Raw genomic sequence first — 144,179 nt, forward strand, 5'->3', positions numbered from 1 at the left:
TAAACAGGTCTTAAATCTTTGCAATCATTATTGTTTAACAAAATCCGGAGATGGAAAAACTATTTTTCTTCGTTTGAAGCGTAATGAGATTCGACTGCATTAACTTAATGTGAATTTCTTGCTATCACCCAAAAACTGCATAAAAAGTTTTCACAAATATTACAAATTCTATAATAATAGAAAAGGAATGACAGGTATGATAAATTAATGGACTTCAGAGGTATCCATAAAAATTAAAATTCGATATAAGAAGTAATTTTTATTTCATAAAGTATAAAACTTCACACAACAGAACTTGGTAGCATAATCCAATCAATATCTCAAGTAATATTTATTTAAACACATTAATATGGAACAACAAAAAAATTTTTCACATCGTAAACTATAGTTCACTTAGATAGTTTATAAGACGAGAGACAATTTATAAATTAATATCAACTATAACAGAAAAATGGAATATAAAACAATATTACACAACCAAAAATAATTTTAAAAAACTAAATAATTTTTAACAAGCTTTCATTCTGTTTGATATATTCGCATCTAATGAACAACTTTCTTTAATTATTTGAGTCAAATGTAAAAAGCCATCAAATAATTCCTTCTTTTTGTATTCATTTAGGCAAAATTAACAGGAAGACAAGAGGTCGAGATAAAATTAAGATGTAGACATTGGTAAAGCAACACAACAATCTGTTCCTGGATAAGAAGGTAAATTAAGTTCATATTTGGATGACAAACTAGGTGGCACGAATCGACCTCCAAGCCAATGGTATTTGCCTTTAAAGTGTTGGCTGCACAATTTTGGAGCAGTTAGAGAAATCAGGAACTCCGGTTGTATACCATCATCACAACCTTTTTCTACATCCCAACCTAAAAAAACGCAATTGTAAATAATAAGGAATCGCATACAACAATCAAATAAACAAATTTATTAGCGGTCATTACATGAAGGTTAACAAACCAAACGGCTGTAAGCCAAAAGTAGACTAAGCGGGGAAAAAAAAGCATTTCACTAAACATTTAATTTGTGAGTAAGAAAATTTATTATAATCCTTTCTTAGTTATTCAAGTTTTACAAGATAAAATTAGGTATTTTGATCGGTATAAATATAATAAAAATAAACATTGTAGTCAGTCATTGTAGTCAAAATAATCATTGTTTCACATTGTAGTCAGACCGTTTAGTAGACGTTTTTATTGATTGGAAAATCGCATGGAAGGATCCAATTTTGCTTCACTGACTTCCATATTGTTTTGGTTGTCATCAGTATAAAATTAATATAAGTCATTAAGGTAAAGCTTTCCTATAAAATATTTTTGCATTCTTCATTTAAAGATACTTGCCAGAAATATTTATTTTTTATTCCATTCTGTATTATTAAGTTTTTGATTTAGATTGTTTTCTCTATTAACAGTTCACAACTATAGGAGTCATTATAGCATAATTTGGTTCTAGTGTAATATCGGGGACCCTTTGGTTTGGCGATAATTTTCGTTCAATTTTGATAAAATCCCATTTCTGGTTACCATGATATATTTTCATCTTAATAATTGGATCTATATAGGTGATAGGACAAGTATACATATCTATCCTTCACACAACTTGAAGTACATCTCACTTCAACATGATATTCATTTCCAGTTGGTCCCATCCCATGTGGATCTATTTGGTAACGAGAAAGCAGACTGTCTAGTAAAGGACGGTTGCAGACTGCCAACTTCTGCATCTGCATCTGATGAACTTACCTACCTAGAAATTTTTTCTCAGATGAAAAACTTAAATAGGAGGATATGGCCGGTGCCTCCCACTCATGATTGGTTATAGGGCTAGTAAGCCGGGACAGTCGTTGATTCTTCCATGCGACAGAAAAACCAATACTTGCCTTTCACGCCTTGAACATCTAAAATGCCTTACTTTTTCTCAGGGTATAAAATCCTACCCTCTTTGCCCAAAATGCCACCAACATCAGGCTTCAGCTGAACATATTTTAAACTACTTGGGACTTCTTTAGGAAGAAATTTACACTTCTCCCCTCCTTGTTTCCGACCTTTTACTCGTCAACGGATTTTTTGATCTGGTCTGACGCCGTCAGACCTTTGAAGATAAGTAGCAACAACAACATGATATATCTTTCTTATTGGTTTATTTACAATTTACAGATACATTCGTTTATTTGCAAATCGCCAAAAATGAGAGGGGACCCCGATTGTAAACTATTACCCATAATTCTATGATAGTATCTTATTACGCTACAATTTAAAATAAATTTATTTGAAACGATGTCAAGACTTATTACAATTTTACTATTTGCATTGTTTTTAGATGAAAATTACATTATACTACATATTATAAATTACTCTCAAAGAGATTCGTTAAATAATTTAGAACTAAACGATCACCTTCATACACAACGTAAAGATGCTCGCACAAATATTATTTAATATATCGGCCTGTTTGGTAAGCAAAAATATTAAGGTTGAGAACTCACCAAATTTGTTAAAACAATAAATCTTTAATTTTTAATGTTATTTTAAAAAATAATTACTGAGCAAAATTATTTATTACTTAAGATCTGTTAGGTGTTCACCAATAGATCTTAATAGAATCCTAAGAGAAAAGTTTGGGCATGGGAAGAGTAAGCAAACAACAGTTCTTTTTAGTACATATAAGTAAATAGTTTTAACGAACCGGGTTCGAATCCCACCAATGACTGGTCGATACGAATCCACATCCGGCTTGCACCCAGCACAGAGCTGACGTGAAGTATCCTCAGTTGTAAACGGATTACGGGTTAGAATCCCCTTGCCGTCAGACTAACCGTGGGAGGTTTTCGTGGTTTTCCTCTCCATGTAACGCAGATGAAGGTTAGTACCATCAGAAAGTTCTCTACGAAGACATTTTCTCCCAATACTCAATACAATAATCTTCTGGATCGGGTTTTAAATTACAAGTTCACGGGAGTTGAACAGTGGTAATCGTAAACTCAAAATTGGGTCTGCTGTTCAACGATGGTAATAATATAAAATTACTCACAGTTCTATAGGGATAAAATTGACCAACATCTATGCAATTTAAGGTTGATGGTGGATCCAAAAAGAGTGGAGGTGGCTAGCAATTATCACCCCTGTCACGTTTTTAGGACACCAGATCGAATGATGAAAAAAAATTATGTTTAAATAAATCTTTTTTTTACTTTCGATTTTTTAAATTCTACTTTAGAAAAATTTTCAAAATTAAAAATTTTTTTTTTTAAAATATAAATATCAAAATTAATACATATTCTAAAAAGTTCTTTAGATCAAAAAAAATCTTAGATCAAATTCGTTTACGCATATTTTCAAAGGAAAAAACTGCATGCTTTGTAAATCCCTTTCACCACAGTCTCCTCTCGCATGTTTCTGCTTTAGAATAAAATATGCGAGGACAAATATCGAGGTTCAACTTTATTTCTAGACATGGTAGTGCGATGTTTTTAAAGAAATACCGTGAAATAATAATAATAAAAAACTTATTAATCGCTTTTACATACATTTAAGATTATTTATAGTATTAGCTAAAAATATTTTATTATTATCTCATAATTATCCCATTTACTTTACCTGGCAAAATTTCTGTATTTTTAATGCATATAGTGAATTATTTATATTCCACTATGTCAAATAAAATGATAGATTTAAAATTTTCTTTTTTAGTCAGCGAAATCACCGTACTGCAAACTGCAATTAGTAATTGGTGTAACTTTTTTATTATTTTGATCAACATGAAATTTCTAAACACAAATGAAATAAAAACATAAAGTTAAAATTTATGAGTTAATTATTAAAAAAATATTAGTTCCAAATTGCAATTGTACTTTTAAAAAAATTGCAATACCTGAAGGAACGTCAACACTGCAAATAGGAATGTTCAGTACTTTCAATTTATTCATAATATCTTCAAATTCTGGGCGAACAGGTGGCTTGAAACTGAAACCAAACAAAGCATCTACAATTAGGTTGTAGGAATCATCAATTAACTTTGCATCAGGGATGAAGGACAAAAAAGGTATGTCCATTTCTTGGCACTGTATGGTTAAATTTTCGTATAAAGGCTTATTGGTGCGTTTAGGATAGTAGATTGTTGGTGCGTAACCCTGCAAAATAAATAAATCACTATTAGACTAACAATTTATTACTAATCTATTATGACTGTTTGTCCGTCAGTAAAATATACACTGATAAAATACAAAAAAAAGAAAGAAAGAAAGAGCATTTATTTTCATGTGATAAAAAAATTAAAAATATCCAATTTTATTTCAATGCTTACCACAAAAGATGCTCACTTTAGAATATTTTACCTTATCTTAGTATTGAACTGAAATACTTTTAAAATTGTAAATACTATATTTCTATATGTAGTAATTAAACTAAACAGCAAATGTAATTTCACCATGTAATTTTATAGATTGAAATCGTACGACAGTTGTTTCTAAAAATAAAAATATCCAAGTGGCACATTAGATAACTGAAAATAATAAATTGTAATTTAAATGACACACTAATCATAAAAAGTTCTCTTTTTCTTATCAAGGCGTACACTAATATAATTATTTGAGCACACGCTATTTTTTAATCATTATTTACGCAAACAGAAAAAAAAAACTAAATAAATCAAACATAATTAAATTTTCAAAGAGTAAGCAGATCTGGACATAATCCGAAATTCTGTATCAACAGATAAATGTTATTGTGACAAGAGAGAACAAAATATTTAATTATAAGGATGCACAGCCTGCAGTCTAGGCCAGAAATAGCCGCTTGGGCATAATTACATAACTAGTACAAAAAGTTTTATATCTGTTTTTCAAACAAATTCCAGTAATCCAGTTTAATGTTGTAATTTGGGTGTTTTTTTTCTTTTTTTCAAATGTCAAAATGTAAATGTACTGTTATGTATATAAAACAAAATAAATGTTTTGCTTGTTTTCATTTTTAAATTTTTGTTTTAAACATGTTATAGATTCAAAAAAAAGTTTTTTAGCCAAAATATGTTTTAAATAACAGGGGTTTGTCCAGACATTTTGTGAAAGGTCCGGTTTTTGTGAAATTGTGAAAAAATTACTCACATTCTTTCAACCAGAGTCCTGCTTTTATGAACTTGTGCAAATAGGGTCCGGTTATTGCAAAAAAAAACTTTTTCAAGGAGTTTTTAAATTGTAAATAGATACAAGATTATGCTCAGCACTGTAAAATTATAATAAAAAAAATTAAAATCTAAAAAATAAACAGCCATTGCTGCTTCTAAATTAGAGATACAACATACAAATATTTGGTATTTAGCCTATACTGCTGAATGCAGAATATTCATTCCGGACGAATAATGGAAGAATCGTCTGCCGAAGATAAAACTTAATTCGTTTACATCCATCTTCCTTGTTCTCTGCCCTGGGAAGGGTTTATTCAATTAATAAAACAATAATGAAGATAAACAAATTTGTGAAGGGTCCGATTAAAAGAAAAATCATTTTGTGAAGGGTCCGTTTTTAAGTTAAAATATTTTCTGAAGAACCCGTTTTTACGAAAAGATATTTTGTGAAGGGTCCGCTAACGGACACAAATGTCTTCTTAACAGACCCCTGAATAAGGTTATTAGAAAAATTACTTGAAAATCAAAAGTGTGAGCAGTTTTAAAATCACTTACATAATTATTTTTCGTAATTTTTTTTATTATTTAATATTCACAATTTAATAAAATTAGTTATTCGACAGAGAAAGTTTATATTATACGTTTGTGTTAATCTATGTTTGATATGATAGAATACAAAATGTGCAAAGCTTCAGACGAAAGCATCATACGTACGGTGAGCAAAATGAAAAACAAGAGTGCCCTATTAAATTTTGATAGTCGTGTTTTTACGTACCGATCTCAACTGTCGAAGGGGTGGAGACAAGGAGGGGAAAATTCTAAAGATGTTTTTAATCCTTTTTATTTAACTTTGACACTTAAACTAATGATGAATATTCACACGATTTGGCAGTATCTTTCGATAAATGTAAAATGTAAGGCCGCCACTCAATCACAATTTGAGCTATAAAGCGCGGTATTTTAGGATTCTCTATTAGTTTTTTGTTACAAAATTACGCTAATACAATTCGCAATCAACAGTTTTTGATAGGTAGTTAAATAGTATACAGTTGCGTGTTTTTAGATTTTTGACAGGTATCTGCTTTTTTGCAATTAACATTAAAAATTTCTCCAACATCATCCAAATCGGTTTTCATCAATTGAAAATGTAATAAAATTCGATTTCTAAAAATCTAAAAACTAAGAAACGTTTAGTTTTAAATGAGTTAATCAAAACCACAAATTGCATAACTTTCACTGCTTTAAAATTTTGAGAAAAAATTAATAGGAAGTTCTAAAAATTATCAAGTGTTCTTCTAAATAAAGCGACCCCTTTGTTTTCTACCTTTGTTGAAGAAAAAAATTGTGCTGTCTAATTATACAATATCATCAAAAGTTTAAGTACAAAAAAATATTGAGAACACACAAATTAAAAATTTAACATAAAATCCAAGATGGCGAGAGTATTAATTTCTGCAGACGATATTTTAAGTTATGAATTCCAATACAAAAACGTACCTTCTTCGAATAAACATACTTTCTTTACAAACTGTTTGGATTCTTGACTCTCAAAAAGTAAAGTAGCCACAATTGGAAATTATGGGTTGCCCTCCTCCCCATAGTTTGGTCAGGAGTCCTGTCGAAAGTTTGAATTCCTTAATGCTGATTAAAACTTTCTGTGTATTTAGTCATCACAAAGATTCGTATTTTAAATCTTGATTTCACGAGAACTATTTTTCCTATTTCCTCTAAGTATTAGATTTTGTCATTTAAAATGACGAAGATTAATAAAGATTTATATTCTTTACAATTCAAATCTTTTTCGACCATTAATATTTAAAATAATAAATAATTATAAAAAAATATTTTTTATAAAATAATATATAAATAAACGAGCTTTACAATTGTGTACAAAAGTTAGAGATTTAGTTTAAGTGTTCCAAAAATATAACTAAATAGGTAGGTAGGTAGGTAGCAGAGTTGGCCGTTGATTACAGTAATCGATTACAACTGTAATTGATTACAGATAATTACAGCTATGTAATCAATTACTTGTAATCACGATTACAAGTAATCAATTGCTTGTAATCGTGATTACAACTTTCAAAAAATTTTGATTACAGCTTGTAATCATAATTACTCGTAATCGTTTTTGTTGTGATTAATTGTAATCGCAATTACTTGGAATCATGATTACAAGTAATTGATTTACTGTAATCAAAATTGTAATCATGATTACAGCTGTAATCAAAATTTTTTGAAAATTGTAATCATGATTACAAGTAATTGATTACTGTAATCGACTATGTAATCATGATTACAGCTGTAATCAAACTTTGTAATCACGATTACAAGTAATTGATTACTGTAATCAATATTGTAATCATGATTACAGCTGTAATCAAAATTTTTGAAAATTGTAATCATGATTACAAGTAATTGATTACTGTAATCAAAAAATGTAATCGATTACATTTTTGGCCAACTCTGGTAGGTAGTTCATTTACGTCTCATTAGAGCTGCACAATGGGCTATTGGCGACGGTCTGGGAAACATCCCTGAGAATGATCCGAAGACAAGCCATCACAATTTTGATCCTCTGCAGAGGAGATGGCACTCCCGCTTCGGTAGCTCAACGACCTGCAAGCGAAGTCGAGCACTTTACGGTAGAACAGTTTAATGAGGACCAATACCGCACACCCTCGGTCCCTACGCAGACTGATCCAAGTGGGTGTGCGTACGCAAAAAATGAATGTAACATTAAAAGTGAATTGAACATTAACTTCAGACAACCCTCTTGCTAAATTATAGAGGTTTATATATTCCAGATTACGGCCATACATTGAGAATCCAAATTCAAATCAGTCTATAAAAAAAAAAAAAAAAAAAAAAAAAAAAAAAAACTGTTGATTTAGTGAAAGAGCATTTTTGAACATTTTTTTTTCTGAATTCGTTATTTCATAAATTGTCTGCACAAATTAATTAGTATATTTAAGATCCTTCAACACTTAAAATTGTATCTTTAGTATGTGATAATCCGATGCTTACATTAAAATAAAGATGAGATATAAAGATGTTTAGCATTTTATTTTTTGCGATGTACATTTTGCAAATGGTACTGAAAGGCAAATGCAGCACTTTGCCTTTTAGTTTTCAAAAAACTAAAAATTTTTACTGTCACACTATTTAAACTATTATTAATCTGGATAAAATTTGAATTCTTTGCGATCCCCGGTAAACGGTTGTGCACCCTTATTTTATTACTTTAAACCAAAAAATTATACTCACAAACAATTTTAAATGTCTAGCACAGACTAAACCATCTCCGCCATTGTTCCCTGGGCCACAGCATACCAAAAGCGTTCCCTTTTTCACCATTTCGTGCACTGGATAAGTTTTTGCAATGGCAGTAGCAACACTTAAACCAGCGAGCTCCATTAATTGATCCACGCTGAATCTGTATTCATTGAATAATTCCTGGTCTATTTTGATGGCTTCTTCTTGGCTAATTAATATAGAATTATAATTAAAATGGTACATAAATATTTCATGTTTATTATAATGAATACACAAGAATGCATTGCAAAGTCATTTAAATAAATCCAATAAATGCAAAAGACAATATTTTAGTTCAGAAGTCAACATTTATTTTTGAAAAATATAAAATACCCTAGGAAATAAATGTAAAGATAAGATGGAAGTTTTCACTAATTAACTTCGAATAAATTTAAGTCCGTGATAAATTACTATTTCTACTGATCTAAACAAAAACAGAGCTCAAGAGTGGGATTTTTTTTTAAAATTTAAAATATTGAAAAGAATTTCTGACTATTGATACAGTTGCATGGATATTCAATTGTAAATTCTTACTAATTCAGAAAAAAATTATATTTAAAGATATATGGTGAAACTTATACTGCTTCATAAATGTTATTTTTGACAGAAGAGGCAAGACTTTGAAAGGTGAGGCTCCTTTCTGTCAAAAATATCTATATGTTTTTATGGATAAATTTGATCATTGTATTTGGAATATAAAATTACCCTTCCATACAGATGCTCAATGGCTTCTAAAGATTATGATATTTGTGATGCCAGAATTGGCATACACATATTTATTTTCTATCTTTTAAAATATCCTTCATTACTTAAGCTTATTTTTTAATGGAAGAATTACTTTTAAAATAAATCAAAAACTTAATCTTTTTAAACGAACATAAAATATTTATTTCTTCTCTTCCAGATCAATGTAACGGATACTTTCTTTTTATTTCATTATTATGCAGACATATAAATTCACTGTCGCCTCTAATCGAAAACAAAAATCTATTTATAACTTTTGATTCTAATAATCCAACGGCTAAATGTTTCGGTTGCATGGTTATAATAATTCACATAAATTTGTTGGCGACTCGTGATCGCCAAGGTGTTCTTTTTAACCCATGTGGATATGCTAGTTGGCTTTGTTTTTGGCTATGATATATTATGATAAATCGCCAAATTTTGGATCTCCTACCCATACTCTTTCTCTGTCCGTTGAGAATAAATATATTCACTTTGAATTTCTAAATTGGAAAGGCTGGGACCCCTTCGGGGGACTCCCAGTCTTAATTTTCTAACGGTCAGAAATGTTGTTCTGGCTTTATGATCTCTCAATAGAGGGTATTCTTATTTCATCCCTTTAAGGGATTTCTTATTTTTTTGAAGAAATGGCCATTTTATAATTTACAAAATTATGCTTAATAAAATCTAAATTTACATTCAACGATTTGTACATCATTTCCTGGAAACTCAACTGTTATTGTTTTATTCATTCAATATTGGCCTAAATGAACATTCATAATTCCACTATACATCAGTACGCCTAATGAAGGAAGCAGCAAAGCATTTCTTCATTATAAAAGTGGTGCCTAATGACGGGGAAACGTATCCTGTAAGAATATTTACGTCCATCATGTATCATTCCTATTTGCATCCTGTTTGAAACTCCAGCCGATGTCAAAATCTTCAAGATCCTGATAAAAATTTCCGAAGGTCCTGAGCAGCATACCAGTGCGTTTGAAAAACGAGTCATCTGTGTTTCTCATAAAACTGTCTGAAATCAATTTCTACGGTGTTTCTAACATCTTCAAAAGTGTTCGGGTCTGTTTCAAAAGAATTCCAGCAAATGTGTCTGTTTCAAAAGAATTTCTTGAAAATGTGTTTCTCAAGAAAAGCTAACGGAAATGGTCAACTGTGTGTGTGTCACTCTCAACAGTAAAATTTTTTTTTCTCTCTTTCACATCAAAATCGGAGAGAAATTTTTTTACACAAACTGCAGTGCTTTTTTTTTTTGCAGTAAAATTTTTTTAAATTACACAATTATAAGATAATTGCATTTAGTGCTTTTCAATTTCTAACTGACTATTTTACAGATTCAGTACTTAATATTTTCAATGCATATCATTTTTTTTAAAGCAATTATTTCTTATTCTCATTAAAAATTTTTGGAATTAATTTTCATTTAATATGAATATCTTATATTCTATTTATTTAATGATTACAATTTATTATTGCTGTTATATTTTCATTTTTAAAATTGATTATTTTTTTTCTTAACTTGATATTTTAATTGGTATAACTATTTTTCATTTTATATATCTATATATAATTTTAAGTTATCTGATTATTAAATATGTCTAAACGTAAAAACAATATAAACTTTCATATTCAACCCTTTGCTGGTGATCCAACCACATCAAAGTTTTTCTTTCTTCAATTAGAAGATTATGTTAAGATAAATTCTTTAGATGAAGAACAAGCTATTGCAACTTTTAGATCTTTAATATCAGGCAATGCTTTAAAATTTTATATTGAAGAACCTTCATTGGTTAAAATGAAAACACTAACTGAAATAAAACATAAATTTTTGGATTTCTTTAGACAAGATGATAATTCATCTATTTTTGCTTTGAATAATATTTTGTTGAAACCTCAGGAGACAATAAGATCCTTAGCTCATAGGATAAACATAACTTCCCATAAAGTGTATCCTAACTTAAATGATTCAGATGCAATTGATACTTTAAAGTACACGCATCTAATGGGAGCTCTTCCTCATGATATTAAGGTCACAATTTTGAAAGAAAATATAAAAACTTATGAGAATGCTGTCGAAAGAGCACAACAACTTCAGAATATAGACTCGGCTATTAACAATCAATTTAAAGGTAATGATGAGATCTTAAATCTAAATTCGGAAATTTCAAATTTAAAAGAGCAGATAAACAATATTGTTTCAAATAATAATGATAATAAAAATAAATCTGATGGAAATAAGAGACAATTTGAAAACAAAAATAGAAATTTTAAATCGAAAACTTATTCGAATATTAGTAATTATCGTAAAGCCCCTTATCATAATAACCAACATACCTTTCGGCAGAATTTTTGTGTTTTCTGTGGCAAGCATGGTCACATTATGAAATTTTGTAGAGAATTTTTGAATATTTCTCAATCGGATGTGCAGATTAATCAACATAATAGAAATTTTCAAACTCGAAGGAACTTTAGAAGCAATAGATTTTATCCAAATAGAAGTTACCAAAATAATCGAGATCACTCGTATAATAATCCTAATTATAATAATGACAATAGACAACAAACTTATCCAAATCCTAATGCCACCACTTTTAACCCCAATTTAAACTAAATTTTAGCTCAAATAAGGCTGATGCATTTGAGCTATCACCTAATATTGTGTCATCAGCTAATAATAAGTCGAGCATTAATGAAAAGAAAGATAATTTTACCCAAACAGTTAATAAAATAAAAATGCAAAATGAATGTTTTACTCAAACTAATGAACTTAATGAAATTATTGCAAATGTACACAATGAAATACCTAAACTACCCCTCATTAATGTACAACTTAAAGATTATTCTGTCCCATTTCTGATTGATTCAGGCTCTTCTCTTTCAATAATTTCTAATGAAACATTTAATAAACTTAAACATAACATTAAATATAAATATATTTCACGTTCAGTTTCAATTAGTACTATAAACTCTAAGGTTTCATTTCTAGGTTGTATTCAAATCTCATTTAAAATTAACAACAAACTATACAAACATACACTTTTTGTTACACATTTAGATAATTCAGTTTTTGAAGGGATATTGGGATATGATTTTATGCTAATGCATAACATTCAATTGTCACCTAAGGGCAATTTTATAACAATTAATGGCGAAAAAGTACCATTAATAGGACAAAAACAAACTACGGATAATGTAGACATTGATTTTGATGGAGATATTGTGTCGGATATTTGTGGAGAGATTCATAATGTAAATAAACAAAATGTAAACAAACAAAATTTGGACACTAAACAAAATGGTCAAGCTGTACTAAATCATAAAATTTTGTTGAATCCTGAAGAATATATTTATGCTAAAGTAATAGTTAAGAATCCTTTGAATACTAACGTAATTTTTGAACCAAGTATAGACTATAAAAATATTGAAATTTATTCTTCAGTACATAACTTAGATCAAGTTAAAAATTTTCATGGATTCTATAACAAAAAGAATAAGTACTATGCTTGTAATATTTTTCTTAAAAATAAATCTGAAGAGACTTTGCATTTAAATAAAGGACAAGCTATCGGCCAAATGTATCCTATAGATACTATCCAAGATTATGACTATTCAAAATTAAATTTAAATGATTCTATTGCCAATAATCAAGAACTAGACCAAACTAAAAGACAGGAATTTTTAAATTTAATTGTACCAACAAAAGATATTGTGGATTTAAGAAAAAGGGAATTGAGAGAAGATGATTTCCAGCTAGGTCATCTTGATGAAGCAAAACAAAAGCAATTAAAACATTTATTGTTAGAAAATTATCAAGTCTTTTCAAAATCTTTAAAGACACTCGGGCACACAGATAAAGTATACCTGAAATTTCTTTTATTCATGATTATCCTATTCGCACTTTGCCATTTCCTGTACCTCAAGCTCTTCAACAAGAGACACTTAAGCAATTGCATGAAATGGTCGAAGCAGGATTGATCGAAAGAAGTGCAACACAGTGGTCTTGCCCAATGCTTTTGGTTAAGAAAAAGAATACTAATGACCCCAAACAAAAACAAAAATTTAGATTAGCTTTAGACCTACGATTAATTAACAGCATTGTTAAACATTCGGCTTACCCGCTTCCTAAGATTCAAAATATTATTCTAAATTTATCTAATTATAAATTCTTTTCATCATATGATCTTCCTAGTGCTTTTTGGCAATTGAACCTCCCTGAAGAATACCAAGATAAGCTAGCGTTTACAACCCCTTGGGGAACTTTTAAAAATAAAAGATTAGTTTTTGGCTTAAAAACAGCTTCTGCAACTTTTCAGGCCCTTATGGATTCAATAATTGAGGAAACTCGACTAGAGGGAATTTTCGCGTATCAAGATGATATAGTCATTGCAAGTAATTCTTTTGAGGAAACGGTAGAAAAACTTAAGGTTCTCATTTCTGTTTTAACTAAATATAATATAACTCTATCACCAAGTAAATGTAAATTTCACCTTCAAGAAATTGATTATTTAGGATTTAAAATATCAGAACAAAAAGTTTTACCAATTGAATCAAACATCATTAAAATTACATCTTTTCCTATTCCAAAAACTAAAAGACAACTTAAGAAATTCATTGGTGTTTGTGGATATTATAGAAATTTAATACCATGTTATGCTAAGCAAATTCAACCGCTAATTGATTTGACCTCCCCTAAAGTTAAATTCAAATGGACTCAAGAACATCAGAATGTTTTTAATTCTCTACAAGAGATATTTTTCAATAAACCATTTATAAGACTCCCACAATGGGATAAAGATTTTATTTTAAATACAGATGGTTCAAATTTTGCTATTTCTGGTGTACTTTTACAGGAATTTGATGGTAAACTGTCTCCTGTGTCATATTTTTCCAAAACACTTAAAAATGCAGAAAGAAAGTACCCTGCCATCAAAATCGAATTAATGGCTATAGTAAAATCAGTTTTGGCTTTTAAACATTATCTGTATAATAGACATTTTATTATTTTATCTGATAGTAAACCCCTTAAACATTATAAGAAAACTTCTTCTCCCATGGACTTAACAACTAGATGGTTAATTCAGCTAAGCGAATATTCTTTTACTTTTAAGCACATTTCTGGAGTCAAAAATGTTTTGGCAGATTATTTTAGTAGATTAGAACAAGAACCTCCCCAACAGGACATATGTAGTAATCCTCAATTACTTCAAGTGAATGATGAAATATTTCCTTTTATTGAGAATGCAAATGATGAGGAACAAAATTATATAAATAATACCAATGTAAACAAAGACCCCCTTTTGGAAATTTCAAATCATACATTTTTAATTGAACAAAAATTGGATAAAAATATCAAGAAAATTTATAGCAATATTGAAAACAAACAATTTACTAAATCCAATCAACATTACTTTATTGATTCTGACACTAAATTATTAATGTATGTACATATGGAAAATGATAGAGAATTTCCTGTCATTGTTGTTCCTAAATCCTTAATATCTAAAGTTCTTGCAATAATTCATCTTCCACATTTTGGAATTAAGAAAACTTACCAATTTTTAAAATGTAGATATTTTTGGTATGGTATGTATTCAGATACAGAAAATTTTGTTAAATCTTGCCCCAAATGTATGGAAAATAAACATCATAGAATACCTCACGCTCCTTTACAAAATAATTTTATTCCCAAAAGACCATCTGAATTTGTTTCTTTAGACATAGTAGGACCTTTTTCTAATCAACAATATATTTTAACTCTTATTGATCATTTCAGCAAACATTTAGAACTTTTTACATTAACAAAAATTACTACCGAAGCTGTCACTGATTGTCTTTTTGCATATATTTGCACTTATGGCAGACCTGATATGATCTTAACAGATTTAGGTACTCAATTTACATCAGAAATATTTGAATATTTTTCAAAATCATTAGGAATTAAAATGAATCACACTACTTGTGCACATCCTGCCGCTAATTCTGTTAGTGAACGGATTAATACCAGCATAAAATCAACAATAAATTCTTTAATGAAAGATGGCATAAATTTTAAAAATGCAGCAAGAATTCATAAAAACTTGTATAATGGTGCTAAGCATAGCACAACTGGATTTTCACCTAATGTAATACATTTCGGTCGAAATTTGTCATTAATTTTTGATACTTATAATCCCGATATTCAAGTACAACAAATAGATAAAGGTTATTATTTGGATAAAATTCTTTCAGATTTAAATAAAATGTATGATAAAACTTATGAAAATATTGCAGACGCCCAATGTAAACAAAACAAAAGTAATAATGAAAAATCGAAACTCAGATGCTTAAAACCTAATGATATTGTGTATATTAAATCAAGGGATAAATATAACAAAAAGTTTTCTGGTCCTTACAAAGTAATTAAAAAGCATACTGATGTAACGTATTCAATTCAAATGTTAGATAATCATCATGGTAGGATTTTTAAAATACATATTGATAGATTATTATTAATGAATAAAAGAAAGGAACATTTAAATGATAACGATAATGTCTCTAGGAATAATGATAATTATAAATCTCATTACAATTTAAGGAATAGAATCGTTTAGAAATTTTTTTGATTTTGTGAATGAAGGATGTATGATTTTTCGATTCTTTCCTGCTGTAAAGGCAGTAACATTTTGTTTACAAATATAAAGTAAAACATTTTTTTCCATTCATATAAATATATTTTTATTTCAAGTGTATTTTCAATTTATATATTTACTATTTTTGCATTTCAAGTTATATATATTTTTTATTTGGTTTTCATATGTGATAATGAAAACAGACTTTAACAAGTTGCAATCACAGTAAAAATTTTGGTGTAAAGATATTTTGTGCAGTTGAAATATGAAGAACTGTATAATTGATTAAAAGTTCAAGCAATATAAATATTTACATGAAAGAAATCGTTTACTCTAAGAACTCATCAAATTTTTATATATCATTCTTTAACCCTTATGCACAATGGATGCTAACACAAAGCATTCTAGGATTAGTTGGTAAATAATGAATATTTTTTTGAAGTATTTTATAAGATTTGTAATTCATAAATAATACTTGTATTTATATATATATAATTGAATTTCAACCACATGCTCACATTTAACTAGTACTATAGTACATTATAAATAAGTTTGATATCTATATTGATTAAACTAACTCATTGTCGCTGTTGTTTTGCATGGAGGCATCTGTGCGGAATGATTTATGGTGATTTTCTTTACTAGGGCCCAGGTAATTAAATTCATTAAGTGACATAGAGATAATTTTTTTCTTACAATGTAAATAAACATGAATAATTAATTCAATGATTATAATTTTTTTTCAAATTGAGAACAACTGTAAAGATTACATGGATTTGAAGTTGTAATAATGTTACAACAATAATTTTTATTAACAATATTGGACATGTTACTCAGTCCTAAATTTTTTTAAATGTAAAATGAAATACGATAATATATTTATACTTTCCTGTGCATAAGAAAAGGGTTATTTAATACAAGTAATACACACCAAAATACTACTTTTTGATTTAAATACTTTTACTGTGAAAAGCTAATGCAACTTTTAGTGAATGTTTTTAAATGAGCTATTTAATAATTGTTTAAAATAAAGATAAGAATTCTTTTTGCTGAGTATAAATATTTAGATGAACATAATAAAATGTTCAGATTTTTTTTCATGCTGAAATATATAAGTTTGAAATAATGGAGGCAAACAAAACTGAAATAAATTATTTTTCTCAAGAAAAGGACTTGTACGAAAAGGTAGAAATAATAATATTGTAAGTTTGCTCTTCTCTCCGAGTTGAGAGAAATTAAAAATATCCTGGCCAGGTCATGACAATGCTCAGCTAATGAAGCATTTTAAATACTCAGCAAAATTTTTCATGTATAGCTCAGAACATTTACATATGATATTTAGTAACTTGAGTGTTAAAAGTATATCTTAGAACTACAACTGTATGTTCTAAAATTTTTTGAATAATAATTTTACTTTGATATTTAATTATACATAAGTGTATATTTCATATTTTGATCCTTGAATATATTATGTTTCAATGCATAAAATTTTTTTGTACCATGGGGGGAGATCCAATTTAAAAAAAAAAAAAAAATATATGTATATATATTTTTTTTCTGTGTCCAGCGGGGATATATGTGATGCCAGAATTGGCATACACATATTTATTTTCTATCTTTTAAAATATCCTTCATTACTTAAGCTTATTTTTTAATGGAAGAATTACTTTTAAAATAAATCAAAAACTTAATCTTTTTAAACGAACATAAAATATTTATTTCTTCTCTTCCAGATCAATGTAACGGATACTTTCTTTTTATTTCATTATTATGCAGACATATAAATTCACTGTCGCCTCTAATCGAAAACAAAAATCTATTTATAACTTTTGATTCTAATAATCCAACGGCTAAATGTTTCGGTTGCATGGTTATAATAATTCACATAAATTTGTTGGCGACTCGTGATCGCCAAGGTGTTCTTTTTAACCCATGTGGATATGCTAGTTGGCTTTGTTTTTGGCTATGATATATTATGATAAATCGCCAAATTTTGGATCTCCTACCCATACTCTTTCTCTGTCCGTTGAGAATAAATATATTCACTTTGAATTTCTAAATTGGAAAGGCTGGGACCCCTTCGGGGGACTCCCAGTCTTAATTTTCTAACGGTCAGAAATGTTGTTCTGGCTTTATGATCTCTCAATAGAGGGTATTCTTATTTCATCCCTTTAAAGGATTTCTTATTTTTTTGAAGAAATGGCCATTTTATAATTTACAAAATTATGCTTAATAAAATCTAAATTTACATTCAACGATTTGTACATCATTTCCTGGAAACTCAACTGTTATTGTTTTATTCATTCAATATTGGCCTAAATGAACATTCATAATTCCACTATACATCAGTACGCCTAATGAAGGAAGCAGCAAAGCATTTCTTCATTATAATATTATTCAATGTTCTTCCGAAACTTGATTCAGCGAACAGTTTGAAGAGAATGTATTATTTGTATGTTGTGTTTCAAAAGACTCGTGATTGACTGTAAACATGTAAGTGGAGTTTTTATTGCCGTGAAAAAGTATTATCAAGATAGTCAATTTTTTCACTTGATCTGAAATGCATTTTTATTTCTATAAATTTAAAATTTAAGAAGAATTTTCCTTTCTGCCTGATATATTTCATTCCTCTTATAAATACTGACATTTAGGCGAAACGTTTTTGATTACTTTGGAAATTTTACTTCTGATTTTGAAATTTCTTTATATCGTGGTTTTAACCTACCTTTCAAAAATGTTATTTTAAGTGTAAATGGTACTAATCGCTGTTATTGGAACACTTTGAATCAAATGAATAATTAATTCCTGCGAATCAAATTCAAAATAGTCAAATGAATAACGAAAATTAAATTTTAACAACAAGTATTTAAACATAAAATTTTTAACTAAGACTAGAGCTACTTTATTTTATTTTATAGCCAGCGTTAAATAGCCGATCCAATTCTGAGTTTACGACTATCAATGATCAACTCGGTAGCCTTGTAATTTTGAAACATAATCCAGAAGACAATGGAACAACTGGAGCAAGTATTGGGACAAACTTGATTTCGTGGACTTAACCCATGATCTGTCTACCATTAATATTTTGATAAACCGTAATGATAGACCTCTTGTTTCCTATATTTTACACCACCCTTCATAAATTATTTTAATTGATTTATTGATACATCTGTTGATGAAAATGGTGAAACTTGTGGATGAATGTTGATTGAAAAAATGGTTGAAGAAGTGCAAATGATAACGATGAAGGCGGTGAAACAACCGAATTATGACCAGTGCCATCTTCGCGGAAGGCCTCAAAGCTTTTGAATCAATGAGAAACTTTCTGAATACACACTGATTTACTAAAGAAGAATGGCAATCTGTTGCAAAACTTGAAAATTCATTGGTTGCTTTATAAAGAAAAGAGAGTGCTCAAACTAAAATTTCCAAAAATATTAAAGAAATAAACGTGTTTTCTCATTTTTCTTAAAATAAGACAAAGCAGCTAAGACAACTAATTTTCAACATATTAATTGAGACATTCCCTTAAAAACGGCAACATTCCATAAATGTTAACAAAATAATGAGAAATTTTAAATATAGACAATTAATTGAAAAAAAAAGTCTTTAAAAATGGATATATAGTTTTAAGTAAAGAAAAGAAAAATTGTTAAATATTTAGACAGACAGCGTTTAATCGAAATTAACTCCTTACAAATGAATTATAAAAAAGAAATAAGTAAAGTATTGTTTTTTTTTTTAAATTAAAAAATATTTTATTACAGGAAAAATATAGTAAACATCACTGACACTGACTGTATTTAATAAAATTTCAATCGTAAACTAATGCATCAATTTCTTTTGATAGAAAAATTAGCCTTTCTGAGCACTGCAAAACCAAAATAAGCACTTTCAAAAACACAAATAAAAGAAAAAATATTAATAAAAAAAAGCGAAAATAGAAATATCAGATCGAACGTGTTGACAACATCCAAATTATTACCAAAAAAGGCGACTGTTTAGATATGTGATCGGCGACAGCCTATTTAAATCGAAAGCGGCACAGAGGTTACGGGGGAGCTGAGTGTCCAGGACTTAACCTTTACCGCAAGTCCACAGACGTGATATATTGATCTCAACATATAACGAAAATTACTATCCAGTGTCCAGGGCTTTACCTTTACCGAAAGTCCACAGACGTGATATATTGATCTCAACATATAACGAAAAATTACTGTCCAGTGTCCAGGGCTTTACCTTTACCGCAAGTCCACAGACGTGATATATTGATCTCAACACATAATGAAAATTACTATCCTGTGTCCAGGGCTTCACCTTTACCGAAAGTTCACAGACGTGATATATTGATCTCAACATATAACGAAAAATTACTAAAAGCTTGAAATGTAGAAAAACACAAAATATGTATTTGTCTTTAGCTCCAAAGAAACTAGCTCATTGAGAAGAGATACATAATCTGCGAAAATACATATGTATTACTGTCATTTAAAAGAATTCACTAGTTCGACACTTCAGTATTAGGAGTATTTTTTAGTTGTTACGTTAAGTTAAAAGGTTAAAGAAACTCTGTATTTATATTTTCTTCTAGAACTATATTAAAATTAGTAGCGAAGTTTTCTATTCCCAAAATCAAAATTAGAAAAAAATTACAAAAATTCGCAATCCATTTTTTTTCTTTCAAAAAATTTTATTCTTTTTCCTACATTAAAATATAACTTTTTAATGAAATACTCCATGCCGAAACATTTGAATTATGAATTATTATATAAAATATTAATAACTATATTTTTCTTCTTTGTTAATGGAATATGCAGAGTTTTCTTATGCATTAAGAAACTGTACTGTACAATATATTAGGGAACTATCCGAACTTTTTGGGGTTTTTTTTTTGGCTTTCCCTTCCTCTTTTTATAGTTATTAACTTTGTATAGTTTGCTAATTGTTTGTTATTTTTGCTTATAAACAAAACACTGTCTTTTTTTCGTAACTAATTTCACTCATATAACGACATTTCGGCATTATATAGAACATTTGTGGAGATTGAAAAGCGATGAGGATTTTTTAAAAGGTATGGCGTGCTCATAAAAATATTGAATGGTTTTCATCTTCTCCAAACACGAACCCGCTTTGTACCATTAAAATAAAATTTCGTCCAGCTGCATGTTACAGAGCAATAAATGGTAGTAATTTCCCCAAATATTTGTTGAATAAAATATCAGAAAGGGTGGAACTGTAATGTGGTAATTTGAAATATCGATATCAAAATAAGAACTTACAAAGAAGGTACGCCAATCAATCTGAATTATTAAATTCAAACAGTTTTTTTAAAATATTTATTCGAAGAATAACGTCTTAAAAAAATTATGTATATTTCAAAATAGTCATAAAGTTAAAAATATACTATATAGGGGAGTGTCGGGTACCCCCGCCCATTGTCAATTTCATATGTATAGAATATTTTTTCAAGTCAATGGCCCATCGGACATTAACTGTTATATTAAAAAAAGATTATTTTCAAAGTTTCAAGTATTTATGCAGCTGGTAACATGGTAAACAATAGTTTTGAAAATATGTTGAATACAGTAGTCATGAAATTAAGAAAAAATGGTTGAATGTTTCGATTAAACTTCATTTTAATACTAAAAAAATAATTTTTTCTATACATACAGCATTAAAGTATGTAGTCTTAAGTTTAATTTGCACAAAGAAAGAAGTTTATATGTGAAAAATTGTTCGAGTAATTACAAATTTACAAAAAAATTCGATTTCGGGTAGCCCCGCTCACATGAATGTCGGGTATCACCGCCCAATTTTATTTCGTCGATAAATGTACGGTTGCAAAGATTATTATTTTATAGCTTCAAATTTGAATGTGATAGGTATTACTATTATAATATATTAATATACATTAATAATAATAAAAAGTATGACATTTGTTGTTATTAAATGATAGAATTCACTAAAAGTATATAAATATGCAATAAATAAAATAATTTTGTGATAAAAATGATAAATGAGGTATATCTATTGTCAATACATTGGTCATTTTCATTTACACCTGTAAAAACAGTCAAAAAACACAATTTTTGCCGACACATTTTGAAAAGAGCTGAAAAACATGTTTTTTAAATTTCTATTATTTTAAGTTAAACTATTCTTTTTTTGGTTTATTCTTTTTGCATTATTTAATTAGATGGTAAAACAGTAGAAACATACAAAAATATTGATTATTACTCAATATTATACAGAAATATAAGCAATACTACTTAAGTAAGCGGGGCTTCCCGACTCTCCCCTATATCTTTTTTAAAAAAAAAAAAAAATTCAGTGAAATTTTAGGGTTTATTCATAATGCTGTGCCGAATATCGTCAGGAAATAATAAAATTTATATTTGCAACCGAACCTGACAAATTACAAGAATCGATTTTCAATCGAGTTATCTAAATTCCACGTGAAAAATACGGAAATTAAAATTCGACTCGAGTTATCAGTATACATTTATTTATTACATATAAATATATTACATATTAATAAAACTTAGTTTATCCAATAAAGTGCATAGATAAACCAGTAAATTACCTTAGAACATGCAACAGATTGCGTTGCGTGACAAGTATATACCATCTGTACAATATGTTGCATCACTCAAAATATTATTACGGTTTCATTTAAAGCCTAATGACATCTAAAATCGAACAGACAAAAACTAATTTGATTGCTCGATATTTTTTGAAAGGAAAACAATCTACCTCAATCACAGTTCAGTTCGATAAAAGCAACTGGATTAAAAGAACATGCAACTAATAAATCGAGAAAAAATGAGTGAATGAAAATGCAAGCAAAAAGATAGTAAAAAGTGTTATTACAAGTTACTTTTTTGATTTTCGATGTAAGATTAGAAATTGCACACGAAAAGAAATAATCGATAAATTGGTGAATATACTGCAAAGATTGATTCCGAGAAACTGAAGAGGAAAGATATAGTTGATAAAGTAAAAACTTTATTTGTTTCAAAAATTATTGAGGTAGAAAAAGTCGCCATGCTTCGAAAGTTCAAAAATAAGTGCCCATTCTCGAGACTCACCAGAGATGAATAAAGAAATTAAAAACAGATTTGAAAAAGAAACCACCAAGTTGCAAACAATAAAATGTAAAAGTAAGATATTGGTAAAAGCAAAATTCAAAGAACAGTGATTGCCGAGAGAGCAAAATCAAGGCAGAATGCATTTCAAAGCGCAATGAAGGAATGGTGAGAAACTCAGATTTTCAAGACGAGTCGATGTGACAGGAGCGGAAAAAATTTTGGCGTTATTTCACGCACAAGGTTTCAACAAAGTGCGCGGCAATATATTTTTTATCAAATTCTTGACAACAGACATATCTATCGTGTTCCCTTAAATTAAATGTCAAAGTACATCTGGTAAGCCCGGTGCACCAGCAATATCAATATATATATATATATATATATATATATATATATATATATATATATATATATATATAAAATTTCTTTTCAATTTTTAGTTTATCGTTTCATTTTTATTAATGCTATAGCAGTAGTTGAGCAATGTAGTAATTTAGAAATGGGGAATTTTAGTTTAAGAGTCTCACTTTAATAATTGTGCCAAAATGTTTAAAAATATCATATTAACTTCAATTTTATAATTTTGATTTCTATCAATAAAAACGTGGAGACCTTTGTCTTCAGGAGCCATGTCTATAGGTTACTACTAGGGATGTAACAAATAGTGATTTGGCCGAATATTCGGCTGAAAATATAGGCCGAATAGCAATCATTAATAAATATTATTTTTTTATACATAAATAAATTCAGTTTTTATTGAAAAATAATCAAAACCCAGCTGTATTATTGGTAAGGGGTAAAAGGAAAAGAAAAACTTTCATAAAAATATTTAAGATAATTAGCTATTAAGATAGTTAGATATATTTAAGATAAATAAAAAGCTGACTAACAGCCATTAAAAAAAACTTTAGTAGTAAAGATGGAGGGGAAAAAAATTGTCTTAATTTTAAAAACAAAACTTAAAAATAATAATGTTCTGAAAATAATTATCCAAAAAAACGCTAAAATAGATAATGACTATCAGAAAGGCTTTTAAAACTGCAGCGCTATCTTAAAAACGCAGAAATTTTTTTTTACTAAGTGATACATTAACAAATTTAAACAGTTTTATTTTCTGGCTTTAAAAAAATAGCTAAAGATTTTTATAAGAGAACTTTTTAAAATTATTTATCCAAAAATGAAATCATTTTCCTAGGGTTAATTATTCGAAAAAAAAAATGGAGAAGTAACTGATACTTTTTATAATTATATGTAATTTTAATTTCACTTTCAATTAATCTTATTAATTATAAAAACATGGAAGACCATTAAATATTTATTTCAGTTTTTTATTCAAAAGTCTTTTAAAAAAAGTCAAAAGTTTTTTAAGTCAAAAATCAGATGAAATTTTGGTTTTCACTGATTATAAATATTTATTGATTATAATTTTATAATGGGTAATAATATATATATATATATATATATAATGTTTAATAAATATAGTAAATAAATGTGTGTGAAAAACAAAAAGATTAATAAACTTGTTCCTTTTATATTACTGCATTTATATTTTATAATGCTTGGGTTAAAAATTGTGAAACAATATGTACTTAACAATAAAGATTCCAATATGTATTAGTGATAATGCGTTATTTAAACTTAATATAAAATACATATAACAAAATTAAAATAACTATTTGGATTTATTTCTATTTTTAAGCTTATACAACACTTTTTAATAAATAAAAATATTTACACAGTAAAACTTAAAGTTAATTAGCACTAAATCAAAAAACCCAATTTCCCCCGGGTTTTTTCAAATAAAAGCAAATTTCCCCCCGGCTTTTTCAATAAAACCCAGGAGGGTTGGTTTTTTTCTAAAATACTCGGGTTTTTTCAAATCCTGGTAAAAAGTAACCTAGTTTCAATTCTTCAAATTTCACTTTTCCATTAGTCTTTAAGAACATAAATTAACAAGTTTTAGAACTTAACAAAGATGTGTAAAAACAATTTCTAATGAAGCATAGTAAAAAATAAAATTTTAGGGAATTCTTTATTAAATCTGTTCAAATCCCCCCCCCCCAAAGAAAACTTAGCCGAAAAATACTTTTTCAAATAATACTTTCCGAACATTCGGTCGAATATTTGGCCAATTATTCGGACTACCGAATATTCGGCAAAAGGGCCGAATACCGAATAGTGGTCAGAGCAATTTTATTAAATGGCTCTGAAACATGGTGCCTTATAAAATCAGACATCCAAAAACTTGATATTTTTCAAAATAATTGTCACGGAAAAGTTTTCGAAATCTTCAAGTCTGCTAAAATTAGAAACGAAACAATATTAGAAATGAAAGCAAACCTAACTACAATAAAAGATAAAATCAATAAGAGAAGGAGGAAATGAACGGGACACTTATCGCCAACAGAAAAATAAGTGTATGTTTCTTTTTCTCAGCCCTGTGATGGTAAGAAAAAAAAGGGGAAGACCAAGAAAGACTTGTAGGTGACAAATAAAGTTGGATACCGTGTTTAAAAGAGAAAATTTTAATATAGGAAGCCAGATCACAAGCCAAATACCTGGGGAGGGGGCATAGAGAAGTAACCTGGATGTTCTATTAAAAAAAACAAAAAAGAGAGAAATAAAAAGACCTTAAAACACATAAGTTAACATTTCTGTCCAAAGTAAGTTTTAAAACTGGGAATTCGAGACAGGAAAATGCATTTCTTTCATTTGTACAATTAGGATGTAACATTAAGTGCAATACAGTCAGTCGAACCTCTCTATCCATCGTCCCCACACCTTTCGTTTTACCGTATGTATCACCTTGTTTTTAACGGTCCTGTTACTTATACTATTGGGCCGGGTTAGCCTGGTCGGTAGGGCTCTGGGCCCATGTCCGAGAGTTCGTGGGTTCGAATCCCGCCGGCTGAAGACTCCCCGTGTAGTAAAGTGACTGATGCACGTTAAATCTGTCGAGTCGCAAAAGTCCTCCATGTTCCCATCAAAACCTCTGGGGGTACTGGATTGGAGATCGATCGTTCTCTGATTCAGATCAAAATTACGATCTGTGGCTGCATGAATCGGTCCGCCCTATAAACGGGTGCGACGTATGGTGTGGCAGAAGTCGAATTCGTGGTCATAGATGGCGCCACTGAAAAGCAAGAACAATCGCACCCCTTCTGCCTAAACAGGCATACGTCAACAACTAATACTATTCCTATAATGTTAATAATACCCATCTAGATCGTTTTTGAAACTAACGAATTCCCGTGTCTATTGTTCAGAAATTTTACTGACATTTAAAAATATCGAAGTACAAAAAGGGGTAACTCACAGGGCCTGATTATCGCCTAGGCCCAATAGGCATGGGCCTAGGACCCACAATTTCTGAGGAACCTCAAAAATAAGTAAAAAGTCTAATTGAAGGTGGGATAGCTTTGTGTTGGTTTAAGTACTAAATAAAAAATAATTACAGCTTACAATAAAAAAATAATTCGGCTAATCAGTGACTTTTAGCAAAAATCACAGATTTCAATTGTTTGTGGTCAAACTATTTTTATTTTGACAAAACATTGTTTTTTTTTTATATATATATATTTTGCTTTAATTTATAGATACGTAAACTTTATCTTAGAAAAAAAATCTTCAATTGTCTGCTTTCAAAATTTCTTAGAATGCTTATCTTGAATTACGCAGTTCAATAGATTCTTTTCTATTGTTAGGACTAATTACTTAAAATAATATGTAAACTTCAGTATTTTAATTACAAAATATTTTGTAAGGGGCCCGGAGGATTTGGTGTGCCTTGAGCCTGAATTTGTCTTGATCGGTCCTTGATAACTCCTGATGATGAAAGCAGGATAATGAAGGAAATAAGGATATATTACCGTTGATGAAAATGTTGAAACTTGTGGTGGTGAAGTGAAAATTGCGAGGTTCAGAAACTGTTGCAAAAGATGGAGTACAAAGTGCGAAAATGATACAACAGAGCCACAACTACCAGTGCCAACATTTGAAAAAGGACTTTGAAATAGTAAGAAACGTTTTGAATTCATGTGAGAGTGCAGGAAATGAACAATATTCTTTTAAAAATGTCAAAAATGTGTTACTTGCGCTGACAAGGGAGCCTAAGGGAAGTGTGACTCGTCAATTTTGAAACAAACTAGTGGGATGTATGCTTTATGAGGAATAATTGTAGGGGGCAACATTCGTTTCGGCCCACAGAAGGTGCTATGAGAGATAAAAAATAATTCAATATATAGAAAAATCGGTATTTTATTACTACAATGCAGACTATTATTCAATACACTTATTTTATAAACGAGGATCTACCTTAAAAAATAATTATATAATAACTTCTGACTCGTTATAAGCTAGGGAACAAAACGTATTTTTCAAGTATCGCCAAAATACTGTTTAAAAAGGTACATCTTGTATATATATTTATCATTGATTTCTGGAAAATACACTTTTTTTAAGACTTTGATTTTTTCAAAAATGTTTTCTTATATTTCAACTCCCATATAATGAAATTTATTACTGTTCACTTGTTCTTATATTGGAAAATTTTTTGAAAAAAAAATTTAAAAAAAATTGATGCCAATTTTTTTTTAAAACTAACCTAACAGGTTTTTCTGAAAAACTACAGATATATAAAATTTTCGAAATCAATTTTGACAATAAATATGCATTATATAGTACGTGAAAGTACCACAAAATTAATTGGAGTATGAGATAATTAAAATAACTAATAGTCCGCATTGAAGCAACAAAATACCGATTTTTCTATACATTGAATTATTTTTTATCTCTCATAGGACCTTCTATGGGCCGAAACGAATGTTGCCCCCTAAAATTATTCCTCATAAGGCATACATCCCACTAGTTTATTTCAAAATTGGCGAGTCAAACTTCCCTAGTCTCCCTTGTGAGACGAAAAAAGAGTATTCAAATCAAAATTTTCAATTATTTTAAATAAATAAATGGGCCCATTCTTTTGCATTAAGGTCATAATTTTTTCAATTAAAATTTTTAATAAAGTTAATTTATTAATTGCCCCTTTATTACTTTTCTACATTTTCAAGTCATGAATTATAATTTAAATTAGAACCGCATTCATAGTTTTGCCATATTCATTGCTCGCAAAGAGTAGTCTCATGAGAAACGATCGATTGACGATGCTTTTAAAGAACAAACGTTTCTCTGGAATAACTTAGAAACATTCAAATTATTAAAAATTTCCAAAAATGTTTTTATCAAGATATCAAGACTTCAAATTGCACTTAGGTGCTTTTCTAACCGTAAGTTGCAAAATAATAATAATAATGCTATAAAACTATTTCTAAAATTAAGAACAAAGGAAAGTTTTTTAAAAAATGGAGGAATGGATTTTAATGAAGAAAAAAAGCAGGCTATTTGTATTAACAATTCATTTTGTGCGAAACTATTAAAAAGTTATAAAAAATGTTTTTATCAAGATTTTATAAGGCGTTTTTGTAACCATAAGTTGCAAAATAAGAATAATAATATGATAATATTATTTCCAAAATCAAGAACAAAGGAAAAATTTCTAAAAAACGGAGGAATATATTTTAAAGGAAAAAAAGCAGGCTATTTGTATTGTATAAACAATTCATTTTGAGTGAAACTATTGAAAAGTCATTAAAAAAAATTTTTTTATCGAGATTTTATACTGCTTTTAGGCTCTTTTCTAACCGTAGGTTGCAAAATAATGATAATAATAATACGATAAAATTATTTCTAAAATCAAGAACTAAGGAAAAATTTCAAAAAATTGGAAGAATGGATTTTAATGAAAATAAAAAAAAGCAGGCTATTTGTGTTGTATAAACAATTCATTTTGAGTGAAATTATTGAAAAGTAATTAAAATATTTTTTATCAAGACTTTATTCTGCTTTTAGGCTCTTTTCTAACCGTAGGTTGCAAAATAATGATAATAATAATGTGATAAAATTATTTCTAAAATAAAGAACTAAGGAAAAATTTCAAAATTTCAAAAAATTGGAAGAATGGATTTTAATGAAAATAAAAAAAAGCAGGCTATTTGTGTTGTATAAACAATTCATTTTGAGTGAAATTATTGAAAAGTAATTAAAATATTTTTTATCAAGACTTTATTCTGCTTTTAGGCTCTTTTCTAACCGTAGGTTGCAAAATAATGATAATAATAATGTGATAAAATTATTTCTAAAATAAAGAACTAAGGAAAAATTTCAAAATTTCAAAAAATTGGAAGAATGGATTTTAATGAAAATAAAAAAAAAGCAGGCTGTTTGTATAAATAATTAATATTGCACAAAACCATCGAAAAGTTATAAATAAAAAAAAAGTAAAAAAAAATTTACCTTATATATTTAAAAGGCTTGATAGGGGCGACAATTTTAGCGTCACCCTGGTCTCTTTTCTTGCGAAAAGAAAACCTGCAACTCTTTTTAGGCGAAATCGAAGACATTTTTGATCGTGGAAACTACTAACACTACACTCCTCAGCAGTTCTATCTCTAATAAAACTGTCTTTTTTACCGAAACTCCTAACTGCCCACTGGTCAGAGAGCTTCCATTTAACTCGTTGCTAAGCGACTTGCTACAATAGATATGAAACAAAAGAAAAAGCACACGCGATTACTTATTCACGGATTAGATCGTTAACAATTTTTTATCCAAGAGCTTTTAAATAATTGATTACGTCTCTTCGTTTTAATAACATAGTCTGTAGCTTGGGAATTCCGTACATAATCTTCAATTTCCGGAATATATTTTTTTTCTTCCTCATGTTAACTAAGGCAGTCACGTTTATGGAAAGAAAGATATGTTCAGTAAGTTAACTTCCAAAGTTAGAGAAACTATAAATCTTGTGAGGGAAGCTTTAAAAACCACGAGGCAAGTCTGTAGTCTTTTACTCATATAGTATATAAAATTATCTCTGCATTTAATATTTAATCTAAGAAAATGTAAAATTATTGTTAAAAGTTTTACATTTGTTAAATTTTGTATCGTAATGTGATTTTGTAATGTAAAATGTAACGAAGTAAATTATTAGAAAATCAAGCATGCTTTCTTTCAATTTTTCAAGTAACTTATCTGAAATTTATCAAAAATTAGACGGTCTGTCAGAAAAAACAGGATAAGGTAAAAGACGGGTGGTAAAATTTTGGTAAATCATTTTAGATGGTAAAGAGCCCATTAACGGTTTCAGATCTAGTTTGATCAATAAATGCAATTCTCTCTTCACGATCCACGATCGTATCACATATGAGACGAGTCTTTCAGACTCTAGCGGCCCAAGATTAGACGGATGACTCTAAGATTACGACGAATAAACTCGACTGACGAATAAACTCGTAGCGTGGGGAAATGGGAAGTGCTTTTTTTCTCCTTTTGCCGGTCCTAAAGGAATACAATTTTATATAAAGGCTTAATCGCTTTGAAAGACTATAAAAGTTTAGAATCCTAATAAAAAGACAATATAGACATTAGGGCTATATACAAAGTACAACAAAAACGCTATCGGAATTTGTCAAATCACGTCTGAAATTGGAGGGTAGAATACATCGAAACCTGTTAGATCAAAACATAAGTTGAAAGGTTATAATTAGAAACATGTCCGAGTTTCAATAGACAAACTGATTTTGATGTATTTTAATATGATATACCTCATTAATAATTGACCGATTATTTTTTTTTCTGATTGGTTCATTATTTATCTGACTGATTATTCAGTCAGATAAATATTTCATTCAGTCATCTGATATAAATACATTAAAATACATCTGATTATTCAATCAGATGTATTTTAATACCACATACCTCATTAATAATCCGACCGATTATTCTTTTTTTCTGACTGGTTCATTATTTACCTGACTGATTATTTCAACGGAGTTCATTATTTATCATTTGCAATCTATAAAATGGATCATTTAAATAAAAAAATTTTTTTAAATATATTTTTTATTTCAGTAAAATAAAAATAAAAACATGTACAACGTTATTAACAAATAAAATAATAAAAACTTTGTATGTTACCTAAAGTAGTACAATAACATTTAATACGTCTTTAATATTTATGCTATAACAATATATATAAAAAATAAGGGTTTTTGGTAAAGAACAATAGATTTTTGTAACAGGTATCCCAAAAAAATAACCATTTTGCGTTGAATAAATTCAATAATAAATAATGCTATCGAACATTATTATTAGAATATTTTAGTATATTCCTCATTTGTTAGAGATGGAAACTTCTTGTGCCAAAATATCAATAAAAATATGAGGAAAAATTTAAAAAAGATCAATATTGTGATTGTTAGCTTTAAAGAAAATGGGCATACTATATATATATATGGGAAATTTCTTTTTTAATTATTATTTTGGAATACTGTATTTTTGAAAAACGTATTCAAACTTGATAATTGGTTCGGAATAGTTAGCTTACATTAACTGTAACATAAATATACACGAACATAATTTGAGAGCTAAAACTGTGAAACTGTTTTTGTTTATATTTGGCATGTTGGTTTAAAATATTATTTTTGTTCAACTTTTTGAGATTCAGAACAGCTATGTTGCAGAATATGTAGGTTATATAGCCTAGTAAAGTTAAACACGCTAAATGCCAAGAAATTTAAGCTGGATTCAGCTATAATTATGTGTAGGTTGCAAATCTGGAAACAGTTTTTTTTGTTGGTCATGTCTATTTATAATGTTCATTATAACCTCTGAAAGGATTGGCAAATCTTAAACAGTTATGAAATAGTTAAGAGGAGAAACAGTTTTTGAAGGGAGGGAAAATTTAAGCAAACATATATTATTTCATTGCTTTTTTTAATTTTTTTAAATGAAGCTTATAGGTACCTTTCTCCATAAATATTAATTTTAAAATTATTCTTATTATACAATTTTTCATAACTTAATTTAATGTAAATTTCACAAGGGCATGCAACTTTCTGAGACAAAAATGTTTGCCTTCTTCTTCTTTTTTACTTCTTAGACTTTTAAAAAACAAACACCTTTTAATTCTCAATTTATTCATATCTAATTTCTTACGTAGAATAGGGAAGGACTTCTAAGTCCTAGCAACATGATGGTTATTCTGAAATTCATGGAATAAATAAGTAAATATTTTTTTTTTTTGGAATAGCCGAATGCTATTAAGTTTTAGCTCCTTATAATAAGCACAGAATTTTTGCATCTTTATTAGCAATTTGACAGTGACTTGGAAAGGTGTCCTAATATCAGACTTCTTGTGATATTCTATATACTTAATACATTTCAGGAAAATGTTCGTCAAGACTCCACAGTCTTGCCTAAAATGTCTGTTAGCAAAGCTAAATAATTTTAAATAATCTTAGAGTTCTTTACAAACCAAATCAGCCATTGAATGTTGGCTGAAAAAACCAAGTAATTCATAATAAGTTTTCTAGTCTATTTAAGCATGTTTATGTTGTTAAATGATCCCCACATTACTATTGGGTACAACTCAAAACCAATTGATTTTATGAGAGAGACATTTGAAAGAAAAGTCTTGAAGGCTAATTAATCAAAATTTTATACTAAATTAGTCATTATAATTTTCATTTTGCCTTCAGTTATTAAACACATTATTTTTCAGTTTAAATAAAAAAAAATATTATTTTTTCCTTTTTAGTTTAGGCTCTAGGTGCTGAGGGAAAGAAATATAATAATTGCTCTTAGAGTTGTAAGAATACTAACATATATTTTTAATTTAGAGTCATACATTTCAGATAAATAAGAATTTTGTGAAAGGTTTGATTAGGTGGTTAGAAATATTTTACAGAGTCCTCTTTTTACATGTGATTTTAAAAGTGTTATTTTAATTCAGGTTATTTTTATAAGGTCTAGGTTTTTTTCCCTTTTTTTTTGTTAAGAGTTTATTTTTAAGGTAGAAGATATTAATTATCAAGAGTCTGATTTTTTTTTTAAAAGTGCCAAAGTATCAAAATTAAATTATATTTCTCACTTATTTCTTCGTGCAGTTTTGTCGCCTCGTAGGTAAAAAAAAATGAGAGCCTTTTTTTCAGTTGAAAGTCATTAGAGTCAACCAAATTAGAGGCAGAATTCCGACTTTAAGTTTATATCCACATTTTTTAAATATAATTGAAATATTCGGTTGCGTTTAACAAATATGTGTCTGCATTAGTTTTTATAATTCTTGCGAATATTACATTAATATTAAATACTGCTAGAGTATCGAAACAGGACAAAAAATTAATATGCTATAGTAAAGCATTTACAAATAAATTATTATATTTTTGTTTCAAAATAATATCATTGTCATTTGTTTTATTAACAGGAAAAACTGGAGGGGGGGGGATTGCAATCAAATTCTGTGCTATGGATTTTGAATCAAGAAATTAAAAACTTACTTCAAAAATTTAACTGAACTACTCATTTTTCTGTATTTAAAAGTTGTAAGAAGTGGAAAATTTTTATTAAATGCTAAATTTCGAAATTTACTAAGATAAAGAAATAATCCATTTAGTAGCATATGATATAAAAAAGTAGCCGACAGCGAAAACGTTCAAATCCAAATTATGAGGAGGAAAATGTAAATAAACAAAACTTTTATGCAAGTCACAGTTAACAACAGGTTTCAAATAAGTAGCTGTTTGTGCTGTTTAACTGTAATCCGTTTATTTATTGAGTTAACGTTAATGACTGCACATAATAAAAAAAAACAGAAGTAAGCAGCCAGAAGCGTTACAAAACGAAATCTGACAAAAAATAAATATTTACTTGTTATCGTTTTTGCTTTTGAAGTTTAATTACAGGAACTTTATCGTTAAAGTATTGAATATTCATAAAATTCAATCTAATGTCTTTTCCTGCAAGACCTGCCCCACCAAAGCCAGTTCCTAAACCAGGTAATTAATTTATTTAGAAAAATATTCTTACATAATAAAAACCAAGTCTAATTTTTCATCTGCACAACTAAAATATATAGGTGTACATTAAGAGATTATACATAACAAGTTATTTAAAAAAAAAACAAAGTATCAATGATAGTTTTTGCTTCATAAAGAAAGGATTTTGCTCTTTTTCTTGTCCAATAACTTGCAAAGTTTTTTTTAAAAAAAAAAACATGTAGATGTTTGCCTCGGGATGGCTACGAGTTATACCTTTCGAGTTGGTCCCTTTCTGTGATGTTTTTTTTAAGTTTCTCGTTGGCCACAGCCTGGAAGTTTCCAAGACTTGGCGATTATTCTGCCACAGATCACGATATGGAAATCTCCCCGGACAACTTAAGTTTTTCAAAATATTTTATGTTATTTCCTTATTGGGATATTTCCGCATCTTGATCTATTGCGCTAGCTACTATCCCCAAGTCGGGAAAAAATAATGTAAAGGTTTATCCGGAAGTGGCTTCTAGTTATACCCCTCAAGTTGGTTTCTTAAGATGTTTTTTTTTCTTTCAGTTTCTTGTGGGCCGCTAAACGAAGTTACCCAGACTTGTCTATTAGTCTGTCACAGTTAGCAATATGGAAATATTCCTAAATTTTTAAAAGTATAATGGAAGAGCAACAAATTTAGTTTTGATTAAATTGGTGTAAGCTTTATCATTGTGAAGAGAAGATGGCAAACCTTTTCGATTAGTGTGCTAGTTAAATGACACTTTATTATTTTCATATGCTCAGTGTGCCTATTTGTTAAAGTTCTTTTCTAAAAACTAATCTGTAAGCTACTACTTTGATTTCAAATTATTGAATTGTGTAATTATATTTGCTTTTTAGTTATTAACTTGCTTTAAATGTGAAACAATGTGATTTCTCGCCATCGATTATATGAAATTCGTGGATGGAAACACTTGATCGTTTTATTTATTATACAATTTTCCCCATTATTTGTAATTAAGGTGTGGTTCTCTTTTTACAACTAATTGTACTAGTATACTTTCAAAGAGAAAGTTAAGGTTCCATACACTTCATGGACTTCTTTAGTTGACATGGCGCCACTGGCACTTGCGCCTTATAGAGTATCATAATAGTACAAAAATTTTGACTTTGATAGCCGCTAGTATTGAAAGTATATTTTTATTCGGTGAATGTAATAGAATAAAAGTAATTTAATAACTTTTTATGTGCAACCAAATTCATTTTATCACCTGGTGGCACTCGTGTTATAGGTTGACCATATCTGGTTTTAAACCGTGACTTGTTTCCCAGTTTAATTTGAAAGGCAGTAGGCAGGGACAGATTACCCATTAGGCCAGTCTAGGCCATGGCCTGGGGCCCTCTTAAAAAATTTTTTTTTAAGATAAATAAAAAAAAAATTAAGAAAAACAATGATTTTTTAAAATGAAAATCAGTTTCAAATATATATTAATAAAATACGATAATCTTTTTAGTTCTGATTTAATAAAATAAAGTAAAATTTCATTTCTTATTATTTATTTTAATTTTAAATATGCTTTCTTAATTGAAAAGATATATAAATACTTTTATATTTGAATAAATAAAAAATATACAAGAAATTTTTTTTATCTAAGGGCCCCAAAAATTTGAGTGACCTAAGGCTTAATCCGCCCCTGGCAGTAGGTGTGTATTAAAAATCTAATTGGTTATCACTTTTAACATTGTGATATTCCATAATTTCTGTGGCAAATTTATTGCAATTCTTCAAGACTAAAAATAAATTGTGTTACTGCCCTTATATAACTAGTCACTATGCATAAACATTTATGGTTTGATGCATTTTATTCTTCAAATCCTTTCTTTTTTAGAGGTATTTTAATTTTTGAATTAATAGATATTCTGCCTGTCATTTTTAATCTAATTTTTAATGTAATGTATTCTACTTAATTTCTTGAAAATTTCAGGGTATGCATGTTTTTGATTTGCAATACTTTGAAGTGCAATAAACTTCTATCTTTACATAAAGCTTTAAAATTTTATTGAATAGATCAACTAGCTTGTACTTGTATATACTATATTTAGCTTTCTGCAAGTTTAAAAGCTTTTTGTTTCTTTTCAATTAATGCTGACATTTAGTTATAGTCGGTTCTCTTTTTGACCTTAATTTCTATTGAGTGTTTATTTTTATTCATATTGTCGTAGTTTTTAATTTTTTTTAAATACTTTTAGGTCATGTTAAAGTTGTTAGAGCTTTGTACCGCTACACTGCCCAGCAGGTAAAAAACGATTTTCATACTGTTTATCAAATTTATTTATGTGATTTTTTTTTTATCCTCCTCTAGGTATTAATTATTTTTTCTCTTCCATTAGTTAATTATATTTTCATAATTTTTAAGTAAATTCATTTTGGCACATAAATTTAACAATTTGAAGCATATTTCAAAAGTTTCTAAATTTAGAACTTTTAATAGGGTGGAACTAATTTTCTAATTCCATGTTACATTTTTTTTTAAAATGTGCAATTTTTGCATAGTGAGTTTTTGCATTTATTTTAAATGTGTGGAAAGTAAAAATCACTCATTGTGGAATTACAAAAAAAAGAGTTTTAATTACTACTAGTGGGTTCACACCCTGATTGCTCCTCTCGCTAACCTCTGTTATTGCTTTTTCATGCAACAATTGATGAATGTTTTGGTACGTTACTGTGGTTTGGTTTTAACTGTGAACATTGTAAGATCTTTGTATTGTAATTTTTCATTTAAATTTACTTCATCAACCTTTTTTTTTTGTTGGAAAACTCATACATACATGTAGAAAAATACAGAATAGTAACTGGTCCTTTACTTTTATATCTTTTCCATCCAGTGGTGGAATTTTCTTAGTTCCTACCCCATCCACCCATTATAATGATCTAGTATCCTATATATTAAGTCCCATTTGCTAATCGACTGAAGCTGTGTTGTTTCAACACCCATTAGAACCCCTGCACTAAACCTTCCACTTCAATGCATAGTGACTGAAATTTCATTAAATTTTTTTTTATTCCCTTTAGAAAAAAGTGTAAAATTTTTTTGTTTTCTCTAAACAAAATGCTTCCATTCACAATGAACAACAACATCTTTAAAGAAGTTATTAAAATCACTGTTCCTTTTGATGTTATTGCTTATTAAATGTGAAACACTTGGAATATTCTGTAAATGAATGAAGAGTAACAGGACACTTAGATTCTTATCCTTAGGGGTAGAAATCAAGAAAATTTAGTCACTGGTCTGCAGGACCGATAACTAAACTCTGAAATTCCATTGATAATTTTTTTATGATGTTCCATATCAAATTTTAATGGTTGTTCTTTATAGTCAAAAAGTTAGTGGTTACTTCACATTGATAACACTAGGGAACAAATTTTTTGTTGCATTTATACAAGTACTTGATCTTATCTTATTCGGATGGGAGGTTTTCAAATCTGAAATTAGTTTTGTTCAGAAATCTGCAGATTTTTTTAAAAACATTATTTTTAGTTTAGTTTATTTTTTGTCTGAATGTACAAATTTATAACATTTGTATAAGTTTATATGCATATATATACCAGATTCTTTCTTGGAATAAAAATTGGCGGGGCCCTTTTTCGCACTCACTTTACACTGTAAAATTTATCAAACTGTAATATTATGTAATAACTGAATTTGATTCTCAATAGTTTTTAAATTACCCTTTTATGCTATTTTATGTGTGTTTTTCAAAAAGTACTTCTCACTCATTATCAAAATAAGAGAAAAACTTGTAGTTTATAAAAAAATAATTAAAGGCATGCTAAAAGACAATCACTTTGCACAAATTCTTTTTAAAAAAACTAAACGAAAAGAGAAATTATTGATAAAAAGCTTTAAAAGCTTTTTTCTATAACTTAAACTGAAAATAATGAGAAAATAAACATTAAAGATGTCCTTTTTTCTTTTTTAAAAAAAGTATTAAAAATAATTTTAAAATTTAAAATCACTTAAAAAAATTCAGTAATTAAAAAAAGAACTCATTTAACCAGTTGAGAATAATCCTGACAAAATGTTTGTAATAGTAATCAGAATTAAACCTATAAACCAGTGTGCAATTATTATATAAACAGCAAATTAAATTTTTTTAAAAATAGAATATGGATAAAAAGGAAGTGTTTTTATGGGATGGTGGCTTATTTTTACTAAAAAGACAAATAAAGTGCATCAGAGGACACCCTTCTAGAAACGCTTAGGGAGAACACTCTATGTGCATTTGCTAAATCTTTTGAAAACTAACTTCAGACAAAAAACACATGACCGTAACATAGCCCTTCATAAACTGATATGCATTGCCTTTTCCTACCACTCAGCAGCAGAGAAGTGGGAGCACTTAGTGTTTACTCTCGAATGAATTTTAAAATTTTTTAGTTGGAAATATATTATTAAGTTGCATACAAACTGAAGCTTGTAGAGAAAAAAAAAGATAAAAAGATTGCATATTTGAAATCAGTGTTCGAAAATATCTATGATCCATTCAAAAATCTCATGCAACAGAAAAGAATTATATTAAAATTGATTCCCTGTGTAATTGAGCCCAAGTGTTATTGCCCGAAAAACCAAGTCCAGTATGTATTCATAAAGTTAAAAATCTACAGTAAATTTATGAATCATACTTTTTTGTTTGAATATTTTATTTACTGGTTTTGTCTCCTGGTCAGTTTATTTTAGTCTTTGCATTTATCTAAACGTATGTTGTTTATTAAAGATGGCTGTCTAGATCAAGAGTATCATTTTAAACGCTTTTTTCACTTTACGGCATTATTTTACATGGTAGTTACTTTTAACATAAACAAAATTGCTATATTATGAATTAGTCTATTGGTTTCTTAATTCTTATTTAAGTATAGCGTTTTTTTGTTGCTGTTCAAATTCAACTAGAATTTAAAAAGAGGTAAATATTTATAATATCCTCATGTTATAATGTAAGTTTTCTTTTGTGCAACAAGGGTCATTATATTGAGCATTGACTGTATTATATTCTTCAGTAAAGACTAAATTATAGAAGCTACAACTTTTGTTTGTGGAGTGACAATTATATTAATTTTTTTATGTTGCTAAATTACTTACATCTTTTGTGTTTAAATAAATTTCCAGGTCATAGTTGTTTTAAAGAAAGTTTTAGTATACTGTGTTGACATTTTTTATTAGTTTCACTGCAATTTAAAATTATAATATAGATGTTTTTCAGAGTTAATGTAAATGTGTTGAAAAAAGTATTATATTTTCTTATGCTAATTATGTAGCATTTTGGGTGGGAGAGAGGAGCTCAATATGCAAACTTAGAATATGAAAATGCTCCCAACCTAGAATGGGTCAACAAGTATGTGTATAGTCTCTTAAGTGGTAACACAATCTCATTTTTGAGCATATTAAGATTTTGACTCATTCATCATCATTATTAAGCTGAAAGTTCATTGAAAATCAACCAATGATTTCAAATTTATGGTAAAAAATCTTAGTTCATGCATAAAAAATAACAAAATCAGCAACATTGGTTCCTCATAATTAGTTGAAGTTCTCCGGAAAAATAAGGCATAGTAGAATGCTACTTTGATCACTTTTGAGCGTTTGTTTGGCTGTTTGTTGCTGATTTGCTCATGAATTTGTTGTAAATTTGTAAGTTATTATTTCCATGAATTTTTAATATCACTTCAGTTTTTGTTTAAAAATATCTATTTAAATTTTGTTATTTTTAAAATTATTGTAAAGAAAATAAATGTTTTATTGACTGAATAAAATTATGTTAGTTTCCCTGTTTCTTTTTAGTAAATAATTTAGTTTAATTTGTTAGATTTATCATTATAACACTTATAGGCAGTAAAAATATCTAGATGTGTATACAGAGATTTGAAATAAGTTTCTTGGTACTATTCTTTTTCCTGGCGATATAATTTAAATAAGTTTCTCATATTTAAGTTCTATTGTAGTTGCTATGCAAATACTCTGTTATAAATTTATCATATGAAATATTTTATGCAGGCTGATGAATTATCTTTTGAAGAGGGAGATAATCTTTACATTTTGGATGTGAAAAGTGATGCAAACTGGTGGAAAGCTTCATGCAAAGGGAAAGTTGGTCTTATACCTAGCAATTATGGTATGAACAAACTTTCTCCTTTTTTCAACTTATAGATAATTTTAAGTTATCTTAGCTATGAGCTCTCCTAAAAAATTGGAAAATTTCTGAATTTTGAGGAAATTTCCTAGACTCTCATAAATTGTTTAAATTTCCCTTCTACCTAAACTCTTTTAAAAAATGTTAATTTTTATCAAAAAAAAATTATTTTTTTTAAATGCTTACTATTTAAATTTATTTTAAAATTACTACGAATTCTACATCGCATTTTCATTTTGTCCAAGTTTTGTAAAGAGGTAATCAAATTTTGTTTTGTAACATGCAAACATCCTTCGTGGAAAATTTGTCACAATTGTGGAAAATTTTTTAGTATTACTCATTATAGGTAATTAAATAAAATCAAAATTCCACTGCTGTACCCTACAGTTAATATTCTTTATTGTCACAGGAAAAAAAACGAGCATAAGGTAAACCAAGCATTAACTATTTTTGTATCTTCGAAAAATTGCGTAATTTAAAGTATTAAATACTGGTATATATAATAATTATATCTGGGCTGTAAAATTTCTCTTTTATGTTCTAAACTGTGCTGTATGTATTAGCATTCTGCGAACAACTCCAGCTTTTTCTTAACTTTAATCTACAGGTCTTCTTGCCTCAAGAAACCAGTTTTCCTCATATTATTCAATGGCAGAGTTGTGCTTTGCAAATAAATTTCACTGCAATTTAACGCAGTTTCAATGCTTGGTGGGCACAAATTTATTTTATGTGCGCAACACAGATAAAGAATTGGATAAGAGTTTGCTCTATATGCTTTTAAACGATTCATGTTTTTTTTTTTACTCTGTTAAAAAAATACTTTAATTAACACACTTAAATTTTTATTACATAAATGTCAGTTTATTAACTTTGTTAATTTTTATTAAAATTTGTGTAACATTAAGTTCACTAATTTCTATTAAATTTTTGTTATTTTAAATACAACTTTTAATTCATTAACTGTATTATCTCTTAAATGAATACATCATAAAATCTATAAAAAATACTCCAAATTTTTAAAGGCACCAAAATTTTGGTTAGGTGCCAACAGTGAATAGATGCATTAGGTGTTCATAAATTATATATATCTGTGTACTCATAATTGCGACTTAGATCAGTTAACTCTCAAATCTAAGTGCGCGGGTCCGCACGCACGTCTTGTGGGTGACGGCTGGGTGGTTTCCATGTCTGAGGGGCCTGGGTCTTTCAGACCTCCGTATTGCTAGGATGATGATTACACAGTGGCTACAAGAAGCCGCGAACCGGCTTCACAGGTTCTTTCTTAACAGCAAAAAATATTTTGTGTAAGCTTAAAAAGGTTTAAACAAAGCTAATTGGCAATCAAGTCCGTTTCAATTATGAATTAAATATGTCATATGAATTTAAAGATTAATTTGAACTTAATAACATAAATAAAAACTCATTTACTTTATGCTTTTGTTCAGTTCATTGACAACATAATTACACATTTTTTTTAAAATTTATTTTTAGCCATTTTTATTGTTTTAGATACATTTATATATCATCATCATCATCAGTAGCTCGACAGTCCTCGGTGGACCCTGGCTTTCTCAAGAAGACTGCACCAGTCCTTTCTTCTGCATGCCACGGCTTTCCAGTCTCTACATTTATATATGTTTAACTTAAAAAAATTTAAAACAGTTAAAGCTTGTTTCGTTTTTATGAATAAGTAACCTTATGAATAAAATTCTTTGGTTTACACTAGTTTTAATAGTTAACACAATAAAAATTAATTTTAGTAAATAAGTTCACAGTTTAAAATTAACCAAGTTGCTTATTTGTTTTATTATCAATGAAAAGACCCACTGAAATGACCAATGAAAAGACCCCATATTTTTTTTATTTAAAAATGTTGTACGAAACATTTTAATAACAAATTCATCACATTTGTTCCACTTTCAGGCCTTGGTTGTTTAGGGATATTGTTCATACTTGATCAAATTGGGTATAATTTTGATCAAGTATAAAAAATACCCCCAAAAACCCAAGATCTGTAAATGTAAACTTGTAAGAGACAAAAATTAAATGCACTCTTTCAGGTACAATATGAGTTAATACTTACATATCGTCTGGAATTTGACTGCACGATTTTAAATCTCGAACTTTTTAGTATCATATAAAACCATTAACTAGGACAACTTCATTGTTTTATCTCACACTGACCAAAAGAAAGACCTTTTTGTAAAAAGGTACAAATGCCTGAAATGTCTTTATAGCATATGTTATTTGTTTTTGAATAATTTTTTCTGACATTGAAATGCTAGATAGGGCATGTACTATGCAAATATGTGTATTTGTAAAATCATTGAAATTATATAAATATTGTTTAAGAAATGATTGTATTGTTTCACCATAGTTTCTAAGAAATGTTGTCTTTTACCTATTAATTCAATTAATCATTTAATCCATATCATTGGCTTCCATAAACTAAATATTCTAATATATTTCAATAAAAATAAATTATTCAATCATCAAATTTTATCTAAATATTTATAAAACAGTGAAATATTTTAAAATAAATTGGCTTTATAAAATATTATGATGAAGAATTTGTTGTTTCACTGTATATTTGTCTTGTACTTCCATTTGTTTTGTTCTTATTTCTGTGCTATCACTTGGAATCAAAATCTTTAAGTTGTTGTTATAAAAATTGTGCAATTTTATTTAAATTTCTGAAAGGCTTTTTCAAATCTCTTACTATTAAAATTGGATTCTAATATTTATATCATTTTTATTTCCAACAGTGGAGGAAAGTACTGAGGAAGTCTTGCATCCTTTGCATGAAGCCGCTAAAAGAGGAAATCTTACATTTTTGACGGAGTGCATAAAAAATAAGGTATTAATTATTTAAACTTAATATCTGCTTGCTTATGAATAATTATTATTTCATATTTTAAAGATTTGTCCAAGAAGAACAATCACGAAAAAGTGGATAATTTTACATTTTGGATTTATAGTAAATAAGTTTTATTTTCATAACTGTGCTGGTTTTTCTTGCAAACTATTTTATTTTGCCAATCTTTACACAATTTAATTCAAAACTTACTTAATTTTGTATATTTTAGAATAGCTCCCAAAAACTCATAGAATTACTGGAAAAAAAAATTGTAATCTCTGTTAATCTTTAAACATATCTTGCAACATTTGAATCTTGTGCTAGATGTATTTATAAGTGACAATGAACTAAAGCTAAACTTTTAAAATTAATACAATTCTTATTAAACTTTTATGGACACTTTAATATATTGGAGCTTTAATATATCTGTTCGAATTACTTATATGTAGCACTCGAACGAAATTCTTTTAAGTCTAATTTAGTATTAATATATTACCTTAATTACCACTAGAAAAAATATTTTCTGAAACTACAAAAATTCCATAATAGTTAGAGATTGTATATTTAAACTACAATATTTTGAATTTTATTATTGATAACTTACTTTTTTTTAAATTAACTCAAAAATGTTCATTTTTTTATATTCAAAATGATCAATTTAAATTTTTAAACATAATGAAAACAATTATATTCAATATTAATCATAAACAGACAAGCTAAATGAAATTTATAGGTTTTAGTATAATAGAATTTTTGCATTTAACCACTTTTTAATGATTATAAACATTTATTATACTCATGATCAATTTCTTTCATTATAAATTGATCAAAAGTTTTCATAAAAATTGTAATTAGTCATTCAAATTTACTGGTTTATTTCCCCATTCATGTTGGCAGCTATGTTCTACAGGGTTCTCACAGGAGTAAAGCTTTAGATGAACATCGGCCAACAGGCGACATTTACATATAAAATAGCTATTAGCGAATCCTAGTCCTCAAAAGTGGCAACCATATTACAAACTTAATAGAAAAGTATTAATTGTTCTCGATTTTTGCTGATCATAAATCCCTGTCCCATTTCAATCGCTTTTCTCAGAAATTTTATTTCCATAGGACGCACGAATATTTTAATTCTATCTTCGTGCACTCACTTTTTGATAGACTCTGTTTACGATGATTCCATCGTTTTATTTTGATAGTTATAATCGTAGATTTCCACATGCATTTGAAAATCCTGATATTTTATTGCCCCTTAGAGTATAAATTTTTTGATGGTCTTGATTTGTGACAATACCATAGTAAATTCAAATTTTGTTGTTGATTGCTTTTTCAAGAATTATCATTACGGACATCTTTGTGGTTTGTAAAATTCACATAGTTTATGATATGTTTCTATTGCAACAGGCAAATTTCAAATTGTGCATTAGAGTAATCCTCTTTTGAAGGACTTTATTCGTAATTATTCTTTTGAAAATTCAAATAATCTTGTGGATCAATTTTTCAAGATTTTTTACAATGGATGTCTTTGTGGTTTTTAAAATCATAATATTTTTAACGTATACATGCAAAATATGAACAGCTCATTTCAATAATCACCTTTTTCTTTTTATTTATATAAAAGAGACTAGGAAAAGTGCAAACCTGGTTACCATTTTTTATGACTCCGGTAGCCAGTAGCTACTATTCCTAGTTGTTAGTCTGGAGTTCTATACTTGATTCTATTTCCATACAAATATAATGTATGTATATATATATATATATATATATATATATATATATATATATATATATATATATATATATATATATGTATATATATATATATATATATGTATATATATATATATATATATATATGTATATATATATATATATATATATATATGTATATATATATGTATATATATATATGTATATGTATATATATATATATAAATTGTAAAAAATTATAAATTTAGTATGAATAGACATCCAGCAGAAACTATTGCTGAGAAAAGAATGTTTAAAAAGTGCATTTGTTGAAATTTAGAATGATATGGTGAAACAATCTTAAGTCGAAGAGAGAAAAACTACTAATTAACTCGAGATACCTTTATTTTTAATGTGAAAAAAATTGCTTAAGAATTGCTTTGATAAGAATTCTCTTTTGATATCTTTCATTAAAAATCTTTTGTTTTTTAAATATCAATGTATTTTTTAGCGAGTTTAGATATTTTTGTTTTCAATACCTGTCATAATGAAATATAATTAATGCTAATAAATTAAAATTATGATCATAAACTATTTAAAAAAAATTATAATTTTTATTTCTTTTACATGTGTTGAAGAAACATATTTTTTACAGGCAAGTTGAAAAATTGGGTAATTTAAAGCCTCTCAATGTTGATTTTTACTCCATTTGTTTCCATACCTCTAAAATAAATAGCAAAGCTGTTTATCTGATATTATCAAATCATGTAAATATGTTTTCCAAAAATTCTTTTCATTTGTGCTACTAGTTCCAAAGATAAGCTGAGAAATATATCAGTAAAAAATTAGATTAAGGGGTCCAAAATGAAGCCTTTTTTTGCAACCTCTTTGAGATATATTTTTTCACATTATGAGCAAGCCTTGTATTTTGAGGTGAAAAAAAAAAGTCATATCTGTTAGAAAAAGATAAAACTCAAAAAATTATGTTTTCGGTTCTAATTTCATAATAAAAAATACTGACCTGTAGTAGATTTATATAAATTGCAATTGTATGCAAGTACATCTTTAGCCTACTCAAAAGACTTGTCTATATCAAAAGGAATTATTTTTATGTACCTGCCAATCAAAAAAATTAATGGATTAAAAAATTATTTAGGTATCTGTTAATGGATTAGACAAAGCAGGCTGCACTGCCTTACATTGGGCTTCCCATGCTGGAAATGAAGATTGCGTGAAAGAACTATTGAAAGTAGTAAACATCGAAATTAATGTTCAGGTGAACTTTTTCTTTCATTCTTATTTTCATTATATACTAGATTTAAAATGTTTATCTGTGTGTAATGTACTGTAATTTTTATATTTAACTTGTATTTACAAAATACAATAAATTGTGCTTAAGTTAATTTTTACACCTTTAAAGTAAGAATATCAATCTTTAATTGATTACCAACATAAAATTTGTATTTTTATGTTTTTTCTGACGTAGATTATTAATATTACAACACTCAAAGAAATGTTACTGATTTTCAGGGTTTAATCTGAAAAGAAACATACCTTTTTCAAAAATCCAAACCTTAAAAAATTACCCTATATTATCCTGGAGAATTCCATGGACAATATGCTCATTTAAGTTATAAAAATTGACAGCATTTATAAATTTTCATGCAATAAATAGGTTTTAAGTTAAATTTATTTAAATACACATATTGTTTTTTACAAGACTGCTTTTTCACAAAATCATTCTTTCTTTTTCTGTTGACAAACTGTGTACTGATTGTTGCTACTAAATACAAAATAATACCATATAGATGGTACAACACAATACTTTTCAAACGATTTGCATTAAAAAATTTCTGTTATCTGTGTAACTGTTCTTAAAATCAAATTTATTAATAAAATATAATCTATTTACAAAAGTACATATTTTATTTTAAAAATAAAAGGATCTTATAGATTTTGACTAAAATATTTTTCACAAAATTCAATAAACAGGACCCTGGCATAAAAACCTAGATTGACCCAAGTTAATAAACTCTTACTTGTCAGTTTTATTAAATATGTTAACCGGCTGACAAGTTTTTGTTAATGTCTTCATGTAACAAGCTCTCCTCTTCCCCCCCCCACTACAGCGCCTCTGGCGGTGAACTAAGGCAGTCTGCCAGGAACTGCCGTTAAGCACGGACGTTTAATTCGAGCCCAAAACCCCCTCTTCCAAATTCTTGTATTTTTTTTATCCTTGTTTTATTTTCATGTGTTTTGTCCTTTTCAATAAATATTTAGAGTTAGATAATTTCTAGTCTTTCATTATTTATGTGAATTGGTAGAAATACAAATAAACCAGGACTTCCCCTACATTCAGCAAAAAAGTTAAAAGCATTGCAAATTTTAAGAGACAATTTGTGAACCAATTGTAAAGTTTTAGTATTCGTTTAATTTTATTAGATACAAATTATTATTTTTCATGACATTTGAAAATGTTTTTATGCTAAATCCATAAATTAATGCTTTGCAGAATAAACTTGGTGATACTCCGCTTCATTCTTGTGCTTGGAAAGGCCATAGTGAAGTCGTTAAGATGCTTCTTGATAAAGGTAGTTTTAAGTATTATTCATTTCATAAAACTAAATTGAAACGAATATAAATTCTTTAAATTTTAATTGCGGCAAATATGAATGCAAAAGAAAAAAAAATAATAATAATTTTATTTCCTCATTAACACTTCATGTGTTCTTAATATGTAAAATTTTGTTGTCAATTCCATTGTTATTATATACATACTATTGACATACTGCATTAAATGAAATGAAATTAAAATCTCCTTATTCCTAATTCTCATGTAATAATATACAGATGTGCTTTATTTATTTGATTTTGAAACTGTTCTGAGATAAAACATTGAATTAACCTTTAAATTTAATTTTGCTCTAGAATTGATTTTACCTTTTTATTTCATATTTAACACAGTAGAGTGAGTTAAAGGTTGGTAACTAATTCTTACATTTGCTTGTAAAAAATTATAAATGCGTAGCATCATAGCTTAAATTTAAAAATAATATCTATTATTCGGTTCTGGGTGTAAATACCAATAAAATGTATGTGAATGTAATATGCATGTAAAAGTCTCTTATTTGCTGGATCTTTCTTTTATTATGTATAGAGATTGCATTGACTATTAATTATCTAATAATATTTTTTGTAAATTTATTTTAGGAGCTAATCCATCCTTGAAAAACAATGAAAACAAAACACCATTTGAAATTACGAATGATCCTGCTTGTGCTGCATTATTGAAACCACTTCAAAGAACTTGTAAGTATTAATTCTTGTTTTTCAGTTAAAAGATAGTTTATTGGTCATTGTAAAATAAAATCACTAATTCTACTTTTAATTCCTTTCTAATTTGTATGGAAAACAGTTCAAAATACAATATTAAAATGTTCATTGTATAGATGCACAAAATTTTTTTTTTTTAAGAAATCACATAGAGTGTGAGAGTAGAGCCATTTTTTATATGAAATTATACTTTTTGGTGGAAATGACATTATGTACGCATATCAGGGTATTTGAAATAACTCCTACTTTAATAATGTTAATTTAAAGTTTCTACGAAATTTATCAAAACATTGACAAATTAGATCAAAAGTAAAAAGATGTTGAATTCTGATTTGACACTTGTTACATTCAATTGCACCGCAATAAAGGAGATGCACACTGTTCACAGCCTGTTTAGCACATTTTGTATCAGTCTGCACCTCCTATATTCTTTTGCCTCAAGCACCGCAACTCTTGGCATTTTTGTATTCTTCCACTTTATTTAACCTGTGCGACGGGTCCCTCTTCAGGCAATTTCAAAATTTATATCTTTGAGCTTATGCAAAAGTATAATATTTTAACTCATTATTTTTTTTAAAAAAAATCCCTTTACCAAATCTTATGCTATTAACCTGAGCATGTTGCTGGAATGATACTTGGAACTGGAGATGTAGTCGCTGACTGTTCCTATGTTGATTTTCTAAGTACTTGCTTGGGTTGGGAACACATGCCTTCCTCATCCCTGGAGAAGTTGACCAGCTCAACATGGTCTATATTGACCGTTCTCTCGCAACCATGAATAAGTAGCTTGAAAACTTTGTTACCTTGGCCTTTGTAAGGTGGTTGTAGACCCTTTTTAAGGATGTCAAGTCCTCAGTAAAGCGTGACTGCACAACGTCAAGTCCTTATTTACAAATACTGTTTAATGCACTTACTGTCTGAGTACCACTGGAAATAGTTCCTGCATAGTTTCTTTTAGCCTGCTGACAAAAGTATTGGTATTAGCTCTATCAGTTATTGGACTTATAAATTTCCCAGGCAGTCAGATAGAAGCTCTGTACACCATTTCTGCTGTTGTTGCTTGCAACTCCTCCCTCCATGCAGCTCTGAAACCTAGGAGGAACTGCGCTTTACTGATTTGTACCACGAGCTCTGATTGCTGCAGTCTATGAAACCTTTCCACTTGACCATTTTGCTGGATGGTAGAGGCCTGTTTGATGGCCAACTATACCGAAGAACATCAGACAGCAAGGCTTTGAACTGCCTGCTCTGATTTGTTGAGGTGGTACAAACCTAGAAATTCATCCGTATATGAATTCAAGGTAACTGATCTGGGGCACCTGGCCACTTGGAAGAACATATACTTTTCCCGTATACCGCAGTATCAATCCACGGATTTCTGTATTTTTCTGCAGTAATGACGCATTACCCATCAGTGACGAATGTCTCAGCACTTTTGTAAACTTGCTACACTTTTATTAATTTATGCTAAAACTCTTATTTTTCATACATTGGCCAGAATATTATATTGAAAAGTCTTCCACTTAAATAGAAATAACCAATTAATTATTTGGCTTTTTTGTAACTACATAGACTTAACAGTGTAAATAAGGTTTACTCGTTTTAACCAGGATTGCCACAGTGGTAAGGGATTAAGGGACTGCATAAGATTAATTTAGTAAGCATTTTAAAATAAAACTGATAGTGTACTTTTTTGAAGAGAAAAATGAAATATATTTTTAAACAAATACAAACCATTTTTACAGCTTCCATAATGGCTGGAGAAGAATATGTGGATAGCGATGATTCTGAATGAGACAGATGGATGAACAATTGTATATTTAAAAATATTTATGTTATACATTGTTACTAAGTTCATTTTATGAACTAGTCATTAATGCCGAGCTTATTAAATTACAAAAAATATTTTTAAGTATAGTATTTTTTGCTCTTTTGCATTTATAAAACTATCCATTTTTAATTGTTAAAATGTATATCGTCTCATGTTTTGTACTTAATGAGAAGTTTTTAAACTGTAGTATTTTTATATCAACTTCAAATCATTTATTGTAATGAAATTGAATAAATCAATTTTTCTAATTTTATCCAGTCTGATCTTCTTTCTTTTATAATTCTCTGTTCCCCTGCACCACAAAAATTTATAGAAGTACCTCTGAATCTCTTATTTAAAATTAATGAATATTGTATATTTATCCCATTAATAAAATCTATACAACATACAAATTAATTCTTAAAAAAGAAATCTGTTACTTATTTTTTATTACTTTTCTCATCCAATTTTGGAAAAAGATTTAAATTTTTTTTTTGCAGAATGGGATTTATACATTTTACTGATAACACTGTCTATAATGAAGATTATTTATGACATTACTTATTGAATTATTAGTGTAGTAACCTATGATAATCTATGTTTTTCAAATTTCATTCTTATTAAGAACACAACTGTACATATTGAAGATTTCATCTCTTTTTTTTTTCTTTTATAAACAATATTTTACATATTTATAAAATGTCATACAACTTCAAGTTCTGGACCAAAAATTTGGTAAGTCTTTTTAAAACTTTAAGTATGGTATGATTAATAAGAGTGTGATAGTTTTCTTTTTACTTATAACATTAAACTGTTATGTTTTATTTTCTTCATCATCACTTTCAAAGTAACCACTGTCTTTAAAAATTTCTTCTGGAAATTTAACTTCATCTGTTGATAACTGAATATTTGCCGGAAGCAAATCACCTAATGAACTGGATCTTGCTGCCCTGTAGGCATGCCTAAAGGAGTAGACTTTCGATAAGAATAAATGCATTTATAAAAATCTATGTCTTTAATTAGAATAAACTGACAAATTGAATTAAAGCTTTATACTTCCAATAAGCATTCTAGCATAATATTGTAATAATAAAAACTTTTTTCTCTAATATACTCTAGTGTTCAAAATTAATAAAAATAAAATTCAGATTTGGTTGATTATTTCCTAAACCATTGGACAGATTTTAAGGAAATTTAGTATAACCATCAGTTGTGTATAGGTTAGTACAAATAAAAATAAAACTATTTAAGGTTATGATACATATACACAAAGATATACATGATCCTGATAGTTTGGTCATGGCAGCGGTCAGAAGTTTATAAACCCATAATATTTTTATTTGTTGTGTAGCTCCGACACTATTTAAGTGAATCAAAAACTTTTACATCTTATTTATCTTAAGATTACTACATATTTTTAGAATTATTTCATTATTAATTTACAAAAATTTTTACATTAGACAGTAACTTTAAAACAAAAATAAGTTTTTGAGAATTTAAAAACATTACTTTTTTTTTAAATTTCATAACTCAGAAACTACCAGAATGAGTTCTATAAAATTTTGTCATTTTAAATGATAGCCTAAAAATTTAAGCATCTTACTATTCAAATAATTTTGGCCTACTAATACATGCATTAAAAAAAATTTAAATTTTAAGAAAATTGGTTGAAAAAAAAAATCCAAAATATAACTTCTCTTAAAAATTTTACTGGTTTGGAATTGTTAATAATTTTGAACAAAATAGTGCCAAGATGATGCAAAATTTTTTTTTTACCTAAAATTCAATTTTATTTCTGATTGTCTTTAAATAGAAAACTAAATTATGAACAATTATTTTTGCAGGTAATAATCATTAGGTAAACAAGTTTTAAAATTAGATATAAAAGTGTTTTATCAAACAGTGTTATATGTATGACAAAATACACTATAAATGAAAGAGGACTGTTTTCGATGAGACCATTGGGATGGTGTTTTCTAGATTTTGAGGGTTTAAAAAAAAATCTGCCAAAAAGAGTTATAAATTTCAAAAAGTAATAACTTCTGATTTATCTGATAATATATTTTTTTAACATTTAAGGCCTACACATTTAACTATTAAAATGATATCTTAGCACAGAAAATCTAAAAACAAGAAAAAAAACCTTTTTTTCCCCGCACGTTGTTCTAAGGAATGCAAAGAGTGATGAGCATTCCTATGAGTCCAATAAAGAAAAAAAAAAAGGTTGAAATAAAAGGTCTAAAAACATCTTATAGTTTATAACCTATTTAGATTATGACCTGACCTTTAACACTTAATACTGTTTAATATTTCAAATCTACTATGTCTATAAAAATAATAAATTTTAAGCTAACTGTAATAGTTAAGTTTTGTTTTATTATGTAATAGAAAATAAATAATATTTTAGATTCCCCCCCCCCCCGTAAAAATAAAAGAATAGTTTACCTTCCATGCCTAGCTTTTGTTACAATGGTTTCATGCAGTTGTCCATCATCACAACATAAACGGCAGTGAACATGTTTAGACTTTTTTAATACTGGTCTTACAATCCGGGGCCATGTATTATCATCTACAAAAAATCATTAAATACCAATCAATAAGAAACAGCATTATCCGAAGTCATAATACTAATTTACAATTCCTTTAAATGAAACTAACTACAAAATCAGAATTTATATTCGTAACGTTTCATTTGCACACAAATCAAATTTATACACGATTCAAATTTATACAACGAAAACAACTCATTCATTGCACATAATAATGGTCATAAAACATTAACAGCCAATTTAAAAGGAGTACAGTTGAACACAAATTAGCCATTTTAGTAAAACTAGAGTTAGTATAATTGAATAAGCTTATAATGTCAAACTATTTAGTAAGAGAGGAAGGCAACTTGCTTATAATGTATTAAATTTAGTGCAAATACAATTTACTTACATTTTTATAATGTTTTCTTTAAATTTGGATCAATGAATATTTTCTAATCTTTTAAATATAACTCCCGGATACTGCACATTGGATTGATATTTCTTAATTTTTTATATTCTAAAAATTATCCAGAAAATTTTCCGAATGACCAGAGTTTCATTGAATGTGTTCATAATTTCTAATTAACACAATGGTCATTGAGATATTTTTATTGTCAGTTTCCTAAAACCTGGGCAGCGGGCGCAAGGGGGACTTTTGGATTCTATCCTAATTGCCACAGTGCATAAAGCTAAATAATGCTTCCTAGCTTACAACTTTTTTTTTCAAACACAAGTTTCACTGGAAATCTTTTATAAGTAGCTTTAAATCTTTATGCTAGTTAAATCTTTATTTTAATATAAATAAAATCAACATGGATGGCATACTGGGATAAGTCACCAAATTAGTATTTTTTAAAACTATATGAATCCATGTTTTTATAGTAATGCTTATAAGATGGGTTTCTGTAAACCAAATTAATGTAAAGTCAACAGTGATTAAATGATTTTTTTTATAAATTTTGTATTAATTCATCAAAATAAATGCTTGATTGGTGTAGGTCTTAACTTGTTAGCTACACTCAACGGCATTATTTGCAATGGAAAGTTTGTTAATTTTTTGAAGTAGTTTGAATACTTAATCATGTATAAAAGAAATGAAATTGCTCGATATGTTCAATAATGTTGAAATACACATTTCAGATTTGTGCATGATTGTGTAGTGTCAATTAATATTGATTATTTTTAACTTCATAAAAAAAACTACTAATAATAATAAACTTTAACTAGTGAATAATTTAATAAACTAGTGGGCTGCGCCCCCTGCTCGCCAACTCCCAAAAATTGCTGCACAATCTTATATGGTTTGCTTCGCAAACCAAGCTCACTTTGCTCGCTACTAACTTAGGTACATTGCAAATACACAAAATTCTAAGAATTCAAAACAATCATTCAAATCCATATAACAAATTTTTTTTAAAAAAAAATTACATCTTTTTATTAAATACTAAGTCATTAAAATTAATTTGAATTCAAATAAATGGCATGTAAATAGTTAAACCTATTAGAAATGTGCTATAGTATAAAATCTTAAGCGTAACAGCACGACCGAGACTCATTTTTCAATGAATAACTAATAACAATAATAATACAAATAAATTCATGATATAAATCAAAAATCGTCAAATAAATTCTTAATATATAAATTCGTGAAAAAAAGCGCTTTCGACAAAATACTAAAATAGAGATCTATCGACAAAGACTATTCACTTCTGCCTAGCTTAAGGTTATTTCAGTTTCCGTTTTTAAAAGCGCTATATGTTGAGCCACCTCGGCTAGATTTGGCATGTGACATTTTTAGCGGCAATCATTGGTCGATTTTCTAGCGTTGCCATTCAGGGAGTTGTAATGAGGCTTTTTTTTGTCGCCGTGTAAGAAATATATATATATAGATAGTTTTTCAATTACGAATAGAACACACTAAAAAAAACTGTCATTTATTATTTTTTTTAAGGAATTTAAAAGGAAAAGACAATTTACATTCATAGAAAATGGAATCTATGACAATAATGAAATGCCAAAAGCTAATTAGACACTGATAATGTTCAAATAAAGAGTGGCCAATCTTTTTGGAGAGATAATCTAAAATTCCAAGTGAAATTCATGACCAACACTAAAATTTATTAAAATATTAGTAGTAATATGATGATTCACAACTATATCACAAGTTTGTGATATAGTTGTGAATCATCTTTGTGACTGGTTTGTAGTGGCATTTGGTAGTAGTGCTCACTCCTGAAAACATGTGAAAAATTGAAAAAATCAAATAATTAAAATAAACTGTTGATATCATTATTGTCAGCAAGCATTTCCAAAAATATGATAACCTTATTATGTTAATTATCATTTTAAATGTTAACCTCTCATAATCAAATTCACTCGCCTTGAAATTTTGATGCAGCATAAAATAAAGCTACTTACAATTCTATGATTTTTTTAAAAAAACTAAAAATAAGTTGAACGAAAGAAATTTAAAGTAAACCTTAACAAGTGAAATATTCGAGAGAAAAAAGATAATATAAAAACCATCTAACCTATAAAAAAATTATTTTTTTTACTTTGAAAGAAATCTCATCAAAATATGGCTATGAAAATAGAAATGAGCATTAAATAAAATATTTTTTAGAATATGTTTAAATATCCATAAAAATGCCATACCTACTAATTATGCCAAAATTACTTATCTAACTTACTAATTCTGCCAAACTTACTAATCTTTAAAACGAATAAAACTAAACAGTATTGACTGACTATAAATGAAGTAAAAAAAGAGTCTATAGCCTGATAAGATTTCAGCTTTTGCCTGTAATAATACAAGAAATAAAAAGCTCTTGTTTTGGAGTACATGGTTTGCATTTTTTTTTTAAAAAAAAGTGGCGATCAAGTTTTTCAAAGTTACTATTTTTTAATAGACATTTTTAATACTTAATTGCCCAGTAACAATCATTAATTTTGCTCTATACCACATGCTTGTTTCAATCAATTATTGGACACTAAATCTATTTTTTAAAAACTTATAAAGTTGTAATATCATTAATTTTTCTTGTTGTCAGTGCTTTTTCAATAAAAAATTCAAATTATTTTGTCTTCTTTCTTTTAAAAAATAATTTCTTAAATCATTAAGATTATAAACATTTTTGAACATCAATTCATATTTCTAGCTTTTAACAAAACCATTAATGAATTTATTTAATAGAATGTTGTTTAACATTATGAAATTTCTATGTAAAGTTACCTGGACAATTCATGCCTAAGACATTCAAATTATCAAAAAAAGAACTCATTTTTGAACATATGGAATATTATTTAGCAAAGTCTTCCCTACAAACCAAAACTTCAATAATTAATATTCACCAATAAACCTTTAAGATACAAAGAATAAAATTTAATTTTTAAATAGAAATCTTACCTGGGGGACGACGACCTTTCTTCAGTACAACATAGGAAATAAAATCTTTATTGAACACTTGGCGCTATAAGAAAATTTAAAATACCAAATCTGAATTAGTTCATTAAAATTTAATTCTCATATATCAAGGATGTGCCGGTATATCAAGGGTGCCAACTAGTCTGCTTTGAACATAAATTTTTATAAAGAGGTAGAGGAAAAAAAATTAAAACTTGAGGAAATTTAGCAATTTTTGCCAACAATTAACATAAAATAACAGTGACAAAGCGGCCATTAATATGAACTTTTGAAATATTTACATGTAGTGGCAGGCAAAATATTTTTTAATCAAATTTTCGAAATCAAGAATCTAAAACACAAATTGCTATTACTACAAAATTTATTTTCACAAAGCTATGTAATTTAGCACCTCTGATATGTAGGCATGCATATACTTTTGTTTATAACCCATCTGCTAAAAAAAATAATAATAATAAATTTAATGCAATTTCAAATTTTCTCTTTTAAAAACTTTTATTAGTCATTGAACAGTTCTCAACAATTTTGTTACAAACTTAAAAAAAGGTTTTAACTGAAATAGGAATTATGAAGGAAGTATAATTTTCATATTATGCAGAATTCAGTAATGTGGTTAAATTTTCTCTTTTAAAAACCTTCATTAGACATTGAACAGTTCTGAACAATTTTGTTACAAATTTAAAAAAAGGTTTTAACTGAAATAGATCGCATTATGAAGGAAAGTATAATTTTGATATTATGCAGAATTCAGTAATGTGGTAACCACTGCTAAACTAATTCAATGAATAATTATAAAAAACAAGTAAAATCATGTTTTTCTTCAATACTTCTGAAATTTAATATTTAAGTTTCATAATTATGAAATTTAAATATAATACTTTATTTACCTGCATTTTATTACCTACATTAGATGCCTACTCATGCAATTATAATGAAATACATTGTCATTTTCAGTAAAAACAAATTTGTTAGTTTAAATGTTAAAAAATTGGCCATTTCCTTCCTGTTTTGGGTTGATAAACATTTTATTACAAATTCAATAACTTATTCAATAATTTGACTACTGTAATTAATTATTGAAAATAAAAAAAAGATCAACAGACAATATGCAATTTGGATAATCCATTAACAGATAAATTAACTGTACACTAAAATCAATAACAGGATTATAGTGTGGAACTTTAAAATATAAATAAATGATTGAAAGGATAAAAAAATTATATAAATACCTGTCGAGGAAATATAGTTTGATAAGTTACAAATAAACCACATGAATCTCTATACTTTTTCACTAATGGACAAGAAACATCATGTGGACACTAGAATAAAAATGAAAATACTTATTTGATGCATAAAATATATTTTTAATGAGAGAGATTTCAGGATGGGGTCTTTTAATAATAAAATATAGGATAATTTTTATTGTTAATGTGCTAAAGCTTGTCTAATACTTAAAAACAGAAACATAAGATGCAAATATTATTTGCATCACACTAACTAATTTAAATCACTTAAAAATCTGCTTTCAGAAGTCAAAAGGTGCCACATTCCTAATGTTCATGATCATTTATAGTCAGCGTTTTTAAAACAATGCTATATTTTGTTTTAAAGAGCCATGAAGCTTCCAATAATCCAGGAAGTTTAGATCAATATTTTGTTTTTGCAGTGCAGGGTTTTCATGTTTATGATTTAGAAAAAAAAATGCTTGAAAAGCAGTTGTAATGTCTAAAAATATGTTTTGTAATACAGAAGAGACTGAAGTTAATAATGAGCCATAAGGAAAATTAAAAAAAGACTAAACTTGCAGACCATAATTATAAAAAAAAATCTTTTCAACCCAATGAAGAAAAAAAAGGTAATTATTAAGAATGTATTATTTATTATATTTTAATTGAGCCTATTTAAATATTGTTTAAAGGAAACTTATTATCATACAACCATCTTTTCATTCCAGAAAAAAAATTGACCATTTAGAGCAAACAAATTACAAATAAACAAAGTACTTAAAAATAAACAAATTCTCAGCTTTACATTTTTGTCACATATTTTATATATTGCTTTAGAGAATCGAAAGTATTTAATAAATAACTAATTAATAAAAAACTCTTTTTTTTTTCAAGAAAAAAAAATATAGCAGCTTCAGTTTTTCATTAATTTTTTTTCCTGGGAGACAACTGCACCAAATAATTGTTCTAAGTAAAATAAAAGTATCATGATTTACAGAGGACAAAAGTTGCAAATAATCTATTTGTTAGTCTTGAAAAATAGATCTTCTGACAAAATGTTCCTATATATAGTCCGGATTTTTTCTAAGTATTTTGTTGAAACAAGTTAGTTACATAAACAATTCTGATTTTAAACTATTGCTCCCAATTTTCGCAAGTAGTTTAAGAATAATTCTTTCAGAAGATTTTATAAAGCATTAATAACATCATCTCATCAATAGACAATTTTTAATATTGAGTTAAATTAAGGCTTTAATAAATCAGTATAGTAAAATGATATAAGTATACTAGATTAATAGTTTAAGTTTTTTATATTTGATCTTAGACTAACTTAAAGCAAGTTCTGATCATTTACTTCTATGACGCAGGTTAATAACATCTCAAACTTTTTAAGATCCCATTATTTCATGATGGGATCCCAGACTTAGTAAAAATTTTGAAGACAAATCTTTCATTTTTTCAGAAGGAATTAAAATATATGCATTAAAAATAGCTTTGAAATTTTATACACTTACTATACAGTAAAAAAATTTACTACCTAAGAAGTGGCTTGATAAGTAATGCTTAAAATTGAAATTTAAAAAGTGATTTCAAAATTATTCAATTTATAGAATTGTATGAGAAAACTACTGCTCCATGAGATTACAAAAGTAGATTTTATTGACGACCCTAATCACAGCAGACATTATTGTGTACTTTAAATGAAGAACATTGAAGAAACCATCAGTGACCATGTAAACATATCAAGAGTGGGGCAAGGCTCTCTCCCTCCCTGCATGTATAGACATAAGTATTAACTGGGTCTGAATTATCTGAAATTAACAAAATTGCTATCAAAAATTTGAACTTCATGATTTATATAGTTTTAAAATTTAAATAAACTTAATAAAAGAAATTGCTGACCTGTAAGTTATTTATCTCTCATTTAACAGTATTTTTTAAATTCTGTTTCACTGTTTTTTTTTAATTCTGTTTGCTGACATTTGAAACCCAGAATTTTCCCAGTGGTCAGTATTTCCACTGAGGGGGTTGATTTGGCACCTTAGAAATGTTAAAGTTCACTTTTTTTTTAGAATTCAGATACCATGAAAAAATAATCTATTTTTTAATTGAAAATTTAATTACACAAATATTAAGTGAAAAATAGTTATCTTAGAAGGGGGCTATGTCTCTTCATTTATAAAATGTGATGGGGCTAAAGCCCCCCCTGCTTCCACAGTTCCTGTAAATCATATTGGACATGGAAGTATGATTATTTTAATATTTTACTGAATTTTAATATTTATATTGGCAACACACTCATTCTACAATTAACATTATAAGTAACCCAAGTAAATTATAAGGAAGAATTTTAATATAGTTACATACAGGACAAAGTACATGTGCTCCATTTGTATGACTAAGAGCAAATTCTAGGGATGCTTCATTTTCTATCTAAGGAAAAAAAATAGTTAAATTAAGATAATTTATGTAGACAATTTTTAAAGTACACTCAAACTTGCGTATGTCAAACCTTTATTTAACAAATCATTCGTTATCTCATACAAAAATTTTCCTTCAAATTTCTTATGCACTCAATGTTAGAAAAACTTGTTTGTTCCTTTTTTTAAAATTTTATTTCTTTTTGATAACTTGAATTTCTTTCTAATAATACCAGATTGAAGTGAGAATATTTCAAAATATAAAAAAGCCATTTCCTATAATTGAAGTAAAGAAGAAGCAAATTACTGATGAATAAGTTGAATATGCTATAGATGTAGGCCAAATATACCAGAGAACAATTTTAAAGCTATTGTCCTCTTAAAACATTCCATTGATTACAATATCATTTTTGATCTTAAGTAATGTAACTATAGTGCAGTGCTTCTTAACCTTTTTGATACAATGGACCCCTTTTAAAATTTTTTTAGAAGTCACGGACCACCTCTCTGAGAAAAAAAATTACAAAAAACATAAATTTTTAGTATTTAATTTATTTTAGCATTTAATTTTATTATTTCAATAGTATACAAAATATTTAAAATTAAAATTTTTAGTCTGAAGGCTGTTGCTGCTTTTCCTTAATTAATAAATTGAATAGAGGGATGGTTTTCGACAAAGCAACGCGCATAACATGTTCAACATTCAATCGATAACGATGTTTTGTTTTTATTGTCACAACTCTGGAAAGTCCGGCTTCGTAAAGATACACTGTAGCTAACGGAATTATAGCTGAAATAGCTCGCTTTACAAGCAATGGGTAGGCTACTTTCACAGAAGACCAGAACTCTCCGAGTGTTTTTGAATCGAAATCCATTTTTAGCAAGGACTTTGTTCTAAGATCAATAAGCTCATCTTTGGTAAGGTTCATAATCATCGATACAGTCTATATCACAAAGAAAAGGAGGACGAATCCACAACTCATCTTTTATCTTTATCTCATCTAAATTAAAATATTTTTTCAATTAAACTTGAAGTACTTCCAGGTGTTCACAGATTTCATTTTTTAAGTTATTCAGTAACAAATTATCTTGCCAAGATCCATTTTCTGAAAGCACTTCGTCCAACATTTAAAAGTTTGCATATATCTCATTTTGAATTCTATTTTTTTCAAAGTAGCATCTTCAATTGGAATGCTTGTAGTTTCTCAGTTGCATCCATAATGGTGATATCGGGTCCTTGAATTAAAAGACTTATATTGTTCATGTGGTTAAAATTATCTGCCAGGTAAGCCAATTTATAGGTAAAATCCTTTTTGTTTAAATATTCGAAGAATGAGTTATCTTTTTCTTCTAGAACAAGTGATAATTTGATCTTCAACATGAAAAATTGTTTCAAAACCTGCCCTCCTGACAGACAGCGCAATTCCGTGTGGTACAGAAGTACCTCATGTTCTGCGTCCATTTCTTGACACAGCGTTTTAAAGAGACGATGATTAAGAGCTCTACGTCTAATAAAATTTACAGTTTTAATAACGTTTGATAATGCTTCTTTTAAGCTGGTTGGAAGAGTTTTGTAGCCAGCGCATGTTTATGTAAAAAACAATGAGTAACAAGAACATTAGGAGACTTTTTTTTCACCAACAGGGAAAAACCAGATTTATTGCCAAGCATCACAGGTGCTCCATCTGTACGAAGTGAATGAAGTTTTTCTTTCCAGCCGAAGTCTTGTTTGGTAAAGAAAACATTTAATATTGCTGAAACATCAACTGCCTTTGTAGTTTGCAAAAGAGACTCACAAAATAAAAATTCTTCTATGATAGTATCAAGAGACACGTAACCAAAAACAAGAAGTTGACTATAATTCGAGATATCTGTAGTTTCATCCAGTTGCATATTAAAGGGAAATGGCGATACTTTCAATTCATCGATGATCTTTTTCAAGATATTGCAAGAAATTTCAACTATTCTTGACTGTATCACATCATTTGAAAATGGAATTGCCTCAAGTTTTTTTTTCTCTGTTCCAATCTACAAACTAATTCAATCATCTCCAGCTCATATGGCTTAATTAACGTCTCTCCAATAGTATGCGGTTTCTTGCTTTTAGCAATATAATATGCAACTTTGAGAGATGCCTCAACCAGAGGTTTTTGTGGAATACCAAATCCAAGTTTGTCTAATGTTCCAGATTTCAAAAACTGGGCTTTCTTCTTAGTAAAAAATTCTAGATCTAGTAACCTGAACAAGGTGTCAAATGTACGTAGCTTGATAGGGGATAATAAAAATAGTACAGCGGACGTCATCAGGGGTTGCCCCTACTGGTGCAAACTGAAAATTGGTTAGTGGAGGATGTTAAAAATATGACAGGGACATTAGAGGGCTGTGTGCAGTCCGTACTGAATTTGGGGTATCTCGATCACCTAGTTTCAAATATGTATGTATTTTCACCTTTTAGAAAGAAAAAAAAGATCAATGTTATTTAAATATTATTGATCAAAACGTTTTAAAAATTAGGAGCAGTCGGTGGACCCCCAAAATATGACCCATGGACCCCTAAGGGGTCCACGAACCACAGGTTAAGAAACCCTGCTATAGAGGAAATCTTTTTTTAAATAATATTTTTCTTGGGAAAGAACGGATAAAATAACGAAAAAGTATCTGTTGTCTATGAATTAAGTAAAAAAAAAAAGTTATAAGCTTTTTTTGTTACACAATTGATAACCTGATTATTAGCCCCTTCATTTAAGTTTGAGGTATTAGAGTTCATTTGAACAAAAATTATATGCATGATAAGCCAATAAAGACAAACGCTTTCTACCATATTTTTGTTTGCATTTAATGGGCAAAAAATCTATTTTACATAAGAAATAAACTTAATTCTACAATCTGTATAGATGAATATACTCATTATTTAGAATGTACAGACAATTCATTATTTAAAATTATTTTTTCTAATAATAATATTAAACAATATCTAATTTTGGAAAGAAAAAATATTAAAAATAATATTCATATTGATTTTTGAGCACTTAGAAAATAAAACAAGTATCAGCATGCAAGCTATAAGTAAGCCAAATATTTATTAAATTAAAAAATTTAAACCAAAGAAAATTGATGAAGCTGAGATACTATATGAATACCATGTTATATACATTGAATATCACATTACTATATACATTGAATATCACAATTTAACCATCATGCTATTATAATTAAAGAATCATACCTTAATAAATTTTTATATTAAGTAATCGAAGTTCAACTGTACAAAATTACTTTAAACTTTTATAGAAGGAAGAATAAAAAGTTTAATGGTACAATAGAAATCGGCTATGTATTTTTTTATGTAAATTGATTGAATGATCTAATACAAAGGAAAAAGTTAATAGTGTACTGTGAAATTATGATATCTATTCTTACATATAAAAAAAAGTAACAGAGGTGGCTATAATTTATTAAATGCAAACATTACTTACTCAATGGACTACAACTGATACAAAAATAAAGCAAGGAAGATCGTTAGGAAGATTTAAGGTTACTTTATGCACTTACTTTAAGAAATTGACCTTCCCAAAAGTATTTTTAAAATAGCATTATAAAGTAATTTTAAATTATCATGGCTTCTTTCTTTCTTTATTAAATTATGATTTTTTCCAAAATACAAAAATCTCAAACTTAAATTATGCAACATAACCTGCTCAAAAATATGAGATACATGTAACAAAACTTATTGACGTGTGTTTCATTATAATAATAGAAATATTCAAGTATTAAAATGAAGTGAAATCATTTAAGAATGTGGTGATAGAATGTAAGTTACATATTTGAATAATTAAACGGACGTACATGAAGCACATAATCCCTAGCATCTAACACCGTACTGAAACCAGCTAAAGTTCCATGCTCAACAATGACCTAAAAACGAAACAAAAAATATATAAGAAACATATACACAGTAAAGAAAGAAAATAGAATCTTTCAAAAGATTTATTTTTTAGCCATCTACACGAAAATTATGATTATTAAAAGACTAATATTATTATCTTTAAATATTTTAAAGAGAAAAATGTAATCAAAATACAATTTTACCGAGAGTACATGTAGTCTATAAAATTATTTTTGTAATCTTATAATATATATATAACATAAAAAGCTTCAAGTAATCTTTTTACGTTATTTTTTTTATCTAAATCTTCTTCCTTATTTAATTTTTAAAGCTAAATGCTTTCTCCCACTTTATCATTCCCATCTTGTCTTTTAATTGAATTTTAGTTGAAGTATGTATAAATTAATTTAAGTTTTCCCTTAAATCGAACTGTGAGAAACATATTTTTTCCCGAGAGTATATTAGAGAGTTTTATTTTTTGTACCAAGAGTACATGCAGTCGATAAAATTATTTTTGTAGCCTTATTTTTAAATTTGTAAGTTACTCTAAAAATACAAATTTGAATTTTTAAATATACATATACATGCAACATAGAAAATGCTTCTGGAAACATCTATTTAAATACTACTTTTAATCAAAATAATAGAATTAAAAGAATTTTTAGCAATAATTATTTCTCTGAAAACAAACAAACTCTTCCAAAATTTGTAATATTTAATATAGAATTTTTTTCAATAAATGTTAATAATTTTTTCACAAAATTAAAAATGTTATAAATTAAAATTCCACTTTTTATAAATTATAAGCCTTAAATTATTCAGCATAATATAATTAACTCGCACAAATTCAGTATCTGGCCTATCCAAGGTAACTGACAAATCAAATTCAATTCTATATTTTAGAAAGAACGAGCCAAAAAATACATCCTACTATTCTCTATTAACGCTTTTATCTTGTAGTCTGGCAAACTTGTTACGAAAATATTTAAAATCCTTTTTGCAAGATGTTGGTAAGTATAAAGATATTTGAATTTGATACTTCATATGTTACATTTTGTGTTTGTTTTTTTTTAAATTTTTATTTAATATTTTTTGTTTAATGTATTTTTTACTTAAGATGTTTTATTTTCCTTACTTAAGATCTTTATTATTGAGTCATAATTTGACAATTAGGTTTTTAAAAAAACATTAAGTTGATAGGTTAAAACTCTTCAGCATTGCCACAAAAATAGAAAAGCAACACTTCAGTTTCAGAAATGATATCACAGCAGTATTTTTTCTTTTTAATTAACTAAAATCAAATAACAAAATTGCATTAAAATCAAGAAAATTAAAATATATCTAAAATTTGAATACCAAAACGTTTTTAGTTTTTCGCCACAGTGTATCAATCGCTTGCAGTCTATCTTTCATGGATGGCAACTCCAATAGAGAAAAAGCACTGACTACCAGATCATATTTAATCTAAAGTTTATAGAAAAAACAAACAAGGTTAGATTAATTGATTTAAACAATCTTAAATTGAAGGACTGTTATTAAAATAAATCTGATTTATGATGAAATGAATTAAAAAAGCTTAATCAGAAAAGTTTTAACAGCAACTATTAACAAATTAATAACAATCTATAAATTTATCAATGCTATCCATTTTGCTGACTCTGGATTAACAGGGGTGATTGTGAGCCCAACTCAAAAATCCGGAAAATTTCTTGAGTAAAATATTAATCAGGCATTTAAAAAAAAAACAAATGTCTTTGATTTAATGTCTTTGATTGTCAAAATTTAAATCATTGATATTTTCATAACATGTAATTCTAAATAAATTATATGCAGAGTAATACAAATTAATAATTATGTATAAGTTTACTTTTATCTCTATTCATATTAATTATTCTACCAGAAAAAATATTTACAAATGAAAAAGATCCCAAGTATTAATTCGAGTTCTAATATTTTTTAAATAAAATATACAAGAAATTTTATACATTATTCGGAGCACAATTTTGTTAATTCAATAAAATTTATTGAATTAACAAAATTTATTTGTTTTATCCATAAACATCAATATGTTAATGATTGAAGAAGAGAAATTATGAGACTGTATTAAACTGTTTTGCAATAGAAAAAGATACCAGCATTACAATACTGTTAAAACTTACTACTGTAGCACAGTTAAAGAAAATTAGAAGACTAAATTTAACATGATGTGAATATTTTACATAGAAGGTATTTAATTTACTTACATTTTCCGAAGCCGGAAGAAATTGCCGATAATTTACAGGTTTTATATGCATTTGATCTGTCTCTTCAACTTAAAATATAGAGAGAAAAAAATGAATAATTAATATAATGCAATGACTGTTAAGGGAATAAAGAAAGAACATTACTTGTTAAAATGGACTGAGACAAATCATTCATGTCTGGTGAAGAATCCACACAAAAATATTCTTTTATTGTATCACCCCATAAACTGTTAGCAGCCCTGAAACATTCCATACCAAATCTCAGTAATAGTTGAACATAACATTACTAATTTGTCCTTTTAACAATACATTGTTACTCATGAATAATTAAAAAGTCATGATTTAGTTATGCATTTGTTAAGTTGTGATGCGACTACTTTAAACGGGTTTCTTTGACTAGTCACACATTTTATCCAAAAATGTAAAAAATAGAACATCATGAGGATGACTCACTGACTACGAAGAGTATACACAGTTCCGTTTGCTGGAGGTCGGCTTAACTCTACATAAATCAGTATTTCAGGCACTTACGATGATTTAAACTCTACTTCAATGGTGGGTACCACAAACAACATAAGTAACATGGTAAATATCAAAAAGCAACTCATAAGCTTCAAATGATAGTGAATGCAATGTAATTGCAAGTACAAACAATGATACTGACAGAACTTACCATTATTGGTAAGCATATTAGTAACAAATAGTGGCTGCGACATTTATATTTAAATTCCATTTGGTTTACATAATGACGATGCCAAAACAATTTAACAAAAATAAACTATTATAATTATCTGTGATTAAAAATGTATACAAATTCTAATCTATAACACGTAAAGATGTGGTATGACGCTGAATTTGACAACTCCACACCCTGGCTAGTCACAAATCTCACCTTCACACAAACAGGTCGAAACAAAATACCTAAATGTAAACAAAACATAGGAACTTTGGCAAGTAACGTCCATTGATGGAAGGAACATTACAAAGTACAAGCTGTTTAACTACTCAACAATACATTTCTGAGTTGTTTATTCCTTTTACATCAGTGCAATTTTAAAATAATACAAGATCGAAACAAGATAATACAAGATCGAAAATTATCCCCTTAAACAAGTATTATAATCCTCTTATGTCAAGATTTACACAGAATTTTTAGAAAAAGAATTTTCAGAGTACAATAATACACTCAGAAATGCAACAGTTAAAAACAACTGAGATTGATATTGGTGAGCGAAAAAAAAATTACATATCTTCGAAAGCCTGAATACCATTTTAAAAATGTATTAATATCAATACAAAAATCAAATATTTCTACATATCAATTTGTATTGTTTATCATCAGTGTATCTACTTATTGATGCACTAACAAATCAAACTCTTAAGTTTAAATAATAATTCAAACTATAGCTTCATAATTAATAAAGAATTCAAACAAAAAACTGGTATCATTAACCAATATCAAGGCAGTTAATGCTATCAATGTCAGAAACAGTAAAACTAAAGAAATTTTAAAGCTTGATTAGATTTAAAAATAAAAAAAACCTATTATATTTAATAATAACAAAATTGAGATGTTTAAAATTATTAGCAGTTTATTTGAAATAATGCATTAATCTCTACTTTTTTCTAAACTTATTTAAAGTTTCGGTATATGTCCCCAAAACATAAAATAGACATAATTGAAAACTCTGAATGCTTAGTTTAGATTTATTTATTTATTTTACTCTCTGCTGCATAAAAATACATCAAAGCGCATTTGATAATATTTGTGATGAATTTAAGATTTAAACTTTATAAAACAGTTAATAATGTTTACAAAAATATAGACTTTTAAGAGGGAAAAAAATGAGGAATTAGAAGCAATCATAGAGATTGGTAAGCAACATGAGCAGGGGCAGAGCCTCCTGGTTTATTAAAAAAAAATATTCAATATTATTTTTCTTAAATTCTTTATCACATACATTTAACTATGTAAACCTACAAAAAAGAGTACAAGGCAATAATTTATAATAATTAATAGTCAAATCATTAATTCCTTGACGAAGAGCTTATTGATATTTTCACAAACTTGCTTTTTTAATTTCACACAGCTAGGAAGTGGGGCTTAGGCCTTGCAGTCACACTCTTTGTGCCTATTTTAAAAACATATTATTGTTTAAAACTCATATTTGTCAAAAAGCACTAAATATGGACATTGGATTGTTCATCAAGCTTTAACTAAGTTAATTTTTGCTAATACAGAAATTTTGCTTCCTCAACAAAGACATCATCAACCTGAACCAATCTGCATTACAAAACAAACTTTTTTGATATTACGAAAATATATAAATTTTAAATTTGAATTCCACAACAAAAAAAAACTATAAATGTTTATAGATATGCATCTGATACTTTGAACTGAAATTTATTTAATAATACAAAAATTTATTTTAATCTATTTTTGCAAATCTAAAACTATTAGAAAATAACTAATGTCTATACAATCTAGTTTTGTTATTAGATTTTTTATCCTACCTATTTGACTTAAAAAATATCTTACGCCAAAAAACAAGTTTACAAGAAATTTATTTTATGAAACCTAAAAACTTATTTTCGAAGTGCATATATATAAGTTTCCATTTAAAACGTCAATTTTTTTTTTTTTTTTTTGCGAGGTAAATCTACATATTTTTATAAAGCAAAAGTAATAGATTAAATTTATTTATGTATGCACCAAGTGCTGCCAACAGAGAGAAATACCCAGGAATTCTAAGCCACTTTAGGAAAAATGCATATATGGATAGATTATATTTCTCTGTAAAGCAAAATTTGTTGGTATGAGAAGTTAGATTTAAACATCATAAAATAAAACATTATAACATTTCCTACACAAAGCTTTTATTTTAAAACCTTTTCTCGATATAGAAATTCAGAATATTACTGTTTTATAATAACAATAGCAATATCATGAAATTTTTTTAAAATTTGCAAAGTCATAAGCCATTTTGGACTAAAATCTAATATTGTTTAATAAAATCTATTTGTTTCAAACAATGTTTTAAATAATTTTAAGCATTTAAGTTCAAAATAATTTTTAATACTTACATTACTGGGTACATTTTATTTTATTCTAAATGAGGATTTAAAGATTTTTTTTTCTGAATATTTTAGATAGAAAATAAGTAAATGCTTACCAAATTGCAGATCCAATACCAGAACCAAAATCAAAGAAAGTTTTTGGGCAAAATGATGGGACTCTATTCTTTAGCTAATCATAAAAAAAAGAGAGGGGAAAAGTCAAATTTTCAGTTCTCTTTATTATTATTATTACACAGCTAGATAAAAAAAGTTAAGACAGAAGAAAACCAAAATAATTTATATGTCATTGTGATTGAAAATAATTGAATCAACTAAAAAGTTTTAAGTTGCCTAAAATATTTTATGCTTTAATTCATTCATAATAAGATTTTTAATTTCAACTGGGTTGCTTTTCCTTTTAGTTTTGGCAGCACTTATGTCTTTTCTGATATTTTCAAGAAATTGGTGAGAAAAAAAAAGTAAAATAAACTTGTACAGAGCAGAATATTATGTGCAAAAAATATATTAATATCTAGATTTTGTGCTAAAAATTTTAATATGCAAAACCAAAGTTGCTTAAAAAAATTTTTGCCGTGGCACAAGTGCCTAAGACAAAAAGATCAAGTTTTCTTCCCAGTGGGAAAATTGGGAATAAATAGGTTTCTTCTAACTCAAATGGGGAAAAAATTAAAAATGAAAAATCAGCTAATAAACAATTTTTTAAACAGTTTATGATTGTAATAGTTTTAATTACTAAGCTATTCAATACATCATTAGTAGAAAAGTAAAAATTAAAAAACAACAGATTGAAAGAAAAATAAATTTAATGGATTTATTAAGAAATTCATATAGTTTCTTTCAATGTTTTATGTAAAGGAAAATAATCGAGATAAGCAGTAAAAATAACTGAATCAAATGTTATAAATACAAATTAATTAATAGATCACATTTTCATCATAATTATCGCCATAAATCAGATATAGCATTCCCAATTACAAATAGCATATTAGTTTTTATATTCAAATACAATTATGTCTTAAGTACTTGAAACAACTTTTATATTGTGTCAAAAAATTTCCTAAATCTTTTTAATAGAGATTTTAATTCTACTACTACAGCCTACCTACTGTACCTACTAAAAGCCTTTATTAGCCAACAATAATTTATAAAGTAAAGCTAAATTTTTTTTAATTATGAATCTTCATACACAAAAATAATACACAAAGTTAATGATTTTACAGAATTTAGGAAATTTGAAAAATTAATTTATCAGAATTGAACAGATTCTACTTTGTTCTTTCTTTCTTCCTCTTCCCCCCCCCCTTTTTTTTTTGAAAATAATATATCTGGATGAATTATTTATATGAATACCATTTATTGAATTAAAGTTTTATTTAATTTAATTTGCATAATCTATGCTTCAATCTAATAATCTATGCCTTAAATATGAACTTAATCGCACTTCCTTTTTAAATATAATTTTCTATGTTTCAAATTAAATTTAAACATGCATTCTTTATGTTTAAATTTCTTCTTCAGGAGCGCAACAGCCCTTTGCAGGCCTTGGCTGCCTCAACAGCACGCCTTCTCCAGCTCCCTCTGTCCATGGCAACTCCCCTCCAGTTCTTAAGTTTTAGGACTTTGAGGTCGTTTTCGGTGTCGTTGAGCCATCGAGTAGGTGGTCTACCTCTAAAGCGGGACCCCTGAGGGTTCTTGAAGGTGGCAATTTTTACAGGGCTATCTTCAGAGCCTCTCCATATATGGCCGAGCCATCTTAGTTGGTTGCTTCGGCTTATCTGCATAATTTGAGGATGTTTATAGAGCCCATAAAGTTCAAAGCTATACCGTGTTCGCCAACATCCCCCCTCTGGTATGGCACCAAAGATAGTTCTAAGTATCTTTCTTTCAAAAGTTTCTATCAGGTGTTGGACGTCAAGGTTTAAAGTCCAGGTTTTGTTTCCGTATAGCAAGACAGGCAGAATGAGTGTCTTTGTTTAAATTTCATCGATCTTAAATTTGTGAATTCAAGTTTTGTTATACATGTTTATATAAGCCTTGTTTCTACAAAAATACTCTCCACCTAATTGGGTTTGGATTGCGGAAAATTTTAGATTTTTGAAAATGGGGCTGCAGATTCACTCAATAAATTCTGCTACAGTTCTGATTGCTAAATAATTGTACAATTAAACCACTCGGGAGCGACCACTCTCTGTTCCACAGTAAAAGGATCATTAATGGAATTTGGTCGTTCTTAAGGATTACCTCTATTGACTTCAAAATGTTATCGAAGGTAAACGATTTTTCACAAACGACTTTCATTTTAGTCAGTGTCATTTCCTTGGTGCGCAAACGCCACTAGTGTTGGTGTCATGAAAACCAGATCCATGAAATCCAGATGCATTAATAAAAATTATCCCTACCGATATAATTATGAATAAAAACAAATTTATCAATTATGTTTCGTGTTTAAGCTTGCATTTAATTTATATCATAAGAATTAGTTAGCTTTAAAAGATGAGAAGAAGTTTGCTTGTTTGAGATGCTTAGTTTTTTTCTAAAATAAATTCATTTTGTAATTCAACTTTCAACTCTAAAAATAAAGTATTGTCTTTAGTGCATTCTGACTGTAAAATCAGGTAGATCTTTTTCAGAGATCGTCAAAAAGAGCTCTTTAAATAAAAACATCAAACAAATATTTTCAATGCATTTTAATCACCTTGCTTGTTTTGTTAATATTTTTGGTTTTCATATTTTTTCTTGTTTCTCCTTATTTTAACTTTTTCGCATTTGGTGCAGAGGTTTGCCCAGTAGCTGGGAGAGGTTCTGATGGTCTCTACTACAGGTTTTCAACACAAAGTCAACAGAAAAATTCCGAGCCTCCCAAAATTCATGGTAAATAGAGAAGATCGCTACATAGAGGTGGTTTTTCCAGGAGGTTTTCAGTTCCTCCCATTTTGTCTAGCTTTTTTCTGCTGTTTCCCAATTTTTAAAAAGAAATCATTTCCTTCTAGACAATCTCTCAACCCTGATCTAAAATATAAGAGATGCACTGCATGCTTTAATGTTGATGCAGTTATATTTAGCAGTTATGAAATTGAAGCTAATACCTGGATTTGTATTGAGTGTACAAATGCTAGAAGTGCAAAAAAAGCATACATTTGATCCCCAAAAATTGGAGGTAATAAAGTTTAATTAACTATATAGATCACTACATAGCTTTTTTATGAACTTTCAAAAAAGTAAAAATAAATTTGAACTAACTTCAGTAAGAACTCTTAATGTTGATGCAAAATTAGGAGCTGCTCTTCCAGCTAAGTAAGCTAATGATTCTGATGCATTGTATCTAAAAAAAGAAAAGAGTACACAACATAGAACTATTTGAATACGCAAAATACATCAAACTAAAATTCAAAACTATATTCCATAGATTATATTCAAAACTCTTTGTACTCATGATTTTTGAAGAAAAAATGGAAAAATTAATATAATATGAAATTAAAAGCTATGTTTTTTTTTTTAAATGTAGATTTCACTTGTTATTACACAAGTTTGTTTTAAAAAACACTTTATAAAACTTATAATTAACTTACTCAATGTGTTTCCATCGTCCAATTTCCACCTGTAACTGCTTTTTTAGCTCCAGTATTCTTTTTTTCCTTACTATTTCAGGAATACTTTCTTCTAGTTCTGCCCAATTTTAAAATACATAATTATTCAAAAGATTTTGCAAGTAAAAGGCTAAGTATTTATGAAACCAGAGCAGATAAAAAATAATTCCTTTAATTTTTTTCTTTCACATGCCAACATTTGAGATACATTTAAGTGAATTGTAATATATTTTCAAATCTAAATAAAAATAATCTTACCAGTGTGCAAGATAATAAGAACATTTTAATTAATCATTACACAAGAAGATAAAATTGATTTGACATCATAAATCCTTTTTATTCCTGCTTACTATATTTTATTTTTTGAGTGACTCCATAAAAAATACACTAAAATTCCCTATAATTTGCCTGATGGCAATAAGATTACTAATTTTGAATCCTAAGAGTGGTTCATATAATGTCCAACTCCTTTAGTAAGAAATTTTTTAGAGGAACATTTGTGCAAAGCTATTTCCTTGATCATAATTACTTATTTTCTTTGATGCTCTGTAAACATACCTGCCAACATTGGAGAAGTAAAATAATAGAGATTTTACTAGCAACATTTTTTAGACAAGTGAAGTTTTGATACAAGAAACGAATGAAATAAAAATAAAAATATGACCACCGAAGCCGACGTCTTCAGGGGGTACCGGCCTCGGTAGCCATTAAAAACAAAACCATTTCTATTTGAGGGAGAAGCAAATGCTTAAAAAATCTCCCTCAGTACCCCGATGGTTTTGTATAGAGGTCCAGGAAAAACAAGATACATTCAAAATAATTAACAAATTAAGAAAAGAAAATCATTCAAAGTCATCAGAAAAACTCACTAAGTCACAGGTCAAGCTTCAACTTCAAAAGCAAGTAGAGGAAAAGAAAACACTAAAAACTGAAAAACCAACGCCCCCTATTATAATGCGCAGAAGAAGTTTAAAATGAAATGGAAAAGGTCAGGAGAAAGAAATACGTAGACAAATTAATAGATTGCTTCACTGGGGCTGCTCAGTTAAGACTAGAATTGCACCCTGTTAAAAGAAAAAATTATATAAAAAAACTAAGAAACCATCAATCATTTTATTAATTAAAAAATTAACATTACAAAAATTAAAAGGAAAATCATTTTTACTCAAATTATTTAAAAAATTATCCACAGCTTCCCGAAAACTTTCAACATTATTGCAAATTTTCTTGATCCTAACTAATTGTGAAAAAACAAGATTTTTGAATATTTTACTACACAAATTAGTTTTAAAGTTGCAGAAAAAAATAACATTAAAATTAAAAGCTTTTCTTTTATCAGCTTGTCGACGTATTTCTTTCTCCTGACCTTTTCCATTTCATTTTAAACTTCTTCTGCGCATTATAATAGGGGGCGTTGGTTTTTCAGTTTTTAGTGTTTTTTTTTCCTCTACTTGCTTTTGAAGTTGATGCTTGACCTGTGACTTAGTGAGTTTTTCTGATGACTTTGAATGATTTTCCTTTCTTAATTTGTTAATTATTTTGAATGTATCTTGTTTTTCCTGGACCTCTATACAAAACCATCGGGGTACTGAGGGAGATTTTTTAAGCATTTGCTTCTCCCTCAAATAGAAATGGTTTTGTTTTTAATGGCTACCGAGGCCGGTACCCCCTGAAGGCGTCGGCTTCGGTGGTCATATTTTTATTTTTATTTCATTCGTTTCTTGTATTGATACTTTTTTCTGAAATTTCTGCTGCTTTTTAGCGTGTTTTTTCATAGAAGTTTTATCCTTTTCGAATTTAATTATTTGTGTTTTCTTTCAGCATTGAAGTTTTGATACATCGTGCATAATCATGAAAGTCAAAAAGAGAAATTCAAATTGGAAATAATATAAGCACTTACATTTAGCGAAGTATGTATATAAATATAATATGTATATAAATCTTAGTCTACAGATTTTTTAAAACCATTATTTATAAGTACTTAAACTATTTTATTTTATAACTGTCGTTGAACAGCCGACCCAATTTTTGGGTTTACGATAACTAATGTTCAACTACATAACCTTGTAATTTAGAACCCAATACAGGAGACAAGAGAATTCCTGTATCAAGTATTGGGAGAAATTTGACTTCGTGGATTACTCAAACTTTTAACACTCAACATACCGCAGTACAGGCAATAGCACCATCCGACGAGGAATAAGAGAAGTATTTTTGCATCAGCGGATATTTTATCCACAAAAAAAAAAAAACAATTCAAATTTCTTCAACAAATACGGAGAAATTTGAGAATATACAGGTAAACAGGAGATAGTCATAAAATACAGGAGTCTTTGTTAAAAAACAGGAGACTTGGCAGGTACTTTCCTACACTTTTCACAAATGGACTTGAAGCATGTTTCAGCCTTCATGCATACTTTTTGTCAGTTGGGAAGTATATGAAACTATTTCCAGGATTCAAAACTAGATTGCAATAGCTAGCACTAAATGTGTCTTTACCTAGCTGCACTCATTAATTAGTATATTTGAGTCACCCCTTTGAGCCATTAAGAATGAGTTCTAGAACTGAAGTATCTAGAACTCACTGTATTGACAATATAATTGTTTATCAATAATAGATTGTTTTTTGTCTGTTTAGAATTAACTTTATTTAGAATTGTATAATTTTTCGATAATTATATTTAATATAATATTTTAATATAATAGTTCTTGCTTTCTCTGTTTTCCTCATTTACTTATTTAGACTCAGCATTTCAATCTCCGTGTTGAACCTATTAACTAATATCATTTTAACTTTTTTAAAACTTAATTTTAATAAACACAAATTTTCAATCATTATGGGGGTAATTTAACTAAACTAAATGAATACCTAGGTGGTCTTATCGAACCACTAAATTTTGATTGCTGGTGTGAATCTTATTAATGATATAATAAACGCCACCACAGATGAACTTACCACTAATTTCTAATGAGGTTTCCTGAATTTTATCTTGAATTTCTTCCTGCTCAACTGGCAGCCTCCTGGATAAAATTTCCTTACATAATTGAGAGGATCTTGTTAAAAAAGCATGTTCATGATTACCTAAAATGCATATAATGAGAACAATATAGTTAGATGAACATCAATAGACCTATTAATAGAACAATAGTATAATTATTATGGCGACACTGTTTTTTATATAGAGGAAAGTTACATGATTGCAGAGTAAAACTAAAGTGATGTTTTTATTTAAAATCTCAAAGAAATAGTATAAAAACTTATTAGTAATTACTAGGTAATTATAATAAAACACACTTTGCATTGGTTAAGAAACTTGAAAATAAAATTTTCTAAATGCATTTATAATTAATAACATTCCTATTTTAAAGAAAACATAACATCTTCTTTTCAATAAATGCAATGGTTGTTTGGCATACATTAGTTTTTATGTAAGCCATAATATATATATATATATATATATATATATATATATATATATATATATAAATAAGTGTGTATATATAATAATAATCTGATATTATAGAGCTTAAAATAACTATAAATCATACATTAAAATACAATGGTTAATAAAAACAATGCCACTTTATCCCTATCAGAAATGTTGAATTTATAGAGCTTGCCTCTTCTGCAATGAAAAAATACAGAAAAAGGATAATAAAAATTGCTATAAAATATATTTTACAAAATGTGATTGTTTTTATGTTAAAAAAAAAGAAAAAGAAAGAAAAAAAAAACTTGAAGCAAACAGTGGAGTGGAAATTCACTCCAAAGAATGATTTATTATTATAAAATGACAATGTAATTCTTTTGAAAACATTGACACAAAAATGATAAAATTTCTTGTCTCTCATTACTAATAACTAAGCTCTAAGTAGGGAAGAAGTTAAAAATAAAGTTATCCCTATCAGATATGACAAATTTATACAGCTTACTCCTCAGAAAAAAGTGTTATAAATGAATTTTACAAAATGTGAATTTTTTTTTTTTAATTTAAAATAATCAGTGAAGAGAAAATTTACATCACAAAATGATACTTAAAATGATAATATTAACTTAGTAAAAAATAAAAAAAAACACTAGCGTATATAAAATGACACACAAAATATAAAATCTCTCTTTTCTAGTTGGCAATGGAAAACTGAGAGCAAGTAGAGCATGCATAAAATGTTAAAAGTGAAAAAAAAAAAGTTTAATTGAAAACAAACGTACTGGTTACAAATTTTTTCAGACTCATTCATAAATGCAAAAAACATTAAAATTTAGAGTTATATTTTAATTTTAATGATACTTTATGATTGACACATGACAGAGATTTTTTTTATCAACAGATAATGCCCAGAAATTCATTACACATTTATGCATTTTTTATTTATTTTATTATTATTATTTTATTATTATTATTTTTTTTTTAAAATTTGGTATACAATTTACACACTTTTACCTATTTTATTATAATGCCTTTTTCCTTAGTTTTATAACATTTTATGAGTTTATGTTAGAATAAAGGTCTTAAAGCTATTGTATCTTTTAGCACTGAATTGTGCATGCAGAAATATAGAGTACAAAATTATGTATATATGGAAATTCTATGATTCAGTTGCCCCAAGTGCAATTTTCAAGTATATAAATGCAATCGTGATGCATAAAAATTAAATGTCTGCAAATGAAAAAAATAGTTACATGTTAAATGTTACACAGCACATACAATCTTGCATGTTAATGTAGCATGTTACATAACATAGAAAAAAAATGTTACACAGCACATACAATGTTACATGTTAATGTAGCATGTCACATAACATAGAAAAAAAATGTTACATAGCACAAAATAAAGAAGAAAAAAGAGTATAAAACAATTCTACAACAGCCCAGCGAAAGGCCAAGAAATCTCTATAATTTGAAGACCAACAACATGATTATGGTAATGTTGTCACCATAGCACATGCACAAAAAAGTAAAGCAAGCCCTTGCTGTGAAGCCATCTGAAAGTAACTGCAAAAGCTGTTCCAGGAGTTGCTAAATGCAATAAGTGTGGGGCAACTTATTATTAATTAAGACATTTATTTTTTAAACTTACTGGAAATTAGTCTATAAATAGCATCTAACACAAATGGAGGCAATTTTATTGGTGCCATTTTTCTAACTCCAGGATGTTTACGATGTTTCATATTCCCTAAATCCAATTCCTTTTCAATGTCTGACATTATATTAATTGTATACTTGACTGTAGAATAGGACTTCTAAACAAAAAAGACAGAAAAAATTGTTATAATCACGTTAGTACAGTGGCCTACTGCAAAGAAGAAAACTTAAAAAAAAAAAAAAAAAAAAAAGAGTTAAAAATTATCAAATCAGAAACAGGAAAATTATTTGTATAAAATAACAGTGGTAGAAATTTTAATCAGAATTTACACTCGAATTCGGTGTACGAATCTCGTGAATTGTTTAACTCTTATTGTTAAGGATAAGATTCTAAATAGATTAGAAAAATAAAATTCTTTAAGTTTGTTTATTTACAAAAATACTGATAACTGAAACAAAATGAACTTTAACCTAAACTAAAAATAATAAAAGTTCACAAAATTATGAAACAAACTAATAGAAATAAAATATCTCCATGTATATTTTAGATTTGGTTCTGGGCTTATAGAATTGATACATATATTTAGTCAGAGCTGATTCTAGGCAGAAAAAAGGGCAGGGTGAAAAAGTTTAAAAAAAGGGCATTATTATTCTAAAAAGGCAATAATTTCACGTTCTATTAAAAATACGAATTCTTAACACATTCTATTAAAAAACATTGTCAATTAGTAAAGGAATTTTTTTTTCTTACTTAACTAAAAGTAGCAAAGCAATCATTAATGACTTATTTTCATTAATAAATTAACATATATATTGAGTTAATGAGCTAATTAGCTTAGTAATTTATTTAAAATGCATGCATATATTAATAAAATGATAAATGTATGTTTTTAAGTGTCTGCAGTTATGATTAAATAATTAAAATGATTAATAATAATTATGATTTAATGATAATGGAAGTAACTGCAAACTTTCAAAGACAAGTGCAACAGGGGGGTGTGATGGCTATTTTTCCTTCCCCATATAAATCTATGTATTGACAGCAATGACAAACTAAATAAAAAGAGTTCAAAATAACAGTTTAAGAAATCCATTGTAGAGTTCGGGTAAAAATTAAAGAAGGGTTGAGGAAAGAAAGGGCAAAAAGAGTATGGAGTCTATTACATCAGGGCACTAATTTCCTTCAGGGGCAACAGGGTGAATTCTTTAGACTAAAAGGGCAGCAGGGTGCTGCGCCCTGTTAACCCTGCCTAGAATGAGCTCTGTATTTAGTTAAGATCAGGGTTGGCAGGTTTTTGACATGTGACAGTTTTTGACAGTTTAAACCATGGTTTAAACCGTCACGTCAAAAACCTCACTGTCAAAAATGTCGAAAATGTCAAAAACCTATATTCATATGTGAAATTTAATTAATACATAAAATTTATATATTTTTTATAAAGGATAGTGTTTCTAAATATGTTCTAGAAAAAATAAATTTAAAATTTTGAAGAAACACTTATATTTTGAATAGTAACCAAAATCTTGTACTTTTGAAAGCTCACATCTTTTGTAATATTATGTATTCATTTTCATGTGTTATTGAAAATCTGCAGTGATATTATTAAGAAATTTATTTATAACCAAATTTAGTGTATAGTATAGATTATACTAAAAATTAGAAATTTTTAAAGATAAACATTAGCAGTTTTGCACATTAGACATCTTTTAAAGAAAAATCTTTTTAATATTCTTTTAAATCTTCTTAATAATCTTTTCAACATAAGACAATACAAATTTAAGTGCTTTCTGTTAAATACACAGAGTAGTTAGTGTCGATTTACAGTATATTCAGCCTATTCATTTACTATGCTGAAAATTTAGTTTATCCAAATACTTGTGAATTTCATTTTGCTGAATACTATATAGTTTTGTTGAATATCTAAATATTCAGCTGTTGAATAATTACTTCTTGCTTTCAAGATATGCATTATTTGTATTCTTAATACAAGTGGGGGAAAAAATTAAGAGGTAAAAATTGTTTTAAAATGATAAGTGTAATAATTATAAATAAATATAATAAACAATATGAATTATATTTATCATTATTCACAAGTATAACTACTTTTAAATTCAAATTAACAATCTGGATAATAAAGATATTCGGTATAACATTAAATTTTTTTTTCATACACTTGTATCAAGTTTGTATTTATACAACATAACTTGTAAGTTCCTTATAAATATTAGTTATATGTTCCTTATATGTCAAAAATGCATAGTGATAAACTTTTAATTTAAGTATCAAAAAAAAATTTTTTTTTTTTCAAAATATAAATATTTAAAAAAAATTTGTGCAAAATTTTTCTGCACATGCATTTGAATATAAATTTCTGAGATTTTAAATCTGTTATTTTACCTTAATTTTAATTAAAAAATATTTTAAAACCTGCTGATTACCTATAGTATAATTAAATTTCAATATAATGCATGGCAACTGTTGGTAGTTTTGAAGTTTATATATTTTTTTGGCAAACTTTAGTTTTTGACATTTTTGACGGTTTAAACCAGTATTATACCCTTGTCATGTCAAAAACCACTTTTTGATGTCAAAAACCCAACCCTGGTTAAGATATATCTTAATCATTTTCTTACTCAGCAAAAATTGAAAAAAACCTGGTGGGCTAAGTTACCCAAACAACATAGTTAAATTTGTTCTCTAGATACTTTTTTCTAGATAATTTCAAAATAATTTCATAAACTCATTTATTCAGTCATTTTCATGTGTAGCAAAAACAATTTATTAAAAAACTAGCTTTATAACTAGTTACATTTTCACTATTTTCTTCTATTAAAAAATTTTGAAAGTTTTTAATTCTTGTACTTTGTTGTGTAAGAGATGAAATGCCTCAATGTGTGCTCTATAATTCACTTAATTTTCAATTTTAATATAATTTTTTTAAAAAATAAGTTATATTTTAATTACTAAATTTTCCGTCATTTTAATACTCGGGCTAAAAAATGTTCGAATTCACTACTTTTTGAGCTCATGTTTGCTACTTTTACACGTCTTGATGTGACAACATTAATGAGTATACTGTTGATGATTGTATAAAACTGAGTTTTGACCTTGCCTCAAGCCCAATAAAAAACAGGGGTTCAAATGTCTTTTTTTAAATGACCATAATCAAAATATAACCCTTTTTTTAAATCAATTGTTATTTCTAATCTGACTTTAAACATGTATAACCTTACCTCGAAAATTTAGTGTATAACTTTAATACAAAGAATTTCAAAACTTTTTTAATACAGATTGTTTATTTGGGATTTAATTTTAATCACAGATATGTTGATCCTGAAATCTAATAAAAGTCAAATCTAATAACTATTCAAATAATTACAACGAATGTTATTAGATAAACGGTTTTGTAAGTTGGCTTACTGGACTTTATTTTAACAAGAATAAGAAACTATAACTTAAAAGGTTAAAAAAAATTACTTTATGAACTTCTAGAACAATAAAAGACAACATATATCTCTGAATACAATCTGTTTTTATCCCTAGTCATAGAAGAAAATAATTTAGGATGGTAACTGGACAGGAATGGATGGCTGCCTTAAAGTTAAACTAATTTTTGTAATATAATTACTTACTGAGTGATTAAATTGCAGTGTGAGTTAACTATTTAACTAAAATTTTTCTCTTCTGATGTGAAGTGAAAACTATAATTTAAACAAACAAGTATTTTTCTAGGTAACATCTTAAGAAACCCAATAAAACCCAACGAGTTTGGGGTTTTCGTTTAAAAATACTCTGGTTTGTTTTAAATCCTGAATGCTAGAAAAAATTAATATAGCGAGTGTGATCTTTTAATTACATGCATGTAACCATTAAAGCTTTAGATTACCATTTGAATCAAACGCTCCCTAAACTGAAAATTAAATTTGTTTACAGTCGTATCGAAATAAAACGATAGACATTTAAGACTCTTCATTCTATTCATTGCAACCTCAGACTTCACACTCGAACATAATAGAACCCCATAAAAATTGTTAAGATTTAAACATCATAAATAACTTATATGTTGATTTCTCAGCTAGAGAAGTTTTTCCACACAACAGGCATGCAAAACTACATGCTCTCTTTTGTTTATTTACTTTTCCAAATTTCTATGATAACGATATCGGCTTTCTATTTCTGCCAGTGACAAGTTCCATTTTTTATTTTTAAATGATTACGTATGGCAACACTTCGCATGCTTTCGCCATTAGCTTGTTCCCAGTCACAGGAGAAGGTAGTAGTCAGTTTCTTTCTTGATTTTGAAATAGATTAAAAACTTTTAAATTAGGAAACTATTTGGAACTGAAAACTATATTCAAGAACGCAACGACCTGTAGGGGGCGTTATTTGAGACGAATGACTGCTAGTAGAACAACGCGATCATCAGTTGCACTGAAGTCTTCAGTGTAGCACTCTAACGTTCTTTCTTTATTGTGGCTTATTAAATTAAAAAAAAGAAAATTTTTTGATATTCTTTCTTATGCAAGTAAAAACAAAATGGAATCTCGTTTTTAGGGAAGGAACCTCCAACACACATTGGGAAATATTTGTAAAAAATCTCTTTAATAGTGTTAAAACATAGCGCCTGATAAATCGTTCTACTAAATTTAATGATCTAATATGAAAAGTCTATTTAAATTTTACATTCCATACTTTTATGAATCATATTACTTCCAACAGTAAAATATGCAAAAATGTACTGAAACACATAATGTTATACAATTTAATTTTGCAAAAAAAGTTTTTTGTCAAAAATTTTAACAAAAAGGTATAGACTAAAAAACGTAAAATAAGGAATGCTTAAAAAAGAAAGCTAAATTAAGCTAAAAAAGAAACGATTCTAAAAATTCCTCATATTGCAATAAAAAAACTTTCCTATTGTTTCTTTTTTTTTTTTATTACAAAAATCATAACACTTACTTGCTTTATAAATCCAGAGAATTTCAAATGAAATGTTCTTCGTTTGAAAATTTTATTCTCAAATAATATATGCATAGATTATCCCTTTATTACTTTGAGATGACATACCATACAATAAAATTTTATAATTGTAAGATCTCGATATGAATGTAATATGTAACTTAAAAACAGAATAGCTGAATTCTGGTTAAAATTATTCATTCAAGATAATAAAAAAAATACTAACCAAGTAAACGATAAAAATTTATTAATAATCTACACAAATGCTACTATTTCAAGTAATTTGGATGATTATTTATTCTGGTGACTCTTATTTTATTTTTAGAAATGAGCCTATTTCATCAAAATTAAGGGAAGGGAGACTTTAATTGAACTTGTTAGTTTGTAAAGCATGTTTTATAAAAATCATAACTCTTGCCATTTGTATCTTCACAATTGTCATTCACTATTTATATTCTGAAATTACATAGTAAAAACGACCGTAGATAATTAAAAAATTGAAATTTATATTTGAATTGAATTTAAATTTCACCTTAAATTTTTTTTCTCCTTAAAATATAACTGTATGTTATTCATTTTCAAAAAGATAAAAAGAATTTTTTATTTTTTTATTTATAAATTATTTTTTGAAATAATTGAGCGAATAAAGAAAATTTAAAAATATTCAAACTACTTACTTACTTAAATTTTCTTTCACTTCTTTTCCACTAATGTTAAATGGAAAAATAATTACGTAACTTTATAATTTTACAATCTGATATTTTATTTAACAAAACACTTGAAACAAAACCCAAAGGCACCTGTAGAAATATTTTTAGGGAGTAAAACCAGGAAAGCATTTGATACTAAAAGAGTTTCTAATAATTTTTCGTGATGTAAAAATAATTTTACATTGGCATTTACATTTCGGTATGTAGTGAAAAGAACTATGTACTGACCAACTATGTGCTAACCAACAATTTTAGCCGAAAAATTTATATAACATTTCAATTTCGGAACCCAAAAAAAGTAGTAAATATTGTATTTTATAAAAATTGAATTTGCACTAACATTTAATTGCATACAAGAATGAGACAAAAAAAAACATAACACCTTTTTATAGTTGCCTTTAGTATTAATGATCCAAATTTGACTACCATCATTTACTTTTTTGAGAACGCAGCTATCACAAAATTTTTGTTCAAAAACAACCAATTCCGTTGCTTGTATTTCGCTGATAAGAGATTATGCATTACAAACATATTAAAAAGTAGATTAGTAGATTTTCAGAAGATTAATAGTAGTACAGATTACATTAAGAACAGTAGATTAATAATAGATTTTCTTGAAGATGAAGAGCTATAGCTGAAATTATAAAAGAAAATTAATTCAACTTCACATTGAAAAAAAAATACAAATTTAAAACAATTAAACATTGAATATTTATTTGAAACTTAAATTATTCAATTTGAAGATGTTTTTAAAAAAATATAATATCCGTTATAATGACATTGAATGGGTAAATTCCGGTATTAATATCTGCGTCAAAAAATCCCGGTAGTCCCACACAAGAAGAGAAAGATAACATAGAGGGAAGGAGATAAACTAAAAGAGCTTAGCTCATAAACACTCCCTAGTAAAATATAAATTTTTTTTTTTTAAAAATTTTCAGACTACAAAACATTTTATCCATGTTAATTAGACCTGAAGATAACTACGCCATGTGGCAAGTCAAAAAAAAAAAAAAAAATGCGGCGACTTAAATAGACAACTGGTTGTTTTCTTCCATTGCCTTTTTGAAAATGTAAAAGTACGTCAATGTAGAAAGATATCTTCAATTGGTGATTGAAAGAATCATATACAAAGATAATTCTTTAACAATTCACATATTTCTAAGTTGGAATGTATACATTAAATATATCCCCCCCCCCAAATAATTTTACATAGCATTCTTTAAAAGTCTATATACTTAACTAAATTTTGTTACATATTTATTATTTTTACAGTTCAATTGAATTTTTACAGCCTTTCAATATTTCTAATAGGATTTCCTTTTAATAAATATAATTTAATCAAAAAAAAAAAAAAAAAAAAAAAAAAAAAAAAGATTGCAAGATGTGGCCTAATAGGCCAGGCCTATTGATATTGGCCACCAACTCATTAGGTTTAAGGAAAAAGTGGCTGCTCAGTCATTATAGTTTTCCAGCCACTGGCTCAGGGCTAAAGAGAATAGAAGGGCTGGTTCACTCCTTTGAAGTATCTCTCGCCGCGCCGATCCTCGCAAAGCTCGCACTTTTACTTCAAGAACGGAGCGTTTGGCCTTACTAGCTCTAACTAATATTGGATCATTTCTTTTTGCGAGATATTCTAAGACATTTGTTATTTTCTATAATGACTTTCCTCCGTTTTTGCAGTGAATTTACAAGAATTTAAAACTATTATCGAAATGCCAGTTTGCGCGATTGCAACTTACGAAAATTCTGATACAAAAACAAAAGGAAAAAGTATAATTTTTCGCGTGTTCCCTATAGTAAATGAACAACTATGTAAAGAATGGATTCCGAAATGACACAGTTAATATAAAACAGCAATACGTTTATACTGTCGTAAAGAACTTTTATAAAAATTCATTATCTAAATAGAAACCGCCTCGTTACTTCATAAAGAAAGGCAGGTGAAAAGAATTTAAAAATGGATAAAGTCAAAGAAAATTAAAATGTAAATAAAAAGTATAAATAAAATATATAGTAGGGGAGAGTTGGATAAAACGGGATACCATTATTGTTTTTATTTACTACGAATTATCTGTTAAGGAAAATCATACATTATTTTTTTTGTAGCTACAACATTTATTGAAGCACACAAAAAACATATTTTCAACTAATTTTAATGACTGTGAAATAGAAAAAAAAAATTTATTTCCGAACTCTTACATATCCCGTTTTAGCATACCTGGGTTGGATAAAACGGGATAGGGTTTACAATGTTTAATTTTTTGCATATATATAAATATAAAATTATAAATAATGCAAATATATAAATTATATTGTTTAAATATAAAAAAGCTCAAGTCTTCATCAGAGAAATATATTACAATCAGTTCTAAAGAAAGATGTGAAATCCTAGAATCGAAAATAAAATGCTTAATAATGAACGTTAATAAACAAATTTTGCATTACTATAAAAAGAGATTAAATTTTTCAAAAATATATATAGCTAATGTAAATAAATTGGTCTACATTAATAGGCCTACATTAATATATGGCTATTTTAAAATGTAATAATCCAACAAATAAATAGGTGGATAAAACGGGACATAAAAAACTCTATCCCGTTTTATCCAACTCACAAGTGTCCCGTTTTGTCCGACTCCGAGACTTTTTGAAACAAACATGGCTGCTGCCTAAATGTGAAAAGAAAATTAGATAGACTGCACATAAAAATATAGGTAAATAAATGGTTAATTAAATTTAATACTCACCGGAATTTTATTCCCATATATGTAGGCAGTACAATGTAAAAAACAACGCACGTAAATGTAGAAAATGGCAAGAAAATAGAATAAAAAAGTTCTGAAACCTACAACTTTCTATCAAATAGTGATCTCGAGGCGGGACGCACCGAGAATGATATAATCACGGTCGAATAACACGTTTCTGTCGTTGTCCACTAGATAGCTGCAATAGTCTGGTCCCTAGGCGACGCATCCCGTTTTGTCCGACTATCCCGTTTTATCCAACTTTCCCCTATATAGTTGAAATTCTCCTAATTTCATAACATATTTTTTAATGTAGTTATTCTAAATATTTGTGATTTTTTTTAAAAATTATATTCTCTTAAATTTAAATATCTATAAATTATATCATCGTAAATTTAAATGTCTATAAACAATTGTAAAATTTCTAATGTCATTATGAACCTAAATTATTATTTTGTTTCATTAATTATCGTTTAAGGTTGATGTTTCCCAATGATTAAGTATGAGCAAATTGCTGTTAACGGCATATTTTAAAATCAGGGATTCTAAATTTAACTCAACTTATTGTTATAAAAGAATATGTAGATAAAAAAAGTGTCGATATATGCCTTCATTTTTCTTAATAGTTAAAGTTAAAACTGAACTTTTTAAAATAAAGTATTTATCGTGTCATTTTCACCAACTAGCAAAACATTTTTATAAGTTTAAAATTGTATTTTTTTTAATATAATAACCAAGAAAGTTTTATTTAACTATGTTTATGAACGGAAATAATGTGTTAATTACGTAAAGTTTGAAGGCTAATAACCAGAAAAAGTATAACTTATTTTTACAAAGAGAAAGATGCAAAGTTATCATATCTTTGCTTGCGATCTCCGAGATCTGTGGACACAGTGACGTCATGAGGAGGGAAATCGTAGCTTCAGCTCTAAGAGCGGAGTGAACTAGCCCTTACATTCTCTTTAGCCCTGTCACTGGCTACTAACTGAAAGTTTAAATTTTAAGGTCTACTTTCTAGTTGGAGTGAACATTTAGGCATATTCTGGTATAAAAATATATCAAATTCAATGCTTTTAATTTTAATACATCGCACAAGCTTATGTAAAGACAACAAGAAATTTTAGCATTTTTAAAAACGTCCTTAATAAAAATTGTACCAACTTTCCAGCTCTGCTCTTCATTCACCATACAAACCATTTTGAGTAGACCATATTATTGCTTATTTTTTAATCATTTGCAAATTAATGTAAATAATGATGCATTAAAAACATACAGATTAGTCTACATGTCAGAAACTTAAATAAAAATGTTTAATTCAATATTTTACAATATTTGAAATTTTAATAGGGTAATAATATTGTTTATATTAAACTTTAGATCATTCAGGGTGGCACATTTTTATTTTTTGAATACTACATTAAAAAAGCATCTTAAAGCGGACCAATTTTTTTTCAATGGAAAAAAAAGAAAGACAAATTCTTACTATGGTTTGAATTGTATTGGTGCAGATAATTTTCTTTACTATAAAAATGTTAAAACTTATAGCATTACTAACCCTTCACTAACAATTAGGTGTCTGCTTCGAGCTTCTGCTTTGATAACTGAGTATTATGAAAATACTGTTTATTCATTTTATATTTGATGCAAGTTAATGAAAAACAGCAAATATAATTACGAAGCATGTTTTGATAATTTAAAATCAAAGCAAGTAGTAGATGATTTTAAAAAATAAAATATTACAAGTGGTACATCTGCCGTGCCGAAAGTTCTCTTGTTGATTGTGCTGTGGAAGTTTGAAAAAAAAGAGACCTGTGAGATTCGTCCCTGTTGTGTGTTATTGTGTGGTACAAATATTATTAACTGTTGCTGATCATTTCATAAAAACTTTCAAAAAAGCATTTTAAGATTGTTGGAAATATAATTTCAAGTAAATAAAGACTCGCAATTGAAGGAATAGACTGTATTAAATAGTTCTTAAGTTGTAAACCTCGGTATAAAATAGTAAGTAAAAAAGTTTTTATTTAAAAGTAACAATAAGTAAAATAAAGCACTTAATCCAGTTGCCGTTTTTTTGAAAAAAGAAAAAAATTATTTTATTTACTAACAAATATGTATTTTTAACTTCTGTTTTACCAAAGTCAACAAGTTCATTTTAAACAATGAAGGTAATTAACAATGAAATGGTTTTAAACAATGAAAAATTTGCATTTGCAACTGTTTGAAGTTTATTTTATTGTGTGTTTTGTTTTAAAATAAAATTATTATATGTTGTGAAATACTAGGAATGTTTATCGTGATTTTTTTGATTCTCAATTACTGTAGCGTGTAATTTCTTCTGCAACATTGTAATAAGTCTTCAGAATTTAATAAAATGGGAGATAGAAGGTATGATATTTGCATTGATTAAACTTTATAACATACAATGTCGAAATTTTTTTATAGTAGTGCTTAAGTGCATAGAATTATAGAACATATGGAAAATTTGGTTGCTTTTGATTTTCGACATGATATCGGAAGCAATTTTCTTTTACCACTGACGTTAAAGTCGATTTCAATCTTGTGAGTATTTTTATCATCAGCATTGTGCTTATTACTTTAATTTTAAATTATTCGCTTGAAATTTGAGATAAGAAGTATATACTTTTTTATTTTTTCATGCTTAACCCCTTAACGATCGCTTAATTTTAATGAAAACGGTCATAAAAGTGTCTATTTTTTTGGCTTTTGTATTTGTATTACGCACTTGATTAGTGCTGACATCTAGTTTAAAGTAAGCTAACTATCTATAATTACCTTAAAAATATCCTGGTACTGCAAACTGGTGTGTCAAATGAGAAATAAAACGTTTTCTGGGCAAACAAAACGAATTAGTTTTATTCTTATTGGCGCGTTACTACTGAACACTCCAGCCCGTCAATATCACGGGAGCGAGAAATAGAGGGCGAAACTTCACCCCGTCATTTTCACGGGAGCGAGAAGGAAGGGGTTAATATAATATAGTAGAAAAATAATCATAATCGTGAAAATTTCTTTGATTGATTTAAAATTATAATTAAGCTGAAGAATATTTACATTACGATAAAAAAAAAAATTCCAATCACTGCAAAAAAGAATCTTGTTTAAATTTTCATCTGAAAGGTCCGGTATGTTCTTTGTGAAAACTTGTTGTGCAAACGCATAATGTAGCTTTTTCTATGGCTAATTCATTGATACTAGAAACTTATTGCCTTTTTTTTCTTCTTTTTTTTCTTCTTTCTTTTTTGTAAAAATAGTCCGGTTCAAGACGTTTGCATATAACTCCTAGTTTGTTTTTACTATGTTTGTAATGCTTATTCTCTTATCAGTGAAATGGAGCAATGGAATTAGTTTGTTTTTAACAAACATTTCATGATAGCGTTCTCAAAAAAGTAACTAATTGTAGTCAAAGTTCGATCATTAATTCTAAAGGCAGTTTTTAAAAGATGATGTAATTTTTTTTAAATGTTTCTACGTCTCATTCTCGCGTGCAATTAAAGGCTTGTGCAATTTTAATTTTGATATATTTACTAATTTGTTTCAGTTTTGAAATTTAAATGTTGCGTAAATTTTTTGGTTAAGATTGTTGGTTTAGTACCATATATGGCAACGTTACTTTTAATAAGTAACGAGTAAAAGTACAAGTATTTTTAAAAAAAGTAACGAGTAAAAAGTAAAAAGTTCTTATTTTAAAAAGTAACGAGTAAAAAGTACAAGTAAAAGTACAAGTACTAAACAAAAAAAGTAACGACTTAAAAGTACATTTCTAGGAAATCGAAAATTCAAAGTAACCTGAAATTCTATTGAATAATATTCTTATGTTCTTTAATGTTTTTGCAAAATTGTTGTTACTTATTTAATTATTTCTAATTTTGAAAGTTATGGATATTAATTTATTTTTAAATTCGAAGAATATTATAATATAATTTTATAATATAATCGTATAATATAATTTTAAAATCAAATATAATTTTAGTATCAAAATTTTATGGATTTGCACGAAAATGAAATTTTATCTATTGATTTTAATTTTAATTTATTATTTTTATTTATTTAAATTACCATTGATTTAAAATTATTTTACTCTTTAGAAACGCGTTTTAAAAGCACAAGTATAAGCAAAGCAAACACGGGGTTTCAGATAGCTTTGTGATCTTTGAGCTAGTAAAAAATAATTGAATGTGCAGTATAAGTTGAAACAGAAAGTATTTAAACACGAGGTTAGCTGTGAATGCACATTAATTTGCACATTAATATTGCACATTAATTTTATAAATTAAAAAAACATAAGCATTTATTTTTAAATTTAATTTCTTTTTTTTTTATAGAAAGCTTACCGAGTTTTAGAAGAAAGTAACGATTTCATTCGATATTTCCGTTACAAATACTTGTACTTTTTCCCTAAAAAAGTAACGAAAGTACAAGTAAAAGTACTAAATTTAAAAAGTAACGAAGTACAAGTAAAAGTACGTACTTTTTACTTGTACCGGCGGTACAAGTAACGAAAGTAAAAGTACTGCCATATATGTTTAGTACATACCATTAAATAATTATCGAATTGTAAAAAAGAACTTTCTGATGTGGCCACATAAAATTACTGTTACATCATAAAAAATATTATTGGCAATGTTTATAATATTAGATGCTTCTCCATTTAATTTTAGCGAAAAAAAGTGGAAGAAAATATATGGAAGTAAGTAATTTGAATATTTTTAATTAATTTTCTTTATTGTTTCAATTACTACAAAAAAAAGCTATTTAAACATTCTAACAATAAGTTTATTTTAATCTTTTATAAATCTTTAAATAAAGATACTGTTTTTTTTGTAGAAATAAATGACATAAAAATATTTTTTTTAAAGTCAAAATTTCTACTCAATTCATATGCAAATTTAACTTTTTACTTATATAGTGTGGTTTTTGTTAGATAATTTCAGAATATGAAAATATGATAGTTGTGAAATTAAAGATGACTAGAGTAATGAGTTTCATAAAACATGTTTAATAAACTGACAAATTCAATTGAGATTTTGATACAATTGACTCATTTCTACAAAAAAAAATTAGAAATACATTAAAAATTAAACACTTAAAACATTACAACTTATGCATTAAACATTAAAAACTTAATGATATAAAATTCATCAGAAAACTCATTTTATGAAGAAAGAGTAATATTAATAATGAAAGTTTAACTATTCAAGTATTATTTCTTAATTAAATTTAAAATATTCATTAAAAAAAAAATTAACGACAGAAAATACCGTGGAGGAGCAGATAATAACAGTGTGCAGCAGATTTCGGTAATATAATTTTATTTAGCATTTCTGTATTGCTATGTAAATAGTGCATGGAATGACATTATAAAGCTGTTATTCTACGTTTTACATCTTTATAACAATACAGAAAACTAAGTAAAAGTATTAAGTAGCCGAATTATTCTACTTCCATCCAAATCTTCCCCATGCTTTTTTCCAAAAATAAAAAACTGCCATGATAGTAATCGCAAGTATAAAATCTACTATTATGTAACATCAAAACCAATGCAAAATAATATTACGATGAACGTTAGATAATATTAGTTATGTATAGAATATAACGTTATATAATGTAGAGAAAACAGCGATCTTTTGTATCTTTCTAATAGTTGAAAATTATGCAAAGTAACGTTAGATTTCTCGGGTTTTCTGATGTTATCTAATATTAAGTGCTACTGGGTAGAAGAAGAATACCGAAGAAATTACATGTTTGCGTTTAATCACGTGGTTGTGACTGGCTTGTTAACATTGCAGCTATTTGGCTTGATTTATTATCACGCTGAATTAATATTCAGATAATATTTAATACCCGCAAGCGACGTCACGCGTGTGTGTCGAAGCTTATTGGCAGCTGAATCATGGCATAAACAAATGCTACGATTTACCCATGCAAACGCCTCTTGCGATACTATTTATCTTCCTTTTGGCTAAGCTCAAAAATTCCATGTCGTTTGTAAAAATACACTAAAGGGCCATTTTCACTGCATGCGATCACCACATTTCCGATTGCAATGGAGAAAGAATAAGAATTTAATTGGTAAAATATATTTTACGTCGAGAGATAATAAGAACCTCATTGATGAAATTTATTATCCCACAAAAAACTGACCAATCAGGTTCTTCTTTTCTCTCGACCGTGGTCGGAGTTGCGTAAATCCCATGCGATTCGAAGGTTCCTCAATTACATAGAAGTGTAAAAAGGAAAGCAAATGAACCTGGCAAAACTTAAAAAGTTTCGTGCAAGGTTTCAAACTTACGAATGTTGATAAATTGACACAGTCAAAAATGATTCTGTTGTCGTTGACGAAATGAGCTGTGGTTGAAATGTCCTGTCAACGAAATCACTCTTCTTGGCGAATTCACTCTTTCGATGAATTCACAACACGAATGGGACGAAGGAGCCTTTTACTGTTTGTCTACGATAGGTACTCTGCCAGACATTCGTCTGGAGCTGTGGCGGTGACTATTATAACGAGGTATGATTATTTCAAGTAGGGAAGCGGGGTCCCTCCTTTGGACTGGTTTCGGCAAAAGAAAAGGAGATCTCTTCATCGAAGTTACCCTCCCTAAAATGCCCTCTTCTTGTTTCCATAGCACCAGACTACCGCAGACTTAGTGGCGGTCAGAGTACCTATCTTAGACAAACAGTAACTGTTCCAGTTAGAATGTTTATGTTTGCTTCAAAAGTAAGGTGAACTTTGAAGCGAAGCAAGAAAAGAGGTTCAACTAGTTCTATTACGTAACAAGCTCTGCTTTATGTATATTTGAGGAAGGAACCGGTCAGGACAGCTTCAGCAGTTTTTGTTTATATTCACAACAATGATGAAGCAGTATTGTGAAAAAAATATTTAAGTTTTGGTTTCAAGCTCGGTTAAGAATTAACTTATATACGTCACAAAATTAAAATTTTACTAGTTGTCCATTTACATTGTTGTAACGACTGTCATGAAACGACTTATCGCAGAAGAGGTATCGATACAATACCGACCGAGGAACTGATGGTTGTTGGACGAGCGATTAATTCTCACTTGGGGCGGATCACGCTATTGGTCGAAAATGACATCACTGTGGGAAGGGAGATGGTGGCTGTTGGCTGGTGTTTGTATGAGTTTGGCGACAAATTTCGTATGCACACTTGCTCGCTCGGAATTTATTTATTCCTTGCAAATGTTTACTTAATATTATGTCGTCGTTAGGGTGGGGAGATAGGTAAATGTCCACTTCAGCATTTCAGACAATATTTATGTTTGAATTGATTTAAATTCATCAAAGCTAAAAACAATAAAAATAATGAATGTTTTTACAAATATAAGATGGTATGTATAGTAATATTACAAATACGTTTTTTTCTTTCGTTTGTTTGTTTTTCCATAAGAATTATCTTTTGCAGTTATGAAGTAACAAAAATTGAAATAAACATAAGCTCAAATTTACTCATTCATCGCAATTTAGTTGAGTTATGAATAATTTTAAAAACTTCATAATCAAGCAACACGTAAATTTAGTTTAAAGTAATGACCAAAATTCTGGGCTAGCCTCCCCCCACCCTGCATTTCTAGAACAGCCCCAGTTGCTAATGACGTAAAAGCAGTATAGCTCAATTTCACTTACTTAGATTCTAATAAAAAATTACCACAAAACTGTGCAAAATGTGAATATTGTCTTTATTCCTCAACATTAGTACCACGTGTAAATAGAGCGCATTTGAAAACTAAATATAAAATCTGTCGCCAAATCAAGATCAGTCGCCAAAATACTATGCAATACACAGTATATCCCTTCCCCAAACAGTGATGTCATTTTCGACCAATAGCGTGATCCAGCCCAAGTGAGAATTAATCGCTCGTGTTGTTGGCGAAATAAATGCGCGATTTATTGGCAATCGCAACACTCGAATACGCCATCTGGGGAGAGACCGGTCTTATGCCTTTGGCCCTTCTCCCTTCCCTCTCCTCCTCTTTTCAGTTGTATAGGAATGTACTATGATATTTTCCTTTTTCTTAATATTTTTCCTTTTTATTTAATAAAAATATTTTTTAAAATTTCCATAATGCTTTTCTTTAGCTATGTCATGCTATGTCAAATGTAGTTTTCAGTTCCATATAGTTTTCATACTTAAAAGATTTTAATCCACATGAAAATCAAAAGAGAAACTAACGTACTTCCTTCCTCTATGACTCTCCACACGCTAATTGGGAAAGCATGAGAAGTGTTGCCATAGGTAGAGAGTTCTGCTCTACGCCACCAGCAGATCATTTCTATCGCCAATACAACTTTATATAATGTTGAAGTATGTGATTTTTATGAGTTAAAATTCAAATTAACTTGTATAGAGGAGGTTTCAACCTTTTGAGCACTTATTATCAACCTCATTTACCGTCTTTATCGGTTAATGATGTTGTATCCCACACACTGCTTTAGTTGATTCAAATAGTTTCTTTTGCTGACTACAACAAATTGTGGGGATTAATTCCTTTTCTTCTCAGGACAGAAAAAACAGCTTTATCCCGTCAAACGTTATCAAGCGAAAAAATAATTCCTCTTTTTTTACGCAAGTTTCTACATTCAGTTGTAAAGGAACATTCTTTGATCTGTTAAAATTATTAAGGAAGTAGTTTTTAAAATATGCATTTCAGGAGATTAAGTCCTTATCAGTAAAACAGTGTATCCCAAACTTATAACTTTTGAGTACCCTTTCGAAATTTTGTCGTAACGCTGTGCACCATTAATACAAAATGAATGTATTTTTTACTGTAAAAAAATTACCCAAAAGTTGAAAATCACTACTGGCTGTTGATACCCCTAATTATTAACTATTAACTCTGCAAAAAATAGCCAATAGAAAAATACGTAATCTTAAATTTTCATGCCTAGCTTTGTTTTTAAATAAAATTTTGTGAAAGTTTCGTTTGTTGCAAGATATTTCGCATAAGAACGCGTACCCCCGCTAAACTGTTCCCGTATCCCTGGGGGTACGCGTTCCACACTTTGGGAAACACTGCAGTAAAAGATGCAACTCATTGAAACGATTTAAAAGCTTTATATTGCGGTTACTTTGCAGTTTGGAAGTTTTTACGACATTAATAATAATATTAAATTCTATTACTGGGGTTCAGGAATATTTACAAGCTTTTTATTTTAACTTACATTGTTTATTCATAAAACATTTTTATTATTTTTATTTCGAAATATGATACAAAACTATTGTCATATTAATTTTTATGAAATAAAAGTAAAAAAATTTAAAAACTAAATTTTAATTATTAAATAAATAATATTTTATTAATAGTGTAACGGAACATTTTCACAGATCGATACTATTTTGGCATATAAATATGTATTGTTAAGTATTAATTCTGTAATTTTCAAGAAACATTTTTAACTGAGTTATTAATGTTACACAGTAACTAATTAAATTCCAAGAAATATAGACCTAAAAGCCCCATTAAGATTCATTATTACATGATAATGAGTTTAAATTGATATTTTTAGGCAGTTCTTAGAATTCGAATAAGGAATAAAATCCCAGATAAATTCTAAAAGTAACGAAATAGTATCAATTCTCAATAAACTGCTCATTTAGAACTTCTTACGGGAAACAAAAATGTGAAAATTGTTCTCTGCATATAATCTTAAATAATCATACCGGAATATAATCAAAAGTATATCGTATTTAATCATACTAAACACTACTAGAGAAGTAAAATCCAAGAATAGCCTAATTAATGCTAAAATAATGGGGCAGTGCCCATTTATTTTGAATTTTTTTTTCTCTTTTCGATCTTTTGATTTGGATTTCGTAACAAAAGAGAGTGGGGCTTTTGATTGATAAGAGAGACAAATTTGATTCATAACGTTGAGAATACGCTTCCTTTACATTTATAACATTACATTTACAACTTGTGGTTTAGTTTGAAGGTACTATTTTATGGGTGACGAATTAGCTTTCGTAGATAATATTTATTTTAGCATATTCATGAAAAGTTAACATCCAAGTGACACACAAATCTAAGGGCTCCCAAATAAAAATTAGAAAAAATCTTGCAAAATAGTCCCGTAATATGTTATGTCTTTGGGAAAAAAGGAAACCTGTGTAATTACAATTAGTCCGTTAGAGTTGTGATGGCTCAGGGGATAGAGCGTTCGCCTTCCAATGAGGCGAACCGGGTTCGAATCCCAGCCGATACGAATTCCGCATCCGTCTTGCACCGACCACAGTGCTGACGTGAAATATCCTCAGTGGTAGATGGATCATGGTTTGGAGTCCCCTTGCCGTCAGGCTAACCGTGGGAGGTTCTCGTGGTCTTCCTCTCCATGTAACGCAAACGCGGGTTAGCTCCATCAAAAAGTCCTCCACGAAGGTAAATTTATCCCAATACTTGTTCCAGAAGTTCCTTTATCTTTTGGATTGGGTTCAAAACTACAAGGCTACAGAGTCATTAGTGGTCATAAACTCAAAACTGGGTAGGCTGCTCAACGACTGTTATAAAATGAAATAAAACTGGTCCATTAAATAGGCCGAGGGAGTAATATCCAAGACTATTCCAAGGCTCACAGTTAGTAAAAGGAAAACTATGAAATGTTAATTAATTCATAACTTAAAACCAAAAATAGATTAAAAGATGTGAATAATAAAGTGTGAGAAAGCTTTTAGTTCTGAATAATAAATTAAGAAGGAGAATTCAGATTAAGAAATAACGTAAAAAGATTTGTTTTATGTTACACACACACATATATGGGTCATTCTCACAAAAACAGTCATTTTCATGTCCCCAGTATATTTTATGTTTGTTTTACAGCTTACGAAAAAAAAAAAATTCAGGGAAAGTGTCCTTCAGAATGCAAGCTAACAAAAGAATAAAAATAAAATTATACATTTTTATTTTTTTATTTATTTTAATAAAAACTTCAGAAGTTAACAACTGGCATCATAGAACAAAATTGCAGTATGTTTCCATCTTCAACTTAAAGAAGCTTTGCTGTGGAATAAATTTGAATGAATCAAACCAGGTAAAATTTTTTACATTTGCCATTCCCTCATGTCATTTTTTAGAGTAAAATAAAATACAACTTCATCGAGAAAGTGGATAATTATATGTTGCTTTCTTGTATGAATATAATTGTATGTGATTGACTTCAGAAATTAATTAGGCCTAACTGTTATTTTTAAATTTTATTGAATTCGTCATTCCCTCACTAGTGTATAAAGTGAGGGAATGACGCTGAAGTGAGGGAATGATTCAAGATGAATATATTATCAAATTACTTTTTGCTCAATCGTGCCAGCCAATTTTATTTCCCAAACTTGCAAAAACTATTAAATATATAAGACTAAATTATAATAAATATTAGATATATTTAGTATGTTATCATTTTCAAACTATAGGTACATGTAACTTAGATAAAAACATGTATTAAAATGAAATATCATTCCCTCACTATTAGTGTCATTCCCTCACTTTTTAAATAGTGAAAATAATTAATTTACTTATTAATTAATTTGAAAAATAAACTAAAAAAGTAATAAATTAATTTATTAAATTAATTAATTTATTAATTAAATTAATTAATTTATTAATTAAATTAATTAATTTATTAATTAAATTAATTAATTTATTAATTAAATTAATTAATTAATTATTAATTATTATAAATTAATTAATTATAAATTATTTATTTAAAAAAATAATTAATTTAAATATTAAGTATAATTTATAGGATATATACTTTCTTTATAATGCCATTACATATTTCTACTAATATAAAAAGTTTCAGAGCTTTTTATTCACTTTACTTTTTTGGGATTTTATGAACTGAAAAATGACAGTTTTCGTGAGAATGTGTTGTGGCATTCTTAAGCATTAAACATTTATAATGTTAAAAAATAGAAACTTTTGTAGCAGAATTAACTGTTTTTCTAGCTTTCAGGAGTTTAAGATCACTCAAATTATAATTTAACTAACGATAGTTCTCATTAAACAAGAATTTTGGAACAGAATTATTTGTTCGAAAAATAAAATTGAATATGTAACTTTACGTAAAAACATTACTTTAGCATGTTAAGCATAATTAACTGCTATTCTCTTCACAACAAGCATCTTTCAATTTATTATTTTTTAACTAACGAAATCATGTACTTAATTATTTTCTTTACTAAGTACTACAAGAAAGTTTTTTTTTTTTTACTCTTTTCTTCAAGAGATTATTGCGCAAGAGAGGGATTCATTTTCGCATGTAATTCTTAAGAGTATTAATGCATCTGTTTTTGTCAGCTTTATCAAAAATATCTGGAGCTTATTAAATCTCTGCAATGTTTTGCAATCCTTATAAAATGTAAGAAAAAAAAGTTAAAAAGACTTACTCTGCTTTTTAATTAAAATTTTTTTTTTTTAATATCTCTAAAATGAGTAGTATAAACAAAATTTTAAAAATTATTTATTTTTTAAAGTTAATGCTTTGACAAAGTTTATATTGAACAAACTGCAAAAAAAAAAAAAAAAAACTACTTGACTGCCGAATTTTTAAGCAAAAAAAAGTGTTGTTTTGTACCAGTTTTTTAACTGTTACACTGATTATATTTCAGTTTCAAATGTTCAATACCTTTATGTGACAGATGTCCCAAAATTAAAACAAGATGTGCCGAGGTGTGACGGGAAAAAAAAGATAGAATCTATAGAATAGGTCGATAGAATAGGTAATAATGATAGAATAGGTCGTAATTATTAAAAATGGTGAGCAACGCGTAAAACGAAAACGATGTTTTTCATTTTTGACCATATTTTGGGCATTGTGTTTGAGGCTTCGCATATCACGTGATTTAACGTTGTCAAACTATTTTTTTTAAAACAAACTAAAAGAGCTTTACCAATACTATCAGCCATTAAAAAATTCGACAAATTTCGAGGGCGAATGTCACAACAAAGTCTCTCCTCAACTCCATTATCTAATATGCTATTCCACATATACAACTCTACATTCTATACTTTATGAATCAAAAGTAAAAAACGCTGTCGTTTTTACCATAACTTTTTGCACGAATTTTCAAAATAGTGTGCTGATTATATACTTGCAAATGACTAATTTTATTATATAGTTAAAAGAAAACTGATATGTATATAGTAAAAAATAAGTTTAAAAAATCACTTTAAAATTGGTTGTACAGTCCGCAAAAAAAAAAGATATCACCCTGAATAACTTTCGTTCTAATGATCAGATTTTCACGAACTAAGTGTTAATCTTAATGGTTCCTGGGGGTGACCTCAATTATGCTAATTAATTAGTGCTAACTATTAATTAAGTTACGAAATCAGACACAAAAACGTACTTTCTCCGAATAAACATATATTTTTTTTTACATATTTGGATTTTTAACCTTCAAAATATAGGAAATATGGCCGCAATCTGGGAAATATGGTTCCCGTAGTTTGGTCAGGAGAGCGATCCAAAGTTCGTACCCCTTAATGTTAATTTCACTTTTTGCGTTTTTAGTCATATTTTTAAAACTAATAAAGCAATTCAAAGAAAATTTCACCCACTCATAAAACTCATTTACCCAAAGATAATTTCATGAAAAAAATAATTTTTAATAATTGTTAATTATTTTTTATTATTTAATTAAATTGAGGATGAAAAAATTTTGAATTATAAGGTATGGATTTTTTTATACCATATTAATCTACATATTTTTCAATTGAAAAATCTAAAGTTTCAACTGTTTTTATATATTAGAAGCTGAGAAAAATTAAAATTAATTATTTTTAAAAAAATAATTTGGCGATAATAAAGAAATAATTAAATGAGGCGATTAATATTAAAATGTGATAAACTTGCGAGCAACTTGACTTCGCGCGCGTAGCGTAAAATTTCATTAATATTTTTTTCGCTAATAATCGTTTGCTAATCTTTTTATTTTTATTTTTTTTAAGCTATAAAATATGATGTTTCTTTTTTAGTCGTCTAAAAATCTATTTGCAATTTAGTAAAGAAATTTGAATAAAACATTTTATTGAATAAAAAACATTTTATTCAGCGAATATGGAGTTTTATACAAGCATGCTTCTGATAGAATATGATTATACAACAGATTGTGCTTCTATAATGCGATTATTTTTTATTTTTTAGTTCTTTTTCTCAATAACTGATACAATTTTAATAATATACATACGTATGAATAAATTTGGAATAAAATATTCATCAATTTCTTGAATATATATTTTATATATATTAATAAAAATACGTAGTTAACATTTTTAAGCATCTCTCACAACATCGCAAATTTCTTAACATCTTATAAGGTAAACTAACCAGTGAAGGAACACTTAAGCTTAGCTTGCCTTTAAAAAAAGAAAATTGTAATTTTAGCTAAATGATGGCGTCGACAAATTTGTTATCAAATGCAAATTATGCAAAAAAAAATTAGATAACTTACATAATATTGTTTTAAGCTTTTGGTGGTTTAAATAATAAGTAGTAAGATAACCAAGTGAAGGAACAGTTCTTACATTGAATAAACACTAAATTTTCCAGTGAATGAACACTTAATTTTGAGAATGTTTGATGCTCGTTAGGAATCCTTAGGCCACACAGATGTCTAAAAACAAGATTTTTCTTGGAATTGAAACATATAACCACAGTTAACGTGGAAAATGTTACTTTTTTTCAGTCATGGATTGGAAAGTAAAATTTGTTCGAATACATAATTTTAAAAAAATGTTTTTAATTTTTTTTCTCACAGTTTAATAGTCCGTTCTAAATTATGAGCGTTTATCATTGTGTAATCCGATGATGTTTTTCTTTTATATTATTATAATTAGATCACTTTTTTGTTTACTCCTTTCCCCATATTTTTTAAGCTTTTTTTTAAAATCTTTTTAAGTATTTTTTCTCTTCGTCATACTTTCTGCTTTAACTTTTTTTTCAGCTCTTTCAATCTCTTTAAATTTTCGTTCTTTTTCTGAAGTTAATGCAAAAAAGTAATTTATTTCTTTTTCTTTTGATTTAACCATCCTCTTTTTTCCAAATTTTTGGCCAATGTAATTGTATCTTCGAAATTTCTTTTGATTTTCCAGTACCATTTCTAGAATTCCTCACTGGATAATAAATGAGAAAAAGGAGTTTCGAAGTTTGAGTAAAATCCATCTCTCACTGACTTATATCTAGTGGGTCTTCAACAGTACTTACCATTTACTTATGGAACCAAATGTTTTTGCAGCTAACAATGCCTCAAGAGGACTTATCTCAAAATCAGTTTTCAAGATGCATTCATTATCAATGTTAGTTGTTTCATCTTCAGTGCCAAAATTTGATTAACCAAATGTTCTTTTTGAAATAAATTCTTCCATATATTGAGAAAAGAACAGGCTATTGGATATTTAGGAGATTGAACTTTTCTGTCAATATTCCTTTAAAAATTTGCAACATAACTTGTGAGATTTCCTTCTCAAGCTTCTGAAGAAATAGTGCATCGTTACTCTCGAAGCATGTGTTTTGTTGATAAGCTGTCTTGCTCATTAACTCTTGGTGTCTGTTTCACATGCATTTGTTAAAGTAAACGTTTTCTACATCGAATGGGAAAATACGCTTTTCATAAAAGAATTTTAACTTCATTAGTTGATGCCTCAAAGTCTTATTTAAAAATGGATGTAAAATTTTCTCGACATATTGTTTTACAATTCTTTTGTTTTCAAGATCTAACGGGAGATTTCCATGAATTAGGTAGAAAACTAAACCAGAAAATTTGTTTTGATGAACAAAACTTGCTCAGTTTCAAATTGATATGAGATTTATACCTATCCAGAAGAAGCAAATTAGGGAATTTGATAGCATTTTTAATTAGCCATGGGTAGAAACATCGGTCATCGTTTCATTTCATGAATAGCTTTTTCCAATGAAATACATAGCAGTGACTGATTCTGTAATATCTCAAAGAATTCTTCAGTAAGGAAAAACTACCAGTGGAGGTGCTTTTGTACTTTTTCTTTCTTAGGTAAACATGAGGATGCTATTTACTAATCATCTTTATCCAAAGAAAACCATGTAACGTAAATATCTAGCATAATGAAGTGATTTTTTAAACAATGAATCATACAATATGCAACATATTATTTCAATATCTTATTCTTAAACATAACATATTTCAATGTTTTTAAAATGCCACTAAACATTAATCAATTCCTTGAGTTATAGAAAAAAGAAATATCGTAAATTATAAAAAACCTTGTGAATGTGCATTAGAATTACTATACAATCTACATTTTATTTTTCAAGCACTTTTTTTCCTTCAAACTTTCATGCCTAGAAGACTCGATTAAAGCTGTAAAAATGATTATCCCAAAAATTTTGTATATAGCTATTATAAGTTATGTTAATTTGATTTTAGTATGAAATCCTCGAATAAACATAGTAAAAATAACATAATCTAAATAATATCAGATAAAAATTTCATGTATTTAAATTGTAAAAACTTAGAAAATCATAAATAATTTATAAATCGATTCAAATTTTCTCTTCAAAGGAGATTAAATTTTTTTTTTTTTTTTTTTTGCTTTTTGGGCAGAAATTAACTTAAAAATTGAGATGTTTTCTATTCACAATTAATTAAACCTCTCTGATCAATCACAAAACATTATTTAAATTTTTTTTTACAGTCAGAGATTGGTTGCGTAGCAACCTAGTAAAATTAAGCATTCCTCTTTTGCATTAGTCAATGGGTTATCTTAAAATATTCATTTGCGCAGGCGACATTTTTTGGCGGTTTTTTGGACTATCGCCAAAAATATAAACCTTTATTGCAACCCAATTTACGACGAAATCTCTTTAAGATTTCGTCTACCCCCCCCCCCCTAATTCAAGGGTCTAGATTCCAAATATGTAAAAAATATATATATGTTTATTCAGAGTAAGTACGTTTTTGTGTTTGATTTCGTATCTTAATTAATAGTTAGCACTAATTAATTAGCATATTTGAAGTCACCCCCAGGAACCATTAAGATTGACACTTAGTTCGTGAAAATCCGATCATTAGAACAAAAGTTATTCAGGGTGATATCTTTTTTTTTTTTTTTTTTTTTTTTTTTTGCGGACTGCTCAGTGTGCAAAACACACAACAGACCATCTTGAATAACTTTCGATCAAATGATCAGATCTTCACGTTCTGGGACTCAATCCTAAAAGGTTCATGGGGATGATCTCAATTCTGGTAATAATTAGTGCAGACGATATTTTAAGTAACGAAATTAGACTCAAAAACGTACTTTCTCTGAATAAACATAATAAAATAAGTTTTTATGTCTCATTTCGTAACTTAAAATATCGAATATCGTCTGCACTAATTAACATATCTGAAGTCAACCCCTTGAAACATTAAGATTGCGTCCTAGAACGTGAAGATCCGATCATAGGGATCTCAGTTATACAGAGTGGTCTGTTTATCTTTTGGCGCACTTGTACTCACAATTGTTAAATATTTTAATAACTCTTCTGATTAAAGAAGAGTGTTGTAAAACTTCACCGAATTTTAGAGGTGTTCATTTTGTCCGTTATTTCCTTGTGTGTTAAGTAGCCTACGGACGCATAAATTAATTAATAAATTCTCCCGGCTTATTTCTATTTATTTATTCACTAGCATCCACCGTAAACGCACAATGACATGGATTAGGTGTTGTGAGATATAACTCTTGCCCAAAGCATCGATAATTGATAACTGGAATTTTATAATTCTCACTCATTTCCTGGTTAATGGAAATAAATTACCCTTGAAGTAAGCAGCATAATTGCTTCAGCTTGTCTCCTCATTGAAAAATGTATCAATCTAATTACAGGACATGAATTAATATTAATGAAGAGTTAAGTATCGAGTGATAAATTAAGAAATATGAACTGAGATGTAAACCTCAACTATCTTCCGTGCCGAAATCAAGATTAAGGTCACCTATCAAAATTTAATCTGCATCAGTGTCAGTTGAGGGTTTATTATATGACGTAGCAATGATTACCTAAAAAAATCTGAAACACCTTTAAAGAATAAAAAAAATATTATAATTATTTGTTATCAAAGACAAATCGAATATTTCTCTGATTTTGAAGTCACATAAATCCAGCTTCCAGAATAGAGTACAATTGTCTGACGAGTTTCGGGCATGCTATTTTTCGATATCAAATTCACAAATTATTAAGAAGAAAAAAAAATTAAATAGAATATTATGTTTCCAAAAACTTTTAATTGTTTGACACGGGAAGCATTGCCTTAGGCTTTTTAAATTTCTTTTTGCCCCTTAAGCTCTTCTTTCAGAACAAAATGACTTATCAAATTTTTTTCCTTCCTAAAACTTCAAGAAGGAAACGATAATTGTTTTCTTGGAATAAACCGAACGGTGTTTTATAGAAGAAATATTGGTTGTCTGGTGTATTTTTCAAAGTTTTAAGAAAGTTGAAACGAAGGAATATGGAACGTGTCATTTGAATTTTGAGATACATTTATAGGAAAATAAAACGAAATCGAGCCATTTTAATTTTGGTAAGCACTTATATAACTGAAAACTTCTATATACATGAACAACTGAATCAAGTGGTTGTTAACACTAGAAAGACTGAAATATAGAATATACCTATATTGCCCAAAAGCAGTCAAAATGACTGAATTGTAAAAGAATAATGTAATATGTAAAGAAATTTGTTTAAAGTTAATTTTTAATATTTTTCACATTATTTACAGTTACATAACAAGTTATTAGTAAATATTAACAATAAGAAAATTATATGTTGTACGAAATTCTAAGAAATTGTGTCATTACATACCTCATTATTTTTCTAATTGAAATTAAAAGCAGTCAAAATGACTTCCTTAGGCAATCCAGTGTTAATTATGTAATAAAATTCCTTACTATTCGCTATTTCTGGTAGTTTTTTATGTTCAATTTTGGTCCTTTTGTCTAATTGGGAACAATACTTTTCCGAATTAAGTCTTATGCATAGAATTCCCTTTCAATTATCCAGAGGAATTTAGATCAGTTCATATGTCGAATATTGAAGACTAATAAGAAGTTTTTGAACAACCGAATCAAACGTAAATTCCTAATGTATTATTTCCAAATATTTTCCGAGTTTTCATAACAAGCTTATTATTAGTTTGCCCAAATATTTTTCTGATTGTAACATTTCGATTATTAAACTTAAGCTCTTCTTTCTTTAATAAAGCTACAATCTTAAGAAGAGCTGAATTAAAGAGCCAATTTTAGACGAAACAAATTTTCGATTAAGGAAACTGAAACTAAATTTGTGATAGAAAAAAATAAATTGATTAATAGCTGAAAAAAAAGAGAGTGCTGAGTAATAAATAATTATTTAATGATCAAGAGTTTGGGCTTTTTCATTTCATTTTCATTATTTCATATATAAATTAGAAAGAAACCATGATTTACTCTAATATTTTATACTATATATGTTAGGATGCATAGAAAGTGTTTCGTAATCAACGATTTTAATACATAGGCTAAACACTGTATGTAATGCTGGAATTGTATACAATGCATGGTGATTTTAGACAAAGTGTGAAACATGATAATAATGTTGTATGCTTTGCTTATTTTCCGTCTAAGTATTGTTTACAATGACATATTGTCTTTAGGCTAAGTATGACGTAGAAATAAATGACGTATAATTTTTTTATTTTAAAAAATACTTTTTTTTAATGTACAGTGCGTCAAAAAATGAATGAACCACCCAGAATAACTTTTTATCTATTGATAGAATCTGCACATTCCAGGACTCAATCTTATTGGTGAGAGGAAATTACCTTAAAAATGCTAATTGATTAGTGCAGACGATATTTTAAGTTGAAAAATCATACACAAAAACGTACCTTTCTTTTGACGAATTCGGATTTCTTACCCCTAAGATACAGGAGGTAGTCGCAAATTGGGAAATATGGTCTAAATAGTTTGATCAGGAGAGCGGCCAAAAGTTCGGTCTCCTGAACGTTAAATCTATTTTTTTGCATATTTCCCCATATCTCGAAACTTTCTTACGCGAATTGAAAATTTTTTGCTCACAATTATAAAATTCGTTTATCCAAACATAATTCCCTGCAAAAAGTGGCTTTCAATGAATAATTATTACTTATTATTATTTTTTTATTATATAATGGTCGAACATATTTCGAGTGGTAAGGTTTTACGTAAGGTTTTGAATTGTAATTGTAATTCTTTACATAAATTTAGCGAATGTAATTTTATTTGAAATCATGTAAAATATGAGCAAAATCGGTCGAATAGTTCCAGAGAATTTGAATTTCAAAACTACTGCTGGCCTTAATATTCGATTTCTCAGGAACCATTCGACCGAATTTGCTCAAAGTGTGGATTTTACCAAAAAAAAATTACATTCTTTGAAATGATGTGAAAAATGGTATATTTATCAATTCAAAATATTTTCGACTATTTTTAAATAAAATAATTGAAAAAATAATAAATACTTATAAAATGTTTTTTTTTTGCTGCATGAAATTATATTTGGATGAACGATTTTCATAATTGTGTGTAAAAGTTTCTTAAAAAGTTTCCCAGACTGCTGCTGTCCCCAATGTTTTGGGGGTCAGAAATCTGAATCCGTTAGAAAAAAAGGTATGTTTATTCAGAGAAAATACATTTTTGTGTCTGATTTCCTAGTTTATCGTATATGCATTAACTGATTAGTATATTTCAAGTCACCCCTTCAAACGATTGAGTACTAGAACGTGAAGATCCACTCAGTAGATCAAAAGTTATTCAGGGTGATATTTTACGTACTGTACCATAAACTTTAATTCAATAAAAAAAAATTTGTGAAACAAAAACTTCACTTTGACCAACGTATTTGGTTTTTATTAATAATGCCCATTTACTATAAACAATATTTTAGGGAATACCGGACAATGGTTCTCACATTCTAGACGGCTTATTATCCTGGTTAATCAAGTGATTTTTAATAATGCATGTCGATTATTAAAATTGAACTTCTTTTTTTAAAGAAAACAAAATAAAATATGATCTTACTTGTTACACAAAAAAGTTGAATTCAACAAACGTTAATAAATCATAAATCATATTAATTACAAATATGAAATAAGCGGCCTCATAATGCCGTTTTGGCATTTAGAATTGTCAGCAATGCCTAGGCAATGCGATAAATGTTTAATAATTTCTTACACAGTGGGACAATTTTCGACATTGCGCACAATGCCAGTTATCCAATTTTGCTGGCAACATATACAATTGCTACATGCAGGGGCGGATCCAGAACTTTTTCCTGGGGAGGGTCATAGACTCAGATTCTCCCCCCTTCCCCACAATAAATTTTTGTTATAAAAATTATTTTTTGAATATTTTTTTGAAAAAAAAAAACTGGGTTTTTTAATGCTAGTCTTCTCATTTATTTTTTTCATAATGAACGATAGAACAATAGATGAATAATTCAAGTATTCAACATCTTTAAATAACAAATGTAATGCGTTTTTTAGAAACTTAGGCAAATCTGTCAATGGTTTTTCAACATCCAAATCAATTTTTCGATGAATGTTTAATAATGCGAGTCCATTTAATAGTTCTTAGTTTTGAGTTGCTGTAAGCAAAGTTTTGAGACGTCGAAGAGTTGAAAAGGAACGTTCTGCTGTTGCTGCACTAACTGGCTTAGTTATTAAAACTCTCAACAACATATTGATTGATGGGTACAAATCGATGTCACACGCATTAATAATCTTGGAAAGATCGTTGGGCATTTCAAGTCCTGCTAACAAGTCTTGAAACAGTGAAAAACATAATTAGATGGGGGAAAAAATCGATTTTTCCGACCTACATAGGTGTATATGCCCCTTTAAATAATTTTTGAAATATATTATTTCTTTTGTAAACTATTGAAAAAATTCTTATTTTTACTTGTTTTTCAATTTGCGGGGGTGGGATCATGACCCCTATGACTCTAACGCTGGATCCGCCACTGGCTACATGTCACGTCAGTTGAGTTTGCGGTCTGAATCTGCAACTTATAATTCCATTTCCTCTTTGGATTCAAATAAAGTGACCACAAAATAAAAATATATCATCTTAAATAACTTTTATTCAAATTATCGGATTTTTCCATACTAAGTCTTAATAGTATAAAAAGATTATATCAAATATGCTAATTTATTAATTAGTTAACTATTATTATTAATTATTATTAGTTAACTATTACTTACTTACTTACTTTAGTTACTAGTTACTTACTAATTATTATTAGTTAACTATCAATTAGGGACACAAAACCGTATTTTGTCTGAATTAACAAGTTTTTTTTTTCTCAATAGATTTGGATTTTTGATCATTAAAATAGGCGGGGTAGCTGCTGGAAAACTAACTGGAAAAAGCTTCCAAGATTTTTAAAATTATTGAGTTCATGGTAAATTTCTTATTTAAGTCATATTTAATTTTAATACATAGTTTCGCAATCTCTTTCGCAGAATTCATTTACTCTCTGAAATTGTTTTCTGAATGAAAGGCACTTAGGTTGAAAAATATTAAAAGAAAAACGCTAAATAAAAGTTAGTATTGATTGTGGTTAATAAATTTCTTTACTTGGCAGCTTGCGGAAACAAAGCAATAATAGAGAATAGTTTTCATTTCCTCGTATATTCTGAAATGCTCTTTTTTAATTTCCTTTTTTCAATGAAAAGCTTAATTTGTAAATGCGGGGAAAACAATCGAATTCTTTGAAAAAAATGCACTTTGATTTAATTAGTGTTTAACCCTAATTAATTCGCTATGTGGGTGTCTCGTAGTATGCAATGCACCATCATGTGCAATCTCACTATGAACTATTTATAAAGCATAGTGTACCAATGTGTACCATAAAAACAAACAATTCGTATCCTTATGCATCTTTGTGAAACTGCAACATAGAGAATGAAAATCAGTCAAAAGTGAATGAAAAAGTATTTAAGATGTTTGATTTATGGAACGAAAAATCTGATATAGGTTAATTTTAATAATAATATTTACAGCAAAACGAGTGAATCGCAGTAATTAAATGAACATGCATTACTCTAAAAATTACGGCATAAAACTTTACAGTAAAAGGAATTTTACCGATACTGCATTCCGGGTGCAAGTACTTTTTACCGCAATTTGATCCGGAATTCCTAACACTGTAGTCAAACTAGCTGACATAAAAATAGTTCATATCCATGTGGAATTATTTTTACTGAGCTATTTTTTTTTACCTACAATAAATTATTTTGTTTCCATATTGGTGAAAATTCAGTATTTAAATTATAAACATGTCACTGGATTATTAAAACAAAACCGCTATTTTTTTAAATAATAATATTAATCTTTCCAAAATCAGAGTGATGTGATTTTTAGGAATTATGAACTGGTAAAATTTCTAGCACTTTCATTTTCCTAGTTAAAATACATGAAGATAATTTAAAACTTATTTCAAATAAAACTTTCAGTTCAAAGTAACAAAATTTCTTTAAAATGTTTAAGGGGGCGTTCAAATATTACATGACATTTAAAGAGAATGTCATTTCTTGACAACGGAGTATGACGTCAAAATCACCAAAAAGCTTACGTAATAGCTGAATCATTTTAAACAAGGATTAATAAAAAATTGTTAATTAAAAATGCGCAAAAGATTTTTTTTTTCAGATTTGCGTTCTGAAAATATGTGGTAGATCAACATTGGATATCGGAAAATTTTTGCAGCAGATGGTAAAACAAAACACGCATTAAGTAATCGAATACGCGGATCGATTTTATAAGTATTTTCACCATTTTTAGTGATTCGTTGCTAGGTCATCAAAAACAACAACTTAAAAGATTAGTTGCTAGTGATTGCTATTAAGTTTTATGTGAACCCACTTTCAGAAAAAACGATTGTTCGACTAAAGCTTCATCAAGCTTTGTTTAAAAGCTTAATGAATCCTTAATGAGTCCTGTAATTTCCGTTACAACTGAAATCGGGCTTATCTTATATGATTACAATCAATATTATGATTTAGAATTGAGTTGATATTTATATTTAAAATCGTTTAAAATTAAACATTGTTATGTGCTCTTTTAAGGCGTCAAAAGGCCCTAGTCAATACAATAATATTATTTAACGTCAGATAGATGCAATATAATATTGCCGTGCTAGAAAACGCCAGACTGAAACCTAGAAACTAATGTTATATGAGATTAAATAATATTCGACCTAACATTTCAACTTTTAAAATTATCATCTATTTCTTCATTTAGGGACAGGGGCTGCTATTTTAGAAAAGAGCACCTGATATTATTAATAATATGATGTTAATGATAGTAATAAAGCAATTTGAAAGCATAATGTGTTAGAGAGTATGATGCTATAAGAACATTCAATGTACTTAATAATCTTAATAATCTTTAAGTACTAATTTAGGGTCATGTCTCTAATTTAGTTAGTAAAAATTGTTAAATATTGTATGTGAAAGTAAGTAAAATAGCCTTTACACGAATTTAAAGAAAATCATGACTGTAAGAAATTCCCTTTGCTTCTTTATGTTATAATTATAATTAAGTCGTGGAGGTCATCTTAATGAGCCTTAATAAAACCTGTAAGAAATCTTTACAAGCATAGTTGTTGTTAAAGAATAGCATAAAAAAACCTACATATGTTGAAGAGGGCATTTTTTAATGACCATTTATAGATAGAGATTTTTTGTTTTGGACATTGCGTTGTTGTTGTTAACGTATGCCTGTTTTAGGCAAAGGGGGTGCGATTGTTCTTGTTTTTCAGTGGCGCCATCTATGGCCAAGAATTCGACTTCTGCCACACCATACGTCGTACCCGTTTATAGCGCGAACCCATTCACACATCCATTCATTCATCCACAGATCGTAATTTTGACCTGAATCAGAGAATGATCGATTTCCAATCCAGTACCCCCAGAGGCATTGATTTGTTACGGGAACATGGAGGACTTTTGCGACTCGACAGATTTAACGTGCATCAGTCACTTCACTACATGGGGAGTCTTCGGCAGGCGGAGTTGGAACCCACGAACTCTCGGACATTGGCCCAGCACCCTACCGACCAGGCTATCCCGGACTGGACATTGCGTAAATTGCACATTAAAGGAAATGGAAGTTACTCAATAAGCGCGTTTGAAAAAAAAGTTGTTCAAAATGCATGCCATTCAAAATGGCCATAAATATTCCTAGCATCTTAAATGGGGGGACTATGTGTTCCATAATTTGTAGTCTCAAAATCAATTAAAACGTAATACTGTAAAAACTATTGTAGTGAAAAATGCACACAAATTTTAAATTTAAAAAAAAAAATGATACTTCACTTTCATTATCTATTTTTTTCAAAAAGTTTTTTAGGAGAAGGCAAAACAAATCAGTCCGAGAATGTCAAAAAAAAGCTTTTGTTTTTGAACCTAGCAATGCAAACAAGCATCCCTTTAAACAGCAATACAGTTCGTTCAATAAAGTTCGCTGCAATAAAGAAAAACTACATTACAAACCAATATTAGATTTTATTGTTTCATCATTGGCTCGGACTGTTTCATTTATTCTAACCTATTTTACTGAAATTGTCAGAACAAGCATTATTCACATTAGTTTTGCTTTCAGAGTTATGACTACTGTCCTTGCAATTGATTAGCACATCATCGAAAGTTAGTACAAAGTCTCCACCCTAAATGCAATATTCTTACTTAGATTAATTTTTTACGACTCTTACAGTACAGACAGCAAAAGAAGCACCCTCAAATGACATTTTCAGCAGATTAACACGCAAGCAGCTATCACAGAAATGACAGATGTTTTGCAATCTATTACTGCTGCTGACACTGGTATATTACGAACTATGACTTTTATTCTAGTAATCGTTAGAAGCCATTTAACTCCAAAAAAAGCGAATGTGGCACAGGAGATTACCCGGGGCAGGCAGACAAACAATCATTTTTATTTAAGAGGATTCCAAGAATGAAAGTAAAGCTGTATGTTATTCTGCTCTTCACTGTAAAACAAGATCCCAAAAAGAAAATTTTAATAGATTTTCGAGATGAATAAACTATAACAATAAATGTAAGTAAAATTGAAAGGCTCTTGTTCTTGTATTTACCCATTGTCGTATTATTGATTCGCTATTCTACGTATTATGGGAAAAGATTTGGAAGAAGAGAAAATATAAAGATTTATATCTTTCTTCATTGGTTTATGTTGTTTTGGTAGTAAAATTTTACTGTTTGCTGTGGAACTTAATATATATATATATATATATATATATATATATATATATATATATATATATATATATATATATATATATATATATATATATATATATATATATATATATATATATATATTAAATCTCTAATATGGTCCAGTACTTCATTTTGTCCTTACAGAAATAACATCGAAAAACGAAGTTTTAAACAGTTTTGTCATTTAAATTAAAAATATTTATGGAAAAAAACTACATCCTATAATTCATGTAATTTTTTATTTATGTTTCTTGGTGATTTTTTATGTTTCTTTTCATTTTTTATTAATTTTTTATTTATGTTTCTTTTTTATTTATGTTTCTAAGCAGAAAATCCTCACCGGCCATGTCGTATGATTATGCGGCATGTAAAAGCTCCCTGGAGTGCCTTATTGGCTCTTGGCATTTCCGGCAAAATTAAAAAATTCCTAGTGCACTTTAGCATCCAAATAGAGTCTCGGTGCTGCCATCAAGTGGGGAAGAAACTAGACGTCCAAATTAACATGACCAACGGTATCTCACCCATTGTGGTGGTCCTGAAAGAGTGGATACCACCTCTGGAGAACGCACTAGGTCTGCTCATCGGCAAGACCGATTGTGCAGCTCATTGGAAATAAAATATAAAATTATTACTAAGCAAACAAGAGAGCAACAATTTTTTTCTGTAAATAAAACTTGGTGTTCGTAGGGAGGGGCGAAATCGGTTCTTTTTTTCATATTTCAAAAATTCACACTGCTTGTACGAGCAACAGTTGTATGCTCATATCATTTAAAAGGTAAAAAAATTAAGCTCTTCTTAAATAGAAATTGGCCTTAATATATCATCCATTAGGATTTATCCATTTTTTTTTAAATCCCCACACTTGTGGTATAAACGAGGGAATATCGTATTTTAATTAACCACTACGACGTTTCAAAGAACATTTGCCTTTTTTTTTTTAAGCAAAATTTTTTTCGAATGTATTTTATGAAGAAAATAACCCTCACAGATGCAGATCAAAAAAGGAATGTATGCCATATCTTCACAGGTGAAAATAGACTGTATGATATTTCTTAATAATTCACAATAGACTCTGTGCCATTTCTTGATAATTCATAATAGATTATGTGCCATTTCTTGATAATTCCCAATAGACTATGTGCCCTTTCTTGATAATTCATAATAGATTATGTGCCATTTCTTGATAATTCACAATAGACTATGTGCCATTTCTTGATAATTCACAATAGATTATGTGCCATTTCCTGTTAATTCACAATAGACTATGTGCCATTTCATGACAAATCAGAAAAGAAAACACGTTAAAACAATCTGTATGTACTTTCTTGAGCGGTCAAAATAGAAATAATGGCATTTCTTGAAAAATCAAGTTATAAAGTTTTCTTCATTGAAAAATGTCCATACATTACTTGATTTTGAAAATAGGGGAAACATTTAAATATTCAAATTTAGAATACTTCAAAGCACCTTTATGTTTACGAAATCTTCTCATACAAAGTCATATCTGAGAAGGGTGAATCTCAATGAACTGTGATCGATAATAACTTTGATAGATTGTCAAGTTTTATCATTTTGAAAGCAATTTCCATTATCAAGATCATAATCGTTGAAATAAGAGGATTAAATACTGAAAGCAGAACGTATTAAATTCTATATAACAGCTAAGTAGTATAATATCTAGTTAAAACATCTATCGATCTCTACATTAGAAGAACCGTAAAAGTGACCGCTCTTTCAGGTGTCCACTGTTCAACAGTACGCTATATTTTGTTTTGCTGTGCAAAACTATAATATATAAGTCATAAAGTTTTCAGCAGCATAGCTTTCCGCCAAATTTACTTCCAGTGAAATTCGTGTTTCAATTGCTTTCTATCGAACAAAAGAAATAGTAAGCACTTTCTGTTAGGATTAAAACCTTTTATCAATATCTGAGCTTCTGTTTTGATTTTGATATGGCATCATTCTATATTAATCATTTTCGTTTGTCATGTCGCATAATTACACGAACTTTTGTCTATGCATTCTTAAATGAATTTGTAGCAAAATTTTCAAACCGAATTATACTCCGTTTCACCTCAAGTTGACACTAGTGCGAAAAGCAGGTGGTCCGGATTGCAGCCGTTGTCATAGAAACTGGGTTTTTCTTTAAGTTGGTTAGGTGCACTAGGTAGCAAAAGAAGCAAAGAAAGAGGTCAATATTGGCGTTAAAGAAAACAAAGCTGTAATTTTTTTTATTTACGAAGAATTTTACTGAAATTTTGTACAAAATACCGACAAAAACAATATGCTTTTAGAGCATTTAGAAATGTTAATTTCTTATTATGATTTTTTAAACACAGATTTTCTTATTAATTATTTTTAACTAAGCGAAACCAATTTTAAATGCCTAATTGTGGTAGACTAGATTACCATGCATTAGCCTCTATCAAAAATCAATAGCATCATTTTTGGATCTAAATAATACTGAGCGAGTATAGTTGATGAATTTAACTTCTAAGCTTTAACTTCTTTATTTTACTGATCCTATTTAAGTAAAAATTCACAAGTAAAAATAAAAATATATTGGAACTATTTTAGCTTTTTTTATTTGCGACTTTCAGAAGTGTGCATGATAGTGTAATGTTAATTAATACTGATATATTTGGCTTATTGCTTATTTACTTTATGTTTTGTCGGGGATTCAGCAATTATCAATCGAAATTTTATATTTATTGGTGTTCGACAGTAAATTCTTTTTTTTTTTCTTCATTGAAGAATGTATTGTTTTTAATAACAAAAGGTTTTATATCACTAAGTTTTAAGGTGCCATTTATTATTTGTCTGATTATCGATTTATTTGTCTGAATTGAAAAATGATCAGCTCTTTTATTTGCTCTTTAAAATGAATAATATTTCTTTTTTTTTTAGTTTAAAATACTCTATTAAAATTTCCAATTTTTTTAGACATGTTAATTTTACATAATATTTAACTGCTGTTGAATGTATGGCTCATTTTTTTAACTTTGTTATAATTTAATTTTGAACCTGAATATAAACTTCAGATAAAATAACTTGCTTATGTGAAGAATACTGTGATTGATACTCAGGAGAACTGGGATGGGAGGTCCGGGGAGGTCACTGTGACCTGCCAAAGATTTTCACATTTCGGCAAATTTTGTCTGGCTATCCGGCATATAAACGTAATTTCATTCTCTCTCTCGTTTTAAAAAACACAAATAAATTATTAAAATACACACTTTTATTTAACTTACAGCAATGAAAAAAAATCTGCACAAGTATCATTTTAAGAATCCATTTAATCATTCTACATCGTTTTAAATAGGCCATGTATTTATCAAATGGAATTATTTTAAAGAGGGGGCTCGATTTACAGAATATTGTATTTCTATTCCGTATTCGACGAGGTTTGCCGACCACCAAAGGAAAAAAAAATTCTCTCTTTTTTTTTCCTTAAATTTCGAATTATATTCGAAATATATAAAAGTTAAAAATTTTGTCGTTTTACATGCAATTCTGAAAGGTTGTACGCGAAGAGATTTACAGTATCACTTGTTGTTGATGTATGCCTGTTTTAGGCAGAGGGAGTGCGATTGTTCTTGTTTTCCAGAGGCGCCATCTATGGCCAAGAATTCGACTTCTGCCACACTATACGTCTCACTCGTTTATAGGGCGGACCCATTCATACATCCATTCATTCATGCACTGATCGTAATTTTGACCTGAATCAGAGAAACGATCGATCTCCAATCCAGTATCACTTCAGACTTTAAAGTATTTATTATTTGGTTTTGGGGATAGAGAACAATTATATTCATCTTATCTTATCTATCAACTAACAATTATTATCATCCTATCTTAGCTTCAAATTAATTCATTTCTTTTTTGCATTTATTTATTCACTCATTCATTAATTGTTTTATTTATTGATCAGAATAATTATGTATAAAATCATTGAATCAGAAAGATATTTGTGGAAAAAACTAACATGTTGTGAATCCTTCAAATGTTGCAAGTTCATGGGTGCCTGAAGGAAAGAGAAAGAGAGGGAAACTGAGACTAACATGGCAAAGATGCATTAAGGAAGATCTGAGTAGAGCAGGATTAACTGGATGGGAAGAAACGCGTTGCCTGGCCAAAGACAGGAATGTGTGGAGAAAAAGGCCGAAAGGCAGGGCCCGATTACCCATTAGGCCAGACTAAGCCATGGCCTGGGGCCCCTAATGATTAGGGGTCCCCTTATAGTGATTTTTTGAAAATAAATTTTAAAAAATTAAGAAAAACAATGATTTTTCAAAATGTTATGATTATTTTTTAGTTCTAATTTAATAAAATAAATTAAAATTTAATTTATTATTATTTATTTTTATTTTACATATGCTTTCTTAAATGAAAAGATACATAAATACTTTTATATTTGAATAAATGAAAAATATACGAGAAAAAAATGTAATCTTAAGGCCCCAAAAATTTTAATGGCCCCGCGTACGCTTAATCCGCCCCTGACTAGAGGACTTAAGCACCAGTTCAGCACGAAGAGCTAAGTAAGTAAGTAATTTAATATTTTTTATTGAAGCATATAAATTACATTCTAGTATACATTTCATACTAGAAAGATTACGGCTTTTTACTTTACTTTTTTGAATTTGACAAATAAATCTATTAGAAAAAATTTCAATACATTTAAATTCATGTTTATTGATTTAAATATCACATTGTTCTCCTTTCGAATAATAAATAAAAGAAATTGTTAAGAGCTCTATTGTTTTTTATACATCAAAACTATTTCACTTTGGTTATAGCTAATCTATTCCCTTATAACTGTTAGTAAACTGTTTTATTGCATTTAAGGTATAAATTGTAAATATGACTGTTGATTGTAGATTACATTGAAAAAAATAGGATTGTTTGTTGATATTATGTCAAAGAAATCATAATTATTTTTTATCTGTCAACGCTTGCACTTTTTTAAAATGTTTTTTTAGTGGTAGTGAAATAAAAATTGTAACAATAACAGTAAGCAGAAATTTCATCAGCACCTAAAATCCCACCAATAATTAGTTGTTTTAATCAAGTATATTGATAATCAGGAACATTTTCAATCAAATTTATTATACAAAAAAATGCAATATCAAAACATAAATCTTGCTACCACTTGAAATATAGTCTTCCGTGTGAAATAAGAAAAGTTAACAGTTATGTTATTTATAACTTATACATCTTTATAATATTCATCTTTTGTGCCACTTCTGATGCTTTGTTATTATATGTAAGGATAAGTGCAGGCACTTATTTATGATTCCACAAAATTAGGAATTTCATTCGGCAAAACGGGAATTTTCCCTCTCCCAATAATTTATATTCGCGGCGTCCCTGTTAATACAAAGCTACTGTAGCGTATCAAGCTATATTAAAGAACTGTTCAGTTTTTTTATAAAAAAAACTTTTATTTACAAACAACACAAATAGTAACAAATATGAATTACCCGTAACGGAATAGTGAAAAGATCATAAAACACCAAGAAAACCCGTAACGGGATATAAGGAAACTCTCCCGTAGCGGGATAGATAAAATATTATAAAACAACTGATAAAGTGTCCGTAACGGGATAGTGAAAACTCAAATTCCACACAAAACTAATTCTAAAAAATCAACAACTTTCTGGTGTTCTAATTTTATCGTCTGCTTTTATTATTTAAATTTATCTTTTTATGTGTTTATTTTATTTATGCTTTTGCCAGCCCGTTAGTTTTGAATATTTTTACTTTTATTCATGCTTTTGCAAACCAATTATCTTTCTTATATTTTTAGACTTTATACTACATTTAAGCTACGTGAAGAAGAAAACTACAAAAAAAGAAGAAAAAAAAATCCCATTCAAATAAATACCATGAGCGGAATACGAATTCCAAGCCATATAGATGAAATTCAAACTTGCATTGCACGATTTTTATCTTGAAGCAACCCGAGCTCTACGCTTTTTCAACCAATCTGACCTTTTATATGCATAAATTGTATTTCTTATTTTTATTTTATTCCTTTCCTTTATTCCGATGTACAAAAAAAAGCCTACTTCTGAAAATTTCGTTTCATTTTGCGAACAGATTATTTACTTCAATCCCTGAGATTCATAAAAAGTTTTTTATCCTCACATTTTTCGTGAGGATTTAATATATATACAGCGGCCTAGGCCAATAGGCCCATACGCCAAATACAATGAATCATTTAAAAGGTCAACAGACCCTTATATAAATAAAATACAAAAATTATATGTATATATACAATACAAAACTTATTAACCCTCATATAAATAGAATACAAAAATTATATATATATATAATACAAAAATTGTGAACCCTGAGACAACCAGTAAAAACTGAGTGAGCTGTGAGCCAGAGCTGGTGGAACCCTTAATACAAGACAAAAAATCTAACAATTCACCAAAAACCGCCGTAAATACAGCTCATAAAACCGCCAAAAGGTGAAAGGATAAAATGACATAAATGAATATAGTGCTAAAATTGAAAAGTTAAAACTAAGACAAAATCACAGATGTATACACTTGCCAATAGGGCATTGAAAGGATCCAGCCAATCAAGCCAGCTTGAATCCTGCTGGTGGAACCAAAATAGTGAGGGTGAAGTAGTAACAGGTAGTTAAAATGAAGAACAACAAGTAAAGCAGAGTAAATTCAATTAAAGTACAAAAAAACAGAGGACAAAATACCAATAGATACTAAAAGGTAAGAGTTAAAAGGGGTGTATAACAATCTAAAAACCATGTATAAAATACAATCGCAATGTAAAATACCAAATGTATTAAAATCCAAAGGTTGTAAACAAACCTAAAGCATGTATAAAATGCAAAGTCAAGTTAAAAGTCAAATTAAAACACTAAAATGGCAATGTGGTCCAAAAAAAAGTTTTGGCAAGGTGGTTAGATTAAGCAGGTTAAAATTTTAGTTATTGTCAATTTTGTTTATTAATTCCATTTGTTCCTCAAGAGTAGTTTTAATGATAATCTTGATAATTTCTCTACAAACCTTGTCTGCAAAAATTTGTTGGTCTGTTTTTTGGAAGAAATAATTTTTTCGGAGTGTTCGGTACCGATCACAATAATATAAAAGATGCTCTATGGTTTGTCTTTGGTTACAGTTAGAGCAAGTATCTGATTTATTAAAAAATTTGTTTTGGTGTACTCCGAACACTCCGTGCCCCGTTAGAAATTGGTTAAAATAGAAATTAGTTTGCAACCTTGTAGTTGACGGGGTCTTAATGAATTTAAATGTATGCCTGCCTTTCTCAGAATTTTCCCAATTGGTTTTCCACCTTGCCATTAAATATTGTTTGATTTCGGTTTTAGCTTGTTTGGGGGTCTTCAGAACCTGGAGATCCACACTGTCAGAACCAATGGCTTCCTTTGCTGCCCTGTCTGCCTCCTCATTGCCCTGGATCCCCACATGTGCTTTTACCCAGTTCAAAATAGTGTTCTTATTCCAAATTTTTTTGATCTCTTCTATGAGTTTGGAACTGGGTTCTGGGTCAGCCAGGGCCTGGAGGGATGATAGTGAGTCTGAAAAAATCGTTGCATGTGTAATATCATGTTGACGTAGCCATATCAGGGCAGACTTGATTGCCAAAAGCTCTGCAATAAATATGTTGGTGTTATCAGTGACTCTGGTGGAGGCTTTGAAAATCGTGATACCGTTGTTCTTAACTATCATTGCGTGTGAAGTCCTGAATTTATTCGGATAATCTGCCTCCATCCGAGAGCCATCAGTGTAGATCTCCACTCCCTGATCTTTAGGGCTGCTATATCCCCAGGGCAAAGCAATGTAATCTGAAGGATGCCCTAGGGCTGGTTTCTCGAAATCTATGTTATGATCAAGATCAATTGGTAGAGTATAATTTATGTCCTCGAGTCTCCAGCCCCACTTCACCCTTTTGCAAAAGATGTCCTCCACGATTTTCAAACCAATTGGCATAACACCCGCCAGTATCTGGATTGCCTCTGTGCTCGTTGTAGCATAGGCCTTCGTGATGGTTAAGAGTGGTATTCGCTGGATACTGTTTAATTTTTCGTTAATTCTCCTAGTATTTCTGTACCAGACACTGGCGGCGTAAAGTATAATTCTTTCACTTGCCTGGAGATATATGCGTTTCAACAATTGTGGTCTGAGACCCCATGTAACTCTGGCGACTCTCCTAATTCCCTGATTAAAACCTGTAATTCTGTCTCTAATATCATTTAAGTGTGGAATCCATGTCAGACCTGGATCGAGGGTCACCCCTAAGTATCTCATCGTACTTACATTTTTAATATTGTTCGTATCATCCGGTCTAAATTTAATACAGGGGAGTCTTCCCATCTTTTTTTTATTTTTTGGAAATGTAATAAGTTGAGTTTTTTCTTTCGAAAAATTTAATTTGTTGTTCTCGGCCCAGTCTGACATGTGGGATAGAATATGAGTCGCCAGTTTATCAAATTTATAGAAAATTGGACCACTTACCAACAGTAAAATATCATCTGCAAATGCAATGATATTGAAATCATCATGGTTAAAATCAATAAATTGGCTAAAATTTATATTACGAACTAAATTAAAAATGTCATTAACCAAGATCAACCACAAAATGGGTCCAAGCGACGAGCCCTGTGGTACACCAATGTTTAAGTTACTTTCTACTAGAGTATCGCCGTTATCTCCTAAAAATTTAGCCTTTCTATCCTTTAGGAATTTTCGTGAGGATGGGTTAAGGTTACGTGCTTCATGTTTTAAAATACTGTCACGTGACTGGGAACGAGGTTGACGAGCTCATTCTTCATTTTGCACTCGTAATACTAGTGGAAAAGAAATGGGCGATTAAGGTAGCAAATGAGGACCTAAAGAGTTATCATCAATTGCGTGATCTTCTTTCATTTATAAGTTATTGTTCCGACAACCTCTTCCACAGAAACTATTTTCTTTTTTAAAAATATATATTGACAGATACATCTTTGTCATTCTACACGTACAACTAAATAGGCTAGTAACATGGAAAGCAATAAAATATAGTAAAGAACGCAGACAGAGGAAACGAATTGATGAATTATTTTAGACCGATTGATTTCGTTGAGTACTTTCCGATCAAAATCTCGTGAGATGAATTATTCATTTCGATTAAATCATTACGGACATCCGGAAACAGTAGTGTATGGATTGCAAATATAGGAAGCAAGATAATAAAAGAAATTTTCGTCTTTCGCATTCAACAGATTTTATACCTCTAATTCATTGTTGCTCAATAATTATTTTTGACAATAATTTAACGGAATATGCATAAAAACATTTCAATAAAAATTATGTGGTGACACTCCTATGCTTGATGGTGAAGTGATGCCTTTTAATTATGTGAAAGTTCTACTTTAAGGAAATATTCAATAAAATGCTTACTTTAGAATCGAGCGCAATCGAATAAATATTTAAATTTCTATAATTTGGTAAATCAGGAAAAATTACGATTAAAAATACTAAAAGGAAGCAAATGGTAGTTTAACGGGTAAGGCCCATATATGGCAGTACTTTTACTTTCGTTACTTGAACCGCCGGTACAAGTAAAAAGTACGAACTTCTACTTCGTTACTTTTTAAATTTAGTACTTTTACTTGTACTTTCGTTACTTTTTTAGGGAAAAAGTACAAGTATTTGTAGCGGAAATATCGAATAAAATCGTTACTTTTTTCTAAAACTCGGTAAGCTTTCGAAAAAGAAAAAACTAAAAAAAAAATGAAATTTTAAAAAAAAATGCTTATGTTTTTTTAGTTTATAAAATTAATGTGCAATATATATGCATTCACAGCTAACTTCGTGTTTAAATACCTTCTGTTTCAACTTATACTGCACATTCAATTATTTTTTACTAGCTCAAAAATCACAAAGCTATCTGAAACCCCGTGTTTGCTTTGATTATGTTTGTGCTTTTAAAACGTGTTTCTAAAGAGTAAAAAAATTTTAAATCAACGGTAATTTAAATAAATAAAAACAATAAACTAAAAATTAAAATCGATAGATAAAATTTCTTTTTCGTGCAAATCCATGAGAAGTTTGATATTAAAATTATATTTGATTTTAAAATTATATTATACGATTGTATTATAAAATTATATTATAATATTCTTCCGAATTTAAAAATAAATTAATATCCACAACTTTCAAAATTAAAAATAATTAAATAAATAACAAAATTTTTGCAAAAACATTAAAGAACATAAGAATATTATTTAATAAAATTTTAGGTTACTTTGAATTTTCAATTTCCTAGAAATGTACTTTTAAATCGTTACTTTTTTTGTTTAGTTCTTGTACTTTCACTTGTACTTTTTACTCGTTACTTTTTAAATATCAGATCTTTTTACTTTTTACTCGTTAATTTTTTAAAAAATACTTGTACTTTTACTCGTTACTTTTCAAAAGAAACGTTGCCATATATGGTGAGGCCTCTCCAGTTCGTTTCACATCGAAGCGTTACAGGTTCGAATCCCAACGAAAGTTGCTTGTTGATTCGTATACAATTCCCAGCAGCGATTTTCCAATCCAGCGGCTTTTAACGATCTGCTCTTCTGTATGGCCTTTTCTTAAATAAAAAAATGATTCTTGTCTTCTTTTTTAAATTCAGATAACACATTTTAAAAGAAAAAAGCTTGCATTATAATTGCAACAGCTAAAAGGAATATCTCCAAAAAAGAGTTAAAATTAAATTTTACTACTATAGTATGCGTGCGTTGCCGAGCGAAAACCTGGAAGAAGAAGCGCGTTTTAATTCCAATTCAAATAACATAGGGTTACTTTTTATTCCCCGCCCCCATTTTCCAGGAGGCAGTAGTTTTCAGCCCTATACTCCTAGAAGTGTATAAATTATTGTCACTTTACTGTGTACACTGTTGTATACATAGCCACAGTAGTACACAGCCTCTCTGTCTACAAGAGCATTGAATTTCAAGAAGTTAATAAATTTCTCAGTAAACTCTTTTAAACTTTCGATCTGATTTCAGCTGACATAAATTTTTATTCCAATTTGAGAAAAAAGGGATGATTACTAATATAGTTTTCATTTTTACATAGTGAACACAAAATGTTATGTAATATTTAGGCTATCATGCCATTAAAAATAATAGACGCATTAAAAATGTATTTTACTTTGAACATTTCAGGTAAAAGCTTTATTTGCAGTGAAGACTTTAATTTGATTTGTACTATCTGCATCATTACGTTTGAAAATGTGGTTGTGTTTTAAACAAAATCTTGAGAAATAGTCATTGACCAAACTATTGGGACAAATATTTCTCAGATAGTGGCTATCTACCTATATACTGGATAGGAAAAATCCGAATTCGTTGTTTTTTTCAAGGTATGTTTATTTAAAGTAAGTGCGTTTTAGTGACTATTTTCGTAACTGAAAATATCGTCTGCTATAGTTAATTAGCATATATCAGGTCACTCTCTCGAACCATTAAGATTGAGTCATAGAACGTAAAAGTCCGATCATTAGATCAAAAGTTATTTTCAAGGTGTTGATTTTTTTTCCCTTTGGAATTTCGATTTTAATGCCTACATTGCAACCTCTTTTAGGTAATGCTTAATTTATAAATTTATTCTCTATTTCATTTTTCCTTTCATTTTTAAACTGCAGAAGACTTTTCTGTACTCATTAACTATGAAAAAAACATTACTCTTATTGCATATACTACTAATTCACTAAAATCGGACATCCTCAATTTCTTCCCTACTTTTAATATCCAATTTTCAAAATGATAAAAAAAGAAAGTTTTATTAAAAATGTATAAGTTTTTGGAGTATAACTTAGGGAATTTTTATTGACAAAATCGAAAAAAACATGACAGAATTCAAGTCATTTTTTTCGGTGCAAAAAAAATTATTTAAAAGGAAAAAATTTCGACTTAATATTTACGAACTGAAATATTCTTCAATTACTAACACCAATGACAAGAAAAAAATTTCATTCGTTTTTTACAAACCAAATTATTTATCTTGTTTTACAATTATTAAATGACGAAAAATTCTACTTGCATTTTCAAAAGTAATACTCAATTCTTCAATGAATTTTATGAGCATTATTAAAAAAACTGTGTATAATGAGCATATGCAACTGAAATAAATAGTACAAAGTAGCTGCTAAAAATTCTAAAGCATTAATAAGTATTAACTTTTCGCATTATTGCAAAATAATCTCTTCGTCGAACAATATTTAAAAAAATTTATACTGTCTGAAAATTAAATACAAATTTTAAAAATAATTTGTAGATGATGTAATCGAGCAATATTAATAAGTTATCAGAATAGAATTGGAAACTAAGTCTGTGCTATACAATAAAAAATAATGAAATCTTACAAATGAACAATTTTTAGCTTTAATGTAATTATCGCACAATAACTTTTAAGGATCAAAAGTTGTGAAATTATTAAAAACAATTTTAATTGAGCAAGAAAAGGAGTTCACTACTCTGAATACATTTTAAAAGAGTTATGAAAATATTATTATGGTTATGGGCGCAATAAAATAAAAAAAATTTATCTTAGTTTCATTACGACTTTTTTAAAATTTTGAAAACCTTCTGATCATTTTCATAAACAGAACAAAACGCATATGAGTTAACAGAGACAAACGATAATGTCGGTGCTATAATAAAGAAGATTTTTTTTAAAAAAATAATAAAGCAAAATAGAAAACTCTTTAGTAGAAAAAAATAATTAAATTGAAAATTTTATTAATTTTGAATACCGCTCCAAATTTATTATTTAGCTATAGTTTTATGCGTGCTAAGTATTTTATTTCATACGATGACATTCGTGAAAATTTTGGGAACATCAACATCTTTAAAACTATGAAGTGTCGTATCCATATTAAACTTGGTAAAGGATACTATACTGAAAACAAAACAAAAACACGAGAGCATCGCTGTTTGGCGATTGTCGAGAGCTTTCCTTCAACGCTAATTGCAATTTTTGCCAACTGAGTCTTATCCAATATAGAATCTGCTTATATCCGTCCTGCCAATAATTAGCTACACTCACCCGTCTGGGTAGATCATATGGTATGGGATTATTCAACAAGGAATCCCAGGCTTTTCCACTAGTTACTTTGGTAATAGTTACATGATGTCTGGCTTTTAAAGCTTGGCTGTAATAATACTTTTAGTACTATAGTAACTAGCTGGGGGATATGGTTGAGGAAGGTTTAGATCCGGCAAGCAAATCCTCCCTACTCCTTCCCTATAGTTTGTCAAAAACAAGAACTCCCCCAGATATGCGTCTGGACCTGAGGCGGTGACTATGGTAACAAGGTATGACTATTTCAAGTAGGGGTGCGGGGCAGGGCTAAAGAGAATAGAAGGGCTGGTTCACTCCTTTGAAGTATCTCTCGCCGTGCCGATCCTCCGACGTCACTCCAGTGACGTCACTTTGGCGCAAAGCTCGCACTTTTACTTCAAGAACGGAGCGTTTGGCCTTACTAGCTCTAACTAATATTGGATCATTTCTTTTTGCGAGATATTCTAAGACATTTGTTATTTTCTATAATGACTTTCCTCAGTTTTTGCAGTGAATTTACAAGAATTTAAAACTATTATCGAAATGCCAGTTTGCGCGATTGCAACTTGCAACAATTCTGATATAAAAACAAAAGGAAAAAGTATAATTTTTCGCGTGTTCCCTAAAGTAAATGAACAACTATGTAAAGAATGGATTCCGAAATGACACTGTTAATATAAAACAGCAATACGTTTATTCTGTCGTAAAGAACTTTTATAAAAATTCATTATCTAAATAGAAACCACCTCGTTACTTCATAAAGAAAGGCAGGTGAAAAGAATTAAAAAATAGATAAAGTCAAAGAAAATTAAAATGTAAGTAAAAAGTATAAATAAAATATATAGTATATAGTTGAAATTCTTCTAATTTCATAACATATTTTTTAATGTAGTTATTCTAAATATTTATGATTTTTTTTAAAAATTATATTCTCTTCAATTTAAATATCTACAAATTGTATCATCGTAAATTTAAATGTCTATAAACAATTGTGAAATTTCTAATGTCATTATGAACCTAAATTATTATTTTGTTTCAGTAATTAGCGTTTAAGGTTGATGTTTCCTAATGATTAAGTATGAACAAATTGCTATTAACGACATATTTGAAAATCAGGGATTCTAAATTTAACTTAACTTATCGTTATAAAAGAATATGTAGATAAAAAAAGTGTCGATATATGCCTTCATTTTTCTTAATAGTTAAAGTTAAAACTGAACTTTTAAAATTAAGTATTTATCGTGTCATTTTCACCAACTAGCAAAACATTTTTATAAGTTTAAAATGGTATTTTTTTAATATAATAACCAAGAAAGTTTTTTTTGAACTCTGTTTATGAACGGAAATAATGTGTAAATTACGTAAAGTTTGAAGGCTAATAACCAGAAAAAGTCTAACTTATTTTTACAAAGAGAAAGATGCAAAATTATCATATCTTTGCTTGCGATCTCCGAGATCCGTGGACACAGTGACGTCATGAGGAGGGAAATCGTAGCTTCAGCTCTAAGAGCGGAGTGAACTAGCCCTTGTATTCTCTTTAGCCCTGGGTGCGGGGTCACCGTTTTGGAGTGGTTTCGGCTCGGATCTGCGAGACAAAGGGAATCGCTCTCTTCGGTCTATTTTGTTAGTCCTAGATTGAAGCTACCCTCCCTAAAATGCGCCATTTTTGTTTCCATAGTACCAGACGGCCTCAGACTTTGTGGCGGAAGGAGTTCTTAGCTTAGACAAACTATACACTCACTTCCTAATCCCTCCCTACGATGCCACAATGACTTGGCAACCATTGTTGGGCAAAATTCCATCCACTTTTTGTCATAAGTTGGCATTTAAGAGTAGAACTATTTTCAGCTAGCATAATACGCAAAAAGTAAGAATACCGAAAAAACATTAAGATCTCCAAACGAATATCGAACAAATATCGAAGGAGTCCAAACTTAGGATATCTCTCCTGACCAAACTATAGGGATTCTATTTCACAGATTACAGCTACCTCCTATATTTTTGGGTCAGAAATCCTAATCCGTCGTAAAAAAGGTACACTCATGGACAAAAAAATTAGTGCACCAAGAAGGATTCGTCAAAATGAAACGAAATTTTACATACGTAATGACTACTTTGATACAAGTAAATGATTAGAAAATCAAAGATTATCGTTTTTCTTTGATTTTCTAATCATTTACTTACATCAAAGTAGTCATTACGTATGTAAAATTTCGTTTCATTTTGACGAATCCTTCTTGGTGCGCTAATTTTCTTGTCCATGAGTGTATGTTTATTCGGAGAAAGTATGTTTTTGAGTCTGATTTTTCAACTTAAAATATTGTTTTAAGTATAAAATATCGTTAAAATTCCCTCAAAAAAAATCGTGTTTTTAATAATTGAAGAATTCTTTAAGGCCATCTAAACTTGATTCAAAAGAGAGATATTTGAGCTTCTCTGAAACATTTTCTTAACATTATTCATTCGTTTGAAATAATGATTTCATCAAGCTTTAAATTGTTTGGTGTAGATTTTCCAAACTCATTTTCTGAGCTCTTTATAAAATATGCACAATGATAATAATTCTAAGGATTTGTAAGAGCTTAGAGAAATAGCTCGTTCTGTGAACTAAATTGAATGCCTTTAAATAATGCGTTATTGGTAGATGTGACTAGTTATTTTGCGAAACAAAGCTTCTCTTGAAAAGTTTTGTATATAATTTGACTAAAGTAATCCATGAAAGAGCGTTATGTGCTTCAGATTTCAGTCTTGTTATTTGATGATATAAGACAGTGTACATAAAGCAGAATCTACCTAAGCGATTAAGCTGATATTATTGTTTAAAATATAAAATTTCTTTGTTTTGAGAATTATTCTTCTTTAGAGAAATGTTTTAAGATAAACACCGCGGCTTCAAAATTATATTTTCCAGAAACGTGAGATTTAAATAAAGCCTGAAAGCGTGATTTTTAATTAAATATGCAGCTTAAGAATAAAACTAATTCAAAAATGTAATAAAATTTTTTTGTAAAAATTCATATAATTTAATTTACTTATTATTTTTATTTATTACATAAAAACGATAAATTTCATTTTTTACTATTTTTTGCATGGAGTGGGATATTTTTAAAGTGTATTCTTCACATTTTGGTCTTGGGACGAAATCTATTAGACTCAAATAATAATAGTCAAAGAATGCAAAATATTTAATTGACAAAACATTCTTTGAAAGAAACGCGCTTAAAAGATGCAGAATTTTCACTAAGGAATAAATATAGCAATAAAGAAAACGAAGGAAATAAAAATATGACCCCCGAAGCCGACGTCTTCTGGGGACACCGGCCTCGGAAGCTATAAAACAAAACCTTTTCTATTGAGAGAGAGGCAAAATTAAATGCCAAAAGTAACTCTCTCAGTACCCCGAAGGTCTTGTATAAGTCCAGGAAAAAATACATGAAATATATGAAACCAATTCAGAAAATAAATTCCAACAAAAAGTTGAGAAAATAAAAACTCACATTTATTTTCTCAACACTTAAAACAAAAGAAAACTCGTTGTTTTCTTTTGTTTTAAGTGTTTTCTTTGCATTTAGTTTGCTTGTGAAATCGCTGTTTGACCGGTTTAATGTGAGTTTTTATTTTCTCAAGTTTTTGTTTGAATTTCTTTTCTGAATTGGTTTTATGTATTTCATGTATTTTTTTCTGGACTTATACAAAACCTTCGGGATACTGAGATAGTTACTTTTGGCATTTAATTTTGCCTCTCTCTCAATAGAAAAGGTTTTGTTTGATGTCTTCCGAGGCCGGTACCCCCTGAAGACGTTGGCTTCGGGGGTCATATTTTTATTTTTATTTCCTTCGTTTTCTTTATTGCTATACTCAAATAATAAGATATATTAATAAAGCAACAATTATAAATTCGTTTAGGTTCAATAAAATTTTATTTCATAATTTTTCTTTTTTAAAAAAAAACTTTTTACGTTAAATCTATAGATGGGTTAAAGTTACGAAAAAAAAGTTTATATTTTTCTTAAACTGTAAGTAATTTCATTCTTCTCCAGATAATTACAAACAATTTATTACGAGTAATATCAAGGTAATAAAGTATTTCTAGTATTCATTAAGATATATTATAAAATATTGTTGTAGTAAACATATTGCTTTGAGTAAACATATACGCATAACGCATTTTAGAAATCATTGTCTATTATTTTAAATACATTTTTTATTATTGAATAAAATCGGAGACATTGAGTTTTTTTCCTTCGAAACAAGCTGTTAAAAAACAATTGTCTGTTAGTTTAAAAAACAGTGAAGCTGCAAACAACTAAGAGACTACATGCTGTAAAATGTTGGGAAAAGAACCCTTCTTAAAAATAAACGCACACACTTTCTTTTATTAATTTGTTTTATTTTTGTATTAAATTTGGTACTTATCATTTATTTAAATGCAGGTTTCTTTTTTAAGAATTTTTAAGAATCAAATAACAAATATATTAGAAAATTATTTACTTAAAAACTAAAGTTTATCTGTAAAAACTGAATAAAAAAACAATTGTCTGTTAGTTCTAAAAACAGTGACGCTGCAAACAACTAAGAGACTATATGCTGTAAATTGTTGGGAAAAGAACCCGTCTTAGAAATAAACGCACACACTTTCTTTTATTAATTTGTTTTATTTTTGTATTACATTTGGTACTTATAATTTATTTAAATGTAGGTTTCTTTTTTAAGAATTTTTAAGAATCAAATAACAAATATATTAGAAAATTATTTACTTAAAAACTAAAGTTTATCTGTAAAAACTGAATAAAAAAACAATTGTCTGTTAGTTCTAAAAACAGTGACGCTGCAAACAACTAAGAGACTATATGCTGTAAAATGTTGGGAAAAGAACCCTTCTTAAAAATAAACGCACACACTTTCTTTTATTAATTTGTTTTATTTTGTATTACATTTGGTACTTATAATTTATTTAAATGTAGGTTTCTTTTTTAAGAATTTTTAAGAATCAAATAACAAATATATTAGAAAATTATTTACTTAAAAACTAAAGTTTATCTGTAAAAACTGAATAAAAAAACAATTGTCTGTTAGTTCTAGAAACAGTGACGCTGCAAACAACTAAGAGACTATATGCTGTAAAATGTTGGGAAAAGAACCCTTCTTAGAAATAAACGCACACACTTTCTTTTATTAATTTGTTTTATTTTTGTATTACATTTGGTACTTATAATTTATTTAAATGTAGGTTTCTTTTTTAAGAATTTTTAAGAATCAAATAACAAATATATTAGAAAATTATTTACTTAAAAACTAAAGTTTATCTGTAAAAACTGAATAAAAAAACAATTGTCTGTTAGTTCTAAAAACAGTGACGCTGCAAACAACTAAGAGACTATATGCTGTAAATTGTTGGGAAAAGAACCCGTCTTAGAAATAAACGCACACACTTTCTTTTATTAATTTGTTTTATTTTTGTATTACATTTGGTACTTATAATTTATTTAAATGTAGGTTTCTTTTTTAAGAATTTTTAAGAATCAAATAACAAATATATTAGAAAATTATTTACTTAAAAACTAAAGTTTATCTGTAAAAACTGAATAAAAAAACAATTGTCTGTTAGTTCTAAAAACAGTGACGCTGCAAACAACTAAGAGACTATATGCTGTAAAATGTTGGGAAAAGAACCCTTCTTAAAAATAAACGCACACACTTTCTTTTATTAATTTGTTTTATTTTGTATTACATTTGGTACTTATAATTTATTTAAATGTAGGTTTCTTTTTTAAGAATTTTTAAGAATCAAATAACAAATATATTAGAAAATTATTTACTTAAAAACTAAAGTTTATCTGTAAAAACTGAATAAAAAAACAATTGTCTGTTAGTTCTAAAAACAGTGACGCTGCAAACAACTAAGAGACTATATGCTGTAAAATGTTGGGAAAAGAACCCTTCTTAGAAATAAACGCACACACTTTCTTTTATTAATTTGTTTTATTTTTGTATTACATTTGGTACTTATAATTTATTTAAATGTAGGTTTCTTTTTTAAGAATTTTGAAGAATCAAATAACAAATATATTAGAAAATTATTTACTTAAAAACTAAAGTTTATCTGTAAAAACTGAATAAAAAAACAATTGTCTGTTAGTTCTAAAAACAGTGACGCTGCAAACAACTAAGAGACTATATGCTGTAAATTGTTGGGAAAAGAACCCGTCTTAGAAATAAACGCACACACTTTCTTTTATTAATTTGTTTTATTTTTGTATTACATTTGGTACTTATAATTTATTTAAATGTAGGTTTCTTTTTTAAGAATTTTTAAGAATCAAATAACAAATATATTAGAAAATTATTTACTTAAAAACTAAAGTTTATCTGTAAAAACTGAATAAAAAAACAATTGTCTGTTAGTTCTAAAAACAGTGACGCTGCAAACAACTAAGAGACTATATGCTGTAAAATGTTGGGAAAAGAACCCTTCTTAAAAATAAACGCACACACTTTCTTTTATTAATTTGTTTTATTTTGTATTACATTTGGTACTTATAATTTATTTAAATGTAGGTTTCTTTTTTAAGAATTTTTAAGAATCAAATAACAAATATATTAGAAAATTATTTACTTAAAAACTAAAGTTTATCTGTAAAAACTGAATAAAAAAACAATTGTCTGTTAGTTCTAAAAACAGTGACGCTGCAAACAACTAAGAGACTATATGCTGTAAAATGTTGGGAAAAGAACCCTTCTTAAAAATAAACGCACACACTTTCTTTTATTAATTTGTTTTATTTTTGTATTACATTTGGTACTTATAATTTATTTAAATGTAGGTTTCTTTTTTAAGAATTTTTAAGAATCAAATAACAAATATATTAGAAAATTATTTACTTAAAAACTAAAGTTTATCTGTAAAAACTGAATAAAAAAACAATTGTCTGTTAGTTCTAAAAACAGTGACGCTGCAAACAACTAAGAGACTATATGCTGTAAATTGTTGGGAAAAGAACCCGTCTTAGAAATAAACGCACACACTTTCTTTTATTAATTTGTTTTATTTTTGTATTACATTTGGTACTTATAATTTATTTAAATGTAGGTTTCTTTTTTAAGAATTTTTAAGAATCAAATAACAAATATATTAGAAAATTATTTACTTAAAAACTAAAGTTTATCTGTAAAAACTGAATAAAAAAACAATTGTCTGTTAGTTCTAAAAACAGTGACGCTGCAAACAACTAAGAGACTATATGCTGTAAATTGTTGGGAAAAGAACCCGTCTTAGAAATAAACGCACACACTTTCTTTTATTAATTTGTTTTATTTTTGTATTACATTTGGTACTTATAATTTATTTAAATGTAGGTTTCTTTTTTAAGAATTTTTAAGAATCAAATAACAAATATATTAGAAAATTATTTACTTAAAAACTAAAGTTTATCTGTAAAAACTGAATAAAAAAACAATTGTCTGTTAGTTCTAAAAACAGTGACGCTGCAAACAACTAAGAGACTATATGCTGTAAAATGTTGGGAAAAGAACCCTTCTTAAAAATAAACGCACACACTTTCTTTTATTAATTTGTTTTATTTTGTATTACATTTGGTACTTATAATTTATTTAAATGTAGGTTTCTTTTTTAAGAATTTTTAAGAATCAAATAACAAATATATTAGAAAATTATTTACTTAAAAACTAAAGTTTATCTGTAAAAACTGAATAAAAAAACAATTGTCTGTTAGTTCTAAAAACAGTGACGCTGCAAACAACTAAGAGACTATATGCTGTAAAATGTTGGGAAAAGAACCCTTCTTAGAAATAAACGCACACACTTTCTTTTATTAATTTGTTTTATTTTTGTATTACATTTGGTACTTATAATTTATTTAAATGTAGGTTTCTTTTTTAAGAATTTTTAAGAATCAAATAACAAATATATTAGAAAATTATTTACTTAAAAACTAAAGTTTATCTGTAAAAACTGAATAAAAAAACAATTGTCTGTTAGTTCTAAAAACAGTGACGCTGCAAACAACTAAGAGACTATATGCTGTAAATTGTTGGGAAAAGAACCCGTCTTAGAAATAAACGCACACACTTTCTTTTATTAATTTGTTTTATTTTTGTATTACATTTGGTACTTATAATTTATTTAAATGTAGGTTTCTTTTTTAAGAATTTTTAAGAATCAAATAACAAATATATTAGAAAATTATTTACTTAAAAACTAAAGTTTATCTGTAAAAACTGAATAAAAAAACAATTGTCTGTTAGTTCTAAAAACAGTGACGCTGCAAACAACTAAGAGACTATATGCTGTAAAATGTTGGGAAAAGAACCCTTCTTAAAAATAAACGCACACACTTTCTTTTATTAATTTGTTTTATTTTGTATTACATTTGGTACTTATAATTTATTTAAATGTAGGTTTCTTTTTTAAGAATTTTTAAGAATCAAATAACAAATATATTAGAAAATTATTTACTTAAAAACTAAAGTTTATCTGTAAAAACTGAATAAAAAAACAATTGTCTGTTAGTTCTAAAAACAGTGACGCTGCAAACAACTAAGAGACTATATGCTGTAAAATGTTGGGAAAAGAACCCTTCTTAGAAATAAACGCACACACTTTCTTTTATTAATTTGTTTTATTTTTGTATTACATTTGGTACTTATAATTTATTTAAATGTAGGTTTCTTTTTTAAGAATTTTTAAGAATCAAATAACAAATATATTAGAAAATTATTTACTTAAAAACTAAAGTTTATCTGTAAAAACTGAATAAAAAAACAATTGTCTGTTAGTTCTAAAAACAGTGACGCTGCAAACAACTAAGAGACTATATGCTGTAAATTGTTGGGAAAAGAACCCGTCTTAGAAATAAACGCACACACTTTCTTTTATTAATTTGTTTTATTTTTGTATTACATTTGGTACTTATAATTTATTTAAATGTAGGTTTCTTTTTTAAGAATTTTTAAGAATCAAATAACAAATATATTAGAAAATTATTTACTTAAAAACTAAAGTTTATCTGTAAAAACTGAATAAAAAAACAATTGTCTGTTAGTTCTAAAAACAGTGACGCTGCAAACAACTAAGAGACTATATGCTGTAAAATGTTGGGAAAAGAACCCTTCTTAAAAATAAACGCACACACTTTCTTTTATTAATTTGTTTTATTTTGTATTACATTTGGTACTTATAATTTATTTAAATGTAGGTTTCTTTTTTAAGAATTTTTAAGAATCAAATAACAAATATATTAGAAAATTATTTACTTAAAAACTAAAGTTTATCTGTAAAAACTGAATAAAAAAACAATTGTCTGTTAGTTCTAAAAACAGTGACGCTGCAAACAACTAAGAGACTATATGCTGTAAAATGTTGGGAAAAGAACCCTTCTTAGAAATAAACGCACACACTTTCTTTTATTAATTTGTTTTATTTTTGTATTACATTTGGTACTTATAATTTATTTAAATGTAGGTTTCTTTTTTAAGAATTTTTAAGAATCAAATAACAAATATATTAGAAAATTATTTACTTAAAAACTAAAGTTTATCTGTAAAAACTGAATAAAAAAACAATTGTCTGTTAGTTCTAAAAACAGTGACGCTGCAAACAACTAAGAGACTATATGCTGTAAAATGTTGGGAAAAGAACCTTTCTTAGAAATAAACGCACACACTTTCTTTTATTAATTTGTTTTATTTTTGTATTACATTTGGTACTTATCATTTATTTAAATGCAGGTTTCTTTTTTAAGAATTTTTAAGAATCAAATAACAAATATATTAGAAAATTATTTACTTAAAAACTAAAGTTTATCTGTAAAAACTGAATAAAAAAACAATTGTCTGTTAGTTCGAAAAACAGTGACGCTGCAAACAACTAAGAGACTATATGCTGTAAAATGTTGGGAAAAGAACCCTTCTTAAAAATAAACGCACACACTTTCTTTTATTAATTTGTTTTATTTTTGTATTAAATTTGGTACTTATCATTTATTTAAATGTAGGTCCATTTTTTTAGAATCAAATAACAAATATATTAGAAAATTATTTACTTGAAAGCTAAAGTTTATCTGTAAAAACTGAATAAAATATTTTATGAACGATTAATGCGAAAAGGATTTATTATTTAAGAATGCTAATTTTTTTTAAGAGATAAAAATATTGTAGGTTTTTAACACAAGAATCTTTAAATGGTGCACTTTTGGAATAGTTTCTGAATTTTGCTTTACATTTCATCTTGAGTAAAATAAAATATGATAAAACTCTTTTAATAGTTAATTGTTTCGCAATAAGTTTTGTAAAATTTAAAAACTGATTCCATCTCATTTTTCTTTCAGCTAAAGACAATTGTTTGTTAAAAAAAAAAGGCATGGGGAAACAGTGACTTTATCAAAATGATTTCCTCAGCTATTCTAATAAAGACAGAAGTAACAGGAATACAACATCAATAAACAATAAAAATATCATTTATGTCAAAATTTGTTCCGCTACTGCTTAAGCATATCGAAACAACACATTTAGAGATAAATGCATAGACATTTGTAAACTTAGGAAAGCGTGTAAGTTTGATTATTTGCCATAGGATTGAAAATATTATAAAAAATAGTTTGAGGAAATTTCATTAATAAGGCTTTTCCTAAAGATATTTTATACAACTCGACATTAATCTTAATTTGTTCCACATGAAATGGAATTTATTTTCGTGCGTGGCTCTTAAAAGATTGAATGTTAGTTATCAGATATACTCCATGCTTTTAAATACATCTTTCCTCGATCGCTACACATTAATTTAATTGGCTCCACAGAATATACAGGGTTATTCATTATTCCTTCCGCCTGTAAACGCCATTTTTCTTTACTACAACTGGCTTCAGTGGTACATGTTACTGCCATCTACCGGCAACTGCTTAAATTAAGACTTGAATACTTTCGGAATAGTTTCATATGTTCTTTTTTGCCATATTCGTCTTCGTTTTTTTAATATAACGCTTCGAAACACCGGAGGGAATTATGAATAACCCTGTATTTGGTCAATAAATTATTAAAAAAAGCAGCTTTAACATTCTATTATTCGGGTACGCCCCTAAACGTTATTCGACAAAAGAACAAAGCACACAATTCTCAAAATTCATTCAAAAAATACAGAAAAGCATTAAAAAAAATTTATTCTAATACATGTAAAAAGATAACGGATTATTTTTTTAGAAATGCATTTCAAAATGGCAACCTTCTCTAATAGCTCTCTGAAATACTAAGCTTAATGATATAAAAAATTCATTGTCTTCGAAAAATATGAAGATGGCAATAAATGTATTCATGCCGACTTTTATTATTACCTTTATATTTTTTGTTTGAAGCGAATGAATTTTTTAAAATTATTAATTATATTTTTCCGCTTCAGTTTCTTGGAATTATTTATTTCATAAGCTTAGCTATTTGTTTTTGTTTTCTTTTGAAATTTTCAGCTGAACTAATGACATTCCCTTTCATTGTTTGGTTATTTGTTTAACTTTAATTACATTAAATGTTTGTATGTTTTTTCTTTAAAAATGTCGAATGTTAATGAAGTCAAAGTATGTATGTGCGAAAAAAAACGAAAAAAAAAATGGACCACTATAAGAATAACATTAAATGATTTAATGTTCGCATTTTAAAATTCCAGAACTCAATCTTAATGCATTAAGGAAGCGATTTCATATATGCTAATTAATAAGTGCAAACGATATTTTACGTTACAAAATCAGACACAAAAACGTACTTTCTCGAATCGAATTTTAAAAAGGCCAGCCATTTAAAATCCGATTTTTCAGGAACTATCCAACAAATTTTGCTCACATTTCGTACTTTGCCATGTAAAATTATATTCTTTAAAATAATAAAAAAACATATTTTCTCTTACAATTTCCTTTTTTTTAACCATTATTAAATAAAATAATAAAAAAATAATAAATATTCAAATAAAAGTAATCTTTGGACAAACGAAATTTATGATTGTGCGTGCAAAAAATTTTAATTCGCATTTAAAGTTTTCGAGATATAGCGAAATACGCAAAGCGTAAAATTTACATTAAGGGGTCAAAACTTTGGACAGCTCTCCTGACCATATTATTAGGACCCGATTTCCCAGAGTGCGGCTACCCCCTATATTTTGGGGGTCAGAATTCCGAATCCTTCGAAAAAAAAGATATGTTTATTCAGAGAAAGTATGTTTTTGTGTCTGATTAGTAACTTAAAATATCGTCTGCACTTATTAATTAGCATATTTAAGGTCACTCCTTCGAACTATTAAGGTTGAGTCTTAGAACGTGAAAATCCGATCATTAGATCAAAAGTTATTCGAGGTGGTCCGTTTTTTTCTTCTTTTTTTGTGCACTGTTTATTTTTTTTCTGCACCTTAAGTGAGTTATGATTTGATTTAAATATAACAACCATTTTTCTTGTTAAATTAAGTAGTAAGAAAATGATATTTGAATGAAATGGATTTTATTGATAATAATTATAAGAATATTAAAAGAAATCTCTCAGAATTTACATTGATGCTTCAAATGAATCAGAATATGAACTTCTATCTTAAAACATGAAGTTGTTTGCTGCTATGAGACAAATCTATCTCTATATTAAAAATTTAACCTCTACCACCTCTGTTTTGGCTAAGAAACAGTCAACAAGGTGTATACTGTAAATGGACTATAGAATTTTAAAGAATTTATAACTTGTTTGAGTTTTTTTGCTGCTAAACTTGTAACAAAAAATACGTCGCTCAGCAACCTGCTGAAATGAAATTCTAGTGATACAGAGTTGAAATTTTGTGTTCTAAAAGGTTCATTTTAGGTTATATGTTTAACACAAGCTTTTTTTTAAATTTAAATTTGTCTTAATTGCTTTTATTGAGATTTTTTAAAAATTCTAATTTGCTTGGGAATTATTGCAATTTTAAGAGCTTTTTAAAAAAAAATTCTAGTCTTCTTTGCATTAAATAATGATTATTTACCCATTATTGAAGAAAAACTTATTAATTTCTGTCGAGATTTTTATTTTATAAGCTCAACAAAAAATTTAATAAATAAAATTTCAAAAATGATAAGCTAGAGAGACATCAGATGTTACCAAATGAACCCTTTTTGAAGTCGAACTAATTATGAAAGGTTTTCGATGTTTTCCTCTCCATGTAACGCAAATATGGGTTTGTTCCACCATTTGTTCCAATCATTGAAGGCCATCCAAGAAAGCTAGTTTGTCTCAATGATCGACGCATGAGTTTCCTTGTCTTCTGGGTTGCGTTCAAAATTGCAAGGTTACCGAATTGAAAATTAAGAGTCGTAAACTCAAAATCAGGTCGGCTGTTCCACGCCGGTTATAAAAAATAAAATAAATAAGATAAATTCTACTTAAACGGCAGCGGCTGTTGGAATTCGAATGCCGTCGGATTTACTGTTGAAATTTACGACGTTTTGCTCTCCATGCAACGCAAATGTGCGTACTTCCATCAAAAATTCCTCCTCGAATTCTAGATCGCTTTGGAAATTTCCTGCCTCCCCAGTCTAGTTCGAATTTAAAAGACTACGTAGTTGAACAATGATAGTAGCAAACCCAAAAATGGGTCGACTGTTAAATGCCAGTTATTTAAAATATAACAAATTCTGCCTCTCTCGGTCAGAAAATGTTTATATCTCGAACTGTTATAAGTAAGGGAGGTTTCATTGAAATTGGAAAATTCTGCTTTATCAGAAAGTCGTCGAAATTTAGATTGAAAGATTCCATCGTTACAGACGCAAAAGCTAGTTAAAAATGAAAAGCAGAAAAAAATTAGTCTGGTGTCCTTTATAATTTTTTTAATGGAGAATATAGGGCCGGGATAGCCTGGTTGGTAGGGTACTAGGCCCATGCCCAAGTGGTCGTGGGTTCGATCCCTGCCGGCTGAAGACTCCTCGTGTAGTAAATGGGGACTGATGCACGCTAAAATCTGTCGAGTCTCCAAGTTTCCATAACAAATCAAACCTCTGGGGGTACTGAATTGGAGATTGATCATTCTCTGATTCAGGTCAAAATCACGGTCTGTAGAGGAATGAATGGATGTTTGAATGGGTCCACCCTATAAAGGGTGTGAGTATGGGTGTGGCAGAAGTCGAATTCTTGTCTACGAATGGCTCCACTGGAAAACAAGAGCAATCGCACCCCCTGTGCCTTAATGGCATACGTCAACAACAATGGAGAATATACTATCTTGATCATTATGAAGTTAAATATTATAGTCCTGTTATAGTATTATAGCTTGCAAATTTTGTAATGAACATGATTTGTATTTTTATAAAAATCAAATAAACAAATTGGCATTTTCAGATTAGAGCCAGATTCATTTTTTCAAAGACAATCTGAGTGTTTTCATCATTAAAAGAAATTTAATGAAGAAATTAGTTCCACAATGGAACATTAAATCTTCAGACTCGTGATGTTTTATTTAAAACTAGCTGAATACCAGTTCTTAGTGAAAAAAAATTAAACAATCAGGATGAAATTAAAAGTAAACAATCAGTAAATCAGCATTGAAATGCACAAAACTGGAAGACACATATCAAAGCAATTTATAAAGCTTAAATAATTTCATATTTCTATTAAATTTTATTATTTGTCCTTGCCGATAGTTTTACATTATTAGTTGAAGCTAAACGCGTTTTTAGTATTTAATTCCATCCAAATGGAAATTAGCTGCATTCATTATCATTTAGCATGATGCTATTGCTTGAAGCAAACTCATAATAGTCAAAATTTGCCTCAATTAAACGATTTTCTATGGTTCTAATCTTTTTCAAAAACTGATATAAAATCATCCATAGTATCTATTTTGAAACTTATTATTGCAGTTCTTTTAGGTCTCAAATATTCTTACTTTACTTATATTAGCATATCTATATACGTAATATAATATTAGCATATCTATATACGTAATAAAAATATTGATCATTGTAAAAATTATGTAAATTAGCTCCATTGGGAAAATCTCGCTAAATATTGCTGCTGTTGTTGTTTCTAATGTCACTTGCCACACGGGCAAGCCTGCTTGGTGAAACCGAGCAAATTTAAGGCAGAGTGTGCGATTCTTGTTTTTCAGTGGAGACATCTAAGGCCAAGAATTCGTCTTCTGCTACTCCATACGTCGCATCCGTTTATAGGGTGGACCCATTCATACATCCATTCATTCATCCACAGATCGTAATTTTGACCTGAATCAGCGAACGATCGATCTCCAGTCCAGTACCCCCAGAGGTTTTGATTTGTTATGGAAACTTGGAGAACTTTTGCGACTCGACAGATTTAACGTGCATCAGTCACTTTACTAAACGGGGAGTTCGCGGCAGGCGGGGTTCAAACCCACGAACTCTCGGACATGGGTCCAGCGCCCTACCGACCAGGCTATCCCGGCGCTAAATATTGTTAAAGGTCTATATTTCATGACAATTCATCGTGGAATTAAGATTTGTGCGTAAAAGTCATATTAATGTTTGTGTAAAAACTTAAAAAAGCAGTCGTCAACGCAAGGTCCATGTAAGTAGAAGATGAGAGGCTCATAAACAGCGGATAAGATTCTCTAAACATGAAGGAAACACTCACGTTAAGACTTATTAGATCAGTCAACTAGGCCGGGATAGCCTGGTCGGTAGGGCGCTGGGCCCATGTCCAAGAGTTCGTGGGTTCGAACCTCGCCGACCGAAGACTCTCCGTGTAGTAAAGTGACTGATGCACGTTAAATCTGTCGAGTCTCAAAGTCCTCCATGTTCCCACAACAAATCAATACCTCTGGGGGTACTGATCGAGGAGTTTCCTTGTCTTCTGGATTGGTTCAAAATTACAAGGCTACGGAGTTGAACGTAAGTAGTCGTAAACCCATGAAATCGGGTCGGCTGTTCAACGACGGTTATAAAATAAAATATTTTAAATAAATAAATGAGCTCATTCTTTTGTATAAGTACTTTTGCATTAAGGTCACAATTGTTTCTATTAAAATTTTTAATACCCCTTTATTACTTTTCTACATTTTCAAGTCATGAATTATAATTTAATTTAGAACCGCATTCATAGTTTTGCCATATTTATCGTTCGCAAAGAGTAGTCTCATGAGAAACGATCGATTGAGGTTCTACTGTATATGGTAGCCTGGTTGGTAGGACGTTGAGCTCATGTTCGTGAGAACGGGAGTTCGAATCCTACGAATGCTGATTGGTGCACGTTAAATCTGTCGGGATCACAATGTCCTCCGAATTATCATAACAAATCAAAACCTCTGGGGGTACTAGATTGGAGATCGATCGTTCTCTGATTCAGATCAAAATTACGATCTGTGGATGAATGAATGGATGTATGAATGGGTCCGCCCTATAAACGTGTGCGACGTATGGTGTGGCAGAAGTCGAATTCTTGGCCATAGATGGCGCCACTGGAAAACAAGAACAATCGCACCCCCTCTGCCAAAAACAGGTATACGTCAACAACAATCAGTCAACTCTTGGGTCTCAGTGTGAAGAAAAGCGTATGTTCCGTCGAGGTGTTAAATCTATTTTATCTACCAATTAAAGGTGCCAAATAAATGTAAATACTTATTTTAACTTTTCAACATTAATGCTAATTTAATTGGTTATGATATCTTTCAATTCTTCAAGAGGGTCTTTAATTTAAATTATTATTTTTTTCAAATTTATTTTTTCAAAATATAATATTTACTGTCTTAGATCTAAGTATTCTTTTAACTTCAAAAAAATTAGATCAATTAAAGTTGGCGTTTTGGTCGAACAAACTCTTAGAAATGAAATTTATTTTCTCACAATAGAAAGTTTTAATTGCTGACACAAGGAAAATTAATCATAGGAAACAAAAGCAGAGTTTGATTTTCTTTAAAAAGCTGCTAATTTGTTTTGTTATCCATCAAATTCGCCATGGAGTCAATTGACACATGTTTATTGTTTAAAATGTCAGAATATGTTGCACTGAAAATTTTAATAATAAGTATACCATAATACCCCTTTTGATCAAATCTGAAAAATACACCTAAATATGAAAGTGCGAATACGAAAAAAAAAAAAAAATTAAATCCACTTTCACTTGAAAAATTTGAAAAGATATCTAAATTGATTTTTGAATGTACGATTTTAAATCCTTGAATTTTTTTTTTAAATAGGTGGATAAGTTGGCCGCCCGAGGCTCTTAGTAAGGAATAAAAAATAACTTAATATTAGAAAACATGAAATAAACTCTACTTTTTTATTATAAAAAAGATTCGTCTATAGTTTAAATTAAAACAATGTTAAACCAATCAGAAAATTCCATTTTTTAAAAGTCTTTTCTGCTTGCCCTACTTGAAATTACGGACTAATTTTAGGAATTGGATAATTTTCTCATTTCAGCGGCTGTCCAAATTTCAAAATAACAACGCAAATTGTTCTATAGTTATAAGCATATATGGCAGTACTTTTACTTTCGTTACTTGTACCGCCGGTACAAGTAAAAAGTATGTACTTTTACTTGTACTTCGTTACTTTTTAAATTTAGTACTTTTACTTGTACTTTCGTTACTTTTTTTGGGAAAAAGTACAAGTATTTGTATCGGAAATGTCGAATGAAATCGTTACTTTTTTCCAAAACTCAGTAAGCTTTCTAAAAAAAAAAAAAAAAAAAAAAAAAAAAAAAATCAATTAAAAAAATGCTTATGTTTTTTTAATTAATAAAATTAATGTGCAATATATATGCATTCGCAGCTAACTTCGTGTGTAAATACCTTGACCTTTTAAAATTGTCATTCCTGAATGGGAAAAGACGGCTCTTTCGAACAGCGAAAGGTTTCGAGATGTGAAATCGCAGGACGATTTATTGTTTGCTGCAGGTCTGATACCTTGCATCAAATATAATTGGTTGGAAGAAAAAGCTAGAGAGGAGACTACAAAAAAATTGGAAAGAATTGTCCAAGCTGAACACCATGCAATCACTAATAACGTAACAGAAAAAAAACCCAGGGATTTTAAATTTTCTAAAGCAGAAAACATCATGCCAATCCTAGAGTTAGCAACAAATATTAATTAGCAAGTTCTTTTCATTCATTTTCGAGTTTGATGCATTTATTTAATACATTTTAAATAAAAAATGTTGGATTTTTTTGTTACGTTTTTCAATTTTCGTTTTGAACTCACTAATAATACATTTTTGTCTTAATACATTTTTTACTAAATACATTTTTACCTAGTAAATTTTTTACTAAAATTATGTTAATGCCCGACCTTGTCAAACAACGCCCAGTCAAATCTTTAAGAACTTCAGAACTATTTGTGCTAATGAAAACTATTATAATTACTATTTTAACTCTTGAAAACTCGAAGGTATTAATTTAGCCGCTGATACTAAAATTCATTTACAAATTTTAATTATTCCGTTAGGCAGAAATGTTCGGAAAATGATTTTCTCGCATGACTTCAGCATTAGCCATTGTTACAAATAAAACTGTAGACTGTTCTGTCGCAACTTATACCGCGCATTCAATTATTTTTTACTAGCTCAAAGATCACAAAGCTGTCTGAAACCCCGTGTTTGCTTTGCTTATGTTTGTGCTTTTAAAACGCGCTTCTATAAAGTAAAACAATTTTAAATCAATGGTAATTTGAATAAATAAAAATAATAAACTAAAAATTAAAATCAATTGATTATATTATAATATTAAATATTAAGAATTATATTATAATTGATTATATAATTATATTATAATATTCTTCCGAATTTAAAAATAAATTAATGTCCACAACTTTCAAAATTAAAAATAATTAAATAAATAACAACAATTTTCCAAAAACATTAAAGAGCATAAGAATATTATTCGATAAAATTTTAGGTTACTTTGAATTTTCGATTTCTTAGAAATGTACTTTTAAATCGTTACTTTTTTTGTTTAGTACTTGTACTTTTACTTGTACTTTTTACTCGTTACTTTTTAAAATAAGAACTTTTTACTTTTTACTCGTTACTTTTTTTAAAAATACTTGTACTTTTACTCGTTACTTTTTAAAAGTAACGTTGCCATATATGGTTATAAGAGAGACACGCAAACAGCCTTTTCCTTTTATTATCATAAATTTCAGCTTTGATTTAAGTGTTTAAACCTCTGGCTGCTGATCACGCGATTTCCACGGGCAACTCAAATTTAATTATTCTCACCGTTCAACCAGTTGATTTTATTATATACAGTATTAGACGTTTAATTTACGTTTTGACCAACAGATGTCGCTAGTCATTGACTAAATC

At 28.3% G+C, this 144,179-nt stretch overlaps 4 protein-coding genes across 6 annotated transcripts; 1 reads left to right on the plus strand and 3 right to left on the minus strand.

The window, feature by feature from the left end:
* Positions 1 to 239: 239 nt before the first annotated feature.
* On the minus strand, positions 240 to 33,506 carry Naxe (NAD(P)HX epimerase). Of its 2 annotated transcripts, none has more exons than XM_071183497.2 (4): positions 33,269 to 33,506; positions 8,396 to 8,612; positions 3,878 to 4,136; positions 240 to 873 (listed from the first exon to the last, which is right to left on the minus strand). In XM_071183497.2, the coding sequence occupies exons 1-4, from the start codon at positions 33,388 to 33,390 to the stop codon at positions 659 to 661; spliced, it is 813 nt and encodes a 270-aa protein (XP_071039598.1). In that variant the 5' UTR covers positions 33,391 to 33,506; the 3' UTR covers positions 240 to 658. The 2 variants fall into 2 exon arrangements, with proteins under 2 accessions (XP_071039598.1, XP_071039597.1); XM_071183496.2 differs by lacking the exon at positions 33,269 to 33,506 and adding an exon at positions 29,229 to 29,396.
* A 76-nt stretch (positions 33,507 to 33,582) lies between these two features.
* On the plus strand, positions 33,583 to 49,882 carry LOC107446315 (osteoclast-stimulating factor 1). Its single transcript, XM_016060928.5, has 8 exons — positions 33,583 to 33,766; positions 35,984 to 36,030; positions 39,784 to 39,901; positions 42,685 to 42,776; positions 45,622 to 45,741; positions 46,978 to 47,056; positions 47,676 to 47,774; positions 49,544 to 49,882. Exons 1-8 carry the CDS (start codon positions 33,718 to 33,720, stop codon positions 49,591 to 49,593), a joined length of 654 nt encoding a protein of 217 aa, XP_015916414.1. The 5' UTR covers positions 33,583 to 33,717; the 3' UTR covers positions 49,594 to 49,882.
* A 367-nt stretch (positions 49,883 to 50,249) lies between these two features.
* On the minus strand, positions 50,250 to 81,251 carry LOC107446317 (ribosome assembly protein METTL17, mitochondrial). Of its 2 annotated transcripts, XM_016060929.3 has the most exons (15): positions 80,974 to 81,251; positions 77,082 to 77,244; positions 74,960 to 75,085; positions 71,986 to 72,082; positions 71,657 to 71,738; positions 68,512 to 68,585; positions 65,483 to 65,577; positions 65,339 to 65,406; positions 64,452 to 64,559; positions 63,056 to 63,124; positions 59,157 to 59,222; positions 56,793 to 56,882; positions 55,546 to 55,609; positions 52,054 to 52,177; positions 50,250 to 50,570 (listed from the first exon to the last, which is right to left on the minus strand). In XM_016060929.3, the coding sequence occupies exons 1-15, from the start codon at positions 81,067 to 81,069 to the stop codon at positions 50,423 to 50,425; spliced, it is 1,470 nt and encodes a 489-aa protein (XP_015916415.1). In that variant the 5' UTR covers positions 81,070 to 81,251; the 3' UTR covers positions 50,250 to 50,422. The 2 variants fall into 2 exon arrangements, with proteins under 2 accessions (XP_015916415.1, XP_042909941.1); XM_043054007.2 differs by lacking the exon at positions 59,157 to 59,222.
* A 25,885-nt stretch (positions 81,252 to 107,136) lies between these two features.
* Positions 107,137 to 120,107, minus strand: LOC122271729 (uncharacterized). Its single transcript, XM_043054006.3, has 2 exons — positions 119,102 to 120,107; positions 107,137 to 107,327 (listed from the first exon to the last, which is right to left on the minus strand). Exons 1-2 carry the CDS (start codon positions 120,105 to 120,107, stop codon positions 107,137 to 107,139), a joined length of 1,197 nt encoding a protein of 398 aa, XP_042909940.3.
* Positions 120,108 to 144,179: the final 24,072 nt, after the last annotated feature.

The sequence above is a fragment of the Parasteatoda tepidariorum genome, chromosome 7, assembly GCF_982258835.1.
Source record: "Parasteatoda tepidariorum strain Cologne lab strain chromosome 7, Ptep-v5.0, whole genome shotgun sequence".
NCBI lineage: Eukaryota > Metazoa > Arthropoda > Arachnida > Araneae > Theridiidae > Parasteatoda > Parasteatoda tepidariorum.

What these genes read in the sequence shown, in the direction of transcription:
- Naxe (XM_071183497.2), bottom strand. Translation starts at nt 33,390, where the DNA reads ATGCTACTAAATGGATTATTTCTTTATCTTAGTAAATTTCGAAATTTA. An exon ending in AGTTCAGTTAAATTTTTGAA is followed by an intron (nt 8,613 to 33,268) that starts GTAAGTTTTTAA and finishes TATATTAATTAG; the next exon opens with CCAAGAAGAAGCCATCAAAA. An exon ending in CTAGACATTTAAAATTGTTT is followed by an intron (nt 4,137 to 8,395) that starts GTGAGTATAATT and finishes TTTATTTTGCAG; the next exon opens with GGTTACGCACCAACAATCTA.
- LOC107446315 (XM_016060928.5), top strand. Translation starts at nt 33,718, where the DNA reads ATGTCTTTTCCTGCAAGACCTGCCCCACCAAAGCCAGTTCCTAAACCA. An exon ending in ACCGCTACACTGCCCAGCAG is followed by an intron (nt 36,031 to 39,783) that starts GTAAAAAACGAT and finishes TATTTTATGCAG; the next exon opens with GCTGATGAATTATCTTTTGA. An exon ending in GAAACCACTTCAAAGAACTT is followed by an intron (nt 47,775 to 49,543) that starts GTAAGTATTAAT and finishes CCATTTTTACAG; the next exon opens with CTTCCATAATGGCTGGAGAA.
- LOC107446317 (XM_016060929.3), bottom strand. Translation starts at nt 81,069, where the DNA reads ATGAATAGAATGAAGAGTCTTAAATGTCTATCGTTTTATTTCGATACG. An exon ending in GGACGATGGAAACACATTGA is followed by an intron (nt 71,739 to 71,985) that starts GTAAGTTAATTA and finishes TTCTTTTTTTAG; the next exon opens with ATACAATGCATCAGAATCAT. An exon ending in AAACTATATTTCCTCGACAG is followed by an intron (nt 55,610 to 56,792) that starts GTATTTATATAA and finishes ATTTTCTTATAG; the next exon opens with CGCCAAGTGTTCAATAAAGA.
- LOC122271729 (XM_043054006.3), bottom strand. Translation starts at nt 120,107, where the DNA reads ATGAGATACTTAGGGGTGACCCTCGATCCAGGTCTGACATGGATTCCA. An exon ending in TTGGGAAAATTCTGAGAAAG is followed by an intron (nt 107,328 to 119,101) that starts GCAGGCATACAT and finishes CACTGTTTCAAG; the next exon opens with ACTTGTTAGCAGGACTTGAA.